Consider the following 144,179-nt stretch of genomic DNA (forward strand, 5'->3'; position numbering starts at 1 on the left):
ATTTTTCCATCTGAAATTGTCTGGGAATTATAAAACTGACAATGATTACCTATAACAGTTGTCTCAGTTGTCGGTCGCAAGTTCGATCCACAGACAAATTCAGATTGGAACAGTCATTCGAATTTTCATATCACTCCCTTGTTAAACGACAAGTTTAATATTATATTATGATTTATTTTAAGTCGAAGCCAGATGCAGAAACTTTACTTAGGTATACATAGACGATAGTTGTGATAATACTGCGGAGCTACGCATGGGTTTGTATGTAAGAGCTGCAAGTTCAATCCCAACGCTAAAAAGTATATACAAATGTGACTTTTAACGTCATAGTAGTCTTTCTTCGTCTATATTTTAAATTAGTCTTGGAAAACGGAATAAATGGTGAGGCAAACTGTCTTTGAAATATTCGAATTTGAAATCGCTAGACCTGCAGTAAGCTAGCGTGGTTATCAATGGTCAATCTATCTGGAGATAGACTGGCAATGGGAAATATAATATGTTACGGTATTGTTTTATACTTTTAACGAATCTATAGAACAAAGAAACACATCGAAATTCATATTGTTTAAAGGAAAGTAAACATACATAATATGTGTGACCAACCAAAATTGTGATTTCTTCTCTGCACCGTTAAGTACTTATTCCTTTGCAACATTTGCAATCCGTAGAAGGTCCTACAAACTATCTTTCTTATTGTCTCTACCAAGCTAAGAAGATATAATATGTTAAAGAACCCTGTCCATGTTAAAAGTTTTAGGATTAGTTTCACCGCCATAATTAATACAAAACAATACAACATTTATCTAAATCCCAAAAACTAGAACATTATACTCCATAAACTTAATCACACACGAACAATTGTTCTTTTACCATATAAACATTAGTAGCTAAAATGTAACAATTCACCAACATGTTTATAAAATTACGACATTCTCAACATGTGACTTCTGGTCCCAAAATATGGAAATAGGGCCTCTCTGTAAACAGATGTGAATTATGATAAGGTTATCAACGGTGATGTCATGGGCTACCTTACAACCTTCGTGGTATATGGAGACCTTGAGATATTATTAAAAAGTATAATGCGATAAGAGTTTTAAGAAATGGGCGCGAAGAATTTTGTAACAGGCTTAGTCGAATCCAACTGATGTTGGATACTAAATGTTATTTTGGCATTGCATAAAAATACTTTAACACACTAGGTATAGGTAATAGAAATACTAATAATGAGAAGAATGAAGGTAGGTGTGATTTTGTCTAGAAACAAAGTTTAAAAATATGTGACTAAAAGAAAATGTAAAGCAACAATAAAGACTAACAATAAGGTTTAAAAACCTCTGAAATAAATCAGTCGTTTATTTGATTGATGAAGAATAATATCCTATATAAAGTTTCAAACAAAATATGTGACAACAAAATGACCTCAACCGTGTATTTCTATCGGAACCATACATCATTTCGTTTTCAAAAAAAATAAATTACAGCGTTAAGGAATTCAATCCTTGATTCCTGGGAGTTTTACAAACACAAAGACACTCAGACTCAGGACAAGCATTCGTGGATCACACAAATGCTTGTCATACGCGGGGATCGAACACGCGACGCGTAGCGCTCGGTGGGTTTGGTGTGGTGACCTCAAACACTCGGCTATCCGTGCAGTCTGAAGTGGCAATGTATGTGTCTTTAGACCTAGACAGATCTAAATAGGAAGTTTAAGCATCTGGCTATAAACTGGTAACGTTTAAAGTATGCGGTCAGCGTCTATAATTGATTGGGCAATAAAAACCAAACTGACTTGCATTGTTGCATATTCAATCGGCAATACTATTAAACCTGACATTGAATAATATATTTACTGTAATGAATATCTTATTTATCTGAATTATGTACTTTATAAAGCAGGGCACCGGTATGGGTGGGAGAGAGATAGCGATAGACGCAGTATATAGCCCCGTCTCATTTCCACATCGACTTCAAAAGCGAATATTCTATGTCTAAGAGCGCTGATCAAGGTTGTTTTAAAAGTTAAACATACCGCTTGTCAACCATCACGTTTTTTAGATTGAGTTGAGTAGAAGCATTTTTCGACTTGTCAGTGGCTTGTAATGTTAGACAAATGTCAAAAGATCAAGCGCGTAAGCTAACACAGATTACATAAGCAGCCAGTTGTCATTCGTTTTCAAAATTTGCGTTGTGACAAGTCACAAGGAGACTTTGAAACTAATTCCTCTGTCATAAGTAAGCCATTCTTTTTTCAGTTAGTATAACTATTATAATATAGTCCAGTCCTACAATCATAGTACAAATCTTGGCTTGTTGCCAAAAGAGGTAATTAACTCTGAAGTTGAGTTTTCAATTAAGCTTAATTGTTTTTTTTCTTTAGAATCTTACTAGACTAATTGGTAACAGTTCATTTATTAAGACCTTGACATTAGTTAAGGTGGTTACCCTTTCTAACAAAACAACTATAAGTCTGCTCATAATGTTTACCTAAGGTATTTAGGGTTTAATGCCCAAAAGGTAATAACGGAATCCTATTACTAAGGTTTTGCTGTCAGTCTGTTCATCCGTCACGAACCTGTATCTCATGAACCAATAAGCTATTATTGTTGAAACTATAGAAAAAATAAAGATTAACCAAAGATGGTTGCATGGGGATGGGAGAATATTGAATTTGATGGTTGGCCGAATTTGCTTTTCTTTATCTCTTTGTACAAAGCGAGACAAAGCTCTCCATGTCATGGGTCCGACATGATTGGCAGGCATTCGTCGATCTATCTGAATTCATTTTATTATATTCAAGGTCATTTATGTGACACTAAATTATAGCTTAAAAGTATGCTCGGTATTTGAACCCATACCGATTGGATTGACAATGTAATTGCACGTTTCTCGCCATATTTCTGTTTGTCACCTGACTAAAGTTCTGACGAAACTGATGTTAGTAACGCCATCTATTAGTTTCTGACTAACACTAAAATAAAACTGCAAAATCGTAATAACATTTGTACTTTTTCAAGTAAAACTTAGTCTAAATTTATATTTTTTTGTACAAATATGGCACTATGTCTAATATTATCACTTTTTACCCTGTTATGGCTGTCTTAAACTACTTAAAAAACTAAGTAACATTACTTAAAATACTCTTATTCTAAAAATAATGTCTTTTGTACATCGTATAATTATTTGGAAGACGTTAGCCATAATATAATAACAATATTTATATTCGTCATAACAAAAAGCCAACAAAACGAAACTTCATTCATCTTTAGTTTTCACTTTCTTTCACTAGATGGCGCTGTTTTCAGCTTTAAGCTCTTTCGTTTTAGTTCAACACTCCTCCGCTAGATGGCGCTATTCCAAGTTTTCCAACACAGGTTCAATTGCTCCCTAGCAATATACAATTGTGTTATTTCATTGGTTTTCGTCATTGGAAAGCAAATAATAAAATTAATATAGGCACTGCAATAACACAGACAATGTAGACTGAAGTTCTCGGTTCACATTCTGATATGATGACGAATTGTTCGTTCCAAAGCGAGTCGTTGTTCCTTAGGGGAACTTCTAAAACTACCTGTAAAGGAAAAATGTAATCAGAAATGTTAATGTGTAAAGGCAAAATTTGGAGGGGCAATAAAAGTAACAAAAAAATAATCATGTTTTTGCCTTGATAAAGTGACTAATCTTAAAGTGTAGATGAGGAAGAAAATAAGAACAAGAAACTACCAGAAGAAATATGATCGCGAGATACAAACACAATAATATTATACCTATGTGATGTTTAGCTATCGGCTAGTGAAGTTAGGAGGATTTTCTCAAACATTTCTATTATAGTCAAGAGGGCGGTTTGTTGGTCTAGTGGTTAGTGACCCTGACTGCTATACCAGAGGTCTTGAGTTCGATTCCCACCCAAGACAAATGTTTTGGTGATGAGCAAGATCATTTGTTCTGTGTCTGTATGTAATCTCTCTATATCATGTATTTATTTAGAAACATTTAAGTAGGTTTCTCAATTGTTTAGTTCTCATAGCACGAGATTTTCCTACTTTGGCACTAGATGGCGTTGTTTTAAAGAGGTAGAATAATAAAAAATATGTTCATTACCTTCTGACTAGAAAATATATCAAGATTGAGGTCACATCTGTCGGTCCTGTTGGTGCACTCTCGTAGCGCGGTGCGTGCTACGTCGTAGCGCGTCTTCTGAAGGTCGAAGCGGGCGCGGATGAAGTTCTTCTGGACCTCGTTCTCAGAGTTGAACACGAAGAAGTAATAGCCGTTGGCTGGGACCCTGCGGACAGGAGGTTGGATAATGGGTTTATGTTGCTTTTGAGTAAGTTACAAGTTATGTATCCAGCTGGTTTTAAAGCTCAACATCATCATCCTCTTATCCTCTTTTCATTGGGAAGAGAGATGATATTGAGCTGAGTAGTGTTTGTGTTGGTTTGGTCTAATTGGCAGAAATCAATTTTTGGACCGGACAAAGAATATTTTCCCTAACATAAGTTTCACCTTAGGTAAAGCAAATGCGTTTCACAAATTTTCTATCTATTATCTACATACATTCTAAATCTTTTTCAGTCGACCTTCGAAACTCAGTTACAACAACAGAAAAAATATTTTTCTTTGAACCTCAAACTTCCTTGCTCGTCATAGTTTAAAGACCACCTTAGCACCTCTAAAGACCCAAATTAGACTCCTCAAAACACTAACCTATAAGTGAGTGCATTAGCCTTAGCTGCAGCAAAGCCATCAGCCTCACTAGCTTCTTTCAGACATCCCCTGTGGGGGGTTAGAGGCAGATTGAGGATTAGTCCCTCACACTCGAGAAGCGCCTCCTCACTGCTGGAGAAGGATGACCAGAACTCGGAGTTACTCATGTCGAGGGGAGTTGTCTCATTGACCAGCTGATGGTGGTCTGCGTAACCATCTGCGTCCTGTCGAACAAGTTACAAACATATGGTGAAGTTGACTGGTTTAGAATTAATTTTGGATTACATTATTTAGTATCTGTATACAATTTTAACAGATATTGTTTCGGAAAGATTGATACAGGTGATCTATAGACGTCGATTGTAATAATTCTTTAGTTTTGAGCTTTGTCTAGTATAAAAAAGGCAAAAACCATTTTTGAAGAACTTTTTTGTAACCGCTCCGAAAAATATAACCTCAGTATTATACGAAATTGGGTTCTGTCGCAGTCAGGTTTGAAAAAGCGAATTCACCAAATCCAGGGCCTCAACTCCGCTATTTACAATGGTCGATAAAACAATGAAACATTTTGCCAACACAATTATTGGAAAAAAACATTGAGTTTTCCGCCTCGTTGGCAAAATGCTCAATACTCATTACTCAATATTTTATTGCACTTCATATGTAGGTATGAGACCTAGCTGGTTGTTGTAATCTATTTATTTTGTAATGTTATGCATGCTTAGAAGAATATTCCTAATTTAATCCGATTTCCATTCATTCATTGGCTTAATGTAAATAGCAGGATTGGGGTCCACAATACTTACCACTTCACTGGCGTGGTTCCTCTCCTCATCGTTTTCATTGAAGATCTTGATGAGTTCGATCTGTCCCAACATGGACTCCCGCTTACTTCTTGCCTGTTCTGCAGCCACGAGACGTTTTTCTGGAATAGGATAGAATTTTCTTAGATTTTGAAGAAGATAAGTATAAACGGTTATTTTATTCGAATTGCTCAATTACATAGACGAGAAAACGGATTTTTCACGTCCCACAAAAACACACTAGTCTTGTACGATTTATTCGTAAAAAGGTAATTTATGGAATTTCTTGCCTAGTATCATATCATCGTAACGTTTTAATTGTGCCTAAAAACTTTTGGTTTGGAGTACTTGATTTAGAACTCGAAAACAAAATTTAAAACAATTTGACGTTTCTCAAAGTTGAGATGTAACAATTTTACATTCGTTACTATGTTATAACAGCAAACGCGAATAATTCCGGGAATTTCTGAGTATTTCGCGACCACTCCCGATATTTTAAACTATCCAACAATACGCGTGGTCGATAAACGAGATCTTTTAATGGTTGCTGGCTAAACTCCAAGACAAGAACTAGCGCAGAATTAAATATTAATAAAACAAGGAACTTGTGAAACTATTGTTTACTTGCCATTAAATTCACATTTACTTTAGTATCTATTTTCGATGTAGGTATGTTCTTATTGTTTCTAGATATACTTTCTTACTCATGCCCATGAAAAGTGCGAGTCGGAGTAAATACCGATGCTGGAGACGAACAGATAGACAGATAACAGGGTTATAGGGAAATAGTGTTACGTTTTTAAATTTTGGTTACAAACCCTAAAAAAACAGATATAAAATTTAAGTGCGTCGTTCAATAGGGCTTTTCTTTTCCTAAACCTAGACTTGACCAAACTTTAAAGTTTTTTGAATGGCACCAATTTTTCCACCTTTGGTCCAATTAGTGTCACAAGTTGAATTATAATTTAGAGTTTCTTCCATATTCCTTTCGATCTCAGATTTGATCATGTTATAGGATCTTTCAATTCTTCTAAAATTGAGCCACACATCATGACTGCCAATATTGATGACTTCTCCTTTCGTGGGTCTGCTGGTGGAAATTTCTTAAGAAATAAGCAGTACCCTTGTATATCATTTTTTAGAACTTTTGTGTGTACATAAATTATTAAATAAATAAAAACACTCACGTTGTCTCTGAGATCTAGTCTTCTCTTCATCAATAGCTTCCACCAGCACCTTTCTCAGCCTGTCCAGTTCCTCCCCACTGCCAGTCACTAACGACATAATGTCTGACTTCTGCCGAGTTGGTGGCTATAAAATAAAAACATCAAGTTAGTTGATTATTGTCAACAGATGGAGTTTTTATTCATGCTGAAAAAAATTGTTAGCAATTAAGGACCGGTGCTGGATGAGAGCAGCCGAAGATAAATCACGATGGCGTGCAATTTGGGAGGCCTATGTCCAGCAGTGGACGAATATGGGCTGATGATGATGATGATTAACGGGACAAGATAAAATTGTTTCTAATAGGGACAGAATTCATTCAAATATGAGAAGTGAGGCATACGAAAGTATTACCACTTATGAAAATCGCCTGAATTTATTCTAACATAAATTTTGAAAAAGTCCCAAAATTTGCCAGTTGTCATACAGTATGTGAGTAATTTTATCAACGTTACTATTTCTGACATCTCATTTGTCTGGGGAGTAACAAGACGACGGCAACCAAATTGCCTGGTCAAAATTAATTTCGAAAATATCATTATTTGTATCATCATTAGCCATCATACCATTATATAGACACTGACAAAATATCATCAAGATGGTAGACCTATTTATATTTCTTACCTTTTCTTTATACTCGACTCCCATAGTCTCGTGCAGTTTGACCAGCACTCTCTTCCCTTTACTACCTAATGCTTGTAATCTATTCAGGACTTCTTCAAACACTTCCTTAGAATTTGGCTCTGTAGTAGTCTGGAAAGAAGAAATATGAATTATTTAAATAACTCTCGTGAAATTATCTTGTAATGATTTATGTAACAACGGTTCACCGATATTTCTCGGGATAGCCCGACAAGTTTCATACCCAACCAGAGTCCTTGATTATCGAAGGAGTAAACCGTTATTAAATAAATCATTATCAATTAATAATGTATAAAACAATCATGTATCTAAGATGCAAAGCAGAGTTGCCTTATCAGAGGCACTAACGACTAATTACTGCGATAGACATAAGATTCAAAAGGTGATTAACTAAATTAGGTTTCGATAAGCTATTAAGAATTCTGCAGGAGAACAGACAGAAGCAATGGGATAGAGACCTATTCCAAATAAATACAAACACCCTATACTGCCAGAACAAGAACATAAAATCCTTGATCCTTTGTTCGACTTATTTGAACCTATAGAAGCGGTTATGTTATACAACGATATGAATTGTTTAAGATGAATAATGTCTACAAATACAAATACTTACAAAGCACTTTGAGACAATAAAACAATTCATAAATTATAATGGCCGACCTGATAACTGGAATCCAGTGATAAGAAACTTTCCATTGCTGTGACAATATTAAGTTTAGAATTAGTATTGCTTTACAATGTATTTGATAAAATGTAGACGTATCTGAGTTTTCTAGAAAATGTCGGAGTTGGTTCTTAGGGATTTTGATCACAAGGCAAGAATTTGAAAACCGAAAACGAATTCGGGATTTTATAAGCCGTTAAATGTGAGTTGTGGTGGCCTAACGGTTCTATGCATGGATTCGTATGGTCGCCATGAAGGTTCGATCACAACGCAGGCAATTTTCCAATGTTATTTGTACATTTTTTATTATTCTAAGAGACGACTGACAACCGGTGTAGGAAAACAATCTAAGGAAACCTAGATTCAAAATATTGGTATCTGAAATCGCCAACCCATATTGAGCTAGCGGAATGAACAATGCTCAAACCTTCCCTATACGGGAAGAGGCAGGTAGACCAAGTCTCAGAGACCCTGTTATTACAAGAAAAAATCTTTTAGCAACTCGAAATATGAAAAGAAGAATACAAAATCGCTAGAAACCCATTTTAGTTAGGGATTGGGTAGAGAGCAAACAGACAAGATTCATGTTTTTATAATAACTATCGTGAGACTGATTCATTATTAAATGATGTAACGGTTTACTCACGCGTATTTATCGGGGTAGCCCGACTAGTTTCGGACCCAACCGGAGTCCTTAATCATGAGCAGACGCGGCGGGATCGCGAGTCGAACTGGTCGGGCTACCCCGATAAATACGCGTGAGTAAACCGTTACATCATTTAATAAAGATTCATGTTTGGTTTTGTGTTAGGAAAAGTTGGAATCAAAGATCAATTTGATCTATTCGATGAAATTAATAAACAATTTGTTGATGTAAGTCGAATAGATTAAGTAGATTGGTGGTTCTCAGAAGCAGATGGACCAAATTTGTGTTTTTGAATGAAAGGATGGGTAGGAGAATTAAAACGATATATTTTAAAATGCAGATGATATAAATAGCATTACATCTAATCCAATCTAACAATAAAGATATATTTACAGATAAATTTGTCATTTTGATAAGCCTATAGGCTTAAATCTATCATTAAGGATTGCTAATAGATAATTGATAAAGACACGGATGGATGTGAAAAAAGTTGACTTAGATTACAGAATAGGCTTAATACGACCTAAGGAGTCATACATTTTGTGAGCTTGAGGAAGCGAGATGTAGCTATTAACTCTGTAGAGTGACATCTCGCTTTCGCAAACACAAGTTCTGCTACAAAAGCTCATACTATAGGTACTGAAAGTCTAACTAATTAACCGATGCTTGAAAAAGATAATTTTGAGTTACAAAGTGTGACGTAAGATAATTTTGTTATATTTATCCTTATTTTGTTTACATATTTCGATGCAAATGCAAATTCCCCAGTGGAATCAATAGCATCTGATTAAATTTTAGCAGTCAGCATTACTTAACACATTTTAGTTAATCCATTATGATTTAATGTTGTTTATATTCTTGTGTATTAAACTGCATATATAACACAAAAATGTTAAAAAAGATGAACATTCTAGATAGCTTTGCCCACATCACATCAGCTAACATCAGAAACCCAAGTTATGTCAATCCTTATTTCTCTTTTGTATAATACACCTAGAAAGGGTTTTTGACGCTTAAAAGGAAAGATTATTTTTCAAGCTTTTTTTGCAATGTCCTGAATTGTATTCGTTTATATAGTGTAATTAAAATTGATTTTATTCAGTTGTTAGTTACATCGGACTACACCATAGATTAAAAAAATATGTCTCGCAGTTCCTAGTTCTATTTCAAGTACAAACTTGTTTAGATTAAGAAATAATGAATTAAAATCTACACTTACCTCATTGTTATCACTAGTAGCAGTAGCAGCTACGTTGACATCAGTCGTAGTTTTATACGGTGTGTCCACAGTCACAGTTTCCATTTCTTCTTGTATCTTCAGCGTAGTTTTTTCTACATCTACTGTAGTTTCATTCTTATTATCAAAATCAGTACTTTTCGCTACTTCATTTACTAAATCAGTCTTTTTCTTTGCATCAGATACTTCGTCTTTAATAATTTCTATTGTAACTTTATTGGATAATTCTGTTTTCTTATTATTAATAGCTTCATCGCTATTGTTCCCATCGATATCTGTAATAATTACACCATTTTAAATATTTTTTACTATTATTATTTTGGTTTATTATGGGAATCGTAAATGGATTATTCACTGCGAAATGAGGCGCAATTGTTTTTGCAATCTTGTACGTTTTTATCTACGTGTCGACCTGTTGGCAGAATGTTATCAAAATTTACGTACTAATAACAATAATGACCTTATTTAAATAGGCCTTGTTTGTTTCACTTCCTCCTGCCTTTCCCAGAAACAAGTAATTTAAGTTATTCAAATACTTAAATATTCTGTTTCTACAATACTTCTATTCTGGCTAGTTATTTTTTCTTAATTCTTTATGTCTTAGAATTATTGAATACTTGCAAACACCACAGTTCTCTGTGCGAAAAAGAGATGGAATTATTTTATTGTAGCTTTGTCTCTTTCTGGCGCTACATAAACTGTTTTCAAGATGTCTCGTGGCCTCGGATTTTTATTCGCAAATAATGGCGTGTGCCGTTTGTTTTAGATACCTCGCTTAGCAGCACATATCTTGTAGTCCTAATATTTTACGCTCAGATAACGTTGAGCTGCTAATCAGATGTAGATTAATTTGGTATCAAATTGTCTTAGAGTATAGTATCAGAATGTGCCAATTGGCGCATTTACGTAATTCACAGATTATATGTTTTATGTTTTTATTGTTTAAGACTTTTGCGATAGTGATATGCAGTACTGGTTTTTATGGTAGGCATTTAAAAGTTCCGTTGGATAAAGCAGTCAGCTTTGGTGAAAAATACCGTCCCATATTAATAAATCCATAAAATTGGTAACTATAGCAGGAGTAGTAATATTATTGAAATAAAAAAAATTGATATGAAAGATCATGTCTACCTGTACATTTAAGATATTTACCTTGAAAAGACAGCCATTTCCTTTCATCTTTATCAACATTAGCATCCCTGTGTCGGTGTAAAGCTGGCAGCGATACGATATGGTCAGGTGGGTGGAAGTTCTTCGAGTTCTGGATCTTGGCTGCTTCTCTTAATGCGTGGAGTCTCTCGAGGATCTCTCGAAGTTCCTTTATTAGAGAAAATGGAAAGATGTTGAATGATGATTAAACTCTTTTCGGTAAAAAGTTGAGAAAGATCGACTGATTGGAATTATTTTGGATTTGGTGCTATTCAAGAAAGGAGAAGCTATGTTGTAAAGTTTTTTTAAGCAGACTCAACTACAATGGAGAAAATCTACTAAAATAGAAAGATGTAATCCATCCAACAAATGACGATTGAGGAAATAAAAAATTGTTCATTGCTTATCCAAATTCGCCTTATAATGCACTATTACCTATAACTGTATCTTTCTTCTTTAAAGATTCAGACTTCAGTATTGCTGTTATTGAAGGTTTCCTTACCTTGGGATCATGATCAGTGATATCAGCGGTCGGCACACTCTCAGATGACGTCGATGTGGTGTTCACTTTGTTGGGATCGTGGAAACTAACACCAGCTTTGTGCCTTCTCATTGTATCTGCTCCAAGCAAAAACATAGTTTACCTTATATGGTCAGTATAGTTGATGCGCCGTATAATGATATATGTGACAGGTCTCATATTCCTTGCAACGCTTATTTCTTTTAAGTAATCATAAGTCAAAGAAGTAAATCAAAGAAAGTCTAGCATGGAAATGAAATGTTACGAGAATAATCAATATTTATTTAATAGAAATAACAAACTTCTATTAAGAAGAGTAAATTAAAGCAGGACAATCGAATTCCACAGATTTCCATACATAAAAGAAAGAAAGGCAAAAGTCAGAGAGATAAGAGTTTCGAATTTTGCCACAGGTTTGAGGGTACTTCTATCGACTTGTATAGTGAAAAACCTTACCTGGATCATTAGCTTTTCCATCAACAATTTTAAGTTGATTTATCTTCTCATAATACGTTTTGTTGGACAACAGTCCAAGTTCGAAAGCTTCCTTCAGTTCATCAATCTCTTCAGACGAATCGTCTCCAATGTAAGCACATTCTTGAAGGTGCTTGTAGCCTTTGATCATTATAAGAGAGGCACCTGGCCACCTGTGGGCAAGAAGGATGGTATGAGGTTTGGACTTAATTAAAGTGACGATAATTGTGATGCTTGTTTTTTTTTTTTTAAGAACAGCTGTAGATTTCAGATGATAGGCGATTTGTAAATTTGATGTAATTTTGGTATCTATGTGTGTAAAATATACGATTAGTTATGCCCATAAAAAGCATATGTATTTAATAATATTTTTGTAAGGTGGTCCACACAATCTTAACATATCGATATCTACTCTAACCTCCATTCTTCTAAGTATACTTCTACTTTAGCATCACAATAAAGAGCTCCAACTGGTACAAATGCATTTTACAAACACCATTTTTTGGGTTGAATTAATTTCTGTTGTCCTTACGTCACCAGGCTCTATTTTATGTTTTTTTTCATTTACCTCGTACAAGCCGACACGGTCACCGAGGATCCCTTCAGCAGGTAGAACCCCCAGTACTCCTTCTTATCGTCCTCCAGTTCCAGCTCTCTCGTCATGGACACCGGGACCAGGTCCTCAGTCAGCTCTGGCGGACCGGGGACCACGAACGCGTTGAATGTCGTGTTGGAGCGCACCACTTGTCTCTAGATGGGTGGATTGGTAAGGTTAGTGATATGCAAACACTTTTATAATATGCACTTCCTACTAATATTTTGAACGCGAAAGTTTGTGATTATAGATGTATGGATGTTTGTTCCTCTTTCACGCAAAAACCACTGTAAGGATTTAGACGAAACTTGGTCACACATCGAATTTATTTTGCCGTGGGATCATTTTCGATTTGTCTTGCTAACAGTTAGGTTTTATGATACTTGTTCAATTTTGTGCCTGTTAAACAAAATAAAATGTTGTGTCTGTTTTATTGTGAGAGCATCGGCAAATTCTAGTTTTGCGATAAAATGTGTCATCTAGCTTTGTTTCAATTCTAAACAATCGGGACCGAAGGGGATCAATACTTATTTGAGAGTCATTTACTTACGTCTAAGACATGGACTTAGTTTAATGACCATAGATAGCTAATACATGACACTTTAATAAGATTAAGATAAATTCTAACTTGATATGACCATAATGCCCACCCGTCCAAAACCCGGCGGCGGCAGGCGCGGCCAGCCTTATCCACGTGCCAAAGTAATATAACCATAAAACGAATATTATTTATGAGTTTATTCCAATACTTAAATCATAAAATTATACTGAGCGATATCTTATCATTACAAATAATAATAATTAAAACAGTGATATAATTACGATCGAAAATCAACTTAATGATTCTTGTACACGGTTCATTTCAGCTTGTATTTTTGTTAAAATAAATATTCATAATCGTTTCACAAGTATTTATTTGTCAAGCGTCAAGTTTTATATGACAGGATTTCTACTTTAATGATACAACGCGGGTTCGATACCCGCTCGCGTTAAATATTAGTTTGACCTAGTAATGCTAGACTGTTGCTATTCAGTTTGACTGATAGTTACCACTTCGACACAAAACAAGAAATATATATAACTAGGTGTTACCCGCGACTTCGTCCGCGAGGTAAGTATAATAGGAGGGTAAGTTATCTATACTTCTATACTAATATATAAAGCTGAAGAGTTTGTTTGTTTGTTTGAACGCGCTAATCTCAGGAACTACTGGTCCAAATTGAAAAAATATTTTTGTGTTAAAATAGATCTTTCATCGAGGAAGGCTTTAGGCTATAAAACATCACGCTGCGACTAATAGAAGCGAAGATACAATTGAAAATGTGAAAAAATCAGGGCAGTTATAAATCATAACTTATATCTTCTACCCACGGGGACGAAGTCGCGGGCAACAGCTAGTAGGTAAATAATATTGCGACTATAAGTAGAGATGTAAACTATCCTATCTTTCAAGTTGGATAAACCTTTTCGGAAGTTGCTATTAAAAATAACTATTTTGAAGTGGTTTCTGAGGTTTACGCGAATGTTAGACATTGAAATAAAACTACTTTTACGAATTTTATCGCGGTTTAATTTTAGATTTAAGCTCCCGACGTTTCGACACCATTGCAGGTATCATGGTCACGGGCAGACTGAGATGGCGTTCGTCTTGACAGAAGATTGTTGCTCGAAAACTATTTTGAATTTAAAATACACATGCCTAATTGAACAAATAATTAAATGTAGGTGAGAAAAACATGACACCCTTCCATGTGACATACACGTGTCTTAACTACAGACTGTACATAATGATTAGGTGTATGTTAAACACAACTATACTATAGTACGTATACTATAGCTTTATGACTAGTCAACAGTATTGTTCATTGTGACGTTTGTTCGTAAATACACGTGCTTTTTGTGCGTATTTACACAATACACACACATGTACCTGTGGGAATGTTTGTGATACGTATTTGTTTGTAAATGTTAATTAGTAGGTGTCGGGAATTATTTGTGACAGATAAGGTATTTTTAATGTAATATATTGTTAGGCATATTTATGATAGAAACGATTGTTATGAAAGAGAAGAGAGGAGCAACTAAAATTATCATAAATACTGCAAAATTTAGGGGGACTCATATTTTTTTTTAGTACTGCAATCTTTCCAAAATCAAATTTCGTTTCATTTCAAAATGTAGTTGAATGTATGTAAGTAAAACAGACCATTATTATTGAAATGAAGTCAAAATTTCACCTACTTTTTTATCTTAGACGTATCAAGTGTTGAAGGTATTCATTCGAATAAGTAAGAGTAGACGTTTTACATTAACCTATATCGATTTGATTACAAATTTGAAATTTCGACATACATAACTTATAGGCAAGCCTGCTGCCACCGTTGATGGTAACACAGAGGCAAATATGCAATGCGCAAAACACATTAAGTCTAGTTAGCCCTGGTCTGGTCTAAACAATCGAAGCGTCCTCCGTGTCTAGAAATAAAGTGTATAATTTTTTTATAACACTTTATTACTTTTCTTTAACAATAATAAATATCTAATAAAGCAATAACCTTCTTTAGACGCCTACTACCACACAATTGAGGGCTGAACAGGAGAACAAATGGTCATGTGGAAATATGGTCTTCTGACACAAAAAGGCTTGTTTATAAATTCATTCAATTATTTATCTCATTCATAAATGTTAATCTACACGTTTGTTGCTCTTAGTACAGTCGTCTACAAAATCTTTAATTGTTGTAATTATTCGGTATATGCGAAATTGTAAGGTACAAGCGAAAAAAAGCAGTCTATTTTTGTTATCTAAAAAATACATCGGTCTTGAAAAAAGCTTTGCAGTTTCTATACCTACCTTGAAGTTAAAAAATGTTTCGCCTAAATTATTGTTTACCTACGATACAATTTTGTTTTTGATACTTCCATAATTTCATGCTATATTTCCATCAAGAAGTCAAGATTATTTTAAGTGAACTATAAACCTTTTACACGTAACAGTACTGTGAGCATGTATTTATTAACTTTACACGTGTCTAGAACGGGACAACGTTATTTTGTAACGAGTATATTATATTCTAATGCGTAGTTTGTGTCTTCAAGTTATCGTATAACTTGCAGTTATTTATTAAGAAGTTTATCTGAAGAATTACTTAGTATGTACTTGTATATTAATCAAACAATTTTGTTATTTGGACTCGATTCTTCAACATCCATAACAGTTTTGACTGAATGGCTTTTGAAACTAGGGGCAACACTACAAAAGTCGACTTTAACAGCATTCCAAAAAGTCCCATTTTGACAGCTGTGTGCTCAAAAGACAGGGTACCAACGTAACCTACCAATGTTCAATAGCTGAACAAAGTTTAAACCTTTGCACATCTCTTTAAAGAAAGATCATTCGAATATGGAACTCATCTATTTGTTTCATTTAAACAATTTCAAAAAGAGGTTAATATTTAGTCTTAAAAGTTAAGGCGTATATTTGCTGTATTAAATTATTACGAAGGTGGTACACACCTACCTGGCACCAAGTGGGCGATATCTTACTGTCTATCAGTCTCATATCAGTCATGCTCATGGGGTACATCTGGCCGGAGAACACCCTGTACCTAGAACAAAGAACATTATCGAATGTAGAAAATTCGGAGGTTAGTCTCAAACAGCTAATCCATATATTATTATGTGAAATTGTTCAATGTATTTAACAAATGGGTAAGCACATGATGACTGACTTAACCAAAAAATGTAATTGGACTGTATTGTCTGATTTGGGAACCAAATAAAAAAAAATGCATTTTTTGACATTAAGAAAACAGTTTTACTGGGAATGTAGTTTACAACAGAATAATCTAGGTATAGCAATAGATATCCGTGTAAGGGTAAGTAAAGAAGTGCAGGCCTGCACGATCACAAGGAACAAACCCTTGCCGCTTTCTTTTCTAAGCGCCCTACAAACACTTTCAGCCAGTTCAGGGGGCTCGAAGGATCTAATAGGAATTATTAGATGCCAGGCTGGCGGGATTATCCGAAAGAGTTCAACCAATCAACCCAAAGCAAGAAAAGTCATTGATAATTTCCCACTTGGAAAAAAAGGCAAGGAAGCTGTACAAAACAAAAGGCATACAGAATTTAGCTCAATCATGTACCAGGATTTTCATATATAAAGGAGTAAATCAGATCTATAAACTCTTAAAAGAACAAGGTAAAGGACATTGACTACCACTTAAAAACAAGAGCTCTTGATAAAGATCATCTTTGAAACACGTCTTAACAAAATGATCTGATATAACATGATATAATAATTATGTCAAGTGACAATAGACAATTGTTTGATGTTCAAGATAAGCATGAATTGATAAAACGAGTAATTAAAACGGTCGTTGAACATTGTTGGATGTGATAGATGTGAAGACCTTTTCAATTGAAGTGAAATATGTCCCTGAATACTAAACCAAGAGTATAGCATTCACTCTTTCTTAAACAAATGCACAAAGTCACCCAGACTTAGGAAAAGCATGCGTGGATATCACACAAATAATTGTTACACACAACTACTCGGCTATGCCAGTGGTTAATTAAGGTCAAGTAGTTTAAGAATTCTTTCTTGAACATGTTAAAATTTAGTAGCCAATAGAAGGGACACAAAATACCAGATAAGGAAGGACCTTGTGACCGGTCAGAATAATCGTAGCAAAAAAAGTCACTTTTCTACAGCACAAGCACAAGCTCTTGAAATCTATCGTACAAATATAATTCAGGAAAAAAATACTGAAGAAGTTCCCGTATACAACTACACCTATAAGGCTAGAGGGAAAGATAGCCGATGTTTTTAAAGGGGGGATGCTTAAAGTAACCATAGCAACGTCTTACTTACCTCATATAAAGCGGTATCATGATGAACATGCTTGGCAGCACGATCACCAGCGCGAGCAGCCGGCACAGCTTCAGCGGCGCTGTGTAGCAGGTGCGGGGCGCTAAGTAGCAGTTCTTGTTGACTACTGACCTTCGAGGTAGTCGAAGACCAGCTGTTGAGGAAAAAAATATTGTAGAAAAATCGTGAACTGTCTCCTAACAACATGGCGTAGGCGGTAGGAATCTTGGTCTTACACTATTGTTTGAATCACGTGATTTCATGTCTTCTAACGTAGGAATAATAATATGAAGTAGAAGGAAAGATAGAAGGAAAAGAAAAGGAAAATCTCTTTTTGCGTTGAAGATTTATTTGTAAAGCGCTATTTTAATTTTCTCTTGTAAGTTTTAGTATTTTACTGTGAGCCTTTAGGTAATACAGAGAATGATAAAATCTTTCTTTTACTTTTAGAATTTTTGTCTTACACACAATTGAATTTCTTTTTGAAATATGATTCGCAAAAGTTCTAAAGAAGAATACCCTGTATAATTATTATTGCCATCAGATACTATTGAAATAGCAATGATTAAATTGTAAATTAATCGTATACTTACATTCTAATGGGACTAATTCTTGCGGATCCATGATTGCTACATTCACATTACTTCGCAACACTGACTCGGACCTGCGGGCAAAGATAATAAAATTACAAATTAAATTATAGTAAACAAAATACAATATAGATAAGCCCTCATTAATTATCTACGTCATTTACAACATAATCGCTTTCTCTTTGAACTTTCAAAGGCCGTATGGAGAATCTCTTTGATATTGATTCATATATTTAAATTTTTAGACAATGTTATCAAGTTTTTCATACACAATCTAGTGTCTAAGAGCTTTATTAAAATCTGTCTATATTAACTTTATATTATGGTAAACAAAATTAGATTACAGAAATAGTGACTATATATGCGCGTTTTAAAATGCCATTCTCATCTATACTAATATATAAAGCTGAAGAGTTTGTTTGTTTGTTTGAACACAAACAGAAATTGAAAAAATATTTTTTTTGTTGAATAGACCATTCATAGAGGAAGGCTTTAGGCTATAAACCATCATGCTGCGACTAATAGGAGCGAACATACTAAGGAAAATGTGAAAAAATAGGGCAGGTATAAATCATAACTTATATCTTCTGCCCACGGGGACGAAGTCGCGGGCAACAGCTAGTGGAAAATAAACATAGGTTACTGTTTCAAATTAAAAAGCGTGAAATAACATTGCATTAATAGTGCAAAAATAAATAAAGCATTCAAATAAAGCCTTAGACATATAAAACACTTGACTTAATACTCTGTCATTTGTTAAATGAGTTAGAATAATAGTGTTTAGGCGTTTTTGTGTTGACCCCTGGAAGCCAATTGTTCGTTTTATCGACTGATAACTGTTAAAGCCGTATTTGTTTATAGTAGACTTGACCTTTGTAACATTACCTAACACAGAGATATGTTTTGACTGTACATTTGTGTTATCATGATAAACATTGTTTAAATTATTCGTTCAATATATTTCTTTGGCTAATAGCGACAAGTAGCAATTGTACGTATGATTTAAAACTTAATTTGACGTTGACGGGAACAGTATTACGCTGGATAAGATTAAGATCTATGTATACCACATAAACGTTTAAATAAATATTTTTTATCAAAAGGAAAAACAATATTTACTTTTATTATGATTTTTGTAGAAAAACATTACAACTGCGCTGCGTCCGTGGTCTGCTTAATCCGTTGTATGGTATGGCCAGTTTTATATTCATAATGCCATTTTCAAAAAAAATGTTTTTTGTTAAACTAATTTTAGGACTTACAATGTCAGCATAGGTTAGTGTATAAGAAGAGTACAGGTCGTTAAGGTGTGTGTCCAATATAAGTATAAGGTGGTGGTGAATCCTTTAGATTCCTAATCCTTCACAAATATACGCAATGCGCATCCACACTCAATTACTTTAAGCATATCTACATCGAGGACAATAGCCCTGATTGCTAGACTAAGTATGTTATAATTGTAAGCAACACTGTCGTGGACGTCTCGTGATTAAAGATAACCTAGAAAGTTACACGTTGTTATCTACAAGTGTCTGCACACAGGTCTATCGTATCGGGCCGCTGTTAACAATGTGTTAGAAAAATTAGACAGACTCTTGTCATGTGTTAATGTAGCATTAAGGTGGAGAGCTTGTTGTTTGAATAGTGATTTGGTGATCCAATATTCTTTTGCGGCTGTGATAACTTAGTAGTAAGATTGCAGGATTGAAAATTCGCAGGTCTCGATTTGTATCCTACGGCACGCAGGGACTATTCAGTTAGTTTTAGACTTTTTAACATACTGTGCGCGTTGTGTCGCGGGCTCGATCCCCGCAAGCATTTGTGTAATCTGTGAATGCTTGTTCTGAGTCTGGTTGTCTTTATACAGCTGATTTGTATGTTTATGAAATCCCCACGACACAAGGAACAAATTCCTTAATATAGGAGTCGTTTAAAAAATAATTCTAAATTATGTATATACTTTCGACCTCACAGTCAAACAGTGTGAACTGATTTAGATAATTTTTTCATGTACTTCTTTATAAACGTATAAAAAAAACTAATTTCGGTCAATTGTCGGCTGCAAACTTATCGAATAGAATTGATAAAGGACCAAAGCTTAGTGATTGATAGATTTAGAAATCCCTTTTTTCTAAATCTATCTATCACTAAGCGAGTTAGTAATTGTATACTACGTCACATATCCCGATAAAATACTAACAGTAGATAATAAACTCGGTTATATTAACTTTCGTACTGATTAGGATAGTTAACTATACTCCTACAACTAACTACGCACTGATCCCAGCTGATACAGCATGGTGTATTGTATGATAAAGCCGTGTTAATATCAAGTCTGGAAGCTAAATCTGATATTGATTAGAAGTTTTGACCTTTTCCAGTTGGCTAGATATATGTATTTTTAGTGGTCGCCTAAATGTGCGCAAAATTATTACGTAAAATATCTATAATCTGTCAAAGCAAAACATGACAACAAGACAAGTCAAAACAATTTAAATAACCGAAACAAGATAAAGTTTAAATTAAAAATCCCCTGATGTTAAAAACTTTCAGCCCCCACAACTTGAGACTCGACCGATTCTTATCCAACATAGTTTCTTAAAACACTCTCTTATAAACCACCTTAAAAAAATAACCTCAAACCGTTCGGTACCTATAGTGCCACAGACTGACAGACAGACAGGCGGGCGGACAGACAGTCAGCTAAATAGATAGACAGACAAACAGACAGACAGACAGACATATCAGAGTGATATTTTTTTTGGTCGGTCGTTAAGAATAAACACAGTTTGTATGTTTGTTCTTCTTTTACGCAAAAACCTCTGAACAGATTCAGACGGCACTTGGTACTTAATGGACAGGATTAACGCATACTACGCATAGGATAATTTTTATCCTGATTTTATATTCCCGTGGGATCATTTTCGATTTTTAGGGCCTGCGGCTAACAGCTAATAAAGTCATATTCCCCATTAAACTCTGTGTTCAACTAATTTCAATACTATCAAAGAAAAAGCAGCAAAAACAGACAGACAGACCGTCGCTACTAGATAAGGATAAAACATGGATATTGTTATAAAACAAAGATGACAGATAGATACGTACATAAGTACAGTACGTATAAATGTATTTACATTATCAGCCAGTTATCAGCTGATAGCGTTGCCTCAAGCATAAGGCGATTAGTACAATGACTTTGCTTCTTAGATCTCTGTGAATGGATTAAATTCTTTATTTTTGAATAATTTAAAAAAAACCGACGAGTGACACGACTATCATTCTTACAGTTTCGTACTTAAAGGGTAAAAGCGAAAGTCTATTAGTGAGGCTAGGCTGTACGTCCGTAGGCTGTATCTCATAAGCCTTGATAGCTAGACAGCAGAAATTCTCTGAGATGACCCTATATTTGTTGCCCTCAACGCTTTAATGAGTTGCTGAGCTTTGAAAATGGTCTTGATTGCTTCTGCAAACTCTCAAACAGTGCTACTATAAGGTCTCCAAGCAGAACTGCTGCCGGTGTGAAAACCGTTTAGCGTTTTTAAATGAGTATTTATCTACATAAAACTCGAGGTATTAAGGTACTGGAGGTAAGCAGCTGTAGTAATCGCATCTTCTTCAAGTGGGCCAAAAACATACAGATATAAGATGAGACTACATGGGCTAAACATATCGGAAGACAATCTATTGATGTGACTTTTATGTCAAAATTGAAATACCAAGGGATGGCGGCAGACCGTTTCAGATTTTTTACAAGAAGTTTCATAGAACCAAAATCGAAGGGAGAAACGAAAGGAGGTATTTACCTAGCAACATTATTAGCAACATTACTAACAAAAGTATTATTTTACTAGCTGTTGCCCGCGACTTCGTCTGCGTGATTTTCAAGATGCGAAAAACTATGAAGTTTAATAATAACGATCATCGCAACAAATGTAATGCAATATTGAAAATGAAACTTTTTTTTTACATTTTAAGCTTGACTTTTTATTTCTAAATTATAATGAATCTTGAGCGGCCTAAAGACTATCAAATGTTGGAATCAAACACATTTCATACGATACTATCCTGGTGTCAAATATTTCACAGCTGTTTTAATGACTTTTTCTTATTTAATCCCAAAAAGATGGGTTTATAACTTTGACATATCTGCCTGCCTGCCTGTCTGTGACATCATAGCTTCCGAACGAATTGAACTATTTTAACTTAAATGTGAATTAGTGACAAATCGAGCCGTTCTATAATGGGGAGGGGGGGGGGTAGAAGGAAAAAATAACAGAAGGCATAACTCAGGCTTAGCAATTCTGCTAAAAATGTTTCACTTTCGAGGGTTTTCCATTTTCTAATTGGGTGGGTTATGATTTTCGAGCACGTTTGTTCTTTGGCCGGCCTACATCTGAAATTGCTAGACGGATTATAACAGTTATTATGAGGTATCATAAAATTATTATTGTACTGTAACCAAAGAGGTAAACCAGAACCATATTACTGAGGCCCCGGTGTCCGTTCGTTTGTCTGTCACCTGGCTGTTTCTCAGGAACAGTGATAGCCAGACAGTTGTTATTTTCACACACGATGTTTTCTAACAATATAAAGAAGATGTCAAATTATTTTTGTGGACGGAGCTGGTGAAGTGAGAGTAGGGCTCGGTAACACTGTGGATTTAACATAGTGTCATAAGATATAAGATTTTGCAAAATTGCGCCCAGAAAAACGGTTTCCTGAAACACGTTATGTTTGATTGTCCTCTTAATATTAAAACTGATCTTCCTCACAAACATTTGGAATATTTCTAAAATAAAAAAGTTGGGAAACGTGTCATCTTGGCCCCCTGGTGTTTTGGTCATGATTTGCCTTTAAATTGCTGTTAAATAAATAGCGTGATAATAAAAAAATATCAGACACAACTTTTTTTAAAATTGACAATGACAAAAATCTAAAGTATAGGATATGTTTAATTTGTGATGTTACGACAAAGCAAAATATGAATATAAAAGTGACTTCATGCGCATGAGTTATATTTACTGCACCAATTTACAAAGAAAAATTACGTATTTTATTCGTTAACCTACCTGACGATCATTGAAGTAAAATACCGTCATCCCTACTGCATAAATGGAACTTAAATAAAGACTACATGAGGTTGGTTATGAGGTTACGCTGTCGATACCGACAGCCAAAATGTCCAGACATTGTATGACGGATGTAAGTGCTGATAGCTACACGCTATTATCATCCTTATTGGGGAAATTTCCAAAAATATGTTCCTAATCCACGTCGGCTTAGCTTTGGGATCTCAGATACTCATTCAGTTCGTTCCTTCTCCTGTTTTTACCAGGCTACGAAAGAAGAAATTTTTAAATAAGTAGAGGTTACAATAAATTCTTAAAGGATTTTTTTAAGGACCTCGTGTGCGGTCTCTCTAATGGCGGATGTAGACCGATCATATCGTTAAAATATTGAAAAATCTCAGGTATCAGTAGACATTGTTCTATCAGTAGACACATAATGTCAAAAACTGTCTAGCGTACGCTCTTATTCATTGATAGCTTTGGTCTTATAGATCTTTCACATTGCATACCTACTATGCAGTTTTTATGCAAGTTCAGGGCTTTTTTATCCGAAATACTTTTGACCTATGTAATGTTGCAAATTTAAGAAAACATTATTTCATTGTTTGAAATGCTTTTTTTGTTTGAAAGTTTACATTTTTGTTGCTAGTTGTTACAGATGAACCAAGGTAATAATTAACTGTGTCCTTTAGTAATTTATTGTTATGAATAATTATAGATGAGACCAATGCGAACTACATGCAACTTTGGGTTGAGTGTCACTACGAATGTTTTGATCTTGGAGTAGCATCGCCAACATTACCGAGCTAAAGACATAGTACACATATCGTAAATAAATACAAAATCATATTACGGCATTCCACATTTGAACTTGAGTAATTTTAGTACATCAATAAAAATAATTTAAGTTCCTTTCTTTCAAGAATGTACCGATTACGGTAACAATTGCATAAAAAAAACGTATTAGTTTATGTTTCTTTTATTTTACTTGTGAGATAGTCGCGGTAGGCCTATATCAGACTTGAAAGAGAATAAAATGACTAATTTTGTGAAAATGATTTCTTTTCGAAAAATTCTATTATTGCTCAGCCAAAAGTCTTAAAATAAATAGCGTGATGTTTTTTTGGTTAAATTGATGACCATGCTGCCTACTACTCAATGGGGTGAAAATACACCTCATAATTGTATTACACGATGTTACTGGTGAGTCCAAAAATTTAAAACTCTACTACTCATGACCCCTGCATAGTAGCGTTATGGTTTTTGTATATTTGTTGTATCATGTATACGATAAGGTTCATGCAAAATTTGAACGAAATATATTCAGTAGTTTATGAGATAATTTGATATTTGTGTATAGACATAAAAAGCCCCTGCTCACCCCCTGTAACGAAAAGCGAGATAATAAGTAAAAAGTATGTTGACCGGACCTCTTGTTGATATTCTCTGAAAGTATGAATCAAATCTATCCAGTACTTTCCGAGATCTTTCCGGACATACATACAGACAAACAGACAAACAGACAAACAGACAAAAATTCTAAAAATCGTATTTTCGGCATCGGAATCGTTCGTAGACCACCCTCCAATTATTCTTTTTAAAAAATATTCAATGTACAGTTTTCACTTTTCTACAATTTTATTATATGTATAGATAGATAATACACTAAACAAATTTAAATGTATCCAGGAAAATAACACAAAAACAGTAGTCGGTAACGTAACTACTCATCTGGTATATCTTAACAAAACATGACCCTCTTTCAGATACCATTATCGCAGAGGGTCAACGATTTGTTTAATTTCGGTCCAAATACAACTGAGACTAGAATTAATAATACTGAAACTGCAGCAGTTTTAACTGGTATTGTTTTTTACAGTTTTTTTCTTCAGATTTTGTTTTTAAAGTAAATATTTTATCCAAAATATTTGGGAAATTTAGTCTAGCAGAATTCTAAAAAGGCTCTTTTCTAAACTTGGGTCAGTATACATATATCCAATAGGCTCTATACACAATCACTGCACGAATAGCCGAATATGATGGTTACCACTCCAATCCTGACTGTGTGGAACATGTTACGGGATCGATTCGACAAGCATTTGTGTGATCTAAGAACGATCAAGGAATGAGTCTGGATGTCCTTGTGAATGTGACTTGCATGAGTGTGAAACCTACCGCGGCACAACGATAAAATTCCTTAGTACGGGAGTTGTAAAATAATATAATATTAAAGAAAAAACAGTTTTAGGCAGTAAGCCTGCTGTTCGTAGATACACTAACGCATACCAGTGATATCTCTAGAGATAGTCGTGTATATAATATTTAAAGTAATACACCTTATTAGAGTCGTTACATTAAAGATATATTATCAGTATGTCAACATATAAACAGGAGCATTGCTCAATCTTGATGAAAGTCGACGAATTTCATATTTTTTTCTATTGGATTGATGGATTTTATTTATCGTAGGCAAATATAAATAATTTACCCAGACTGCATAGCTTTTTTCTAAGCTACTTTAGGTTTGCTTTTAGTCTTACCAGCTTTCGTTAAATACCATTATTGAATCTGTTTTAAAAGCCATTATTATAGGACCCGATTGTAAGGACAGCATTTTTAATTAAGTGCGATCAACGTTTGAAAATCTATGCTAGGTTTATTCTAGGAATAAGAATTAGGATGATGCAATTTTCACTTGCAAATATGATACCAATTACAGCTGTCACACAAACGAACTGATCTAGCAATTAGCTATTGAGCTTAAATTTAAAGTTCCTACACCAAAAAACAATCTCTAGAAGTCATAATATCATACCGGAAGCAAAATAAAATGTTTCACAAGACCCCATGTGTGGGAAGTTACTGCACGAAAACAGTTGGACAGCTGGTCCAATCAGTTTTTGCTTGCATTCAAGAAGAATTGACATCTTTCCTGTGCAAGATCAAATTCAAGTCATTCGTGTTCAAGTACAAAAACGCTTATCCTAAGCGGGGATCGATCTCGCGACACGTCACGGATTGGCGTAGGTACCTCAATCACTTGGCTATCTGTGATCCGGAGTAATCATAGAATATTCTAGTTGAGGCTTTCAATTTCAGTGTATTAAGGTGTACGCCTAGCTTAAGTGGGATGAACTCATGCCTGATAAATTCTGTCATCATTGATAACAATAAGACCTTAAGAAAATGATTCATATTATTGATCTACCAAAGTACTTACTGTTGAGTTATGACTATTTAAAGTATAATATTTTTGTTGAGAACACTGAAATCCTTTTGTTTTGTGTTGTGTGTTTTTGTCGGTAATAATGACTAGATACTTTATATGAGAGGGGCCTTGAGATATATTTGAAGCAAAGATACAACCGTTTAGATACTAATAAGAATTGAATGAATATTCAAATTTATTGTCGCTTTATATTTGTGGATTGTAACACCAAATTCTTTTAACTTTCGTTCCGTTATATTTAGAAACTGTTTCTATATTTAAATCGCATTATTCATAGTTGTTTTTTTTTATTTCTCTGTGAGATTGGTTTGCGGGTAAAGGCCTCCCCTTTCGTTCCTTGTTCACCAATAGGTATTGTTTATTTATATAAGAAGGATTTTTCTTAACACCCAATCTGCCAACAATATCTATCAGGAGCTTAATCCTTACTAATATTATAAATGCGAAAGTAACTCTGTCTGTCTGTCTGTTAAGCTTTCACGTCTAAACCACTGAACCGATTTTATTTTTTGGTACAGAGATAGAGTTGACCTTGAGAAAGAACATAGGATAGTTTTTATCCCCGACTTTTGAAGAGTTCTATCGGAAACGCGATATAACCGACCTCGACGCGGGCGAAGCCGCGGGCGAAAAGCTAGTTTAGAATATTTTTAATAAAGAGTAAGTATTAAAAAAATCATGGGTAGCGGAATAGACAAAGGTCACCAGCCAAAGAACTACGCGATGCGTCGCGTGTTCGATACCCGCGTATAACGAGCATTTCAGCACTGAAAAAACATTTTTCTTAAAGCGACAAACGTGCTTTACTATCCACGTTATTTGTGAGTGTGACATTTTATATATTTACTAAAAATCGACTAAAAGAAGCAGACACGTGTCAGCTAGTTTGTTCTATAACTAATCAGTAAATAACAATAGTTTCGTATCAGAGTTTACAAAACATCAGGGCCCCGATTCTGCTATTTTACAACGACCGATGAACGAATGGCAATAGTATTAAATTTGAAATTATTTCTGTTCTCTTAAGCATTTTGCCAATAAAATAATTGGAAGTTAATTGTATTGACCTTGAGTGTACCGTCCTGCACTGAAAATCCAATTATTGTGTAGAAAAATGTTTAAGAGAATACGAAAATTGACATTTTAAGCGAAATTTCATTCATTTATCGGCCGTTGTAAATAGCAGAATTGGGACCCAGTAGTCAGAATCACACAACTCGAACGGAATAAATGTTTAGTGTGTTAATATCTTAATTAAAATTCAAACACCGCTTACAATAAAATACCGGCTTTTATTTGTTATTCGACTGACAACTACTTAACTATTTCAATAGTCAAGGACAGATTCGCGAAATCGTTTTAAAACCTCAGATTGAAAGCCTATTGGTTGGATTTAAGAGGTGACTGATTTTATCATGTTTTAAAGAAATGTAACTTATGAAAAAATGGCAAACAGCATGGTATTAACTGCCACTGAAATTGCTGTTAGTGATAGCCTAGTGGTATAGTTACTGCCAAGTCGAAGGTCGTAGGTTCGAATCCCAACAAAAACAATTTTCTTTTTGAATTTTTGCTTGAATTAGACAGTATCTGTCACTTGCTAAAATTGAAAAAATCATCGTGAGGAAACCATCACAACTGAGAATTTTGTAAAGATGCGTTAGGCTCGTCAGAGGTTTACGGGCATTTGAACTCTGGCTACAAGATATACACTACCCTTATGACGAGTGTGTTAAGAAGAAAGGCGTAGAAGTATAGTATAAGGATCAGTTTAAACTTAGATGCCCTTATACTATGGGAATGGGTACTAACATCTATTAAAGAAGAAATTACTGCAGTGGAATGATAACACTAAAGACTAATTTATCTATCTGTTTCATCTCTTCACATGAAGAAGAGAGAGATAGCAAGCCTTTAATGTTATCTGATGCTTGAGATTTTAATACACTTAAGAATTACAATACGATAGCAAGTCGAATAATAAGTCGTTATATAATTATGTTAGAACAAATCAATTTAGTTAAACTATTTAGATTTCCCATTGTTTGTTAATTAATGTATAAATAAAGAACTTAATGAGCTTTACATAATAATTAAGCGTATCATAATTATTTTGCTGACTATTTTTCCGGGTTTGAAAGATAAACAAATATAAAATAGTATTAATTATTAATAGCATGAGAAATGTTTTCTGTGGGTTTAAGTGTGAACTAAGGGGTGTCAAGGATTTGGGGTTTGATCAATTATAAAATAGTTGTTCTTATCTCCGGGGCCTTAACATAAGTGATGCTACTAATATTTATTTAACGGATATCAATTCCATTGAAAGTGGGTATCGATTTATGCTTCGACCGTTTTAGGAGTAACTTTTTGCCAGATCCTAATTTTGACCATACAACGACGGGTAAGACGTTGCTTTAAACTAAACTATTTCGTCTACCAAGTAATGCTAGAGGGTTACTAATAACAGTCGTCCTTGCTTTTCTACTGGTAGAATATGGGTACATTTTCCTCTTCTAATATATAAAATTCCCGTGTCACGATGTTAGTTAGTCCTCCGAAACGGCTTAACCGATTTTTACCAAATTTTATATGAGTATTCAATAGGTATGAGAATCGACTAACATCTATTTTTCATACCTCTCAGTGTTAAGGGTTAATCACACTAAAAAAAATATATTTCTTGGACGAATTTTTTTTTTTATAATGTGGAATTAAAAAATACATACAACTAGACATAATTTATTAGGCAAAACAGCGTTTGCTGGGTCAGCTAGTGACTATAATTTTAAAGATTTGATTCTGATTCTGTCGAACTTTGCCTGGTTAACAAGTAACTAGATGCAGCTGTTATAATCATGTAACAATAATAAAATACACATTTAAAACAAGGAAAACACCAAAGCACTAAATAACAATGTCACCGGGAGTTGAAACACACATGTTTTTAGCAAACGAAAACATTGAGAATTTATTGACTTTACGAAACATAATTATTCTTAATAGCTTTTTTAATATAGCAAGTTAAGAATGAACGTAAATGTGTAATATGTTATTAATGTGGGCTTTGTAGCTAATTGTAAACTTGTTTTGAGAAAATAACCACTTATTATTTTTATATCAGTTTTATTTCATACGAGACCTGTTGCCCGCGATATCGTCCGCGTGGTTAGAAAATATATGTAAGGATTTAAAACCGAAAAATTATATTTATATGTATTTTAATAAGGTAGATAATATTATAGAGAGGTAAAAAGAGGTATTGTTATTGTCCTCGCCGAGCCGCGAAGTCTGGTTGAAACAGTTTTTTTGGGCAAGACAAATGTTTTTTCAATAATATTGTATGGCACGTAAATATTTTCCACAGATAACGAAAATATATTTCAACATTTCGTATTGGGTTCAATATTTCGTTATATTTAGTGACACCTGGTTATAAAACTACTGTTTAAACACAGTTTGGTCTAGTTATAATAACATAAAATAAAAATTTATTAAGGAAATTATTATTATTGTTTTTCTATCTTTGTCTAACTTTACGAAGGTAGATATTGAAGAATTTGTATTTAACATAGCTACCAAAGTGGGTGTAGGATAAGTTAGCAATCAAAAATCCCATCCTAACACAGTAAATTATATTATTGTGGTATAATTTTAGCATACTCCCAAAATATCTCAAGTTCTCAAGGTTAGATTATATATTATCCTATATAAACTGAAATAACAAAAACTCGCAAATTTAGTTTGTCAACAAAGTCCATATGACCAGCTGAGCAAACAAAAAACACCTCACCTCTTATTCTTGAACTGTAATCGCTCGAAAATGTCACAATTTACATACACCAATACTTATTCACACTTTATTATAAAAAAAACAAGTTAACACTATTATATTATCGTTTCAAAATCATAAAATCAACCAAACGTGAACAATGGCGACGAATTCTTATTTCATTTAAAAAAAAGAACAATGTTTTTATTAAAATAATTGTCCTCGTAATTATAACGGCATTAAAAAAAAATCGATGCGTCCTTTCCCGCCAACGCCCGGTTTTATACTAAAGAGTTTTATCGCCGCGCGTTCGTATTATCGTTTAAAGATTATAAATAGTTTAGCTAATGATTTTGTTTTTTTTTTCTAAACATGAGGCGCGCACGTTTTGAGTTATTGTGTCAATGGATGTTTGCTTTGTTTGTTGTATTTTTATATGGTGCGTTGACCTGCCTGAATGTGTGTTACCTTTGCGTTTTTAGCCCTGACATAAAAAAGTAGGAAATGAAACTATTACTTTTGTGAAGACCTAGAATATTAGCGTTTGATGCGATTTTTGATGCATTCTGAAAAATTTTCATATTTAGAAGATTATTTATAGGTAACATATGATACGTATGATAGTTTGTTTAAAGTCAAATTCAATAAGGATCAAGTTCTAAATTCTTTCGGCATGTTTGTCTTCTTAAATTTAATCTTATTTTGTTTCACTCTTAGTTTTACCTGTTTAAATAAAACGAGGCACGTGAATAATCAATGATAGACTAATGAGTCCCTATTCAAAATTATGAAACAATAAAACTTGACGAATTAATAATTTATAGAATTTTAATCCATTTGCATAATAATATGACTTCCATGCTGGGCCCTAATTCCGCTATTTAAAATGGCCGATGAATGGCATTCATTCATCGGCCATTTTAAATCATTGTTAACTTGACTTTTGCTTCTAAATCAATTCCAATGTAAGGATTCGTATCCTATATGAGGAATAATCTAAAGAAGTAACTCCGTCGTGACGCCCTCACACACTTCAAAATCCATTATGATGAATATTCTTTTGGGTTTGTCTTTGCGCCGAGTAAGAATATCGTTAATAACGTTAGATCCAAACGAAGTAAAACTAATATGCAAAACCTATATCCCATTGGTTTACGTAGTTAAAAAAAGGTTAACAATCTTGATACACACAACGCTATCTTGTCCCAAACTAAGCAAAGCTTGTATTTTGAGTACTTACTAGACAACTGATCAACATATTTAAATATATTCCTTAATACGTACATAATATAGACAAATTACACCTAGAAACGGAACAAATGATCGTGCAAATCACTCAAAAAATTGTTCTGGGTGGGAATCGAACCCGCGACATCCGGTATAGCAGTCAGAGTCACTAACCACTAGACCAACAAGCCAGTCCAATTTATTATCATCTTACATTGGTTTTAACCCGAGTTTAAATTTTAAACTTTGCACGAAAAGAAAAGTTTCGTTTTAAAGTGCCAAATAAAACTAGCTACAGTATTTAAATAAATATTGAACTCCAATAAGTATAATTAAAATAATTACTGGAATTACCTAGAATTACTGGATATTCAAATTTGTAATTTTTCTTCATAAACATGATTTAATTAAATTCTTCTGCATATATTATTTAGAATGGACGATGTATGAATGACTAATTCGGCTGTTAACGCGTAATTAATGTTTCACTTGTTTTTGTTCCAATAAATGATTTTATTAATCGCTAGAGCAATCCCGCTCAAAAATCATATTTGCACGATTAAAAATCATTTTTATGAGCGATGTCGTAGACTGCTTATGCGATTTTGATAATGCTATAGGTAGATCTTGGTCATACAATATATGTAAGGGGTACTATGGATTTAGTAAGCATAATTGTATAATTTCGATAGAGATTATGTGTCCTTTTTGCAAAATGATAACTCTTGATAATTTATCAGTTAAAACACCTTATTGTTAGGCGTAAATTATCTAAATCTGTATTATGATAATGTTGATTATAAACTGATATTTCGTTAATAATTTATGTAGATTACTACCTAGTTACAATATGTAGCTATATTTATAAATAGATAGCACTTTTTTCCTTTAAATACCTATAAATAATTTTAGTACTCCTTCTTATCAATTTTGTCGAGTATAGCCTTTTCAGCATTATTTCGTGTAATTTGACTGATTTTTATGGGGTTGCGTATCCGCAGGGTAAAAACGGAAAACTAATGATCTGCTGTCTTTCTGTCCTTCGCCAGAATATACATCGTAAAATTATGTATTCCTTTTTTCACCATAACTGCCTACTAAGGCCAAATTTAGGAAATGAAATTTGCTTTCAAATTTTAATTTTATAAAGTTTTTAAAATTCGACTTGGGTCTTTTTTAGATACATCTGATACTTGTATACTGTCTTTTATATTAAACTAGCTGTTGCCCGCGACTTCGTCTGCGTGATTTTCAAGATGCGAAAAACTATGAAGTTTAATAATAACGATCATCGCAACAAATGTAATGCAATATTGAAAATGAAACTTTTTTTTTACATTTTAAGCTTGACTTTTTATTTCTAAATTATAATGAATCTTGAGCGGCCTAAAGACTATCAAATGTTGGAATCAAACACATTTCATACGATACTATCCTGGTGTCAAATATTTCACAGCTGTTTTAATGACTTTTTCTTATTTAATCCCAAAAAGATGGGTTTATAACTTTGACATATCTGCCTGCCTGCCTGTCTGTGACATCATAGCTTCCGAACGAATTGAACTATTTTAACTTAAATGTGAATTAGTGACAAATCGAGCCGTTCTATAATGGGGAGGGGGGGGGGTAGAAGGAAAAAATAACAGAAGGCATAACTCAGGCTTAGCAATTCTGCTAAAAATGTTTCACTTTCGAGGGTTTTCCATTTTCTAATTGGGTGGGTTATGATTTTCGAGCACGTTTGTTCTTTGGCCGGCCTACATCTGAAATTGCTAGACGGATTATAACAGTTATTATGAGGTATCATAAAATTATTATTGTACTGTAACCAAAGAGGTAAACCAGAACCATATTACTGAGGCCCCGGTGTCCGTTCGTTTGTCTGTCACCTGGCTGTTTCTCAGGAACAGTGATAGCCAGACAGTTGTTATTTTCACACACGATGTTTTCTAACAATATAAAGAAGATGTCAAATTATTTTTGTGGACGGAGCTGGTGAAGTGAGAGTAGGGCTCGGTAACACTGTGGATTTAACATAGTGTCATAAGATATAAGATTTTGCAAAATTGCGCCCAGAAAAACGGTTTCCTGAAACACGTTATGTTTGATTGTCCTCTTAATATTAAAACTGATCTTCCTCACAAACATTTGGAATATTTCTAAAATAAAAAAGTTGGGAAACGTGTCATCTTGGCCCCCTGGTGTTTTGGTCATGATTTGCCTTTAAATTGCTGTTAAATAAATAGCGTGATAATAAAAAAATATCAGACACAACTTTTTTTAAAATTGACAATGACAAAAATCTAAAGTATAGGATATGTTTAATTTGTGATGTTACGACAAAGCAAAATATGAATATAAAAGTGACTTCATGCGCATGAGTTATATTTACTGCACCAATTTACAAAGAAAAATTACGTATTTTATTCGTTAACCTACCTGACGATCATTGAAGTAAAATACCGTCATCCCTACTGCATAAATGGAACTTAAATAAAGACTACATGAGGTTGGTTATGAGGTTACGCTGTCGATACCGACAGCCAAAATGTCCAGACATTGTATGACGGATGTAAGTGCTGATAGCTACACGCTATTATCATCCTTATTGGGGAAATTTCCAAAAATATGTTCCTAATCCACGTCGGCTTAGCTTTGGGATCTCAGATACTCATTCAGTTCGTTCCTTCTCCTGTTTTTACCAGGCTACGAAAGAAGAAATTTTTAAATAAGTAGAGGTTACAATAAATTCTTAAAGGATTTTTTTAAGGACCTCGTGTGCGGTCTCTCTAATGGCGGATGTAGACCGATCATATCGTTAAAATATTGAAAAATCTCAGGTATCAGTAGACATTGTTCTATCAGTAGACACATAATGTCAAAAACTGTCTAGCGTACGCTCTTATTCATTGATAGCTTTGGTCTTATAGATCTTTCACATTGCATACCTACTATGCAGTTTTTATGCAAGTTCAGGGCTTTTTTATCCGAAATACTTTTGACCTATGTAATGTTGCAAATTTAAGAAAACATTATTTCATTGTTTGAAATGCTTTTTTTGTTTGAAAGTTTACATTTTTGTTGCTAGTTGTTACAGATGAACCAAGGTAATAATTAACTGTGTCCTTTAGTAATTTATTGTTATGAATAATTATAGATGAGACCAATGCGAACTACATGCAACTTTGGGTTGAGTGTCACTACGAATGTTTTGATCTTGGAGTAGCATCGCCAACATTACCGAGCTAAAGACATAGTACACATATCGTAAATAAATACAAAATCATATTACGGCATTCCACATTTGAACTTGAGTAATTTTAGTACATCAATAAAAATAATTTAAGTTCCTTTCTTTCAAGAATGTACCGATTACGGTAACAATTGCATAAAAAAAACGTATTAGTTTATGTTTCTTTTATTTTACTTGTGAGATAGTCGCGGTAGGCCTATATCAGACTTGAAAGAGAATAAAATGACTAATTTTGTGAAAATGATTTCTTTTCGAAAAATTCTATTATTGCTCAGCCAAAAGTCTTAAAATAAATAGCGTGATGTTTTTTTGGTTAAATTGATGACCATGCTGCCTACTACTCAATGGGGTGAAAATACACCTCATAATTGTATTACACGATGTTACTGGTGAGTCCAAAAATTTAAAACTCTACTACTCATGACCCCTGCATAGTAGCGTTATGGTTTTTGTATATTTGTTGTATCATGTATACGATAAGGTTCATGCAAAATTTGAACGAAATATATTCAGTAGTTTATGAGATAATTTGATATTTGTGTATAGACATAAAAAGCCCCTGCTCACCCCCTGTAACGAAAAGCGAGATAATAAGTAAAAAGTATGTTGACCGGACCTCTTGTTGATATTCTCTGAAAGTATGAATCAAATCTATCCAGTACTTTCCGAGATCTTTCCGGACATACATACAGACAAACAGACAAACAGACAAACAGACAAAAATTCTAAAAATCGTATTTTCGGCATCGGAATCGTTCGTAGACCACCCTCCAATTATTCTTTTTAAAAAATATTCAATGTACAGTTTTCACTTTTCTACAATTTTATTATATGTATAGATTAAGTCTCATAGCCTATTAATTATTTTATCTACGATTACCTTAAAGCCGTAGTGAGCAATTAATAGACCAATATGATTTAATACTTAAAAATCTAAAACAATAATGTACTTTAACGCTATAGGCATAAGGTTTACAATCGCTTTACATTTTCAAGTCACATTTCTTCGCAAAAGCTTTTGGCTAGCGATAACATGTATTAATTTAACAAACGGTGTATTAATTGAAATAAATCCTTGCCCCGCCCTCAAATGTCCTGATTGGCTAATATCATCTCCCCTTCGACCAATCAGAAGCCACCTCACCAACCCCATTTCGAAATTTGAATGTTGTTATAGATTTTTCTCAGTTGCGTTCTGATCTTTGTACAGTCAACAGTCTATAGTCTTTTTTTTTAATTATTTAATTATTAACTAAAGTGTTAATTGTTGTTATAATATTTTTGTTTGTGTGATAACGTTTTTATGCCAACCGTGACGAATACTTCAGAAGGCAACGGTTAGTGATATCTTAATTAATTACTTAATTAATATCTTGTATCTTAGTAATATTTGTGTTCTATCAAATTGGATAAAAGGATTTTAATTGAAATTGAAGAGAAAATTGGTTCTTGAATTCCTGCTAATATTTTTGTTTTATTTTTTAACGGTCTAAGTAGATATTATGAAATACAATTAGTTTCAGTTTCGTGACAATAAAATAAAATTGATTAAAAGTGGCATATATACCTTTCATCTTTTTAACATGTTTTTATTTACGAATTAGGTTATTAATTATATCATTAAGTATTTTTTTTCAGATTAAATAATTCTGAAGTGCTTTTTATAAAACTTATTATCAATATATGCTAGTGTTACATTTTCAGACAACCACTTCCAGGCACACTCAAAATTTGCATTATTTCTACCCAATGTTAGGTACATGTTTCAAAAAAATAAACGCAAGCGCTGCAGCCAACAATTGCTGCAATCGTATTGTAAATTTAAAAAATGGAATTCTACCTGAAATGACTGAAAATTGATAGAATAATCATTAATTACAGGAGAGAGATAAAAAAAACTAAATGTTTTCGTAGTAATTTATTAAAACTAAACTGTAGTCACGAAATAATAGTTATCAGGACTATTTTTTTTTTTTGATTTGTCACCGACCAGACACAAAGTTATGTTATAATTAAATTACTCCAGAATTACTGGACTGTTTTTCGTGTTAATTATAGCGACTTCCTGTGATAAGTGTATCCGGCGATAGCCAACAATAGCTCACTTTGTACAGGCGCAGCTGTTGTATTTACTTCAGTAGTAACTAAGCTTCCTATTTCAACATTCTTATCATTTTAATGACAACATCACTATTGGTACATGCGTTTACCATCCTAGAGGGTTTGACAAATGACAAATGATTTTTGACATTGAACATTCAAATCGCAATTATTTGAAAGAATAACTTCCTCCTCCAACTTTTGTATACTCTCTAAACATATTTTGAACGTCCTTTTCAACTTTTTTCGAAGTCGTTAACTAAGACGTGGATGAACTGACATCTAATGGAATAGGTGCCGTCACAAAGGAGATGGGCAAATCGAAACGAGTAGGAATATCTTTAAAAATGCTCCATACATTTATTGCATTCCACAAGTGTCCAGGATACCACACATCATACTAATATCATAAAGAGGGTTAGAAAGAGGAAAGTTTCTTTGTTTGTGACGTTATAAGGATAATCTTTGGAAATATTAAGCCAATAGTCATTACTAAAAAGTCAAATTATTTGTGAATGTTATAGTTTTAGCAATTTCCTTGATGCAGTGTATCCCCTCGCCATGGCGTCTGACGTGGAGTCGTGTTCTGATGAGGAGCCGGACAGTGAGATGCTAAGCGACGACCTTTGTCTGCCGGACAGTGACGATGAGAGGCATCCTGGGAGGAACGTGCAGGTGAGAGCTTTCTATTCTACAATAATGCTAGATGATCATGATAGTTTGCTAATCTACAATAGCAGTGCTGAAAATTGTAGAGACGGCTGATAATTTTAAGGGCGCATATTGTTGTTTTTAGAGTTAGAAAGCTTTATTATTTATATCTCTTTTCATTCACGGGATAACATCATAGGAAGGGACTTTTTAAAGGTCCCCACGGGGTCACAGGCCAAACAAGCAGAGGCCTTATTGAGAACTTAAATCTGAATTGTGATGGTCTAGTATCAACTATTAGTGTCCCAGTGCAGGCTAGAGTCCTCCCCTTCCTCCTTGCAGTTATCTCAGTCTGTGGCTAGAAGATTCCAGTTTCCAGCAAAAGAGTCGAGTTTCGTCATCGTTCAGCCTGCCGCGAGGTCTCCTCTTGTAATGAACTTAAGCATCAAGTGTGTGAAGATAGCTTTATGCCTTATATAGTTTGTCAAAAAAACTAACACAATTTGTTTGCAGAAATTACGAATTTGCGACCGGAGTTGCCTCTACCGTATAGGGCCTGTTAGCGATCAGCGCAAGTGCCAAAAAAAGTAACACGGCTGCTGTTTTCATCACCTGTCATCTAAGAGTGAAGTGAAATGATGAGTCCGCCGAAGCATTCAGATAACGAAAAATCGAGTGTTAAAACTAAAACCGTGAATCCTAATTGTATTTTTCTCCTCGTTCAGAGTCTACCCGAAGATCTACCATCTCTGAACTCCTGCCTCCTCCGCCCCCCTCGGAAGCTGTTCACCAACTGTCGCGAGCGCTGGCGGCAGCAGAACGTGAGCGGAGCCTTCGCAGAGTTGAGGAGATTGGTGCCAACACACCCGCCTGATAAGAAGCTGTCCAAGAATGAAATATTGAGGATGGCTATTAGGTAATCATTGATGACTGTTGAAACTATTGAATCAGTCACTAAGTTTTGTTTGTTTATCACCAAATTGCTTATTAAGTTTGTTCTTACTAGATTTCGTCATTTGTGTTTCTTTTTTGTCTATCACTGTCTTTCTATAGTAGATTTTTAACTGGAGTTTTTCAGAGTAGAGTAATATATAAATTGCTCCTCAATAGGCAATACTTTTTTGAAAAATAAAAAGAACTAAAACTAATATAAATTTAACATTCTCTCGATATTCATAACAAGATAACAATGAACTACCTTTGCTACAGGTACATCGGTCTTCTTTGCGAAGTCCTAGAATGGCAGAAGACCCACGGCCTCTCCATGAACAAAGAAAACTCCGCTAGTCTCGCGATCAAATGCGAATCTCCACTCAGCCCTCAAACCCGAAGACTCCGTCTCAAAAGACCATACTTTGGCGAAGAAGAATGCTCCAGAGCTAAAATATACCACGAGAACAATGATTACCAGAGATATGGTAACGAAGAAAATGAAGAAGTCAGAAGGACTTACCAAAGACCAATAGTCAACAGGACCGAATTTTACTTCGTAAAGGACCATTTTAGAGTTTTGAGAAGTCAGTATTATTCGCCGTCAAGATGGCGGCAGAATATACCATTCAGGAATTTGGCGGATCGGAATGGGAATAATCTTCTGATGATTGCTCCGGCGCAGAATGGTAAAGATGATGATGTTAAAATGCATAATGGTCACTCCAGTAAGGAGAAGGTTGAAAAGGACAGCAAATAGATACAAAATAACTACGGTTCCGATATTTGTAGCTTGGGTAGCCCTGCAAGGATGTTACAATCGATAAGCAACAACAAGCAACAAGAAATTGTGCAAAATTGTTAGTCTCGAGATGACAATTCGTTTTCTCTATCACAGCAACGTTAGTTTATAAACTTGATAACCAGAATCCTAAAGATTATTCTGTCAGTTGCTTGCATTTCGTTTTCCTTTGCGAACTTACTAACACGCCCATATTTCCCTTCGAAAAAACTCCTCAAATAGTATGCGTGGGTATCATTCGTTTTTTTACATTTTTATTCCGTCCGTCTATTTTCGTTTGGTGTTTTTGTGCAGTAACGCCCTAGACAGATGATTATTTAATATTAAATACGATGGTCGATGATGATCACCTTTTTCTAAGTAAGCGGAGAGACTATGTCAATGTAGTCCTTTACGAAATAAAATGAATTTTGATTGCACAGATAACCGAGTAATGTTGTCGCATGAAACAAGCGTGTGTGTGATCCACGAATGCTTGTTCTGAGTCTGGGTGTCTTTGTCTATGTGACTTGAATGTTTGTTAACACGCGACACAAGGATTAATTTCTTGGCGCGAAAGTTACAGTTGGAAATTATTTTTTAATATACATATTATAGGTACAAAAGTTTTATTTTAAACTAGCTGTTGCCCGCGACTTCGTCCGCGTGGTTGGAAGATATAAGTTATAATTTATACCTGCCTTCTATCTATCTTGAAGGATTGAGTCAGCGTTTGCAATGTAAGCGCAAAAAATGTGTTTTTTACGACCTGACATTAGAAACCTCAAAAATTGTAGCCTATGTGTTATTCTGATGCTATATTGTGCTAGCTATATTGCTATATTGCTATATATATTGCTATATATATAGCTATATTGCTATATATGCTAGCTATATTGTGGTAAAGTTTCATTCAAATCCATTCAGTAGTGTTTACGTGAAAGAGTAACAAACATCCATACATCCATACTTACAAACTTTCGCCTTTATAATAGTAGTAGGATATGATTGAAACGCGTAAACGCGTACATTCTACAGTTTTTATAATTTTAATGAACCTCGAATACATACTCGTACCAACCTACATAAAATACTCTATTTAGCATTATCCCTTGTTTTCGCTTTTAATTTGTAAAAAGGTTTAAATTTTAAGTAGTTGTATTCCTTATGTGATAATTATGAGTCATGTGGTATTCATTTTGTGTAGAATAGTGTCTAGAGTTATAAAGAAAACTTAATTTTTTATTTTTGTATTATATTGTTTTTAATAAAGTTTAATGACTTTCATCTAACGTTTATCTAAGTGCTTACTCTAGTCTGTAGTTTTAAAATTGTAACTAAAATATTGGTCCTAATTTTAATTATAATTGTAAAGTAATTCCCGTACCCAAAATATTACATTTATCAGAATAGTTATGTAATTCTTATTCACAATGAAACGAACAGTTATAATTTTAGCACAATCATATAACATAATATGGAATTACATCAAAGAAAATTTCCAAATATACTCATTTAAATTCATACCTGCTTTTTATTGCTATCCTTTTCTATCCATACTCCATCTCTTTCTACTAAAGGGGCGTGCCGTCCGCCCACCTTTCATGATGGAAATTGTATTTGCAACCCCTCGACCGATCTATTTGTCCTTACCGCTATCTCGCATGCCCAGACTTCATATACAAACATGGCTGGCTTGCTGCTTGTATAGAGTTCCTATTAATGGGAAAATGTGGGGAACTGATAAGAAAAGCAATTATTTTTATTTTAGGGGTGATATGTGGTTATATGGTAAACGTAGTTATGCCATATGAAATGTTTCTAGAGAATTTCTGGTGAAGAAAAGGTAGAAAATAGAAAAAATAGGTCTGAAAAATAGATAGTAGTTTGCCGATTCTATGATAACTAGAGATTAAAATAGCTTTGGCAAGGGCTGGCATTGCATTGATAAATTTTTAACAATCAAATTCGTTTAGAAAATAAGATACGCCTTTCGCACGCCTATAATCAATATTAAGACTTATTGTGAAAGGTTGCTCTGGTATTTTGAAGCGCCGAGCAAACATTGAATGCTCAATATTTTTTCTTGTAATTAACTTTAATATCATATTCTATATCGAGCAACCTAGGCCTTATTAGATATGGTGCCACCCACTCAAATTACGTCAAAATTCACATTTAAACAAGAATCATCCACTACAGACAAAACGCCATCATTTTGAGATTTGATTTTATGTTACAACCTCTTTTTAATCTCATTACGCAAACAGTTCCCAGACATCCAAAAACACACTTCAAACTAATCAGCTTATGAGAAATTCATATCAAAATACCAAATTATGACAAATAAGCGACTTTGAGATAACTAATCTGCTAGCCGTATGTGAGAGGCGGTTGGCACGCGACCGGCCGCCGTCAACGCCGACGGTACGGGATCAGAGGGTGGAAGATAAGGCCTGATTGATTTTTATTAGCCCAATAGGTTCGGATTAAGCGTTATTTTATTGTGTTTAGGGTGTGATTGTTAAAGGGTGTTGTGAGTTTTGCGGAGAAGTTTTTTGATGGAATTTTTTGGTCAGTTGTTTGTTTCGTTTTCGATAGTGTTTGGTTTTTGTGATTCTACCAGTAGATCATTCTAACCAATAAATGTGTTTGAGACAAGAATACTAAATTGTAGTGTGATTTACCTGCTGTTATTGTAATCCAGCTAATCCTGAATAGGCTGGCTTGATTATACGTAACGTTTAAGGTATTTCCAATACGGGTATTAGAATTCAAATCCGTTTCCACGATCATCCTTATATGGAGCCCCAAAACCAGACCAAAATTAAAAGAAAAAAAAAAGAAAATCAGTCAACCACTTTATTTTCTCCTAACCCCTCACAAATCAGTCTTCTCGTTATTCTTCTGTAGCTTTCTGAACGCCGTCACCGCCTTCAACACATCTTTGGAGAAGACCTCAGGCAGTTCGAAAGCGAAGAAATGCCCTCCATCATCAAGCACAGTCACGCCGACGATGTTGGGATACTTTAGTTTGAGGACGAAAGGAGGTTGGTACGCTATCTCGTATTTTCCTTGGATGAACCAGCTTGGGACTGGTGTTGGTATACTGTGGAATGAGGTTTTATTAGAAATTGCTTATTTGAATTAAAACGATGAGAAGAAATTTCATATTTTATTTCGATCAGTAAAGTCGTTTCAGTTTCGAAGTAAGTTACGCAACGTGCTGGTAACGGATATATTTTTGACTGTCTACCTGTATTCAATAGTCTCATTCGCCTTAAAATATTATAATTGAAGGTTCGAAAAAGATGATTCGCTATGCTGTGTATTGCTATAACAATATTACCATCAAATAAATTTAAGTAAGACAATCAGATCCAATCCAATCCAATTTTAATTGAATTGTCACTTTGGCCGGTCGATAACTACGCTCGGTCTACAGCTGAATACGCTTATCCCATTGTCCAGTTTTAGGATAGAATCGAGAACCGAATCGTATTCAAATCAAAATCAAAAATGGAAGCAAATCCTGGCCGTGTTTTCTAAAATCATTAGTATTAAACATCAAAACTTACTCATCAAGTTGATACCCCAAGACCTTAATATTAAAGCTCTCAGCATACAGCCTGACAGACGTGGTTATACTTTTACTGGTCCAGTACATCATCAGGTTGTCAATCAACTGGTCCTTGGAGAAGCGGAAGTCTAGGCCACCGTTCGGCTTGGAGGTTAGTTCAGGTCGAGTCCAGATCGAGAACTTTTCGACAATGTAGGCTAAAAGTCCTGCTGGAGAGTCGGTCAGGGCAACACCTGGAAGAGTGGAAAGAGGTTTTAGTCTTAGTATGTATAAGGATTTTCATAGAACATAATTACTGTTAAGAAAAATATTTTTATGAAATGAAAATGATCCCACGAAACATAAAATCTTGAAAAAAAACTATCCTGTGTGTTAACCCTGGTTATAAACTATCTGGATACCAATTTTTGTCTAAATCCACTGTATACTGAAAAGTTTATTCGTGAAACACGAACAAAAATCCAAACATACAAACTGTCACTTTTTATAATATTAGTAGGTTTTAATGCGAATTGTATTAATGTAACGTTTCGATTACAGATAATTACTACGAGTATGAGCACTAGATAGCATATAAAGTATTAGAATTTCTCTAATGTTAAACCAACGATAAGAACAGCGTACTTACCGACTGTATCAGGCTTAGAGGCTTGTATATGCAAGTAACCAGACTCTCTGACTTGGAAGGACAATGTTTTCGACAATGGATAGATTCGGTCTACAAGTGACAGATCGTCCATGATTAGGGACGGCCATAGAGAACCGATGGCTTGCCATACCATAGCTTTCGTTGACAACACGAGCCCAATGTTGGCATGGTAACCTAGAACTTCCTGAAATTGCAGAATTTGGCTAAAATTTTTGGAAATATAATTAATGCACAGTAAGTAAACAGAAAGCCGCGTATTTATGAAGATTTTAGCTTCAGAGTACACGCATCTTCTACCCGTTTTGTAACATTTTTAAGCATAACAAGATGCTTAAACCGTATAGCTTTCCTTAATTAATGGACTATTATAAAACTAAACTGCACTATTTTCAAATCGGAAAAGTGTATCTAGAGACGAGCGCGTCCAAACAAACAAAAAAACACACCTCTTCTGATTGAATACCTTTATAATGTACAAGATTGGTACTAGATATAAAATGAAAAAGTTTATAAATTACCTCAGGGAAGAAGGTAGCCAAGCTGGTACCAATGACTGACCCCCAATCACCACCCTGCACGTAGTAGCGCTTGTAGCCGAGCCGGTTCATCAGGTTCCTCATTACGATACCTATGTGGGGTGCTCCCATGCCTGGTCTTACTGCTCCCTGTAAATAGTGAAAGAGTCTGTGGATGGTTTCTAAAAAATATCGGAATATTCCTGGAATATTTGATGCTCAAACCATGGCAAAATATTATTCAGTCAAATCGATAAAAATTACACTACTGATCAAAAGGTAAAATAGAATAAGATTAATTGTTATCCGATTATAAGGTAGGTAGGTTAGGTTAGACTGCGGTTAACGCCGAGTTTTAACGCAACGTTTTTTTAACTCTCGGGCGAATGAGGCCTAAGACGTCACCTACATTTAATTGTTTTACCAGAATTTATCAGGAAAGGCCTCTTTAGCTATTTTCAAAAAATGTGTATTGGTGTTACATTCATTTTTTTACTGCTTATTTAGTTGAAACCCTTTGATCCGTATAAAATTCTTTGTTCACAAAAATAAAAGAATAAATGGTGGTAATAATACTTACATCAGAAAATCCATATCCGGGCAGACTGGGTACAATGACCTCTAAAGCAAAGTCTCTGTCCTTGCTGACAGCTGTGAGCAGAGGGATGGATTCGTAGAACTCCCTGACGGACCCTGGCCAGCCGTGGAGAAGAAGCATGGGTACTACCTGCACGCCTGCGGGGACCTGGAGGTAGTGGAAACATGACAGATGATTTTCCAGAATACTAAAGTATTCTATTGTAATTACAAATTATATATTATGAAAAGTCTTCTTGTATGTTCTGATAAAAAGGTCGGCTACCATCTTCTCAAGGTTTTTTAGATGGAATCTGTTTCGAATCTCAGTTTGTGTTTGTTCTTTAACTTCATAGTAAGCTTCATAATATGTAGTTGGATCCATTTAGCATAAAACCCATTCAGCAGAAAAGGATATTTCTGGACGAAACATGTTCAAAATTTTGGAAACTTTAACCAAGAGCCTTGACGATGCAAGAATTCGTTTTTAAGATATGGCTCAGTAAACTGCGTTTTTCGTCATCCGACAACAACAAAGATGACTCTTCTTTTAATGGCTCATAGAAATATCAGTACCATTTACGTACCTTAGGAGTAACTTTGATGAAGTGTATATCCAGACCCTGGATGTTAGTTTTAAACTGCGGGAACTGGTTCAGGAAGGTTTCCCTCTCCTTGAAATTGTATCCTTCAGCCCAGTACTTCAACCAGCTGTTAATTTCGTTGGTGTTGAAGCCATATTCGAAGCCAACTCCTTCTAATGGAGGTGTTAAAGGTCTTGTCCTCTTGAGGCGATCTTTCAAATCTTTAACGAGCTGGAATTAGGAGTAAATTCTGTTGTTATTTGTTGTGTAATTCACTGATGTTTGGAGATGCATTATATGGGTCGGATTTCTATATTTTTCTTGAAAAGCAAAGATCCTAACGACACGGGAGTTTAAAGGGAATTGAAATCTCGCGCAATTACATACCTTGACTTAGAAAATGCATTTGTTGAACAGATAAATACTTAATCCCATGCGAGGATTGAACCCGTAGCACGTCGCGTAGAGTAACAGTTGGCACAGTGATTATAACCATTCGGCTATCCGTGCAGTGAAATTAATGAACCTTATTTAAAAAGTTATCTAACATGATAAGTACCTGATATTTTTTTTTGTTTATTCATGGCAGGGGCGTAATGTAGATACTATAATCGCTTAAAACTAATTATATCTGTTTGAAGTTGCGGTCAAAGTTTATTTATTGACACTTTATGTAATTGATACTCAAGGTTTAGCCACGTACCTCATAGTGAAGTGTACGACTACCAAGATATGTGTGGGTACTGCTTATATATTCTCTTGATAAGTATTTAGTATGTACTTTTGGGCTTATGGATATGGAATTTTTTGGGCAACGAGTTTTTCGGGAAAATTATTTGACTAGATTTTCGACCTGAAAATCTTTGGGTATAGAAACTCTTTCGGAAAAAAACAAGACAAAACTGAACATCCTAAAAATAGTAGGCTATTCGAGGAAAATTACTGTCATCATCAAATTTAAACTCAGAATGGACGACAACAATTGAAACAGTACTTCTATAATTACCAGGGAAATCACAAGTGGTTACACACACCAGTTACCTTCCAAAGGAAAGTAAATAAATATAGACTTACATTTTCTCCAAAACTGATTTTGAACGGCCTGACGCTGGTGTCCTGTTTCTGTTTTCCACTCTCAGGCCCCCACCACTCGTTGTAGTCCAAGTCTGGTAATGGTGGAGGACCTTGTAGGAATAGGTAGTATACTGGCAGAAGGACTATCGCCAATACTGGCACTAGGAATAAGAGGCGCCCCATCTGAAAGAAATATTTGAATCAATATCTGTACGCAAAAATGTTAATTAGGAACCCTATTACTGTAACTCTACTGTCTTGACGTTTTGACGACCACCGTGGTCGAGTGGCGTTCGCACCGGTTTCAAGGTGTCGCTAGCTCCGAGGTCCCGGGTTCGATCCCCAGTCGGGTCAATGTAAAAAATTACATTTCTACATTGTCTCGGGTCTGGGTGTTTGTGGTACCTTCGTTGTATCTGAATTCCATAGCACAAGTGCTTTAGCAACTTACTTTGGGTTTAGAACAATGTATGTGATATTGTCCGCATATTATTATTATGTCTGTCTGTTTGTCTGCCCTCATGAATTGTGTTAGTTTGACATACAATTTTTTGAAATCTGAAGGCATTTAAAGGAACTTGCCCCTAACTCATACTTTTTAACGTCAATTTATAAGGCTTAATTATATAGGAATGACCTTCTGTTTTTTTAAGTCACCTTATTTTGACTTCTCGTCTCTATTCACTGGGCGTTGAACGTTAACCTTTCCACTTACGTTCTTATTAATTTCAAAGACAAAGGCAAAGATTTATTTGTCACTAAGTAAGATGGCATAAAAATGTCATTTTGTTTTTAATATTTGTAACCTGTAGCTTGTGACGAACGAGGGTTCAAAAGGTTAACGATTATTTCTGTCTCTCTTCTGTTTGTTGATATATTTTATCAGAATTTAAATAATTTATAGTATTTAAACTTGTACAGTGATAGCCAAGGGGAGTGCGAAGGTCGTAGTTTCGATCCTTTCATCAATGTCTTCACGAATGATCACTTGAATTATAAAAAAAAACATTGATGTGAAACGTCGAAGGGAAACATCATAAAAACTCTTGAATGTAATATAATATAATAATATAATAATTGTAAATTTTCAAAAAGTTTTTAATTTTATAATTTTAAATTAGTAGATTTTTGATAAAAAATATTTTCAACTACACCTGTATTTGCCTCGAGATATCCGTACTTAGTTTTTTATATACACACGTACAAAAGGTCCTACTTACCCAGTAAACAACTATTTAAACAAAATATACATACATAGGGTATATAAAAAATATGATAATTAAGTTTTTACTATAGTTCAAATGATTTTTGTGTTTTATGAACTTGTAGGTAGTTTTTTTAACTAATTTATCTAAAATCTGTATAATGCTGTGACTTGTAGGTAAATAGTTCTTAGTCATAAATAAGATGATTTTTGTTATTGATTTTGTTAAAGTTTCGGTTCCATCAGGACACGTGCAAATTAAGCTAAAAAATACATAAATCTATTTGTAACCATGGCAACCATTTCAACAAGTTTGTTTAATCCATAACAGATTCTTACAAAAACAACGATGACTCAAATATACCCAAATATATCGCTATCAACTACAGCAAGAAAAAAAACCTTGAAATAACAAAACCATATTAAAAAACAACACACCCCACAGATTTAATAAAATAATAAATTCACTTACATTAAAACTTCACACTCGTTTTATCAAAAGTTAAATATATTTGAATAATGTGTTACGTAGTCACACGACCGCTATCTGAGCCATTCCACAGCAGACTGAATATCTAAAACTCGGCATCAAAATAAATACTTTAGTAATTATTGATAAATAAAAAACTCATTGAACGTAATTCATGATAATTTTGATTTGGTGTACCTTCAGCAACAAAACCCCATCAATGTTATTCAAGACACTTCAGTAGGTACAATCGAATACAATACTCTATATTGGGATTGGGAATGAAGTAGCTGATCACAACAGCATCTTATAATATCACCTTTTTAAACTAGTATTATTTTAGTTGTTGAACAGAGCAACCAAGGGGTAAAAGAGAAAATTTAAAAGTAAAACAAAAGCTCCGGCGATAACCCTCCACCAATTTTCTCATCGAACGAAACTAAGAATTCTCTTAATTTAGTCATCAAAAATGTTTCAGTGCGCTTTTATTGAGTCCCCACTCGAGTATACTATATTCGGTTATTCTTCCCCACTTAAACTTTTAAACAGCTCGACCGATTTATATTAAACGCGTTAAAGAGCACTTGGTCATATTTCACTATGTTTGGACACAAGGATTAAATTCTTTACTACGGGAGTCGTTTAAAAAAATTGAAAAAAATTAAATGCCAAATCTCCGTAAGCAAAGCCGCGCGAAACAATAGTCATCGCATTATTTACGATAAATCATAAGATAATAAATGACATATCATCGTGTTAAGTGTAAAAAAAATTTTTAAGGTGCTGTTAGACTAGAGCGTTCGCGTGTAACAGAACATTCGAGACTTGGTTCGAAAGCCGAACATCGTTACGAACATTTTCAAGACTTCTGGTAAATGTATGTGGATAAATATGAATTAAAAACTTTTCAAATGAAAGGAAAATCCGTACAAATAGGCTAAGAAAATAAATAGCATAAAATTTTCACCCACCTTTATTTTATCTCTACTAATCATTGCTTGACCTCAATTTTGATTTTTAATATTTGTTGTGACACCAGCATAAGAAATACACCATCTTTAAAAAATCAGCAGCTTTAACGGTTCATGAGATATAATTTGACAACAGAGGGCCAGGCGGAGGGGGGCGGAAATAAAAACTAAACATTCAACACACTCCCATTTGAAGTCCTGTAACGTACCATTCTAAGTCATGTTACATAATAAGACAAGTGAATACTCTAGTCTCTCAGCACCTTTACAAACGACACAACATTTGCTTGTCATGCTGAAATGAAAGATTAGATATATACATATATATATATCGCAAAGAAATGCATACGTCAACTATACTTCTTTGCGATAACTTAAAATTATCTATTTTTATATCTGGCATTAAAATCTTTTTTTTTATAATTTGTGTTACCGAGAACGTTGGGCATTATCACATACTAGCTGAGCCCGTGACTTCGTCCGCGTGAAAAAGAGACTTGACAGATTTTTTTGGTTGTACGGAGTATAATGATGTTCAAAAGGCTAAATATAAAAGGCCTTGGACTTGTATACCCAAGACAAATTATCTTTTAGGTCATTTTAATTAGTAAAAAGTAACCTATAAAGTTTTTTGTCGGTTCTTCTCCATGGAAATGATATTTTGGAACGAAGCAATTAGTCACTAGTTTTGTAATATAACATTATATGCCATGCATGCATTCATGCCTTTTTTAGGGGTACTAGAAAAAAGCACCTTTTGATTTTGTGTTTTTTTCTAATGCAAATTTATAGTGTTACATATCAATAATCTGTCTCTTTCGCCAAAATATACATACAAACCAACAGCTTGTAAGTAGGAAGGTATATGAAATATCTTTGAAAATACCCAACTACTCATATCCTGTGTCATCCCTGTTTGAGTCGACAATCCCCTCACCGATTTCATACAGGTTACTAGTGATTTAGTTTTATCTATCAAGTGCGAGTTTGAAGGTTTCATAGCAATAGGCTAAAGAGAATCAAAATGGGTGGCAAAATGGCTATGGCTGGACAACATTGATCTTTTTTTTTAATTTTTGTAATTTAATAATCAAGTAAAACAAAGGTTGGTAATAATCAGATTGAGGTATCACCATTTTTAATTTTATGAAGGTTTGTTTTTGCTTATTAAATTCAAAATGACACCAAGGCTTGATAAGCTTTTGTGGACCACAAAAATCTTTGTCTCATGCGGAGATCAAAACCGCGACATTTCGTTCACAGTGGGTTTGGCTCGTGACCACGTCCATTTGCCTATCCGTCCAGTCAAAATAAAACAAAATTGTTTGTGTAAGATAATTTAATAACAAAGAAAAAAACAGGCTGCAAAATATATTTAAAGTAAATGTTGTCATGATGGATACTCTTCCGACGCACAACAAGACTGCGATTAAATAATTACAAGCCAATGAATGCGTAGGTACCCAATAATAATAACCACTTTTTCTTTAGCGGGTCTACTGGAAGAGATTTCTTTTGAAATAAGCAGCACCCTTGTACTATATTTCTTTTTCTACTGTCGTGTTTAACTATTTAATAATAGAAATGCATAGCATAGGGAGTTGAGTATAGCTATATATCTTATTTAATTTTTTATGGTAGTCGAAATTACATTGCTCCAAAATCTCGTATGATGACGTAAAATTCTACGAAATTTAGCGGTTGCTGTAACGGTTTAATTTGAATTCGGCTATTAACGCAGACTCTGGAAAGTCCTAGACTCTAGAGCAGGAGTCAGGTATGTACACAAATACAAAAAAAAAATGATTTAATTCTCGTTATTCGACACAAAAAAACGAGCCATATATTTCACCATCTTACACTTTATGCTAACAACTTCTTATGTCAATAATTACATTAATACATTTCCAGTTTCAAAATCAAATAATTACAAATCAGTCTTGACATTCTTCTTCTGCAGTTTTCTGAACTCTGTCACAGCCTTGATGACGTCATTCGTAAAGACCTCGGGCAATTCGAAGGCAATGAAGTGACCTCCCTCTTGAAGTACTGTGGTGCCGACTAGGTTTGGGAACTTAATTTTTAGGATATATTTAGGTTGATATCCTAATTCGTATTTCGTTTGCAAGCCCCATGTTGGCACTGGAGTTGGGATCCTGTACGAAAATAAGTTGGTCAATGAGTATATCAATTTGTTAAATAAAAAAATAAGTGCGAGATTTGTTGATTATAATCGAGTAATTTCTGAGTACATTGGTTTTTTCATGCCAAGAGATACTTCCAATCCTATTGAACGAAAGTAAGTCTCTCCCCTTTTACCATAATAACATGATGCCAAAATTCTACTTTATCTAATCTACATGCGTACAGGCGTACATGGTATTATGAACCTTGATAGCCTGGCAGTTTAAATTTTCATAAATGTTTTCTGTATCAAGATTGACTTTTTACGGACCTAAAATATTATAATCAAATATAATTATTCAAATTCCTTTTCTTTGTCTTACTTGTACAGACCTCTAACGTTTCAATGAATACCTTGTCAAATATCTGTCGGTTCAATATAATATATCTTGAGAATCAATTATTGACTAGACCTTGGTTTAAATATACCAAATCCAAAACTTACTCATCAAGTTTCATTTCCACAGTCCTCTTATTAAAGTTCTCGGCATACAATCTCATGGCCGGCGTGATCGCTCTGTTGGTCCAGTACATCATTAGGTTGTCAATCAGCTGGTCTCTGGTGAAGCGGTAGTCCAGACCTCCATTGGGTTTAGACATCAGGTCAGGCCGAGTCCAGGTTGCGAACTTCTCGAGGATGTAGGCTAGAAGACCCGCTGGGGAATCCGAAAGTGCAACTCCTAGAAAAAATAGATTTTTTGGTTAGAGAGTGCTTAAAAAGATTACGAAAGCTCTGTATCTAAATTATGTAATTTTTTTATTTTGAATTCATTTTAAGTTTAAAAAGTTGAATAAAAAAATAGGTAATATTTTGTTACCACAATAGCCAACTGAAATTACTTGTGTTTTGGTTGCCTTGGCTTCATAAAAAAGAACAATTGACCCAGAAACTCCATCTTTTTTAAATTGGTTAAAAATGTATACAGTCTAAAAACAAAAAGATGTTCCTGAATATTTTTGGTCTTGCTGGGTCTACAGATCACCAAAGAACAAGAAAAATATTTCCTTTTTTCCTCTGAAATACTTCAATAGCTCTAAGAAAAATATTTTTTAAAGTACCACTTTATACTAACCCACAGTATCAGGCTTCGTCGATTGAATATGCATGTAGCCAGTCTCCCGCAGCAGGTTAGCAAACCTCGTTGACAGAGGATACAACCTTTCATAGGTACTCATGTCTTCCAGAATCAGAGATGGGAAGACTGAACCAAGGAGTTCAAATAAGGTGGATTTTGTTGACATCACGATGGGCATGTTAGTGTGGTAACCAAGGATATCCTGAAAAGTAAAGTAAGTTGTTAGTCACGTAAAATAATAAACATTTCGCCGTGTAATGGAGGATTTTGATTAGTTTATAAACGACTCCCATATTAAGGACCTTAATCTTTGTGGAGTTTCACAAATATAAAACTTAAAGACACTCAGACTCGTGGATCACACAAATCCTTGTCCTGCGAGGGGATCGAACCCACGACACGACGCGCACAGTGGGATTGGCGTAGTGACCTCCACCACTAGGCTCCCCATGCAGTCAAATTTGGACTTTAAACATTTCTAGACCATTTTTACGTGTCCTCCGAAACACAGAAGATTTCATATTTAATTCTGAAATGTGCACATTTATAATTTAATACTTGCTCTACAAAGCTAAAAAGAATCTATCTACTTGAATCATGATCTCTAACGAAGTCGAAAATAAATAAGGATCTTGCGAAAATATACCTTAGGGAATAGAGTTACGATACAGTTTCCAATGAGTGCTCCCCAGTCACCGCCTTGCAGGTAGAACTGCTTGTATCCGAGCCTGCTCATCAGGTTCTTCATCACGACGCCAATCTGAGGCGCTCCCAGTCCTGGTCGTACTGCAGGCTATAAAAAATACAAGTTAAATTAAGTTATTCTATTAAAAAAACGAGGCGTATTATTGTTTGGCTTCGATTGTGCATAATTTTCTTAAAAAAGGAAAATATGCTGTTAAGCTGTTTTTTTCTAAATAACTAGAGCACTTAAGAAGAGGTAAAGAATACACTATACACTCTGCTGACCGTTTTTTGAGGTTAAAAAGTGCTACTGTTTTGCATTATAATTGAATTTAATAAGATTTTTAAAAATTTCATCCGATATCATAACAGTAAAAAAACATATTTCTGCTTGAAAAAATGTTTGTATATTATTCTTAAAACAACAAAAAGCCAACGACACGCGGTATTCCCAGGCGGTCACCCATCCAAGTACTAACCGCGCCCGATGTTGCTTAACTTCGGTGATCGGACGAGAACCGGTGTATTCAACGTGGTATGGACGTTGGCGAGAATTCCGTCGAAATGGTTAAATAATATCAAATCTCTTATTTATTTTTGAAAATCATGTAGGTATTGTGTTCTTCAAAAATTATTTATAGGAAAACAGAGAACAAGCGTAAATGGTTACACAAGTTTCGTAAACGGATGGAATCGATGTTCTTTTAGATTAATACTAAATTATTAAATTATGTAACGGTTTACTCACGCGTATTTATCGGGGTAGCCCTACTAGTTTCGACCAGTTCGACTCGCGATCCCGCCGCGTCTGCTCATGATTAAGGACTCCGGTTGGGTCCGAAACTAGTCGGGCTACCCCGATAAATACGCTTGAGTAAACCGTTACATCATTTAATAATGAATCATTCTCACGACAGTTACTATCATAATACTAAATTCCTTAACTTGTGACTTATATTATTGATTGATGAAATTAATATTAACACTATTATACATTTTGAAGACACTTTCTAAGCAGTTTGATTATTAGTTGTTTCCAAATGTTAACTAGATTATCCTCAAGCTTTTAAACCTCAGTAAATGTTTTAAACTCATGTTAAATTTAAACGTTACTCAAAATAATACGACTAGGCTTCCACTGACGGACGATTACGTCCATCTATGACTTGCAATAGGCCGAATTGATTGGTTGAGAAATTAATACTTACATCAGAGAACCCATAACCAGGAAGACTGGGCACGATGACTTCAAAGGCAAAGTCTCTGTCCTTGCTGACAGCAGTCAGCAGAGGGATGGCTTCATAGAACTCCCTGACGGATCCTGGCCAGCCGTGGAGAAGAAGGAGGGGAACAACTTCAACCCCTTGAGGAACCTGAAAAAAAAAATGATTAATTGAGGAAATTTTGCACAGGTTTGCTTTGGATTTTTTTGTGGGGTTATTTGATGTGGAATTGTAATATCAAAAGCTTTCGTATTTCAGTTAAGGTATTATCATCCTTATGTTTATATTAATATGGTTTGTCACCTGAATAATGCACAGGCGTGTGTGAACATGTTTGTTTTACTGTGGCTTTTTCTTGTTTTAACTGATTTGACGATTAGTGATCGAAATAAATGAGTATTGGATTATGACATGGGTTACGCCACGCTCATTCATCATGATTCGTCCATTGTCTTCAACAAAATTTTCTGTTCCTATGCTAGCCCAGTAATTGTGTATCTGATAAACTGTAGGTAACAATGAAAGGCGTAGAAATTCTTTAGGGTGGATGCATTAAACAATTCTGTAGTCCAGGAGACGTACTCAGCAAGTATAAAAACAATTAAATTAAAAAGTCTACATCTAAATGCCATGCCAAGTATTTGATAATATCTAAATACATTTAATGGAGATTGGACATTTTGGGTATAAAAGTCCGGTGATAAACTGCAATTCGGCATTAGTTTGTTGAATTAAAAATGATAAAATTTGCAGGCGTGTTAACTAAAAGAGTGAAGTTCCATCACGATTGTAGTTTACGATTCATAATGAGTGTCAATTTTTGCTGTCGTTGTTTGAAACTGTGTGATGATGAAAAAACAATCTGGGTTCTTTGGACCCTGTTTTAATTTGGACCCTTGGATGCCAACCACTAACTCTTTTTGGAAGACTGTTTTGTAGTTGTGGGAGTAACAAAATGAGTTACGATTGAAAAAATGATTGTGCAATATCTGTACGTTAAGGTGGTAGGTTCTTGGACTTCAGACACTTTTACACATACATAATTGTCCTAGGAATTAAACCTTCGACACGTCACACACTGTGGACTTAGCGCGGTGCTCTTAGCAACGTAATTCAGATTGTCATAATGATTTGCTCATAGAGACCCATTCACAAATCATTATGACCATTATACATTTTAATCACGATCCAACACGCAATTTAAAATTACGCAATGTCTTTGTCAAAATTTATTTTTCTTACATCATCAATTATTGTAGTTAGGTTAGGTTATAAAAGCGAACTCCAGTATGAGGCAGCTCTTATTATATGAGCTCCCTTGACGGGGTTCGCGGTAGTTTACGTGAGCGTTTCCGCTATGCTCCCCCCTAAAGTAAACAGGGAAGCATTTCAGTGGTTTTAGCCGTTAAAAGTCAGCATACCTCTGTTCCTTTCCCAGGGCGGAGAAAGCCCATGAGTATTCCCCGGGTATAAAAAAGGTAATAGCGATCGGGCATTCTCATGACTCTGGCTCAGATAGTCGGGATGCTGCTGACATATCTCTACACTGTATCAGATCTAGATCAAATAAAACCTTTCACTACTATACGAAGCAAATGAAGAATCTCTTTACTCTTACCTTTGGCGTAACCCTAATGAAGTGTATATCCAGTCCCTGGATGTTAGTCTTGAACTGCGGGAACTGGTTCAAGAAAGTTTCCCTCTCCTTGAAATTGTAGTCCTTGGCCCAGTACTTCAACCAGCTGTCGATTTCGTTGCTGTTGAAGCCGTAGTCGAAGCCGACACCTTCTAGTGGAGGTGTTAACGGTCTTGTTCTTTGGAGACGATCTTTTAAGTCTTTGACGTTCTGTATGGAAAGAGAAAATGGTATGACAGTTTGAGCTTGTTTATTTTACTTAGTCAGTTCAACGTTACTTCTGTTGGTTACCGACGAAGCGGTACATCTGAATGGTGTGTTGTATGCTCTATAAATTATTATGATAGTATTTAACTCTGAGATCTTTAAGTTATTAAGGACCATGTTATCTGGAGTTCTAAGGAGTTCAAGATGGCTTCAACCTTAGTTACAATTGTCACAAAAAATGACAGTATATTCTCTAAATTTCATCAATTTTATTTAAAAAATTAAGGTTAATTAGGTAATTAATTTAGGTCCATAGCAGTTTTTTTTGTAGATTTTTCTTTAAGTCTTTCTTTATTTCATTCACCTACCGGTAAAAATAAGCTATCTGATATTCTCATAGCCGCTGTTAGCTGAAAGCTAGAAATATTGTACAAAAAGGCTTTTGTTTTTTTTTTATACTTGATAAGCAAGAAAATAAATGAAACTTACATTATTTCCAAAACTGATTTTGAATGGCCTGATACTGGTATCCTGTTTTTCTTTCGCGCTCTCAGGCCCCCACCAATCGTTCATGTCAACATTGGGTACCGGTGGAGGACTTTGTAGGAATAAGAAGTATACTGGGAGAAAGACCAGTGCCAATACTGGTAGTATGAAGAGGAGACGGGCCATCTGTAAGACAAAAAAAAAGAAATATGTTGGATCTAAGTCATCTAAGAGTTAGATTTATCTAAACGTAGGAGGAATTTGATAATACCGTTAATAAGCAATGTGTCTGATTCGTGACAAGGAAGATTCCGTACAAAAAGGCCAAAGAAAAATTAATCCTTAACAACCATTGCTTACCCACGACATTTTTTTTTTTAATAGCGGCAGCTGAAATTTATCATCTGTGAAAATGTTTACTGTTCAGATATCACTGTTTATAAATTATTTCCGTTTTTACACTTTGGTTACGTAATCATTAATATACGTATTTTGAAAATTATGTTAACGGCATTATGTTTTTTTCAGATCAATAAAGTGAAAGCATTTTTTTCAATTTCACATACGTGTATAACGATATGGGTCACTCGGAAATTAGTTAGAATAGCTCTTAAGAAATAATATGCCTATTTATTAGTCTTTTCATCTCTGGAAGAGATAATCTTACTATAATTAATATTGCATCTAGTTTAAGTTCAGAAACGTCTTTTCTATTGTTTCAATAACAAATTATGATCCCATAAAAACAAAAGAGCGAAGAAGAAAGGCAACTGTGAAACGAGCGCCAAATCTTAGATCTTTATAAGTTATGAAAAAGTTTTAAATCTTTAAGACAGGGATTTAATGGCATTAAAAAAATCATCGCTTATTAAGAAAGTATAAGCTTATATTAAACTAGCTGTTGCCCGCGACTTCGTCCGCATGGTTAGAAGATATAAGTTATGATTTATACATGCCCTGTCTTTTCTACATTTTCCATTGTATCCTCACTCCTATTAGTCGCAGCTTGATGGTATATAGCCTAAAACCTTCCTCGATGAATGCTCTATTCAATACAAAAATATTTTTTTAATTTGAACCAGTAGTTCCTGACATTAGCGCGTTCAAACAAACAAACTCTTCAGCTTTATATTAGTAGAGATTATTTTGGCAAAGTGCAGGTTGGTATCGCGCTTCTGAGGGTTAAGCAAAAAAGGGCTAAAGAAAACCAAATTTTCCGAAAGTGAGAAAAGTGGGTAATAGACAGATGGACAGACAGACAGCAGACGCTGAAGCGTTTTTACTCTTTGGTTACGGAAGTATGAAAACATAATTTTGGACAAAAACAACGGAAAAATACAATGTCCGGCACACAAATTTCCAAAAAATATGGGACCAATTTTTGTTTTATCTCGTAAACTAAAAATGAACGGGATAAGTACAGTGATTTTAAATCTAGTGTGACGTCGTTGTATTGGAAACATAAATATTTCTCCAAGAAGCGACTATAGCAACAAACTTATCTCTGTTTCTAGAAAGTATAATTTGAATGACTTAATATGTTTTATTTACTCGCTTTAACTGATAAATTATTAAACCTAAACGTTTATCCAAGATAAATAAAGATAACCTAGTTGATATAACAGTTATGTAGCTGATACTTTTACAAAAATCTTTAAATTACGTGTAATAAAAAAAATGTGCTTTGATAATAGGGATTTACCGCTATTATAGTGTCTTGGGATAATACACTGATCTCTAGTACAGTAATTGGGAATTTTAGGGATACAAGTCCAAATTTGGCAAAAGAGATTGCATTAGGACAAGTAACGTGGCTCTGACTTTCGTTTCATTATGTTTAAGCGATTCCATCAGCTCTCACGTTCGAAGAAATTGAACTTGTCCAAAGGCCTGTAAGTGGCTTTCTTTAATAGCATCCATAATATAATAGTATGTGTCCCTTTGCTTTGGTTTGGCCAGGAAATCCTCGAGGAAGGAAGCGACTTTTACTGACTAAACCTGAACCGACATACAACGACTCCCACATTTGGTCTGTGCATGGTAATGCCATAGAAATTTATCATGCATCCATAATTAATCTAACCTTATGAAGAATATTTCAAGGTTGGGCGTTAAATCAAATAATTTGACTGTGAATAGACATTTGATGTCAAATATTAGTTACAAGGACTCCACTGCACTTTGAACTGAACCTTTTGGCAGGTTAAGTTTACCAAAAAGTGTAATAACAACGGTTAGAGAAACATCGGTTGACCGATTTGATTCCAAGTTAAATATATCATTTCAGGCTGAAGTTTCGCTGTGCAATCGAGATATTACCATGAAATTGGTTGCTATTGTTAGTCCAGCGTATTATAATAAAGGGCAGTAATGTGTACTGTGTTTTAAAGTCAAGGTAATGGGCATCGTTCTTTTGTTTTTCAGTACTGTCCTGGTGGCCTTGCAGTTCTATGCTTGGATTTCACACGGTCGGTTCAATTCCAACTTCAACAAGGTCGATTCCAATGCGGTTATTCCAAGACACCACTGACAAAGACAAAGGAAAACTTAGTGAGGAAATCTACATTCCAAATATGGGAATCTGAAGTCGTCAATCCAAAGTAAGCTAGCATGGTGATCAATACTCAAACATTCTCTACACGGGGAGAAACCTGTGCCCAACAGTGTGACGTATATAGGCTGGTATTATTACTTTGAACTCTTACTACTAAAAATAAGGTTGGTTTTGGAAAACGTCGAGTCTATCGCCAGGTGTGAGGATAAAAATGTATTTACTGATAAAATTAAAGATTATTGTGTGTGTAGGTAATAAGTTTTTCAGAAATATTTTGCTGTAACTATCAAATAAACGATGGTCCTCCTCTATCTCCTAGCTTCGCCCTTTGAATCCATCCTCATCCTGTTCGGTAGTATCTTTCCTCCTTTCGTCTCTCTCGACCCCTCAAGGTCGGTCAATACCAGAAGAAACCAAACGCTACATTATAAAAGACTACAATCAACAATCTGCAACTAGTAATCATTTTCAAACAGCCATCAACAATAATTACATAATGATGGTGTCTTGAGGAAAAAACTCAGCTGTTTGAAAAATTCGTTGGTAGCAGTGTGGAACGTAAGATAGAAACACGGTTGTACGATACTACTTATAACACGAAAGCAAAGTTGATAGAAACCTCTGTTACTAAACAGCACGTTTCGCCGTTTGTTTGTGTAAGACACTAAAGTGCTAAATATACAATATGGATTACAATAATGAATGAACAAGAAGATAATGATAATGAAAAGTTTAATAGTAATATTTATCGGGTCAAGAAGGTTTTATGTGGTAAGAAGCAAACAGTTCAACTAATGATTCAAGAACTCTGTGGGCTTAAAATAAAATTGGTGTAGAAAAGAGACGGCACTATACGATAGGAAGAGCGTTATCTCACTTCCATAAATGCAATAATCTTACTTTAGATGCCTTGCCATCTTAAGCATACGGTGCAGCTTAACCTAATATTCTAATGCAACCGGCAAAATAACTTAAAATACAACTGCTATTTGAAGACCTTGGCAATTTGAACTTAAAGTACTGTGTCAAAAAAACGTCAACAAAAAGTACTTACATTAAAAACACAATTGAAATAAAAATTTGAGCGAACAAACGTCCGCAACCCAAGATATATCAACACAAACTGTTTATCTTGCCGGCCGGAGTAAACGCAATAAATTATTCAATATACACCGATATAGATAACGAAACGTTTGTTTGTTTGTTGCTACAGCAAAACGGGTCAGCCGATTTGAATGTCATTTGGTATAACTGTGATCAAGTGTATTTAATGCAATGAAGAATGATACTGAGAAAATTGTCGCTCTTAGGAGTCAAGCTGTGATTATTATTGAAAAGCGGAATATGGAAATGAATAATCATATTAAAACGCCAATAAGTGAAAAGTCGTCCTAACATACTGCATTATTTTAAGGCTGCGGTTTCACAAAAACCCTGCAATGTGTCGGAACTAATTCTATTAAAACCTACCCTTGTTCCTCCCTTTCGATCACTGACTCTTCCCTGGCTGTCAGAATAGCTGGGTTTTCCTCCATTTTGAAACACAATCTGTATAAACCTACTAATATCCTTGCTCGGGTGTGATAGAATTTACGCAAAATCAAATCCCAGTTATCTATCTATATCTACTTAACCAAAGCGAATTCCTATTGAAAGTTTATGTTTATTATCATGATAGATTATGATACCAATATAAAGTATATCATGATTAATGATTATGTTTCGAATTTAAGCTCATAATCTGACTGTCATAATACTGCCGTATGCTTTTAGAATACTCCGTGAATTAAAACAAAAAGTTCTTTAATAAAGAATTTATTTATCCTAAAATCACAGTTCGGAGTGCCTATAATGAGAACTGATTTTTATTACTTCTTACAAGAGAGGAAAGGTTCATAGCTGTGTCTGTTCTTCCTTACTTCAATACGAAACAGAAGCATCCAAAGTAAAGCTTATCTTACCTGAGTAAGGAGCATGTTACAATGGTATCCTAACACGGAATCAGGGTACAGCGTGACCATCACGTCGGCTATGAAGGCGCCCCAGTCTCCACTCTGGACGTAGAACTTATTGTATCCAAGACGAGTCATCAGGTTTTTGTATAGAACTGCTATTTCAGGAAATCCAAGCCCAGGACGAACTGCACCCTGGAGAAAAATGTACGTAAAATATTTTAAATGAAAAATAAAAGTTTAAAAGTGTAGAAATGAAATATTATTCTGTCACACACTCTTGAATGTTTACTTTAAAGACACTAGCTGTATGGTCCCGTATTTTCAGTCATTTCAATGGAAATCACCAGCAAAAAAATATTCAACGAAATAAGTGATAACACAATATTTCAAGTCTACGATAGACATGGAGACAGAGGCTCATTAAATAAAACATTGGTTTGAAATATACCTCTGCACCTATACTACAACAACTACTCAACCAAATAGTCATTGGTAGCAATTACTGTGAATGTGACGAGCAACCTTGACTTCTGTCCACGGTGTGATCGCCGCAGCCCATTCATTAATTCAATTGAACATTGAATGCGACTAAAATATGAATGTATGTTAGATGAATGCCGGCTCATAGGTAATATGTCCAATATTAAATGGGTTCCGACGAGATTTACAATACCTTATGGAAAGGCAAATTATTTATGTCGGACGAAATAACTATAGCAATCTGTTATATATATGATAAGGAATTAAATGAATAGTAACAGTTCTGTCTCAATTTAAGAGCAAATAAAAGGGTATTTTGTAAAATCAAACTTCTTGCTAAAAACAAAGGCCATTCGTACAAAGGCCAAAAGTAGTCTCCAACGATCGACGATTCTTGAAAACGTCATTTACTTAATATTTACGAGTTCGGAAAACCAAGAAGCTAATTCATTCTTACTTGAGAAGATCCGAATCCACAGATGCTCGGAGCAATTACTTCGAAAGCGAACTTATATCCCGGCTTGTGGCTAGCCAGTAACGGGATGGCATAATATAACTCCCTGACTGAACCTGGCCATTCGTGCAGCAGTAGAAGAGGAATTATTTCCACATGTTCAGGGACCTGGATCTCCGAATTTTTTTCTTGAAAAATTCTCATTGATACCTGAACTAAGAAGAGAGTTGGAGAAGGTACCTTTTCTACAACTTATTATTTTTCTATAATTTGTAGCGGGCATTTTTACCTTTGGCGTCACTCTGATGAAGTGAATATCCAGACCCTGGATGTATGTCTTGTAGTGCGGGAACTGGTTAAAGCAGGTCTCCCGTTCAGTGAAGTTGTACTTCTCTGCCCAGTAATTCAGCCAGCCTTCTATCTGGTTTGTATTGAATCCGTATTCAAAGCCACACCCTCTAGAGGCGGTGCGAATGGCCGGTGGTTCTTTAGACGGTACCTGAGGTCTTTTATCATCTGAAAAACAAAATTTTTACTTTTAATTAAGCATGTTCTAGGTAAAGTGTTGGTTCAGAAGTTCGAGCAATAAATAAAAGGAAAGGCTGTTTATTTACCACGTCTTTTGACTACTTGAAGTGAAACTACGAAAGACAACATTACATCAGTAACTCAATGCAAATTAAACAATGAAAGAAATCAAAACTCAACAAGGACTTGAACCTTTGACTCCTTGCTAAATGCACTATTATAAACATTATAAACCTTAGCACATAATAAACGAGTTTTTAAACGCAAACACGATTCCTCAACTAGTTCGCTTAAGAAAAACAATCTTAGTCACGATGACAAGGCTTTTCAGCTTATTATTACAATTTTTGAATGTATACAATCCATTGCGTGCCAAGTGAGTAAACTCTTACACTCAAGACGATAACAGCAAGCAATGGTAACACATGATAAGGATGTGACTGCAAACCTTTGAACTGTAAACTTTTATTAATATTGGGATATAGAGCAATACAGCTCTAGAATTTCATCATGCACATTTTTTTTGGTTTTAATGGGTGATTGTGCATTTTTGCTGATAGTTATATTATTCATTACCTATCATTAAACATGTCTTGACAAGAAAAACATTACGATTGTATAATAAAGTTACCCTAATACAAAAACCGCTCAAGTTAGAGTCGGATTTGCGAAACAGTGGATTCGGTACCAAGAGGCTAAAAAAAATTAAATCGGTTGGGAGACTAATACATTTGTTACACCTTCAAATTAATTTGCTTTCGACGTTTTTTTTTTCAAGAAAGACAAATAAGTGGTTGTATTATTCATGTGAATATTTACAGTTTGTGACAAATAACACATCGATAACATTACGATATCACAAACCTAGCTACATTAAGAATCATCATTGATTTGAAATTTCTGGCATTTAATGGAAACATTTTTAGAAACGATTCCCGCATTACTGAATTCAATCCTTGTGTCACGGGGGGCTCACAAACGCACAACTCACATGCACAAAGACACCCAGACCCAGAACAAGCATTCGTGGATCACACAAATGCTTGTCCTATGCGGGGAATGAACCCGCGACACGTCGCACACAGTCAGTTTATCGTGATGTCTCGCGTAGGATAAAAGTATACTTAGAACGAATACTTGTCAAGAGTTTGGGTGTCTTTGTGCCTGTGACTTAAATGTTTGTGGATAAAGACACAATTAAATTTCTATCTAAATACGGGAGACGACTTTCTTTTAAAAAAATGTTTTTGTTATAGCTAGTGACATTTCTAATTTTACTCTTTGAATATTTTTAAAGACGGCTACGACTCATTCAGGAACCGCGAGTTCTCGTTCGCAGTGAGACCTTGCCCTATGATAAAGCTTTCATTGTGTCATAAAATTATTGTGTAATATATTTTTTTTTCAGTCCGCAGCACTATCGGAAACGTTGCGACCAAAATTGCGAATCATGTTGATAAATACTACTAGCAGTGACAATATAGTACTACAATCATTTATATAGCAAATTCAACCTTATTTCAAAAGCTTAATGGTTATATTCCTTCTGAGATCAAACATCCTGGTTATATGCGACTAGGTATTTTGTTAATTTGAACTTCGGATGTACATATCGACATTATTTTGAGATTGTGGTTGTGTGATATTAGTTTTTAAAGGAAAGTTCCATGAACATACATTTTATGTTGTTGTTTTAATTTATACCAAATGTTTTTGTAAAGGTGCCTGTAAAGCCTTAATGGAGTTTCTTGCCGGTTCTTCTCCATAAGAATGAAACTTTGGAACCGTGCAACTAAATTCTTTAAAGTGCCAGGACAACGGCTTGTATGAGATAAACAGCTTTTGATTTTGAACCCTTAAAAAGAGCTAAAAACCAACAATGGGGTTATTCGTGTACAAATAGTTTGTGCACCAAAACGTATTTTATTACCAAAGTATCCATCAAAATTTTATTGCTATCCAGAGCAAATAAAATCGCATCATTTAACTAAACAGCTAAAGGGCGTGTGAGAAACTGATAACATGGGTAGGAGATTTGTCGGGTGAGATGACTTAACACCCATCCCTGTTAACAAGGGTGCGAGAAAGAGAAAGAGTATATTCTGTATCTGCATCCTGTTCTGTTTGAAATCAATGTGCCAATGTTTAAAGTTTTGTTATAGAATTTCCGGATAAATATATGCATAGAATTTCCGGAACCAAGCCGATTTTGCGTTAGATTGGAAAATTTGGAAACGTGTACGGTGAAGTCTTTTTGTGATATTAGAAAGATAGAATATTCTTTATTGCACACCACATAAATAGTTATATTAAGCCTTTTTTCTGATGAAGAACTTGTTAGTAACAGCAATAATGCCGTAACAAGAGATGTTATAAGTTGCGATCGCATTTTCTTTGTGTCCGATCTATGAATGATGTAACAGGCATGTATTTTTATGGCATTTTTACCCAAAGGATAAAATTTTGGACTTATAACTGAGACATAGCTATTCAAATTTCGATTTCCTTCTGTATCAATTTTCTCAAACTCTCTAAGGTTTGCTGTAAAAGAACCCAATTCTGGGTTAAGCTCGCCTTAGTACATTATAAACTTTCCAAGAACATAATATTGTCCAAGTGTCAATTAATTTACAATAAAGTATAAATGATGTTCGTTCTTAATCCCTGGAAAATCAGTATTAATACGCTAAGATTAGAATTTTTTGACTTAAAATTGAATTGAGTAATAGGCTTCAGCATTAAAAATAAGCTTGAAGAATGTACCACTCAACGACCCCATGAATTAATTATAAAAACTCACCTAGAATCAGATGTCTCTGAACAAACAGATAAACGACATTCTCTAGATAAGTCACATAATAATTAGTGATGCCACGCGTCGTTGCCGCGGATGGTCCAAGTGATATGAAATTGATTCTATATCCCCACAGCTTCGCACGATTCTGGGCTTAAGATTAATTTTGTTGCATCTTTTATGAATTGAATATTCGCCATGTGTGATTTGATCTACAAATATTGCTTCTAAAACCAGGTTATTTCAATGTGTGTGCTTGATCTATAATATATTTTTCCAATGAGTGAATACACCGCGGTAGTTTGTGTTAAATAATGTAAAGACTGGGGTAAAGGGTAACTTAAGGATAGAACTATTACTGCCGTAACAACAGTAACCAGGCTGGATTTAATAAATCGTAATAGGCAGATAATTCATTCAAAATGGAAATCAAAAAGCTTTTATTTCACTTTTAAAACGTTATAGTAATGGTAATGACTAGGTGCACGGTACCAAAATTTTATTCCTATGGAGAAGAACCGGCAAGCGACTCCATAAACTCCGTTCAAATTACATAGTTGAAGGAGTTCTGCTGCTGCTAAAAACAAGATCGAGGTTATGCAACGGTGGTTACGGTCCTAAATATAACCATTGGGCAGCTTACGCAGTGCACGCTGGAGGATTGGAACTCACAGCCCCTACGATCGATCTAATTTTTATGAATAACAGTGTTCTGAGGTCTGTTTTTATATTAATACAGTCGTTTTGGCAACAAATATATTTGTGTGGCTTTCTGACGGATTACCCAAACATAATGCTGGCGCGCTATCATGAGGCATATCAAATCTGCATAACCGCTACTACATGACCACCGTGCCCGCTCTAAAGCTAACAAATGCGAACCATTGACATTCCTTAGATCCACGAATCTATAGAAAAACGAAATGTCCCGTCGGTGATCAGTTCAAAGAAAGAAACGAGGGTCATAGAACGGTTGCAAAATCAGGAACATACCGGATAAGAAGATTTAATTTTCTATCTGCAGAAGTAAGGTCCAGAGTGTTCTGTATCTTAGGTCAAATATTTTGATTTGTTTGGAATTGAACAGCACATGATATCGATCGTAATTATCATTAATATGTTATCATATTATTATTTAATTATTATTTGCAATTTGATTAGAAACATTTTTTGTGCAATGATGACTCTGGTAAAGTATAATTTTAGGTACTTTACAGAAAAGATTAAATAGATTGTTGTTTAGTAACATGTGTTGTGCAAAGTCTGATTAAAACAAGTGTGAACTTGTTTCACCGTAAATAGCTAACGATTACGGGTCAAGCATGAGTCGAATTGGCGTTACTGAGGGCTTCGTACAATTCGGCTAAAGAATAATATTTTGTTTTACAACAAAATCAACTTCAAATAAGAACTACTGATCTAGTCATGATGAAATGTTTATGGAACCAAATGACAGCTAATCCTCGTTAATTGAAAAGCATAATGAACAAAATTGTTTAATCTAGTCCGGATTTCTGAGGTAATAAAAAAGAAATATAAACAAAACATCATAATCACGAATTGAAAACCTCCTTATTTTTTCAAAATCAGTTGAATACTAAATTGGCATGTTAAAAAACCATCATTAAAAAACATTCGTTGATATTTGACAGTCGTTAGGTGAGTTATTAGTTATTACAAGTCCTCTATATTACGAGTCCAAGTAATTACTACGTCTGACGAATATAGGAGTTTTTTGGTTGCTGCATCCGAAGTGGGATCTACAGATTTTTAGATTTGTTTTTTTTTTCTCTATAAGCATATATTTATCTTTTCTGTCAATCCAAAGGTTGTCTTAACAATATCGCTATTAGCTCTAAAGCCGCCATTGTACCTACATAACGTGTGTAAATTCATTGCTATTATATTATAGGTTTCATTACACAATGTCGTGTTCTACAATTCCTACTCATTTTTTAAATCTTCTTTTCATGAATTCGTCAGGGTACTTAGGTAGTAACTGATAGTACGACCCAAAATAAATGAGGAATTCTTAACATTGATTGTTCCAATTTTTAATGGTGTATCCAAAAACTCTAACGTAGTAACGCTTTATACGTAATAAATATTTCAACTTTTTTTTTGTAAAATGTGATAGAAATGTACCCATTAAAAATATTTTTGTCAAATACGCATCAAAGGTTATATAAATTAAAATCATAAACGAAACGTAATGAAACGTTGTGATGGCCTTGCGGTTTAATGTATTGTTTATTTTTGTACGAGGTACAGGTTTGATCCCAACGCAACTCATAAGAGTTGCGTTGGGATCAAAAAGACGTACTGGACATATTGCCTATAAAGGCAATATGTCCAGTACGTCTTTTTTATGTGCACCTACATTCTTAATTAACAATGGGTAAAGGACAACATTCTTAGGAAGCCTGACTTTCAAATATTGTAATTTAAAATCACTAAAGTGCAGTGAGCAAGCGTGGTGATCGATGCTCAAACCTTCCTTAAGAGGCCATTGGAATGGGACCTTTTATAGGCAGTAAATAAAAGTGTAACAGGTCTATTTACAAAAAAAACTTTATTTATCATCATCATCATCAGCCCGTCTCAATCCACTGCTGGAACTAGGCCTCCTTATTTAAATTAAAACTAAGTATCACAGTTCTATCTTGCCGTTCTTTTGGCGCCATTCTCTGATCTTCTTGAAACCATTGAACACATCTGCTGAGAATTCTTTGGGTAACTCGAATGCCAAGAAATGCCCTCCATCATCCAGGATTGTGGTGCCGACGAGGTTTGTGAACTTCGGTGTCAGGAGGGCGGGAGGCTGGTAGATCATTTCATGTTTAGCTTGTAGAGCCCACGTGGGGACTGGTGTTGGGATACTGTGAAAAACCGGGAATAAATTTAATGAAAGAACAATAGAATAGGATTTTTGAAGTGATCGTTCTTGATATTGTAGTTAAAAGTACTAGTGGAAAACCGGATAATGTGTGATAAAGCGAAGATATAAAGATAAAATTTTATTTTATAGGCAAGTGACAAGAAAATATATTGGTATCCTTATATTAGTGTTCAGTTTTAATTTTGTACTTGTCAGAAATTAGGATTGCATTTTGGCAAGATTCTTTTATATTTCAGCATCTTTATTAACTTAATGATTTTTCTTTGAAATATGAAGAAACTTCCAAAAAAATAGGTACAAAATTTTACTTTAAAGTCTTACTTAATTCCAAAGCAATACTTACTCATCCAATCCCATAGCCCACTTTTCAAAATTCAAATTCTCTGCATAGAACCTGATGCTTGTTGTAATGCTGTTGGTAGACCAGTACACCATCAGATTATCAAGGAGTTGGTCTTTCGTGAACCTGAGTCCAAGTCCGCCATCAGGCAGATGTTTGAATTCTGTTCTGGTCCATACAGAGAACTTTTCCAACATATAAGCTAGGAAGCCAGCTGGGGAATCTGTTAGAGGAACTCCTGCAAAGGTGATGAAGATTAAAAATTATACACTCAGACTTGAAGTTTTGTAGCAGTGTTAAGGAAAGAAAAGAAAGAACATACGTCCGTAGAAAACTGAAGAGCTTAGGAGTACTATCTTCTTCTATTCGTTCGAAACTTTTGGATCTCTTGAAACTTCAAGTCCTTATTCATTTTTTTATTTGTGTCATAGAACTCTAATTTAACTGAAGCCTCTTTCTTTGAACTACCTCTTTTAAGTAATGATTAATCATTATCACTTCTCATAAACAATTCTAATTTTTGAGCGATTGGGAAAATACTTTAGGTTCGACCTACCAATGGTATCAGGTTTCGTTCCATGCAGATGCATGTATCCCAATTCTTCGATGAAGTATGCGAAGAATTTTGACAGCGGATACATTCTGTCCGCCAGATGAGGTTCCACGATGAGTGAGGGGAAGTAAGCACCGACGAACATTCTGAATATTGATGTTGAATGCTGTAAAACAAAAAACATTTATAATAAACGTTTATAACTTATTTCTTAAAGTAGGTTGAACGAAAAGCTTGTTCTAAGTCTGAGTGTCTCATTTTTGAAATCCTCTAATGTAGTTAAAAATCCGACAAAGAAGAAACTGCCAATCGCGAAAATTGAATGTTAGTCCTGAATGATAATGGAACCCACAATGTCTTATTATATCAGCTGGGTGAGAATTAGCAGTCAGGGTCTCTAAATACCAAAACACCGCCAAAATTTGGTGCATTCAATTACTAACCTGACTTAGAAGCATATTTGAATGGTATCCCAACATAACATCAGGGTACAGTGTGGCCATGACAGCGGCGACGGCCCCTCCAAAGTCTCCACCTTGGACGTAGAAGTTCTCATATCCAAGCCGGTTCATCAGGTTCTTGAGGATTACTGCTGCTTCTGGCATCCCAAGCCCAGGGCGTACTGAACCCTGAAAATGAGTTCATTTACTATGGCACGTGAAATCCAAACGAAATTTTTTTGCCGACTCCTTTCTAGATTTATCAGTTTATGTTGCAGTAGTAAATTAATTCTGAATTTGGGATGGTAATTCAGTCACTTTATATACCCGAATGTGAAATTATAAAACGAATTCTCCCGCTTTGGTTTGAACTTAATTCCAAAATCAATTGAATTTATATCTTAAATTCACAACGAATGCTACAACTGTACTCACTTGCGAAAACCCGAATCCTGGTAAACTTGGCACAATGAGATCAAAAACAAAGTTATATCCTGTTTGCTGTTGGGTGAGGAGAGGAATAGCTTCATAGAACTCCCGCACAGACCCTCCCCAGCCGTGGAGCATAAGGAGGGGGATGACCTTCACATCTTTGGACACCTGAGTAGAAAAAGTAGTTGTAGCACACAAATTTTTTTGATTTGCTTGGAAGGGCTAAGTACTTAAAAGTGATATCTCAAACAAAATCTTTACTTTCGGTGTCACTCTAATGAAGTGCATGTCCAGACCCTGGATGTATGTCTTGTAGTGCGGGAACTGGTTAAAGAAGGTCTCCCGTTCAGTGAAGTTGTACTTCTCTGCCCAGTAGTTCAGCCAGCCTTCTATCTGGTTTGTATTGAATCCGTATTCAAACGCCACACCTTCTAGAGGTGGTGTGAATGGCCGGTGGTTCTTCAAACGGTATCTTAGGTCTTTTATCATCTGAAATGCATTTGTCATTAATACTCTCCAAAACTTGGCAGTCTAATAGTGAAGTTGGTCAGTAATACAGATATTTAACACATTATACCACTTCAAACTAACTCTTATATCTCATGAATCAATCTTTATTCTCCTTACCTCTTCTTCAAACTTGACTTTGAAAGGTCGTATACTTTTGTCTAGTTTGCCCTGAAGGTCTTTTGGTCCCCACCACGCTTCGGGATCTAAGTGAGGGATGGGTTTGGGACTGCTGCCACCAAAAGTGAACCACGCTCCTACTCCCAGCAGAGCAATAAAGACAGCTTTTGTTAAGAAGCCCATGATTGTCACAAGCTAAAGGAAGGAAAAAGGAAAATTAAAAAAAATCGTGTTATAAACAAAACCGAAAAACCGTAAATTACTGATGAATAATAATATAGCCTGTCTGATATGAACACTATTTTGAAAACAGCTCAAGAGGGTTTCGTACAAATAGGCTACATATGACGTTTGATTAACGTCTCTTTTAATATTTGTTCTTATAGGCGGCAACAGAAATACATCAATATGTCAAAATTTCAACTTCGGTTATGGAACCCTAAAACCGAACAACAATGTTATGCAACACAGTTTTATTTGATGTTTAATAGATAACGAAGTTCAAGAACCATAGTCCAAAGGATATTATTATCAGAGGCCGTGGAAACATTAACAGTCTGTTGCCAAGATAGTGTAGTATGAAGGTCATTCGTTTTTGTTATGATACACGAAGCGAGCGAAGCAAGTCTAAACATGAATTCACTTTTTGTTTACTATCTTTCGAATTTGAATTAGATTGCTTTTGTGTTTTTTTGTTTTAAAAACAATCGGGGTAAAACTGTGCGGTGCCTTTGTGCATGTAACTTGAATGAAAAAAACAACGCGTCACATGGATTACATACCAAAATCAGGATTCGCTTCTTTTAAAATAACATGCTTTAAAACTCGCGATGACTGTTTGACTGTTGTGTTTTTTATATTTAGCAGAACGTGCAATACCTATTAATAAGCAAGTTTTTTTTGTAAATAAATCAAAGTATTAAAAATATTTTCAACTGCCTAAAAATCTTTCAAAATACCTAATAATTTATCGAGTTCCATAAAACGTTATCTACTTACTTAATTTGTCAGCTAATTAAATATTTATTTATTAATAGAGCTTTTTCTTAAGAGCTTCTTTACAAGAACACAGATGATAACACTACTAGTAAAATATAATGACATTACAAAGCTATATATAGTCGATTCGCGCTATCAGAGACCTCTGCGTGAGATAGCGACAACTGAGTACCTTCATTGATAAACAGAAATACTATGCAGGGCTATTTTTTGGCAATAGAAGTCTCATGGATACCTTATTCCTTTGCGAGCAAGCAGGTAGTGCTGATTATACATAGGGGCCTACCGCCACGACTGAAAGTACTATTAGGTAAATTTTGCACGTGTTGAAGAGAGATGCTGATCCACTCCGTGTATTGCACCGTCACGCTTCCTCAGCATAAAAAATATACTTTAAGATATGGTAGTAGACCCTTTGAACCGTAGTGACGTCTTCCAAATTTGGTAAGTGGCACTGTGAAATGCTGGTTGGACACCGTCGACTAGTTTCGTTATGGAGGCAAAAGGTTCGGTTGTACACACAGTACAGTATCGCTTGTTTTCTATCACAAAATTGACGCCCAGGACCTAGTTAAAATGGGAGAATAGCCTCAGGGGCTATCCATCCAATTGTATTAGGGTTGGTTCGAATTGTCCTCACAACATTACCAATATATCGTTTAGAAGCCAGAAACCCAAGATAAACGATAAACGTGTACAAACTTCATCACAAAAAAACTGGTTCCTATTTTTAAAGATACTTGTCTTGACAATTTTAATATTAGTAAACACCAAACATGTATAGATTAGATTTTGTTTTAACGCAGCGTCATCCTCACATGAGAGTTTTGTAGGTACATGGAACAAAACCAAGTAAATGGAAGTGCTTCTATTTTGCATTGACACCGTAACCTGTGGCTATCAATTTTATGACAAAGTTTACCTATTATATGCCTATGACGATCTAGGTTACTGTATAAACAAATACATGTAAGCTTTACTCTTTTTTTAGTTACAAAATTAAAGCTGTTTTCCGATAGTCTAATTCGTTGTATGTTGATCGCTACCGCCTGATAGCGACAAGGACGCAGCCTAAGCAACTCTTCCTTTTACTTTTGTGTTCCAAATGTTTTATCATCGAACTAAGTTCAAGGTTAAAATAACATAAACTGTTATTTTGTTAAGTGCAAATGTATTTTATATTTTTCCAAATAGTCATTAATCATCATGATTATCAAATGGAAACATACTGGAAATATGGAAATCTTACTGTTACGGGAGAGTATTAATAACTGCACCTCAATCATCGAGAGTTTTATTTTTTTCTGAAACTACAGACTTGGGAAGCTAATAGAATAGGTTTCCATTCATGATATATGGTCAGAAATCTTGGACAAAAAAGGAGGTAATGCAAAAAAAACTGCAAATAGTTCAATTATAGTTTTTTTAATACTTAAACAAATCACAGTTCAGTCTTCAAGTTCTTCTTACGCCATTCTCTGATTGCTTTAAAACCTTTGAACACATCAGCAGAGAACTCATTTGGTAACTCAAATGCCAAGAAATGCCCTCCATCATCCAATACTGTGGTGCCGACGAGGTTCGTGTATTTCGTCATCAGAAGAGAGGGAGCTTGGTACATCAGCTCATTCTTGGCCTGTAGAGCCCATGTGGGTACTGGTGTGGGGACACTGAGAAATTGAAAAAAAAATGTTAGACAAATTGAAAAAAAAAGACTTATAGTCGAGGTCAACAAGCTAAACAGTTCGATCAAAAACAAGCATTTGTGTGACCCACGAATGCTTGTTTTGAGTCTGGGTGACTGTGTGCATGTCACTTGAATATTTGGGAAACCCTCGCGACACCAGGATTGAATTCCTTAATGCGGGAGCCGTATATAATAATATCGGTTTCACAAAACACAATACAATGGCTAAATTCTTGAACTAGTTTCACATTTTATACTACATGGCAATACTCCTCAGATTAATGCCGGCATCTTTAATTGCCTTCTACATACTTTGTCTTAACATACGACTTGTTGCAAAATAATGTAATGTATACTTACTGTTCCAAACCCATTTCCTGTAATCTATATCCAAGATTCTCAGCATAGAACCTCATGGATGTGGTGATAGAGTTAGTAGACCAGTAGACCATCAGATTGTCAAGAACCTGGTCCTTTGTGAATCTAACTTCAATTCCACCATCAGGTATTGACTTATATTTAATATTAGTCCATGTGGAGAACTTCTCTAAGATGTAAGCTAGGAGACCAGCAGGGGAATCTGATAGAGAAACTCCTGCAAAGATGGCAAAGATTAAAGACGTCGACAAACTTGATAACATTGATTTCTTGAAGAGTCAGATATTGTTTAAACCTTTGTTACTGTCGTTTACTAATCACATAACTTCTAATCAACCTTGTTTGATCGATAATTATTAAAAATTACGTTTATCATTTTTTTTTTTAATTAATGATTTCAATTTCGTTAAGACCAACATTTATGAAATAGGTAGATGATAATGATGAAGTTTAAAGTACAAGAAAACATGGCATAAATAAGGAGGAAAGATAACCCGATGAGTGGGTAATACAACGCTGGTAACGATAATGTTGAACTTACCAATGGTATCAGGTTTGGTGGCTTGCAGATGCATGTATCCGAATTCTTCTAGAAAGGTAGCGAAAAAGCTAGACAGAGGATACATCCTGTCTGCCAGGTGAGGCTCGACTACCAGTGAGGGGAAGTAAGCGCCGAGGAACAGTTTCCTTATTGCTGATGAATGCTGGATTAAACAAAAAAAAAACACTTTTTAATCCCGACGCACAAAAGATGTAAAAATGGGCACGAAAAATCGTATTCTGCAAATATATTCGGGCTCAAATGGAAACGCACTGAATTAAAATATTGATGACTTAATCAAAGGAGTTCCTAGCTTTGTTTGATGAGAAAATTTGGTGTTTGGATAGTGTCAGTTGTTTTTTATAAGAAGTTTATTTTCATTTAAAATAAGATTAAGATCTATTTTCAGTTACAGTTTATTAAAATATTTTTTATTTATCTAAAACCAAATGAAAGGAAAAATTTCTTGAGCCACGTCAATTTACTTACCTGGCTTAGAAGCATGTTGGAATGATGTCCTAATATGACATCAGGGAACAGCGTGGAGATGTAGTTAGCAATTCCCGCGCCCCAATCTCCACCCTGAACGTAGAACTTCTCATAGCCGAGCCGGTTCATCAAGTTCTTAAAGATCACGGCTACTTCTGGCATTCCGAGACCAGGCCGGACAGAGGCCTGAAATTTTGTGGTTTATGTAACAAACTCCAAAAAATAAGTTTGGGAAGCCTGGATTATAATCGAGCAAAGGAATATGCTTGATTCGTAAAAGCATAAAGGCTTCCTAAGTGCATACAATTCTAATGAAGACGATCTAAAAGTACCTTAATTCTGGTAAAAAGTGGAAGGTATGGAAGAAAAGCTATTGTGGTATTATTGACTAAGCTGACTCAGAATAAAACTACTCACTTGTGAAAATCCGTATCCGGGTATACTGGGCATAATGAGATCGAAAACAAAGTTGTATCCTGGTCGCTGAGAGGTGAGCAGAGGAATAGCTTCATAGAACTCCCGCACAGAGCCTGGCCAGCCGTGAGTCATGAGGAGAGGAATAACCTCCACATCTTTGGGCACCTAAAGAGAAAAATATTATTTTATTTTGCAGATATAAGTAGTTGACTATATTAAACTAGACCATAGGAAACCTTCTAACATTAGGAATCCATAGGAAGTTACTCAATTCGATCGTATAAGAGCGGATTTTTTTAACAATTTTATTACTGTAAGGCGTGTTTTAAAGATGATTATAACAGCATAGTAACATTCCAAAAAAAAAATCGTTAAAATGTAGGGCTTAAAAGCTTAGTTTTACAAAATGGAAAAGAAGCATGTCTTACCTTTGGCGTCACTCTGATGAAGTGAATATCCAGACCCTGGATGTAGGTCTTGTAGTGTGGGAACTGGTTAAAGAAGGTCTCTCGTTCAGTGAAGTTGTACTTCTCTGCCCAGTAATTCAGCCAGCCTTCTATCTGGTTTGTATTGAACCCATATTCAAACGCCACACCCTCTAGAGGTGGAGTGAATGGCCGGTGGTTCTTCAGACGGTACCGGAGGTCCTTTATCATCTGAAATTAGGGGATTATTAATGCTCAGCTAAAGGTCTGAAACCCGCTACTGAGTGTCCACCGTCTGTGAGTTTGTCTGACACCAGGTTTTATCTAATGAACCGTGATTGAAATTTTTGTGACAGATAAATTTAAGGATTTTAAAATTGATATGTCATATAACTCGTTTGTTTTCCGTAAGCTTATTTGTAGGGAATGCTCAGTGTAGCGAGACCGACTAGTACTCAACCGGTTTTTTATTACTGACCCTTTGTCAATTATACAAGTTGAACAACAACAGACTACTCATTATTGTATACAATTATTTCACTATTATCTTTTACCTCACATATTATGGCTCATATTCTAAGAGTGCTTGGAACAACTACAAAGTAACAAAAAGCAACTTTATTTACTGCAAAATATTTAAATTCATCATCATCACTCGTCAAATTATGAGAGAAATTATTGTTAGGATAACTTACCTCTGCATCAAACTTGACTTTGAATGGTCGTATACTTTTGTCAAGTTTGCCTTTTAGTTCGTTTGGTCCCCACCACGCTTCAGGGTCTAATTTAGGGATTGGTTTGGGACTGCTGCCACCGAATGCAAACCATGCTGCTACACCCAGGAGAGCGATAACGAAAGCTTTAGTTAAAAAGCCCATATTTGTATCTGGAGGAAAAAAAAACGGAATATTAGTCAAAAGTATTTTGTTGCTAAATAATCCTAGTTGGTGTTGAATGTTTTATCGGCTGTAAATCATTTAGGCTTTCGTTTTCCTGAACAAGGTTCATTGTTCTATGTTTGGTGTAGTCATAAATAATGTATGCGCTTCTTATAAATATATATTGTCACGGCCTTTTGCAAATATATCCACAATTAATAATGAAACTAGGGCGCTAGCAAAGATAGCATGCTTTTCAAGTACTAAGTACATCGCAGTATCATTTTCATTCAAAAACAGTCAAACGCGTCTCTTTTTTTACTTGAGCACAGTATTTAGAATGACTTATTATCACATCTCACAGTTGCAAAATATATTAACTGCACCATACACAAAACTTTCAAATTCAGTTTCAATCGTTTTTACTCTTACGTATAGGTAATTTAAATCACAATATAAATCACTTCAATGTTTTAAAACTAGTTTAAAGAAGCACTAAACAAACATTCACACTTACTTGATAATTTATCAGCTAATTAAAATTAAAATTAATATGTAAACCTTTGTCCTCAGTAGACAGCGATATACAACTCCACCTAAATGAGCACTACTTATGAAATACAATAATAAAACGATGGTTTATATACAGACACAATCGCACTATCTGAGACCGGGTGATACACTGCGTATCATAAGCGATGATAACAGTACTTTTGTACACGTCCGCTACGCAACAGAAAAAGCACAGAAGTGCTACTAAGCAGGTGCTACTGGCGACGCGACGTGAAAAAAAACTCACTTAACGTGTTCGTTAAATAGAATGAAAGCCAAAACTAATATTATAAACACAAAAGTTTGTATGTATGGATGCTTGTTCCTTTATAGACGATATCTATACTAATATATAAAGCTGAAGAGTTGTTTGTTTGTTTGAACGCGCTAATCTCAGGGACTACTGGTCCAAATTGAAAAATTATTTTTGTGTTGAATAGACCAATCATCGAGGAAGGCTTTAGGCTATGAACCATCACGCTGCGACTAATAGGAGCGAAGATAGGTACAATGGAAAATGTGAAAGAAACAGGGCAGGTATAAATCATAACTTATATCTTCTACCCACGGGAACGAAGTCGCGGGCAACAGCTAGTAGTTTATAACCAGGATTAGCACACAGGACAGTTTTTTCTGATTTTATGTTCCTGTGGGAATATTTTCGATTTGTAGCAAATTATTTTTAGCTTAATTGTTAAATTTCATCAGATAACAACATGAATCGTACAATAACACCAACAAATTTCATCATGTTTAAAAAAAAACGGTTACATTTAACCAGACCTGTATCGACACGTTTATTTACAAATTTTTAATAAACAGTGTCTGTACCTATCGATTATATTTTGCTTCATCACGCACTGTCATTCTTATATACGGATTTTTTACAGGTACATGGAAGATAAGCGTTTAGAGGGAAGCTCCTACAGTGCCGTAGAGCTAGAATCAGAGTCGCCAAACTCATTCGCTGTCCGACTCTAGTCGCCGGACGCCTGACGTTAATAAGTACTTAAAATTATACTCAATTTGTTCTTTAAAAAAAAAATGGTACGAAAAGAATGATGCCTTGTTGGTCAGTATGAAATTTTCTCACTAAAGTTGATCACGTCGTTTTAGTAAACGCGTGTAGTCTGAGTGACTCCTTCTTTATTATTCTGTTCCATGGGTACGTATCATTTCTTAAAGGGAAAAGGTTAGAAAATTAAACCTGTACGTGTTGTAAGTGCATATAACTCACCACGCCGAATCCGTTTCAAAATCCGCGTCCAAAGTCGCGGGTTTGATCCCTGTTTAGGACAAGCGTCTGTGTGATCCACGAAAACTGTCTTGTTCCGAGTCGGGATAACTTGGTGCACGTGAATTAAATATTTGTGAAACCCCGCGATACGGGGATTAAATTCCTTAGAGCGGTTCGAGTCTAAATAATGTCGTTTTTATAATAACTATCGTGAGACTGATTCATTATTATAAGATAACCGGATAAATAAATAATGCTGACGCGGTGGGACACGCTATCCCGCCGCGTCTGCTCATGATTAAGGACTCCGGTTGGGTCCGAAACTAGTCGGGCAACCCCGAAAAATACGCGTGAGTAAACCGTTGAATCTTTTAATAAATAATGTCGTACTACTGGTACTACGTAGTACGGCCTTGGTAAATTGACACTATTTTGTGTATACAATATAGTAATAGCGATTTATTTATATGCCTAAAGTGTTGAACATTGACGGTCATAAGATATGAGTTAATTCTAATACCAAGCACTTAATTTGAATCTCACAAACAGAAAAAACCTGTCTAAATAGTTTTGTTGGACTTTGTACTCTAATTGATAAAATAAATAAATTATATAACATCTAAATATTTCTATTTTTTTAAAGAGGAGAGAAGAGACCTCCAATAAAGTGTGTAATTTACTGGACCTTTTCACGTAATCTTTTTGACTACAAATAATTTTCAAAATCTGCATTAATGCAGCCTTTTATGAGTTCCACTAACAAATGAGAAAGCATCGCAATTACCAAGTATCTTCTCTGAAACTGAAACTAAAAAAGGCTTCCAGGCTAAAATGGGATTAGGTGGATCAAGCCAGCCGCATGGATAGTGGCCGCTGGGCAAACGTCACCTCATAATGAATACATTGAATTTTCATACTTATTATAAAATTACTACTAACATTATCTCTGCTGATGGACCATGCCAGGCGGGTAATGATAAATATTAGTGTTAATACCTACAGTCCTACATGCTCACGAAAACTATACACATTGAGTGGTGTGCTTCATGCTAGTCAAAACACATTTATGCATGCATACATGCTATTAGTTCTATTAGGTATTTAAATTTACTGATTAACTAACATATAAATATCTTTGTCCAAGCGTCTGTAAACAGGTCTGTGATAAACTTCCTTGCTTTATTTATTTTCAAACATGCAATTTGCAGGACGTCTGTCTGTCCCTTCGACGGTTATTCTAATATAACTAGAAATATTCTTCGTGGTTAAAAAGAAACAAATTATCCAAAATAAAACATTCACAAAGATAAGTCATACGAAAAAAAAAAGAAATGAAAATACTTAAAAATATTAATTTAATAACCCTAAACCAAATTACAATTCAGTCTTTTTGTTCTTCTCGTGAAACTCTTTGAATGCTTTGACAGCTTTGAAAACGTCTTCTGTGAATATCTTGGGCAGTTCAAATGCCAGGAAATGCCCTCCATCATCCAGGACTGTGTTGTTGATGAGGTTCGTGAACTTCGTTTTGATCAGGCTTGGAGGCTGGTAGAAGATTTCGTCCTTCGCTTGGAGTGCCCATGTGGGGACAGGAGTGGTTATGCTGAGGAAATAAGTAGATTTATTAGTCTCGAAGGAGGAACATGTTAAAGTCCCTGCATTTATGATCCAACTAGCAGTTTTAGGTAAAAAAAAAAGATAGAATATTTTAGAAAGAAACCAAAAAAGGATAGAATCTTCTTTTAGGCAATATGTCTAAATATAATGTTTAATCTATAGATCACTACTTTCAATCAACGTCATCTAGTTTCAAGCTAAGTATACTCTGTACTACGAGTACTAAACAACTGATAAACACTCATATTTCTTTTGTTTAGAGCGTTACTTTCATTTCATAAATTCTAAAATCATCATTTTAATATGACTCAAAATAAATCCAAAAAAAAAAAACTTTCTTAATTCTATTTCATACTTACTCACTCAACCCATACGAGCTTGCTTTTTTATTGAAATTCTCAGCATAGAATCTCATGGATGTGGTTATACAGTTAGTAGACCAGTAGATCATTAGATTGTCTAGGAGCTGGTCTTTTGTGAACCTGAATTCAAGGCCACCGTCTTCTTTGAACTTGTGGCTCCTCTTTGTCCATGTGGAGAATTTCTCTAAAATATATGCGAGGAGACCAGCTGGGGAGTCTGTTAGAGGTATACCTGGAAACAATGATGTTAATTAAGTTTTTAGAAAATGTATGTTTTTATTTTTTGCTTAATGATTGAGCAAAAAAATAAATTGGTAGCTTCGAGATGGAACTAAAATACCTAGATTTGAACTAAGTATCAAACCATGTAGGCATCGAACACCCAGCCCATTTTCTATGTCTGTCTCTCAGTTTGTCTGTCGGTATGTCAGTCTGTGTGTGGCATTAAAGCTCCCAGGGAGATTGAGAAACATCAATTGAGTGTGTTTTGTATTCAAGGTGAACTATGTACTAGTATTCCTAGGCTTCTTTGTTAAATATCCACCATTCAAAAGTTATGGGGGTATAACTTGACACTCACTATCTACCACATTAACTTACCAATGGTATCAGGTTTAGTTGCTTGCAGGTGCATGTAGCCGAACTCTTCCATGACGTAAGCGAACAAACTGGACAGCGGGTACAGTCTGTCGACCAAGTGCTCGGGCATTACGAACGACGGGAAATATGCGCCGATGAACATCTTCAACGTTGATTTGCTGTTCTGTTTACAAAGATGTATAGGATTATAATAAATCGTAATTAATGTAGAGTTTCAGGGAACTAGGCTTCATATTTTGATACCTATGATAGAAATCCTCCACCGGTGCTTAGATAGTTAGATGGCATTAATTTCCAGACAATTTAGTTTTGTCGTTAATAATTAGTGTAGAATACTGTTTGACGACCTCCGTGATCGAGTGGCGTACGCACCGGTTTCAAGGTGTCGCTAGCTCAGAGGTCCCGGGTTCGATCCCCGGTCGGGTCAATGTAAAAATTCACATTTCTACATTGTCTCGGGTCTGGGTGTTTGTGGTACCTTCGTTGTATCTGAATTCCATAACACAAGTGCCTCAGTAACTTACTTTGGGTTCAGAACAATGTATGTGATGTTGTCCGCACTGTAAGGTTCGATTTTAAGGTAATTTAAAGTTCGAATACCAATCGCTTTAAAGACACGAAACTTTTCTCAAACCGACATCTAAATATTTCTGGGTATTGATATTCAAATAATAAAATAATCGTTGCTAGTGTCTCGCTAAAATTTGCGAACGGCTAGGCCGATGCCATTTGCAGAAATTTAAGGAAAATGTAAGATCTAGAGCCACACAGTCGGATCCTCAAAAGAAATCCAATTACTATTTGTTTAATCAGATATTTTTAATGCAAATAAACTTTTTTAAGTATTTTTTGGTACTGAAATATTGTTTTTCTCTTCTTTTTCATACCTGTTTAACATTGCTCTTGGCGTGAATATATTGTTTAAGTGTGAAAACTGTTTTAGATTATGTGTTGTTTATTATGACTGCAATTGTTTATATACACCGTGATTTTTTTGTCGTCTTACAAAAGCAGCCTAGTTCATGTATCCAATGACTAGAACACGTTCATGATAAAAAAATAGGTATTTAAGAGATTTGAATAAATTTAAAATGTAATTTTTATTCAATATTATGATGCAATTCGTAGTTTTTTAGAAACACAGCTCTGTTACGAGCGCGGTCCGAGCCTTGTAACAATGGTGAGGGGCGCGGGCGGCAGCGTTTTTATCATTTTTAAGAGTATATTTCAGATTTCTCTTGTCCAATTTTTAGGGTTCCGTACCTCAAAAGTAAAAACGGAACCCTTATAGGATCACTTTGTTGTCCGTCTGTCCGTCCGTCCGTCCGTCTGTCAAGACCCTTTTTCTCGGGAACGCGTGGAGGTATGAAGCTGATATTTATATCAATTACTCAGGTCTACTGTCCCTTGAAGCTGTGAAAAATCAAACTTCTAAGCCAACGCAATCAAAAGATACAGCCGTTTATGCCGCAAATTTTCGACACTTGTAAGGGAATCAAAACCTACAGGGTGCTTCCCGTGAACTCAGAATCTTGAAATTTGGTACGAAGCAACGTCCATTAGCATAGATAAAGGAAAAATTACGAAAACCTTAAATTTTTAGTTACATCACATAATATATTTTTTTTTAATAATTTTAAACTTACTACCTATTTCCTCATAAACGCATAGAGGTATTAAATTGAAATTCATACCAAATACTCAGGTCTATAATACCTTTAAGCTGTAACAAAATCAAACTTCTATGTCAACGCAATCAAAAGAAACAGCAATTTAAGCTGCATATTTTGAAACTCGCAAGTACTCGCAAGGGAATCAAAACCTAAAGGGTACTTCCAGTCGACCTAGAATCTTGAAATTTGGCATGAAGCAACGTTTTATAGCACCCATAAAGGAAAAATTCCGAAAACCTTAAATTTTTTACATTACAAAATATATATTTATATGACTCGATTGTCGTAATGAACGAACTTTGTAAACCTTGCAGGTTTCTACGGAACCCTCGGTGCGCGAGTCCGACTTGCACTTGGCCGGTTTTTTCTTCATACTTATGATCTTAGTTGATGATAAAAAAATAATAATCGCGCCTAGGGGTATTTTACGTCGGATACATGAACTGGGGTCCTTTTGTAAGACGACTAAAAAATCACCGTGTATAATATCTATTTGTTTCCCTAATAAAATAAAAATAAAATAATTTTAATTCGAAGTTAACATACTCACATGAGTCGTAAGCATGTTTGAATGATGTCCAAGAATCACTTCTGGGAATATAGTAGCCATAGTAGACGCTATTATCGCGCCCCAGTCTCCTCCCTGAATGTAGAACTTGTCGTACCCGAGCCGGTTCATCAGGTTCTTGAAGATCACTGACACTTGGGGTGCTCCAAGCCCAGGGCGCACTGCTCCCTATAAAGAAGTAGTGTTTTTAGATTAGTCTCACGAAAAAGGGTTAACAGAAGAAGGTATTTGTCTAGTACATACACAGCATAAGTTTATTCTGCGTTAAAGTTTTATCTGGTCTATTTTAAATCACTTAATCATTAAATTTCTATCATTCAAGTTTTTTTGGGGAATGGATAGGCCCGAAATAATAAGCATTACAAATGCATTTATTACTCATATTATTTCTGTTTTAAATGGAAAACAAACGAGTTCCAATTTTGATAACGGAATCGTTTTATTCAGTTTCGAATAGCGACTTAACCACCAAAAATCCATAAGTAGAGACCAATTTTTTGCTCTCCAACAGAATTCTGTTAATAATACTTACTTGTGAAAATCCATATCCAGGTATACTAGGTACAATAACTTCGAAAGCAAAGTTGTATCCTGGTTGCTGGCGGGTGAGCAGAGGAATCGCTTCATAGAACTCCCGCACAGAGCCTGGCCAGCCGTGCATTAAGAGAAGTGGGACAATCTCCACATTTTGTGGTACCTGGAAAATATTACAATTATTACTAATTTGATTGTAGAAGGATACATTAAATTCAGATAAGAAGATTGATATCTTGGCAAAATTTTCAGTTCTTGTATTTTTATATCACCTGCATAAAAGTAACGATGATTATCATTTGCCTTGTCGTTTGATTTTCAATGAAGTTTCATAACCTAATAAAAATCTAAAAAATGACTACTATTGTTTTAAAATTTAAGTGACACCAACTTAGTGCTCAACAAGACTAAGGATCGAGTTCACTGAGGCCAACGAGTTCGATCCCTGCGTTCCAAATCTGAATGGTATAATAGTAGTTCTAAGTCGGGATGCCATTGTGTATAAAATACTTGCTCCACAAGGATTTATTTTCATAGCATGGTAGTCAGAAAGAGTCGATTATTAGCGTATTGGACACTACCATTGTCAATCTATAATACTCAAGCTTCTACAAGATATTTAATCCTTTTTTTGTTACCTGTGGCTTCACCCTGATGAAGTGGATATCCAGACCCTGTATGTAAGTCTTGTAGTGGGGGAACTGGTTCAGGAAGGTCTCTCGTTCACTGAAATTGTACTCTTCTGCCCAGTAGCTCAACCAGCCATCGATCTGTTTCGTATTAAACCCATATTCGAAAGCTACTCCTTCTAGAGGCGGTGTGAATTTCCGTCTATTTAGTATTCGGGATCTAAGGTCTTTTATCATCTGGAAAAGGGAAGATCAGTTAGCATTTTTAAATTGTTGTTTCTATTGTTTTCGAAGGGTGGAACAAATCTGATATATGAGTAAACGTGATTTATGCTTGTTCCAGTGGCATATGGCATACAGAAGTATATTTACAATTATTAAAGGTACATAAATTGTATGCGGAAATACAAAACAGAATATTTCTTTGACTTCAAGAATAGTTTATCAGGAGTAGTTCATTATTGTACTGACTTAAAGTTTCGTTTATTCAAATAAAATTTTTATCAAGACTGCTGGTTAGCCAGATGCTACTACTGGCAGTGACTACAGCTCTTTTTCACAACACTCTTTTTAATAACAGTCCTTCTTTAAGCGCAGAGGGCCTAGCACCACGTCTTACTATCAGTAATAGGTACTATTACGGATGTGGAACACACGGCGTCTGGCATCTCTCTTCCACAACTGCATTTTCTTTTAAAGGTTGCGTTACTCCCATAATTACACATATTGTTGTAACTATCACTTACCTCTGCATCAAATTTTACACTAAACGGTCGTATACTGTTATCTTGTTTTCCTTTCAGATCTTTTGGACCCCACCATTCTTCAGGGTCGAAGTGCGGGATGGGTTTCGGTGTGGGTTTTTTGAAAACGAACCATATTGCTACACCTACAGCACCTACCAATATGGCTTTTATTAAAAAGCCCATGGTGTCCTGGAATGAAGAACAGGTTTAAAACAAATGAAATGTTTTTTTAACTTATGTGAATTTTCAACCCCTAAAAATGATGTTTGATGTAATTTTTTTCAGTTACTTGCTATCGTAGAAAACACTTTATTATTGAATTTCAGTTTGTTTAACTTGCCCATTTCTTCGTATTCTTTTTTCACATAACTTTTGGCTGATAGACCTTTGTCACTTTTGAACTCCTTATTTAATCCGACTCGTCCACGATAAATTTAAAACATGTTATTTCGAATTAAATAACATGCAAAGCCATATCATCAGACAATAGCAATTATTTCAGACATGCAAATAATGGTGATTTATTTAATTTTATAACAATTTCAATTCATTGTTCAGATACAAAAGAATAGTCATTTTGTCTGGTGTAATTTATATCTAAACTCAGAGTAACGGCAGCAGGAGCGTAAAAAGGATTAATTAAAAGGAAAACTACTCTCGCATTTTGTCTTATCGCGGGGCGTTTCACAAACATTCAAGTCACAATGGCATGTACAAAGACACTCTGATTCAGGACAAGTATTTGCGGGTCCAACAAATGCTTGTCCGAACCGGGGATAAAACCCACAATATATCCTGCATAGTGAGTTTGGGGCGTAGTAAACTCAATCATTCGGCTAATAACTTTCATGACAAACGAGCACATATCGGGATCACCCAATATCAGCCAGTCACCCAGTAAAGTTGGTACTTCTATTACTTGTTTAGGCAGTAGGGTTAAAAATTAAAGTCGGGCTATCCTGATAAATACGCGTTAGAAAACTGCTATTAAATAGATATGGTAATTTAGAAAATAATAATTCATAATCTCAAATTAGTCGTCAAGAGACTAGGCAGAAAAAAAAATAGTCTGAAAATTTGCTATCTTTAATACCGCTCTAACATAAGTGTTTAATTCTTGTTAATATGTATCTAAGTTAATGATTTTATAATTTCGATGGCCGTCTTACTAAGATGAGATTCAAAATCAATGGTGTGCATCGAGGCATCGAACCCACTCCCGATATAAGAATTTATTACTGCTACAACCATTATTTTAAATGTTCTTGCTCTGTTTCTGGAAGCCCGGTAGTTAAGTAGCCAAGTTTAACAGTAAATACTAAGTAGCAGGTAACCTAGTGAGCCAGAGTTAGTAAATTAAAATCTAGAAAATAAATGGTTAAAGTAATTTCGATTATTTTTGGATTTACATATTACTGTAGCATATAAAATTGTTCTTTTTTTCATTTCTTTGTAACGCAATTAATTGGAAAAGACTTGTTATTGTTCAGATACTTTTTCGAAAAAACAAATACAAAATTAAAATTACTCAAATGTAATGACGAAAGATGGCTCACTAAGATGAGAGGATAGAAAAAATCATGACTTGGCTAAAGTGCAGCTTTAGCCAAGTCAAGATCGAGATTTAACAGAAAGATTGGACGTAGATTATACTATAGCAACGGAACAAATTACGTTATTATAATTTGTTATCGTTGTGTACTCGCACGCAATATTAATCTTGAGTTTTCTTTTATAATAACCATGGCTTAGAACTAATTATAATTGGCTACTAGTTGTTGCCCGCAGGCCCGCTCGCTACACATCGAAACGGAAATGGTACATCGGGATGAAAACTATTTTGGTTATAAACTATCTGCGTACAAAATTTCGTCTAAATCCGTTCAGTGGTTTTTGCGTGAAGGGGGAAGAAACATCATACATACAAACTTTAGCTTTTATAATATTAGTAGGAGAAGCACGTCTTGGATCTCGCCTTCCTTTGCATTGATATAAGCTGTGGCCTTCGGTTTCATTCGTGTTTTTAGGTCTAGTCCAGGTAGGCTGATGTATTTTTAATAAAATAAAATACCTATGTTGTTTAGCTTCGTATACTTTAAGAACATGTTGTACTTAATTATTATGATGCAATAAATGATTCATGTACTCCATAGTTTTCCTCCACTCATTTTTTTTTGTGATTTGGTTATCAACCGATCATCTTGTAATGAAACGGTTCGGCTATGCATATAATAATACGACTCTCTTGCCCACCGCCGCGTCAGATCATGATTAAGGAGTCTGGTTGGACCCGAAACTAGTCCAGGTATCCCGATCAATACGCGTGAGAGAACCGTTGCTTAATAATATTTATTAACATTTAATTAGAATTCAAATTCAAATATTTTTATTGTGACATCACCACATTTCAAATGAAAATCTACTGCATCTTTTACACAGACGATTTACCACAAATTCTTTTTAAGAATTCCTAAAATGACATTCTTCCTCACTCAATAGTAATAATCTTTGCTCTAGAAACCTTCGCATCTAGAATTAGGTTCGGCCCACTAGCATTTGTCTCGGTTGATAAATTACCCGCTGACCTTGAAGTCTAGAGGCCTGTTGCCTAGGACTTAGTCAATGGTAGGAGAGGTCATAGTGATTTGCAATTTTATGACACGATGTTTTGAAGTCTGTGTACCGATATGTATCTGCTGATAATGTTAGAAAAATCACGTCGAAATAAGTTAAGTTTAAATAGTCTCAATTAACATAAACTAATATATAAAGCTAAAGAGTTTGTTTGTTTGTTTGAACGCGCTTATCTCAAGAAGTACTGGTCCAAATTGAAAAAATATTTTTGTGTTGAATAGACCATTCATTGAGGAAGGTTTTAGGCTATAAACTATCACACTGCGACTAATAGGAACGAAGATACAATGGAGAATGTGGACAAAACAGGGCAGTTATAAATCATAACTTATATCTTCTAACCACGCAGACGAAGTCGCGGGCAACAACTAGTTTTACAGTAAAAATCATATTAAACTGCAATATATTCAAAATTAAATGGTACCTGTCCTTTAACTAAACTTATAACGTAGGTATTCACAATTGTCTATCGGTTTTAGAATTTATTGCAAACAATGAATTCTGAAATCGATTGTCATTTGTCGATGATTGCATAACAAATACACAAAGCTGATGTTACTAAAACGTCACTTAACATATTGTATAAACACTGAATTTTAAATATATCACTGCCTAGAAAATACTATTTCAAATTGTTTTTCTTTTCATATAGCTGAAACAACCTGGTGCCCGAGTTTTAAACCGTCCGTAGACCTCTGACGTAGTTTAAGCACATCCTTGAAAGATTCCCGGCGGTGCTGGTTTGTCACAATGTTTTCCTTCACTGTTATTAGCAGGTGATGATGATAACCCATACCAATAGCCCGGATTAGTTTTATCTCCACAAATCACAATAGTTTTCATGCTACCTTGGGTCCATGTCTATTCTTTTATAAAACAAAATGAATGGCCCATGGTAGATACCCCATCACCTTTTAAATTAAAGTTTTCAACAAGGCCTTTGCATGGACCTATGTCCCCAAGCACGCCTTTAAAAAGGACCGAGTCTCTTCCCATGAAGCTATCCCGTGAATGAAAAGAGATACAAATAATATTACTTACTTGCGTCTCTCCAATTTCAGTATCCATAATCACTCTCCGCGATGTTCTCCTAACCGAGTTTCAATAATATCTAAGACATTTAGCACATGCATGTATGTATATTTGAAAATTTTGTATACACACAATGACTCGATAAGATATGGCAGTGAATGTGCGAGATAATTATTGGACTTTGATACTAGCAACAAAATGACGAATCATTCTAGTTTTTTTTATTTGCATTTTTTTTTGAGGCATTGGAATCCAATTTTCGGACGTGGTTCTTTGTTATTTTGTTTTTTTTTAAATAGCTTATGCTCTTGGTTTTAGTCGCATTGTTAAAATATACCTTTAGGTACATATTTAACGAATTAAATATTAATTTCTTAAATACTAAGAAATTATGATATCAATGGAACATAATTAGGATAAGGGCAGGGCAATGATGATGGGTTCAGTATGAGGTGGAAACCTCAATGTCAATACAATGAATTTCTAATTGTTGTGTTGGCCAAATTCTTAAGAGAATAGAAATAGCTTCAAATCTAAGCCAACTGCCATTATAAAGTAGTAAATAGCAGAATCGGGGTCCTGGATTTGGACATAAGCTTTAATAGTTTTTATATAAATAAGATGTTCCCAGTTACCAGATTCATTTAGATGAAGTTTAGAATACAAACTCATAGTAAAATAAAGCTGACCAAGGTCAGGTTACACTGGCTGTGAACATCCAGTACTGTTTCTGAATGAGATAATTGTCATATGGAAACAGAGCATGACTTATAGAAAGGGTCTCTTTGAACTGGGCATGTACCACCACTTCTCAAACTAAGACTATTGAGGTCGTGGAAACGAGACAGAGTACTACGTTTTGTAGAGTGGCATCTCTTTCGCACAACGGCTATGATATTACTTTAAGTTATGGTGGTACGCGTCTCTTGTACTGTCAGGCAAAGTTACGGTTAAGTCTAGGAACACAATGTAATAATTTTGGTTGAAATTATATAGGATGTAAATGATTGTTAATTTTCCTGCAAAAATATTTCTCAAAAATCACAGATTTTCCGAATACCAAATCCCATATGATATTCTTATATGTAACTAACTGTTGAACGTTACGCAACGGGGACATAAAATTGGTATCAAACTATCCTATGTGTTCATCCTGGTTATAAACTATCTGTGCACCAAGTTTCTTCAAAATCCGTTTTGTGGTTTTACGTGAAAGAGGAACAAAATATCCATATACATACTCGTATATAATAACTTTTGCGTTTACAATGTTAGTAAAATAATAAAAAATTGGTAGGATTAGTACTTAGGATACCTATGTATTCCGTTTTATATTTCTGCAAGGAACCGCAACGACATTGAATTTATTTATAGCGAACGTCTATGTAGCACGATGGATACCGGTAAGGTAAGCTGACGTAATTTTATTTCGATCTTTGTACTCTTGAAATGAACTTTATCATTTTTAATAATTCCTTGTAGTTTTATCTTAAAACCTGTATGAACATGTATGTTTGTACATAGATATTATGTAATTGTTTTAGTTCTATATGCTTTAAATTTCGATTCAGTGTACGTTTTTTTTTTATTACTGCTAGTTGATGAGGCGACCTTCGTTCTGTTTCCTAATTGGTGAATCTGAACGCTCCAGAGAGCCACCCAAACGCTTAGATACATTCCATTCAAATCGGTCCAGTTGTATAGGAGGAATTCGGTGACATACTCGTAGGTACATTATACAGAAGAATTTTGTGCTATTTTGGAAACAGCACAGAGAATTCTCTTTAAAGGAAGAATTCTCTTTCATCTTTGCCTCTCAATATTTCTTTTATAATTTTTTGGTTATTTATCCTTAATAACGTTCCATCTGAGACGAGACACTTATAAAGTTAAACAGACAATGTGTTTAAACACACACTGACCGGTTCTGTTCTGAAAAGCACTGGCATGTTTTCATAGTTTTGTAAAAAAAATAATTTAAAACTTCAACTGTCAAACAGTGAAAAAAGTATTGTAGAGATATCTACATTCCAAATACAGTGCAACCGTGATCCAATTAAACAAATAAAAATTACCTAAAGTATTCAACAAGTTATGCAATAAAGGTTATCTTAGGGAAAAAGTATACTTCATTTAATTAGGTACCTACTTAAATAGATAGGTCTTGAAGTATTTCAAAAGACAAATGCGTATTAAATAAATAAACGACTAACTATTTCAGTGCTTTATTTGATTCGGTAATTTCAATTGTTGTTTAGACGAAACCGAGTGTTTAGATGAAAAAGAAACACACGGATTGTGAACCTTTTTTAAAGTACAGAAATAAATACAACGTGGCAATGCAGCCAGCCTTCTGGGCACGTTTCCCGACTTTGGCAGGGATGAGGATATCTTTTTTGACGCTTTGTAAATAATGTATATTTTTCTTTTTATATTGATATCGCTTTCAAAATGTAAATATTAGTTTAGTTTAGTTCCTAGATACTCCTAATTTTAGAAATAAATAGAGTGCAGATATTAAAAACGACTCTTTCGAAACTCGAAAACTTTTTTAAATATGCTTAGCAACTATTACTTTCAATATGTAAATATCCTTTACTCCAACATTCATTAAGGGTGGATATAAACAAAACCGTACATTAATATAAATAAACCCGGATCCCAATGAAATTGAATTTACCCAGTCGTATAACAGTTGATCTTAGTAACCACATTATGTACTGTTATATAACAGTTAAAAGCTCTTCGCAGTGAGTTCATACTGATATAGAATAAAGGTATCAAGTGTCAACAACAAAAAATAAACAAGCAAAGATAGGCATTCGTTTGTTTGCCCTTGAAACGATACTCAATACGTGACTTTATAAATTAATTTATGTATTTGTTTTATAATATACTAGCTGTTGCCCGCGACTCTGTCTGCGTGGACTTCAGTTTACAGCGTTCGGTGGTCCACGTTTCCATGGAAATGATCCTTAGTGATCTTATAGCTTTTATACACCTTTTCAATTTTCCCTCTTGAACTATTACAAAAATCGGGATGAAATGTAGCCTATGTTCTTTTCCATGTCAATGGCTATACGCATGCCAAATTTCATCCAAATCTATTTAGCCATTTTTGCATAAACACATTTCACATCTATGCTCTATACTAATATATAAAGCTGAAGAGTTTGTTTGTTTGTTTGAACGCGCTAATCTCATGAACTACTGGTCCAAATTGAAAAAATATTTTTGTGTTGAGTAGGCCATCCATCGAGGAAGGCTTTAGGCTATAAGCCATCACGCTGCGACTAATAGGAGCGAAGATACAATGGAAAATGTGAAAAAAACAGGGAAGGTATAAATCATAACTTATATCTTCTAGCCACGGGGACGAAGTCGCGGGCAACAGCTAGTTTATAATATTAGTAAGGACAATAATAGAAATATGTTTTCACTCTCGTTAGATACAGACTTGCTACTTTTCTTTTTCTATTTTTATATACGACTCCCGCATTAAAGAATTTAAAATGTGCTACGCGGGGGTTTCACAAATAGTTTGACTTGCCTGATGGTCTAGTGGCTAGTGACCCTGACTGCTATACCGGCGGTCGTGGGTTCGATCCCCACCCAGGACATATATGTTTGTGTGATGAGCACAATCATTTGTTCTGTGTCTGGGTGTAATTTATCTACATATTTTATGTATTTAGAAATATGTAAGTATGTTTATCAGTTGTCTAGTACTCACAATACTCTGCTTAGTTTGAGACTAGATGGCGTTTTGTGAAAGTTGTGGAATATAATATTATTATATTATTTAATTCACATGCACAAAGATTCCCAGAGTCAGGGGAAGCATTCCTGGGCTCCAATTCTGCTATTTACAATGGCAGATGAATGAATGAAATTTGGCTTAAACTACACTTTTCGTGTTCTCTTTAGCATTTTTCCTACACCTACCTATATAAGGCTCAAGGTCAATACAATAATAACCAATTATTGTGTCGGCATAATGCTTAAGGGAATAGGATTAATTTCAAATTTAATCCAATTGCCAGACATTCGTCGGCCGTTGTAAATAGCAGAATTTTGGCCCTGGATACGACACATCGCGCTCAGTGGGTTTGGCCTCAACCATTCTGCTATGACTGCAGACGATATTGAACTACGAGTATAACCGAATATTTATCATAATAAGTATTTAAGATAAGTAGGTCCCTGGGTGATTCTTCGGAAAAAATACACTAGTTAAGGTCATATCATTATCCTCACCAACTGGTTCACTTCACTGTGATGCTTAAAATGTTTTGATTCTTACTTCATCTAATAATAGCCGTAGTACTTTACAAGCTTAGGTAAAAATAATATTAAATCAAGCAATCTGCAGTATGAAAAATGTGGTGAGGATAATGATGTTCTTAATTTGTGTTACTTTTTTCCGGAGAATCACCCCCCTAAACCACTTATGTGGAACGGATAAATGGTCAAACAGACAAATTTGTCGTTTTTTTGACTCAAACAAGCTAAATGGTTTAGGTTTTCTCACTCAAGGGATGTTATGACGATGAAAACATAATAGTTTTGAGGTGGTACTTTTCGATAATTTCACAAATTGTTTTCATGGAACTTACTAAAAAAATAACTTTAAAATTCGAAAAAAAACTTAAAAACAATGCAGACACAAATGACATGCTAGTCTTCACATCGACATACGAACGATGAAAAATCCCAATTTATTGGGATCCCAATCTGAATCTGATCTGATCTGATTATGTCACACTTTAAATTATAAAAGAGCACGATTTAACGGTGATCTAAAACAATATTTACATTTAATCATAACAAAGCCAATAGCGTCTTATACCTACATACTCGTAATCACAGACATTCAATACATCAAACTTCAAAATTATGACACATTGACAACAGTAACATAGCAACAACGATTTCATAAACAAAACACGAAAAAACATAACCGTCACAACTGTCACAATGCATTTAAATTGTTCTATTCGGAATTCAAATATTTAATTTTAAACATTCTGTTCTATTCGGTATTTGAATTTTGAATAAACATTCACTTACGTGATAGACGAGTGATGATATGCGCGTCTCGTGCGATACTCCGGTGCGCAGGCGCGGGCGCATCGCTGGTGGGTTCATTATGAGTCTAAGGCCACATACGCATGGGAGCGGCCCGGGCGCATTTTTAACGTAGCGTTTTTTCCAGGCTATAAGAAAAAAAAAGAAAAACAGAAAGTAAAAAAACTGAAAGCAAATAGTTGAATACTTTTTTCAAGATGATACGGTACTTAATTTAAAATTCAGGAGCAATATAAATTTTAGCAAAGAGTGATTTCATGCGAAATTTTCTTTCACTGTATCATGAACATTTTATGTTTTCATACACATGAGAAAAAATACGTTTTCTGTATTATTTATTACCTGTTAGACATTACTTTTTTAACTCAAAACAAAGTCCATGTAACCGCATCATAATATTTATGTGCCCGTCGAGCGGAGCTTACCGGTAAACACATAGATGCCGGTTCACCGATGTGTTGTCAAGCATAAACAATTACAACGTACGTTACTAAAACCAACTTTATGCTGTTGTGATAAGGATGGTTTTTGTTGTCATTTTTCTCGTACAGTAGACAGATTGTCCATGTGGTCAGTCAAAGAGGTTCATTACAAAACTTGACCCTATCCCGTTGAGATAGAGCTGGTTTTATTGTTGTTGTTGTCAAAAATGTACTGTTTTTCTGCAGAAAAAAAGTGGATTTAATCCCCAAAAGTACTTAACACATCTTTTTTTGTGTGTATTCTTAGGCAAATCACATTCGAAAATCGAGAGAAGACAATACGACTCTACATAATGCCTTTTACGTTTTGTATAGCAATGTGATACAAAATACATTATGATATATTATGTGCTTCGTCCAAATTGCTCGGTTAAAACCAAAAGGGACTACTATGCAGCGCATGAGCGAGTGACTGTGGTAATAGTTCACGCAGTAGGGGCCCGGGTTTGTAGTCGGTGAGAGTGCGACATATCCCCACGCTGTGATCTCGAACTTGAAGTCATTAGCTTTTCACTCTGGTGAAAAAAGAGGAACTACTATGAGCATTTTTAATGGACTTCCACCGCCTATTAAGTTTTCTGTCCAGTTAGATAGAGAGAAATATCGCTCTATTTACGGTAGTGTGCTTTTGTAATCGAAAAATAAATATTATTACAGTTGTGATCACAGTACTCTGATCTCTTTTGTACTATGTTGGACCGGTGAAGTCTATTAATATCTTGACCATGTGTCAAAATTGCTATACTGTTGGTGAGAGTAAATATTTTTTTTCCAATTGGATTGGAAGTCATCATGTGAGTGTTAGACTTTTACAGACTAAAACCCACCCATTTTCCTTGTTCTCTACCCTTTGTACTGGGGCCGTGATATCCCTTTCGGACAATCTCGCAGAGATATGGTTTTTAGTCTCATCGGGTTCAGTTAAATATTTTATTTTAGATAGAGCGACTGCTTTATGATTGTGAAAACCCATTTTAAGATGAAGAATTTTTTAGATATCTGTAATATCTTGCAGAAAAAAAGCATTTTGAAAATGAAAATATTTCAATAGCTAATCAAACTCGCAACACTGAAGGATGCGATACTGCAATAGAAGGGTGACATGTAGCTGTTCTGATGCTGTACGCCTAAACTGGAACTTGACCTTCGGAGATCGGCTGTTAAACGAAACAGGTTGGACTCTGTTTTATTTAGACAAATAGTTTTTAACCGAAAATATGAGCAAGATCGCTCGTTGTTGTGGATGGATATAGGGGAAGAGGACGACCAAAGAAACGATGGATGGATTATGTAAAAGACGATATGGCTGCAAAGAGTATTTCTTGTGAGATGTCGGCCGATAGAAAGGTATGGAAGAAGATGACATGTTGCGCCGACCCCAAATAAAATAATTGGGAGGGCAGGGGAATGATGATCGCTCGTTGCTCTTAAATAAACTGTTACTTATATATGGATTATTTTTATAACTTGTTATTAATTCCTTTTTACTTCAGAAACATTTACACGTGTAAGTTACTTTTGTGTAATGACGAGGCTTTTTTAGGTAACACTTAACTGCCTTGGATGTGATTTGCTCACCTGGATAATATACATATATTATCCGAACAAATGAGATACTGTATTGTTAAAGCCGATTTTATCACCATAATAATTAAGTTTTGAATATTATAAAATATTAATTATTTTTTTACTTTTATTTGAATTCCTTTTTAGGTATAATCATCAGCGTACTGTTTTATGTTAATATAAACGTGTGTACAAGTGTTTTTCGCAAGTTCACAGGAATTTAAATGAGATGGTTTATGTTTTAAGACTTACAAGGGTTACAAGGGTTTTACTAAACTTATAGCAAGCATTTGTTTAGGTCAAAACACTCAAAACAGTTCCCAATATTCATGTAATGTAAAAAGTTTCTCACCATAATTCAAATAAAGCGGTTATAGCTTAGCTCGTGGCTAAGCTATAACCGCATAAGTGAAACGCTCACAGGTTAAGCTATGCTTGACGCGGTTGGTCCGTAGATGGGTGACCATCAGTGTCATACCGAGTTCCTCCGTGTTTCGGAAGGCACGTTAAATTGTGGGTCCCGGCTGTTATTCCTACATCTTTGATAGTCGTTACAGGTAGACAGAAGCTTGAAAAGTCTGACAACCAGTCTAACCAAGGAGTATCGTGTTGCCCAGGTAACTGGGTTGAGGAGGTCAGATAGGCAGTCGCTCCTTGTAAAACACTGGTACTCAGCTGAAACCGGTTAGACTGGTAGCCGACCCCAACATAGTTGGGAAAAGGCTAGGCCAATGAATGATAATTCAAATAAAATAAGTTGATGATAGTTCATCTAAATAAATGAAAATTGAAATAAGGAAATAATTGCATACGGAACTCAAATTCATTGTAACGATATATGCTTGGCAATTCATTTTCGTATAAATGTAATTTCAATTCATATTTTTCGCTCATGCCGTCTGGCAGTCCGACAAAATTGAACAATGGAGAAATTTATTAGTTTATTAGTTTTTTGTACATTGTTTTTCAATGTACAGAATTCTATGATCGAAGGTTATGAAAATCTGCCTGAGATAGATGCTTGGTGGGGCCCGAAAGATGAACAAGCAAACCAAGATACCAGCATCAGACCATTTAAAGTCAGATTTGAAGATGAGGTAAGCTCATTTCGTCTATCCATCCTATATTTTTTTAACATGTACGCAGCGCTTCGTAAGTGGTCTACTTGTGGAAAAAAATGGGCAAAAACCTTTATGGCCTATACCTGATATTTCATCTAATCTTTGGAGTTTCTGTGATGTGATTATATATTTGCAATGAATATGGGTACAAAATAAGGTATTAACATATAGTACCATCATACCATACGGCATGCAATAGAGAAAAAAATATCTTAACATAATACAAAAAATAAAGTGATTAAACTATAGAACTCTTAAGTAACATTGTGTTTTGTAATTATATTAACAATGTTAGGTATTATGAAAGGTTATGTAACATTAAAGAATGTCGTCATTCAAAAGAATCCTGTATTTAATAAGATCATTTATCTATTAAAATCAAATCAAATCAAATCGTTTATTTGTGATTCACAGGTATAAGGTACGTCTTAAATAAAATATGTTCATGCCGTGATCCGCCACACAGGGCATACAAATGTGAAAAAATAAAATGAAAAACATTCATTATTAGCGTATTAAATGCTAACAAATGTATCTTACAACTAGTATTACAAAAAAAGGTAATAAAAACATGTAATAGGTACTTAATATTAAAATAATTATTTAGCTGGAAAGAAAATCACTGAGACAGTAATAACAATTTTCTATCAAAAACTTAGATAAATTATGTTTAAAAATATTTATATTCTCAATATCTTTTATATTCTTTGGGATTTTATTATATATCTTAGTAGCCATATTGAATACACTTTTTTCATACAGTGGTTTTAAATCTCCTGCTAAGTTTATTATATAATCTACTTCTATTGCGAGATCCAGATTCTAATGTAAATAATGTTGAATTTTGTTTTATGAATAGAGCTGATTCTAGAATATAAATTGATGGAATTGTAAGTAAACCTAATTTTTTTGAAACATTCTTTACAACTGTCAGTTTTTTTCAAACCACACATAGCGCGGATACATTTCTTTTGACATTTAAAAACTCTGTCCCAATTTGTATCATTGCCCCAAAAGATTATTGCATATCTTAACCTGGAAGCAACATAATCATGGTATGCAACCAGTAGTGTGGGGAGGTTTACTTTTTTGGAGAGGAGGTAAAGGCCGTTAGATGATTGGGATATTTTTTTGCATAAAGAATATTAGTAGTGATGTTAACTTCTTTTTAAAAAGACTGAATGTTAGTTCTTTATATGCATGGGGTATTTTATTACAGATGACTAGCTGCTACCCGCGACTTCGTCCGCGTGTTTAGAAGATATAAGTTAGGAATTTTTGAACGGTTCCCTCGAAGATGAATAATTTTCCCTGCTTTTTCACATTTTCCATTGTATCTTCGCTCATATTAATCGCAGCGTGATGGTATATATAAATATTTTTTCAATTTGAATCAGTAGTTCCTGAGATTAGCGCGTTCAAACAAACAATGAAACAAACAAACTCTTCAGCTTTATATATATTAGTCAGGAGTATAGATCATAATCTTCAGTTGCTAGACGCTGAGGAAAATGCATGACTTCTGTAATTTGTTATGTTTGTAGGTTTATGTGATTTAGATGAAACGTCAGAGTTGATTATCGCATTTTAATAAGCTCTCTTTATATTTCGAACATCGCTGTTTCTCATTTTTACGAAACGAACGAAATTCTCTAGAGAAATTTTAAGTCTTTTGTTTAAAGATGATTTAGAAGAAGATGAGAAGATAGTTTACTGATTACTGTTTAATTTTAAATTTGATTAATAAATTACAAACATATTTTTGTAATCTCTTAAAGAAAGTATTCATACTCATGCACAGACGTTGCTTTTTTAAAATGTGGTAGACAGGCTTTAACATCACCAAAAACCAGCTATTTAAACATACCTCCGATGACACCACTTGAAATAATACACCTTCGAGCGACCTTTTTATTTTTTGGCGTCTCGTAACTTTAAATGGCCAAAAGTGAAGGATTTTTACCTCATTAAAGCAAACCCGATGGTCATCATCAGCACAAATTGGCGTTAACTGCCTGAATAGCTGAGTGGTTGAGGTCACCACACCAAACCCACTGGGCGCGTCGTGTCGCCGGTTCAATCGCGATCCACGAATGCTTGTTCTGAGTCTGGGTGTCTTTGTTATTAGTATATTCGTGAATTCTGAGGATTCAATTCTTTACGTACTGAGGCTTTCGTTTTTTTCTTGCATTAAATAAAAAGGTATTTCTTGTTACCTGACTACAGAACCTGTGTCACAATTTATTTTAGATGGTTGAAGACCTAAGATACCGTCTGAAGAACCACCGTCCTTTTACCCCGCCTCTAGAAGGCTCAAACTTCACGTATGGCTTCAACACCAATAATATGGAGAACTGGGTTAACTATTGGGCTGATTCCTACAACTTTACGGAGAGGGAGGCGCATTTCAACAAATTCCCTCACTACAAGACCAACATCCAAGGTCTTGATATTCATTTCATTTGGATTAAACAAGAAAATGTGAGTTATTCAATTTTTGTATATCTTACTTGTCTTTTGTAGTCATAAGACGGTTAATAGATCGTTCAATTTCGCAGTCTGATCTATAGTTACATGTATAATGACGTTCATTATTTGTTCTGCAAACATAATTGGGTAACACTTGTGTGTTAAAATCTTGCGCAGTTGAAATTTCTTTTGGCACCATAATGACATATTGTTAGTGTCATAAAATTGATGGATGACTATTTTCTTTTGACACATTTTCTATTAGCCTATTTTTACGGAACTTTCAAAGTCACGAGTCACAGTCAAAAGTTTCACTATGTCTCCTGAAACAGGAAACTAATATCCCATTTAATCACTATGAATTCATAGGTTCAGATTATTGCATATTATTAATGTCTGTATTGAGGCTTTCTGCTGTAAGCTTAATCTCGAATTTAGACTCTATTTGAACAATACTAAGTCTTCTTTACTTTCTAGGTCCCGGCTGGTGTTCAAGTGATCCCAATGATGATGTTACACGGCTGGCCTGGATCCATCATGGAGTTCTATAAGGCCATTCCATTACTGACTGCAGCTTCTGAAGACAGGGACTACGTGGTGGAACTTATTGTGCCAAGTTTGCCGGGATTTGGATTTTCACAGGTTAACGCAACGATAAGAACGGCAGTGTCTGTGTTCAAGATTCATGGCTAAAATTAATTGATCGGAAGAATTTATTTTCACCAGCCGGAATTAACAACTGCATTCTTGAGTATAGACGTCTCTGAGTCTTTGTTATTCTTCTCTATCTCCTGCCTACAGCATTAAATAATAGTTGACCTTTAAAGCCATATTATATCTAGTTATAATAACACTAGCCTGTAAGACTCTTTTTGGCAAAGGCGTAATCCCATAGCATGCATATCATTTAATTTACAAATTATATAAAAAATTAATATATTTATGTAAAAAAGCGACAGCGTGCTATGTTGTGGAGTTTGTTGCGCCGTTTCTTCTTCACAGCTAGAGCACTTAGGAAGCGGTGAAGGGTGGGCGATACGGGGAGCTGTCTGTATATTTTGACATTTAATAAGTGCTACTTTGCAGCCTATTTTGAATAAATGGATTTTATTTTTGATTTTTTTTAATGCCTTTCAAAAATTTTCTGAATGACACTCCTAAAGTTATTATACCACAAAAAATATTATTGTTGGTATTTTCAGGGAGCAGTTCGCAAAGGTATGGGAGGATCAGAAATAGCCGTGGTCCTGAGAAACTTGATGCACAGGATCGGTCACCAGAAGTTCTACCTCCAAGGGGGAGACTGGGGCTCACACATATGCAAACTTATTGCCACTCTGTTCCCTAATGTAAGTTAAAAATGGTATTTTTTGAGTACCTACTTTAATTTTATTTAAAAGTAATATGGGAAAATAGTAGCCGAAGATAGATCTATATGGCGAGCTATTGGGGAGGCCTATGTCCAGCAGTGGACGAATATGGGCTGATGATAGTGATGATTCTAAAACTTTAACGCAACATCATCTAACATTAGAAAATAGTATTTGTTTTTCTCTAAGTCTTCCGCAACCAGAGCTACAATTTACCTTATTTATTCGCTTAATGATTAGAAAACCTTTATCTAAATAGACAATTAGCTACTATAGACTATTTTCAACTAACTTGTATAAAAATCTTTCTTATTTTAGGAGGTTCTGGGCTATCACACAAACTACGCCATCTCATACTCTCCGGCTCCTTACGCGATGTGGATCATGGGCTCCATCAACGAAGCCTTCCAATCTCTGGTGGTAGAGCCTCAGGTAGCGGACAGATTGTACCCATTCCTTAATTTCTTCAAGGGATCCCTCTTAGGAAACGGGTACATGCATCTGCAAGCCACGAAACCTGATACCATTGGTAAGTTTTTATAAATCCTCTCACGCTTGCAACAAATGACTAGCTGTAGAGAAGTGGATGGAATAATTAAATTAAACCGTCTGCCTTGCTCAATTCTATAATAACGATCTTAACTCTAGCCTTATACCTTGTACCTTATAAATACAATAGATGGATCAGTCGATACGTTAAATAATTATTTTGGTTAGCCAATAAAGGTGCCTTTTTGTAAATATGGATATTGATTGATCCCGATTGAGACTTAGGAGAAACAGAAAAAACTTAGCAAACACGAAGTATTATCTTTTCAGAATTAGGTAAAAAGAGTAAAAAGACTTTTTAGATTTAAGTAGATTAAGGTCTAAAAAATTCTTCACATTCCTTTACTTAACCATTAATTTGTTTTCTCAGGTGTAGCCATGTCTGACAGTCCGTCTGGTCTTCTCGCCTACGTCCTCCAGATCGTATCATCTGCCACCCGTAGCGACTACACAAACCGGGAAGATGGCGGCCTTTACGAGAAATACACACAAGACGAGCTTATTGATGACCTTATGGTATACTGGGTCAACAACGCCTTTACCACCGCTATCAGAATTTATTCGGAGACTTACAATGTTAGGAATATCGAGATGGGTGTTCTGGCGTAAGTATTACAGTCGTTTTAAAGAACGAAAAATAGCTAAATGAGGTTTTATAATTTATTTTTCTGGATTCCTAACCCCAGGGGTTAAAGCGAGATTCTATAACTGAGCTTTCGCTGTCTGTCCGTCTGTTTACCCGTAAATCCGTCACCACACTGTATCGTGGTAGCTAGGCAGTTGAAGTTTTCAAGGATGACGTATTTCAGTTGAGGCTATACCCAAAAAACCTAAAAATAAAATTGTATGTTAAGATCGGTCATTAATTGATCGGCCGCATATAAAAAAGGAGGTTTGAGGGCGAGTTTCATTTGTTTTTTAGCCTATTAGTGCAGAGCCGTCTGTGCCACTAGTCCGACTCGTTCTTGACTGGTGTTTGTCTTATGTTCTTCGTAACAATGACCAAACACTTACTATCAACATTTTGCTCAGGCAAATCTCCAATGCAAGAAATTACAATCCAACATCCAATATCCAATATCTTAACATTTGTTTATATTCCAGGATACCAACAAACGTGCCATTATGGCTGCTACAAGGGAAGAGCGAGCTCAGGTATCAATCCCCGAAAATGTTACAGTTCAAGTACACAAACATTTTAAACACAACTGTTTTGGACACCGGTGGACACTTCTTCGCCTTGGAGTTACCTGAAATTTTCTCAGACAACGTTTTAACTGCCTTGACAGCCTTCAGGCAGTATTGGAGCAACAAGATTGGATGCGTGAAAAAAATTGAACCATTAAACCCGGAAACCATTGCTAGGCCTATTATCGACTTTGCTTGCAAACATTTTCCATTAGATTCTCATCTGAAGAAAAACTGAATGCGTGGATTAGCTGTAACTTTTTTAAATGATATTTGCGACTGTTGCCTTTTATTTATCGCCAGCTGTATTAAGTAAAACGTTGTTTGTTTATGGTTTATTTGTTTTTTATTCAGGAATGTTTGTTTAATAAATGGAAAGATTGGTAGCGATACGTATGAAATAAAACAAGGCGAGTGGGGTTTCAGAAATATCCATTTATCTCTAGAAGTGACATTTTGCAATGTGTCGTTCTGGAACAGGTTTCCTGGGTAATTACAACAGGGATTAGTCAAAATAAAAGAGTAACTTTTAAAATTTTAGGAAGAAGTAAAAGGACTCAATTCTTTCATTTCTCTACATATTTATTACGATGACGTGTCGTGACACGAAGAACGCATGTTGTCGTACGCCTGTCAAAAATGTTACTGCAATTCGAGCAATATTGAATTATCGTAGTTCGTAGCAGATGAGCATATATTATGTTTTTGCCACCATTATTGCTATACGTTTTCTAAAAGGCGCTTCCAAACATTAATTGTTTTTTTTAACTGTTCGTTACTACTGATTAATCGTATAAATGCAGGATTAATGAACTTCCGGAGCAAAGGACGGCCTTAGAGGACCAATCGGACTCATATGGGGCAAATCCTAAACAAGTCTTTTATTCTGCTTAGTAGTGATAAACATATGCTATGTTTACGTAATAGTGTATCTTATATTGGCATCAAATTGGAGATTCGTAGGAACTATAAAATTCGTAGCAAAGGTGATATACGTAGCAAATTAAATGGGCAAAATTGACATGTATTCGTAGCACCTTTGACATAATGTACGCAGTCCATTCGTAGCTTATGCGACTTACTTATAATATTTATACTGCTTATACTACTGACCATTTTCTATGAAATAAACGTTCGTAGCACACTTGACATTCGTTTCAAATTTAAGTAAAAAAATAAAGATACCATCCCGGACTACCAAAATAATAAAAAAGTATATCAAAGCAAGCAGCAAATAAAAAAAAAATATCAAAAAACTAGACATACGGAACTGAAATCATCGTACCAACGCGCGCTTGGCAGACTTTTCGGTATAAATAAAATTTCAATACAGATTTTTCGTTCATTCCATCTGGCAGTCTGACTAAATAACGATGAATAAGTTAATTGGAATAATAGTTTTCTGTACATTGGTTTTCAGTGTACAGAATTCTATGATTGAAAGTGATTCTGCAACACTGCCTAAGATTGACGCGTGGTGGGGCCCAGAAGATGGAAAAGCAAATCAGGATACCAGCATCAGACCATTTAAGATTAAATTTGAGGAGGAGGTAAGAGATTTCTTATAAATAGGAAACGTCAACTTGACGCATGGCCTACCACAGGACCGTAAGAATTAGCACGAGAAAGGGGAATCATAAGCCCAGCAGTGGCAGGATAAAGGCTGAGACGATCATGATGATAATGATGTTGATGAAGTATAAAAAATCCTTTTGGGTTTCGAAGCATTTTAGTCCAAGCCAAATATTAAAATTGAAAGTGAACTATTTAGATGACTTTGGTCAAGTGACGATACAAATTAAACCTGAAGTACTGGTGTAGGCTGAGAATCAAAATGGTTAGGGCTTATCAAAACTTGAAGCAGTACATTTTGAGGTGTTAATAAATTTTTGAGTATTAAGGAACAGAGAGGGCGCTCTACGCCGCGGACGGCACTGTCACGTGTTCACATCACCATCACTTTAAGAGGTGGTGTATAGCTAAGTGTTCTTAAGCATGGGAAGTGAGAACACATCCTCGTCAATAAAAGTCTGATACGACTTTCAATACGAGAGACAGAGAATTTCAAAGAGTTTATAAAAACATACTAGACGTAAAAGTAACTTATAAGGATAACTCGAATTGAGCTAGCGTGGTAATCAATCCTCAAACCTTCTTTATCATATACGGGAAGAGGTCTGTGCCCAGCAGTGGGACTATTCTGATATTATTACAAGTAACACAAACTCTTTTGAAACATTTAGTGTTTTGCCGGCGTTTTCAATTACCTGTTCAGAAACAATGGTAAAACTGAGTAAATATGAGAAAAACTTAAGCAAGTAAGTTACCGAGCATGAAACACTACCTACTTGTTTAATTTTTATTCGTAATTAATTTGAACAGATGTCTTTCATTTGCGAATATGGGTTTAATAGAATGATAAATAGTCTTCAGTAATTTATCGTTGTTGGTTTTGTTTTTAAAATCAATTGTTTCCAAGGTCGAGTTATTGAAATATACTTTCAAAACTTGCATGTTTTGGAACAAGTACCAAATATAATTCATTATAACTTAAAATATCCATTTTTTTAATTTTTTCAATAACTATACATTCAATACACCAGATCGAATATACACAATATTACAGCGCATTTATATAGAAACTACAAAATATGAAAATAACATTTCTTTTAGACAAGTGACGTGGTTTTGACAGCTCAGTACATTTGAGCGTTTTGTTAGCGTTAAAAATATAACAGTTTCCCATCACTGAAATCACAAAAGAAGGTCACAATTGCTCCACCAGTTTTTCTCATGATGAAGGACTCTGCATGGACCGATCGCGTACCTTGGTTTTTCCTGATGGAATACCATCAAATGACTCATTTCGCTCGAAAGGGAGTGGCACTCACCACGCCAAACCCACTGTGAGTGACTACCACTTGGCTACTCGTGCTGGCTAAACCCACCCATGTTCTTTCTTTAACCCTTTGTGAGCGAGGACTATGGTAACACTTTCGAAGAATCGCGGCCACCTGTGATAGTCTTTTTAAAGTGTTTTTAAGTACTCACCCTCTCCAATAGTTTATAATTGTTTAATTCTTTAAGCAGGCCCTTAGCAGATAACAAATGGTAATGGAAAGCTGGTTGCATTTCAATTTTTCTGAACTTACCATTACTTTTCTATTATCTTTGTATTATGACAAAAAAATTATAGTCTGTCAAAATCCATGACTTGTATTGCATCGTTTTTCAGATGATAACAGACCTCAGATACCGTCTGAAGAACCACCGCCCTGTTACCCCTCCACTAGAAGGCTCAAACTTCACATACGGCTTCAACACCAACAATTTGGAAAACTGGGTTAACTATTGGGCTGATTCCTACAACTTCACAGCTCGGGAAGAGTTTATGAACCAATTCCCGCATTTCAAGACTAACATCCAAGGCCTTGATATTCACTTCATGAGGATCAAACCTGAGGTAATTAAAATGAACTTAAAAACCGCCATCTAGTCTCAAACAAATCTTTTTTTTATTATGAGTACTAGATGACTGATAAACATACTTATAAACTTCTAAATCCTTAAACCAAGACATAGAACAGATAATCGTGCTCATCACACAATTGTTTGTCCTGTGTCAGAATCAACCCACGATCTCCGCTGTCCAGTACCATGGTGGTACTTGGCGATGGTAGCAGGTCAACACGTCTTGATCACCACATAATTTTTCACCAATTTGAATGTACCTCCTCTCCAGGTTCCTGAAGGTGTGGAAGTGATCCCACTCCTGATATCGCACGGATGGCCCGGTTCCTTCCTAGAGTTTTACAAAGCTGCTCCTTTAATATCTGAAGCTTACGAGAAAACTGGTTTCGCTGTTGAAATTATAGTACCAAGCTTGCCTGGATTTGGATTTTCTAGCGTGAGTTACCTTAAAAAATGTGGTAAATACATTTTTGCGTTTGTTCCAAAAGTGCTATATTTTTAATTTAAGTACGTTTAACAAATTTTTGACGTTTCAGGGAGCAGTTCGACAAGGATTAGGTGCTTCTGAAATAGCAGTAGTATTCAGAAATCTGATGCACAGAATTGGTCACAAGACTTTCTATATCCAAGGTGGAGATTGGGGATCTGTTATTTGCGCAAGTCTCTCCACTTTATTCCCCGATGTAAGTTTTTGTTCAAAGGATACGTGGCAGCCAATTAATGGCTTTGTTCGATATTGTTGAAATTCGTATAAAATATGTTGAAATCAACCTCAGCCATAATTTAATTTCGCAATTGAACATTATTGTCATTCATTGGAAATGTTATTTCCAGAAAAAAAAAAGTTCGTTTCGCATCACTTTTGTTTAGACAATTTAGTTTGTCGATTGAAACAGTCGAAGCTTGTGATTATCTTAATAGCATAAATCTCTTTAAAAATATAAAACGGCATTTATTTTTGTCGAGTATTTTTATGAATACAAAATGTTAATTCTCATGCCAAGGTATTTAAATATGAACACATTGTGTTACAATACATATCACTGTTGTATAAACACTTGATCATATACAAAATAAAATGTATATTCGTGTGTGCCTGTTTCAGGAGGTTTTAGGTTTCCATTCGAACTTCGCAGTGTCATATGCGATAGGAACATGGGCAACTTGGTTCGGTGGTTTCCCAAACAAAGCTTTCCAAGACTTGATTGTTCAGCCATCGATGGCGAACAGACTGTTTCCTCTTGCTACAGTATTTTTGGGCACTGTAGCTGAATCTGGGTACATGCATTTACAAGCTACTAAGCCTGATACGTTAGGTGAGTTTTGTACTAGAATAGAATAGAATTGATTTATTTATTTGCTTAGAATGTAGGTAGGTATTGAGGTGTTACAAATGATAAGAAGCCTTATACAATCTGCATGACGGCATGCAAAGTTTTCACTTTCTAAGAGACAATGACTTGGCTTGACTTGACAGACTTGACTTGACAGACGTTTGAAGAGACAATTTTATAATCTAAATTGGAGTTTTAGCTAATTGGAGAAAAATACTGTAATCATTTTATTATGGTACCTAACAAATATATTCTAACTTTTAATCCAAATAGCTGTTCCGTTGCCTTAGGCAAAATCAAAGCTTAACTATGACTTCTTCAAAGTTAAACTATGGGCTTCATTAATCGAAGTCTACGTGGTGTTGACTCTCAGCCCTCCCAATTGTTATCTAAGAGATCATTACAAACAAATCGATCTCTGAAATTTTCTTTTTAAATCGCCAGGTGTCGCTTTCTCGGACAGTCCATCAGGTCTTCTCGCCTACATCCTGCAGACAGTCTCTGGCGCTATTCGGAGCACCAACAAGAACAGGGAAGATGGCGGTCTCTACGACTATTTCACTCAGGACGAACTAATTGATAATTTAATGGTTTATTGGATGAACAACGCCTTTACGACTTCCATCAGAATCTATGCTGAGTCTTTGAATACAAGGAATGTTAATGCAGGAGTACACTCGTAAGTTAATGTAATTTGTTTGTTTGGTGATTGGGATAAAGAGTCTGACATTTAAAGTCAGATGAAACATGATCACATGATGAAAGTTTCGCAGCAGTCGATATACATTCTCACTAACCCAAAGCCCTCTTTTAAAATCCATTTACTTTCTTAACAAAACTTTGATAGTTCTGCTTGTGCTGCTTGAAAAAAAACTGTAAACGGCACAAATTATACCTTAACTCGACGAGAGAATATCAGTTCTTTTCTATCTATTTATTATTTAAGGCTAGAATCAATATCTGCGTCAATTTTCTGAAAAATCCGTTTAGCAGATTTTGCGTCAAAGAATAATAAACATCCACAGATGGTTACAAACTTTCGCATAAATACCTATTAGGATTCAAATTATGTCTAGGCGGCACAAGATGAAACTTACTTAGCAACAATAATTTTCTTTTCTAGAATAAAAACTACAGTACCATACTGGTCTCTTCAAGCTCTGAATGAGCTAAGATACTTGTCTCCGGCTATGTTGAAACAGAAGTTCCCCAACCTTCTGAACCAGACTATCTTGGATGATGGAGGGCATTTCTTGGCTTGGGAGCTTCCTGAAGTATTCTCCGAGAGCGTACTCACTGCCATCACGGAATTCAAGAAAGTACAAAGCAATAGGATCTGCAAAGTTGAATTGTAAAGATTTTTTTCTACGATAGAATAAATGAAAGTTGTGTTCTTAATAACGTTTTGTTTTATTTGGTTGTTGCTGTAGCTTTAATATGGAATACCTGGAACCTCACAGAAGAATCACACACACACACAGAAGGTTCACAGAAGAATCGTATATAAAATTAGTTTTTTTTTAAATACAATTATGTACAATATTATAAAATGCTATCGCTCACAACCAGTGATCATTTGCTGATTTTGACGCTCGCTGATATTCTACACCATAACATTTATTGGTTTGTGTCAAAGAGTTGTAACAAACGTCAACATCGTTTTCATCATAGGTTTCCTTACAAAAACAGGACACATTAGGATATTTCACGAAGTGACTCGTTAAAATCGGGGTGAAAAGATAATGAATTCGACCCACACTGGGATCAGACAGCGCAAGTCTCTCTCTTGCCTTATGCGCTTCCTCTTCTAACTTATGAATATGCTTAGACATTTTCTCTACTGTAAAGTGTTTATTTATTCCATTTGCCGGATAAACTTGCTGATTTCGTTGTATGTTGACTAGAGAGGATTATCATGCCTGTCTTAACAGCATTTCCACAAGCGTTGACAATGATTGACTCGCTAAAAGGTATTTAAATACCTGACAAGTTCGGCTAAATCTCTAAAAAAGCTTTTTGGAGATTCCCATAGATTTCTATTCATTTGAACGTTTCTTTACAACGCTTGTTAAACTGATATTTGTGTTAGCGACATGCTCGTGTAAATACTGTCACATACCACCACCTGTTTTACAACTTTCTACCTGCCTTTCAAAGATGTAAGGTAAGGATTGGGCAAATAATTTAAACAATATAATGTTAACAAATAATTTTATTAAATTTCAACAATAACTTGTCCATTACAGAAAGGTACTACGATTTTACCTAAAATAATCGATAATAGATTCAAAACAATTTATTTTTCATATTTACAATTCGTCTTTACAATCATCCTTCTGCTTCCTGAACATATCAAGAGCTTCGTACACGGAGTTTGAGAACAATTCAGGTTTTTCAGAGGCTAAGAAATGTCCAGCTCCATCGATGGCTTTGTTGTGGACGATGTTGGTGTAAATGTGTTGGAGCATCGGCGTCGACATGTACAGGAGGTCGTTGTCTGCCTGGATTAGGTATACCGGCACTGGAGTGCTCAATCTGCAAAAAAAATATTCTGTTGAATGGAACGAAAAGTTGCTTTTATGGTAGGATCCAAATTTCTTCAGGGTTCAGAGGTCTTATTAGGCAGGTATACTTTTTGTTTGAAAGAAATTCAACTGTCGGATATCTATGGCTGTAATTATATGGAATGCTCTGATACTAGATACGTAGGTATAGATCACTACGCATAATCCACTATGCACTAAGCAGATATGTGATCTACGAATCCTTACTCTGTTTCTGGGTGACTTAAATGTTTGTGAACCTTGGGAGTCGTTGGTTGATCATTGGCAGCTATCCAGTGCCTTTTCTAACACCGAGTACAAACAGCGGAGATCTCATATTACTTGTAATTAATTACGCTTTGTGCCTATTTTCGAGCTCTATCATAAAATCGGCTCCATTTTGATCTATTAACACCATTACGGGCAAAAAATTACAAAGTAACAAGCCCAAACTTACGAGAACCAGCCATTGTTCAAGTTCCTCATATTCAAAGTCTCTGCGTAGATCCTGCAGGCTGTGTTGAAGTTGTTCTGCATCCAGTAGACCATGAGGTTATCGAGTAACTCTTCTCTTGTATAGTGGTCTAGAAGGCCACCGTCCGTTTTATTGATGTTATCAATTCTGACAGCCATCGAAACGAACTGGAATACGTAAGCGAGAAGACCTGATGGACTGTCTGACATACCAACACCTGTAAAAAGATGTGAACATTTGTAATTGACTGCAATGCTAGATAGGTTGTTAAGCTTACCACGCAAAACATGACAATGATATGTGACATAATATTAAATTAAACATTCATAGTGTATTTAACTGGGCTAGGAGCAGTGCATCTTGTCTCCATTCCCTGATTAAATTGACAGAGGTAATTTATACAAGGGGACAAATGCAAAGTAGGTAATTATAACTAAGTAAAATGATTAAAGACCGTTACACTTCATTCAGAATAAAGCTTACCAATGGTGTCAGGCTTGGTAGCTTGTATATGCAAGTAACCGGATTTAGTCATAAGTTCCTTTAAAATACTTGTAGTCGGGTACAGTCTTCCTGCCAAATGTTTCTCAACAACCAGGTTTTGTGCGCCTTCACCAAAAGATCCCATGAACCAAGTGATCCATGATGCTGGTGAAAAGGATATTCCATAGTTGGTGTGGTAGCCGTATACTTCCTGAGAAAAATATCAAGTTAGTTCCGGCAAGAAGAATATTAATAGCAAATGGGAATATTGTGACTGTAAGTAACATGAATGAAGAAGTCAGTTCGGATATAACAAACTGACTGACCTATTTAAAGTATACCAAAACTTGAAATAAAATATTCTCGCAGACCTAAAAATAAATTATTAGAATCGTTTTTAATAAACCTTTGGGTGCTAATTTGTTTATTTTTAAGAATACCTGTCTAATGGAGTGTCCATTCAAATTTCGTGAGTATGATTCATATTTAAATGATACAAAGGTTTTCTCAAGCGAATTTATCGGGATTGCTCTTTCGTTTGAGGTTTAACTTAAACCTTACTTACTCAACTTGTGATACCTACATAATGTGTACCTAGCCAGCAAGTTTAGTATTTACGCTCCTAAGTTTGGTATCAATATTGCTACGTTATTCATTCCGGTCTGTACTAATTCCACTCACATCAGGGAACAAGCTGGCCAAGTTGAAACAGATGTACGCGCCCCAATCTCCGCCGTGAATGTAGAACTTCTCGTGGCCAAGTCTGTGCATCAGGTTTCTGAATATCACCGCCATTTCTGTGGCTCCTAGTCCTTGTTTGTTGGTAGCCTGAGGATAATGTCACTGGTTGTAATGAAGAACGATACAGTTTTATTGAAACAGACAGTGGTCAGCACAACGATAGGTACTACTTTTATGATCTGGCGTAAAGTTACTAATACCACTAGCACAAAGAGTTATATGAAGTAAACAAAATTATAAAAATGAAAATATTTTCATGTAAGTATCTTGACTGTTATCAGAATCTCATACTTTTAACCTAAGTAAAAATCCATGTGAAATCCAAAGGTTTTGAACATTATAATGAATACTTACATCTGAAAATCCAAATCCTGGTAGACTGGGAATGATCAGCTCGAGAGCGTAACCCCTTTCTTCAGAGACTTCTGTTAACAAGGGAATGACCTTGTAAAACTCAAGCACGGTAGCAGGCCAGCCGTGCAACATCAAAATTGGGAGCACTTCCACACCAGCGGGAACCTTAACAAAAAAAAAATCAGACGACTGCGGTATCCTATGGTTCCCTGTACCACGAAACTACTCAATGATAGCCAAGTATGGCTAGAGCCTTACTTCGACTTTGATCGACAGACGGATTGCATTTCAACTGCAATCCAACCGAAAGTGCAGTTTGAACGTAGTTCAATTGTAGTCGGCATGCAATCGGACTGCACGTTTTGGTCTGCAGTTCTATTGCAGACGTGTCATTGGCATTTGCAATTTGCGGTTTGAAATGCAGTCCGCCTGTGTCAAGCCTAAGAATGAATATGAAACATGTGTAGTATTTTATCTCTAGTTTACAAAAATGTAGCTCAGTAGATGTCACTCCCAGAACTGATATAGTTCTGATTTGTTTATTGCTCAATGATCTCGATGTTGTTCTTAGTTAGCCTACAGGTTGTCTATTTGGATCAGATGAGCAAAAACATTAACCTACGTTTCAAAGCTGAACGAGTTCCTAGGATTTTGACAAAACGAAGGCGCTAAGCAATCCTGTTGACAACTTAAATTGTGATAAAAAAAACGTTGTAACTACAGTGAATTTGTTATTGATTTAATAAAGACAAAGTGGCCTTCACAAACGAAAAAGAATACAGTTTAAACAACTGTTTTCTGTATGTATAACACCTACTTAATTAAAAATCATAAGCATATAATCATGACACATGCTTTTGGCAAAAACGAATTGTTTATATCAAATTTTTAACTAAGTAATTAAGACTGGATTTTAGAAGGATTATTTTAGGTATGGACGGCGCAGATTAGGACAGTTCTCGAATCAACAATGCCAAAACTAAGACTGAAATACTGGTTTTTAATGCCCATGGTAACAGGAAATATGGATGACAACGATGTTTTCCTAATGTTCGTTGGATACTTTCAAGCATACAATTGGGCATGTTTCTTTCGTCGTTTGTCCAAACAAACACAAAAATATATTAATCAAAGTCGCGTGTCGTCACTTTTATATCGTATAATTCATATGAACTTTGATTGGTCAGATAGAGACACGTGTGTATGTCTATCATGTTGCCGTTTAGGTAGAACTTGACAGGTTGCGGTATTCCTAAAATCCTAAAGTTTATTTGTCATCCGACTGATTTATTTTTCAATAGCCTATTTTTATGGAGCCGTCAAAGTCCAGCTTTACCGGGTATTTTAAAGCAATCGCGGTTTCTGTTAAACCACGCGCCGTGAAAAATACGGGCATGGCGATTAAGATTATTAGATTCTATAGTTCATTAAATTTTCAAACTTTACAGGGACTAGGTGGGCGGCAGCCTATTATAGACCTGTTAACCAACGCATTAAATCCAATTTTGGTAATTACTTTTAATAAGTCATCCCCATTCTATTGTTTCTTACCTCGGGTTTCACCCTAACAAAGTGGATGTCCAGTCCTTGGATGTTAGTTTTGAATTGTGGGTACAAGTTCATATAATTTTCCCTCTCAGTGAAGTTATAAGAATTGGCCCAGTAAGACACCCAGTCGTTCAAAACAGCGGTGTTGAATCCATAGTTGAAACCGGCATCCTCCAGGGGCGGTGTGAAGGGACGATGGTTCTTCAAACGATAGCGTAGATCTTCGATCATCTGTAAGTAATAAGAATGTAAATGTCGTTGTGTAAATTCCAAATAATGTTTTAACAGCTGTATCAATACGAATAATTTTTAATGAGTTTTTGGAACTATAATTTGTATTGAAACAGTCTGAACGTTTTGCTCAATATACTGTTTATTATTAAATGATGTAACGGTTTACTCACGCGTATTTATCGGGGTAGCCGAAAATATACTGTTTTTTTGAAAATTAGTAAATACATATCTACATTCTTATACTCGGTTCCAGAACTTCTGATTACTCCAAACTTTTAGGTCGATGCTTAATTGGGCTTATGGTATATGCTTAATTGTCAATAGTTTGGGGGTTCTATAGTTGCGCCGTCATCCTCAATTCTCTTATATTAGTTTTAGTTTATTTCCTACTCTTGACCGAGGTCTACACATACATCAATGTTATATATGAGCACAACTCAAGATTTCGTGTGTTTCGACTTAAATATTTGTGTAACCCCGTGACGTAAGCTATCAACTCCTTGGAGACGGATATTTTCTAGTCAAGGAGATTACCAGCAGTACGCATGAATGAATAAAACTCACCTTCTCTTCAAAACTGATTTTGAATGGCCTGATACTTGTATCGACGGCCTCCGCTGCGCCTGGTCCCCACCAAGCATTTTCATCGGGAAGTGGGATATTACTTTCGATCATGGCGGCCCGAACGGCCACCACCACCGCACAAAAAACTAAAACCTGCGTTAAACCTCCCATTTTGAAGTGAGCCTCTACAATGCGAATGGCTCCACGAAACAGTATTTTATATACCTGAAAGTTAGTGTTTACTTTATAAATATGTTTTGTTTTAAATGAAACTTCAACGTTTACTGGTTTGTCTTGCCTCTATAGGTGAGGTGATAAGTGAATATTCATTATAGATCCCCTTTTTTGAACTTTTAGTTCTTAACATTAATGAACATGTAACTCAATCTGATTTATATCGGTGGTTTTCAGTGTTTCGTAACCAAATGTTAAAAACTGAACCCTATCGATGGGGTTCTGCTGTCTATCCGTCCGTCACCAAGCCGTATTTCATGAAACGTGATAACTTAATGTTTGTATATGAAGTATATCTGTAGTCGCTTCAAAAAAAAAACGGGATAACTAACTAAACTAAATTAAAGTAATCTTAAAGTTACGTGAACCTTATTACGAAAATCACTAGGCTACGTTACAACGAATTATAATTTATTAACAAAATCGAGATAAATCTAAGTTATAATGAAGAGAGATGTATAATTTTGACTGCACGGTTAGCCGAGGGGTTGAGGAAACCCGACTTAAAACACATATCCCCAATTAAACCCCAATTACTATCCCAATTATTAATTTCAAAAATGTGTAATTCATGAATGCTTGTCCTAAATCTCTGTTTTACCCCCCAAAACCCCCGCGACACAAGGATTAAAGTACCTTAGAGAGACATACGTTTTTATAAAGACGAATAAAATTGTAAAGACAATTTACAATATGTATGAAAACCTCTGTCCGATCCTTGAAGGACATAAAAGTGACTTTACAGACATGCAAAAAAATATACGTAGAAAAGCTCTAGGTCTTCATGAAACATAAAAATAAATTTATTTAGCAGCATTTTATGACCCCTGAGTGACATAGGAACATAAACTACTACAGGGCAGTCGTTTGTAATTACAAGACGTTTTTACTCAAGTCGTTTTATTTTATTGTTTGACCCTTGGCACCTGTATAATTACTTGAATACAGTGGAGTTATTATAATTGTTTTAGAATAAAATAATGGTACAACCTTCTTTTCGTCTTGGTCTACATCTTTAGGTAAAATTGTTATAACACGGATTTGACTTTGTTCATTGAATCTAGAGACGTCTTATGGCGGCCGTGACGTTTTATTTTACCCTTTTCTAAAACTCAGTTTATTGCATCATCCCAGCCTGCCAACTGGTTTTCAGAGTTTCTAGCTTCTGCAATGGCCGGGACACACAATTTAACGTGACTTCCGTAACCCGGAGGAACTCGTTGTGATATAGATGACCAATCATAGACCCATCCACGCAGTGACCGTAGCAAGCATACCTAAATCTATGATCGACCTACTTGCGTAGTTGCAGCTTAGCCATGAGCTCCTCTTAAACCCACTTTATTTTTAATTCAATAAAAATATGTTGCAATTGGTGCGATAACAGTTCATATTAATATAACATTATCGCTGCCACCAAGCACTAGGGGGTTTATCAATGGTTATAATCCCATGGGGTGCCCAGTCAAGTGTCAGAGCGCGTGCGAGGGGTGTTAAGAAAAAAAAAATTGTGTACGTATTAAAATGTGATTGATATTTTAATGTGAGCTTAATATTTATTTGGGTGGGATGGATTTTAGAAAATATCATAATCAAAAAAAGTACCCTATGTAATCCGTGGCCATCTTCAGACTATTCAGAATTTTCCCAACTGTTTAACTTTGTAAAAAAGCGAATCAAATCGGTCCATCTGTTCGAGAGCTATGACTGACACACAAACAAGTAAAACTCAGAGCATGCTGTTGTTTTTGACTAGGGGAAAAAAACGCTAAACATTATTCTATTAGTATTGTCATAGCACAATTTTTATAGTGCTTTACAGTACATACGTTTAATTAATTATTTTTAAATGTCTCACAAGAAAAGCGCCTTAAAACTAAAGATAATTACTTCAATCAAATACAACATATTGTCTCAACTAGGCGTTCATTTTTCCTCAAACATTCGGCGGCAAACAACCAACCTTCACGGAATTCATAAACCTTTTAAAAATGATCAAAAAAGTTTACCGTGCAATCTCTATGACGAAGTTAATCGCTACTTAAAAGCGTATTTAACGGTGATTCAAGATAACAGTTCCGTAATTAATTTTTGAGTTATCTTCAACGTCACAGAAGTGATTAAAAAGTTGAAGTAATTTTTCTTAACTTCGACATTTTTATAGAAATTTCCAAAAGGAAAGAAGAATTGTTTAAGGAACTTTTGTAGACAAACCTTCAATTAGAAATCTGATTTTAGCGGTTCAGTAGTAATAGAACTTTTCTGTCGAAATGAAAATTATAATATATATTGTGTTGTAAAAAAAATGTTCTGTAAATTATAATTTACGTTAATTTAATATTTAATGTAATAATTTTAATATTAAAAGCTACCTTTTAAAGCATTACTAATTGCAAATAATTAAATAAAAATATTGTATCGTAAACGTACCACTTTAACAACAAATATTATGTATACAGGAAATAAACAACTTGTTTAATACTCTGTTATTATTATAATGTAAAGCGTTTGTGCTGCTTTGTCTAGAAAACAACTAATTCGTGACAAATAAATGATTTCGATGAAATTTATTATAAACGCAAAGAGAAATTTACTAAAAAGGTTTCGAGTTAATTTCTAATTATTTCCTCCAGAGGAAATTTTGGGTATTTTTATTGGCAGACCCAATGTAAAGAAATTTTCTCCAAAATGTAATTGTTCCAGTAAGGGTCTTTCTCACGGTGGAGGTTTGTCACAAATAGAATTAAGCAAAACCGATCGATTAGGTGACAATTATATTTGAGGGACAAATTGAGGTATGAATTTTGCTCAAAACCGATATTAATTTTGCGTTGAGAGTATCACAGATCGCTACAAACCGAAAATGGTCCAACGGGAGCATAAAATCTGAATAAAATCTCCTAATCCAGATTAAAAGTGAAATCTGTGTACCGAGTTTTGTCTAAATCCGTTCAGTGTTTTTTGCATGAAAGAACAACAAACATCCATACATACGAACTTTCGCGTTTACAATATTTGTACGAATAGGACTAAAAAAACCAATATTTTACTCTGCTTACGTACAACTTGGCTATAAGCCTATTATTAAACACTGCCCATAGGTAATTACCTGTAAGAATCAGGTGTTGTGATTTGACTAATTAGTAGCATTAGTTGCTGAGATCCTGCATTTAAACTACCCTAATAAGTAATAATAGGATACACAATAATTTGTTAGGATACGCTTAAATTGCAGGCAGAATATCCTGAGAATATTCAACGTATAAATTAACGAATTTAATAAAGCGTTTTCACATAAAAACCGGGGTTTTTTTAATTATATATGTATGATATTTTTACACCTACTTTTATGGGGAGAATCATTGATCTATACTTCTATATATACTAATATATAAAGCTGAAGAGTTTGTTTGTTTGAACGCGCTAATCTTAGGAACTACTGGTGCAAATTGAAAAATTATTTTTGTGTTGTTTAGACCATTCATCGAGGAAGGTTTTAGGCTTTATACCATCACGCTGCGACTAATAGGAGCGAAGATACAAATGTGAAAAAAACAGGGAAAATTTTTCATCTTCGAGGACGTCCGTTCAAAAATTCTTAACTTATATCTTCGACGTGACGAAGTCGCGGGCAACAGCTAGTTATTTATAAAATTACGGTATAGATTCACGCGTATTCAATAGTTTAGGATCCAAACAAAGTTATTTTGAGTAAAATCAAATATTCCAATCACTAAATTATGTACACGTGCATTATTATGTAACGTACGGTGCTAAGGTTATAGGTTATACCTAGGTACATCCTTTTAAACAAGGGGTATTTCTAATGTCTTTAATGATCAAATCTCACAAAAAGGCAACATATGAGATAAAATTATCGTGGAGTAAGTAGACAAATTAAAATAATTATTAAAATTGCATTTCGTTTTTAATAAGCCGTAGCATGAAGACGAGATACCTGGCCCGTTGGTGTAGTGGTTTAAGGCTCTGACTGCTATACAGGAGGTCGTGGGTTCGAAACCCACACAGGACAAATTATTGTGTGATGAGCATGGCCATTTGTTCTATGTCTGGGTGTAATTTATCTATATTATGTTTATATTTAGAACTAAATAAGTATAGTTTTCAGTTGTCTAGAACTCATCATACAAGCTTTGCTTAGTTTGAGACTAGATGGCGTTGTGTGAAATTGTGTAATATTGCATTATTACCTAAAAATATTGTTTTTTTTAGATGAATATCTATTCTCGAAACTCACTTTTGAAATACAAGTGAAAGAGCCACTGATTAATGAAAACGACACAAAATCGAAAACTCGACGCAAATAGCGTACGACAACATAATTGTACAGAGGCAGTATCCTTATATCAGTAATTACATTTAATAGGCCCATTCATTCGCTACCACAAGCAACTGAACCATTTTGTTCACTGCACATTTTACCACAAGCCATAGAACAAGACAAACGTATGCATATATATCAAACAATTTCTAACTGTATGTAGATTAGTTAAAGTCGAATTTTAATTGTACAGAAATGTGGTTGAAGTTTTTCTTCTTGTGGTGTGTGATGGCCAATGTGTATTGTTGGGATATTTTCAAGTTTTCTCCGTTGCCTCGCTTTGACCATGAGTGGTGGGGTCCAGTGCATTTGAAGTATCAGAATGATACAAGGATAAGGCCGTTTCAAATGCATTTTGATGAAGGAGTAAGTTTTTTTTTTGTGTTTTGAAGTGTCTCGTTTTTTATTTATGTTATTTATCAGGTAAACGTGACGTAAGAGCCCATGCATTAAAAAAACAACTTCATATATAACGTGTTAAATAAATTTAAATATTCAGGATATCCGTCAAGCCTACCTCAAAATTAAATCCGAAAATTGGTCTCACCATAAATATAAATATGAACAACTTTTTTTTAAGTTTAATTCTTGGATATAATCATATGCTATTTGAAGTACTTGAACGTTGTTTGAGTTGTTAGTAATGGTTAGAAGCAGTAGATATTTTTAAAATTACCTTAGTCTCTCTTAACACTTGGTAAGAATACTACATAGATAGTATCTATGAAAGACCTTATCCGAACCCTGAGGGACATCAGCGTCCCGCCCGACATGCTAACAAATTATTAAAAAAAAGAACAGGTTTCCAAATAACGCAAAACATGAACAGGTTTTAAACAATAACGAAAATATATTTCCTTAACACAGCATTACCCTGAATTTTGTGATAATTTCCAAGGCTAACAAAACTCAATTTTAAGTCGCCTAATTTTTATTGATATTATTTAAATGGATAAATGTATCTGGGACAATTATTATGTTTTTTACCAATTAATAATCAGACTTTCTTAATCATTTAACGCTGTACTACAACCCCTTAATAGATCTGGCAGGTTTTAATAAATATGTACTACTTGTATATGCAAATAAGTTAAGAAAATAAATGATAAATATAATTAAATTGTACATTTAGTTACAAAGTAATCATCATTGTTTATAATTTTTTTAATGACCTAACATTAGAGTAACCTTGTCAGTCATTTCACCTCTGTCTTGATGCACGTGTTACAAAAAATATAATGTACTTAACATATTTTTATGTATGTAAGACATACAGTCACTGAACGCCTCATAAACGGTCGGATAGTACGTTCAGATTAACGCATTAGTTATTGAAAAAAAATGTATATAAGTTCCGTCGTAAATAGCATAAATAGATTGAATATTTTGCACGTAAAGCAAAAATATATCACCAGGTCATCATACTTATGAAGAATATGTGCACGATGTGTTGCAGGTTGGAATAACGCATACGAAAAAAATTGCGCTCTAAAAAACGAATTTTCTAGTTCAGTCACTTAACCCTAGATCACTAACCATTCGTCAAAATTACGACGCTCACTTCACGCATTCAATGTTTCAATAAGTTCCCGCCCCTTCCCGCTGCTGCCGTTCTTTTTACCTTCCTAATTCGCATCGCCAGTGTCCCGCAATCATTCATTGCGAATGATTTTTTTATAGATTTGGAGATATTGCGAAACCGTCGTAAAAATTACGAAAGGTTAGTGGCAGCGTAGTGCTTTTTTTCACGTCATATTTCTTTTTTCTGTTGATAATTTTAATCTATTATTATAGATATATCATTATTTACGTATTTTATGAACTATATTGTAGTATTTTATCATTTACACTTATCGGTGTCAATATATTGATCTTATTATGAGAACTGATACTGTAGATCAGAATATGTGCTCGGTTATGAGTGTACCAGTCGTAAGACCAACTAATGGCCATTATTCTCGTTTTCTGATAGTCTTAACTTGTCTATTGTAAATAGTTAAGTTATCCACGTGTCTAATGCGATCAGAAATGGGAAAACCCTTAAAAAAAAGAAGATCTTTTGCATTAGAAATGGCAGACGAACCATTGAAGCCTGGTTGCATAAAAGATCAGATCAAACCGTAACTTTACCCCGTAATTAGAAGCAAATTATAGCGGATATCGTAACGATTGATACTGATACAAAGCCAGGTCTTAGTCTGGAGCCTAAATAAAAAAAAACTTATAGCTACTTCCCTGCAAAAAACGCCGCATGACCATCAACTTCTGTAACAGCTGCAAAAAAGCGATTTGTAGGGAACATTTTGTTTCAATGTGTAACGATTGTACTAATTAATATATTCTAATTACAGTTCATGTTATTTGATTGAAAGAGAGCTAAAAATGGTCAATAAGGTCATTTTATGTTAATAATAAAGTTCGTTCTTATAAATATTTCTCTTTTAATTTGTCGTAAAATTTACGAATGGTTAGTGACTACGTTACTCTAAATTAAGGTTAGTGAGCTAGGGTTAAATACGACTAGCTGTTGCCCGCGACTCCGTCCGCGTGGTTAGAAGATGGTTAGAAGAAGTTAAGATTTAAACCTACCCTATTTTTTTCACGTTTTCCATTGTATCTTCGTTCCTATTAGTCGCAGCGTGATAGCCTATAACGTTCCTCGATAAATAGTCTATTCAACAAAAAAATATTTTTTCAATTTGGACCAGTAGTTCCTGAGATTAGCGCGTTCAAACAAACAAACTCTTCAGCTTTATATATTAGTATAGAAGTATAGATTTGAAGTATTACAAAATCCTTTCGCCATACAAAAAAAAAACCTAATTACGGGCCAAAAAGGAACAGAATTCCTAAGCACGGAAACCAATTAAAAGTAATAAACGAATAACATTCTATTTACAGATGATTCAAGACCTAAGATATCGTCTGAAGAACCACCGTCCGTTCACACCACCGCTAGAAGGGGTCGGCTTTGAGTACGGCTTCAACACAGCCTACCTCGACGGCTGGGTCGACTACTGGTCAGACCACTACCCGTTTCAAAAGCAAGAGGATTATTTAAACCAGTTTCCGCAATACAAGACAAATATACAAGGACTAGACATACATTTCCTTTGGGTTAGACCTGAGGTACGATCAATGCTGTTGTAACCTAGTGGTAAGACTGTAGGGCACAAAAATCAAAGGTTTTTAGTTTGATCTGACGACTGCACTGGATAGCCAAGTGGTAGAGGTGCTAAGCACGACGTGTCGCATGTTCGATCCCCGCGTAGGACAAGCGTTTCTGTGATCCTTGAATGATTGGGTGTCTTGAGCTTGGGTGTCTTTGTTGACTTGAATTTTTGTGAAACTATAATTAGAATCCTTAATACGGGAGTCATTCTAAGGCACGCAGTGAGTTTTCGAATATTTTATGGTTTGGAAATAAAGATCACAGGTTCTGTTTTCGGAAGGTAAAATTGTGAGTCATGTGCCTGATCTTTCTCCTGTGCAGTCAGATTGCCGTCCTATCGGGCTTTAAGGGAACAGAGAGTGCAACTGTGTCAGCGAACATGCTTGTACACTATAATATGACCCACGTAGCTGACTGGGCGGGGACAGGGCGGAACACTCACTGACAATACAATAAATTTCAAATGATTGTGTTGGCATAATAATTAGGAGAATATGAATAGTATTCATTTATCGGCCATTGCAAATACTGACTGGTGTCTGGCGACGGACGTTACTATAAGTTCAAAGTTCTTTTCTCATTGATAGTACTTACCCAACATCTATTCTTTCAGATTTGACGCCATTAATTTGCTTTATAACCGCTGTCGTCCTGTTAAACACTCAATAGATAAATAATCGTCCAGAAAGACACTCTGGTCTCACAAATGCAAATCACAATGATATAAATTCTCGATTTTATATTTAAACTAAACAATAGAAATACTTATCGCATGTAAAGTTATAATCTGTTGGATTAGTCAGACTTTACATTTTGTTCCTCTTTTATAAGGGTTCCTTATATAAATGGTGAAAACGAAACCCGAAACGACTTTGTTGTCTGTCTGACTGTAGGTCCGTCAGTTACTAAGGCTGTATCTCAAGAACTGTTATAGCTAGTTAGATGAAACTTTCACCCATAATGTATTTTTGTTACTGCCATAAAAACAAATGACAATCTGACTCGCACCTTACTTACGGTTTTTTATCATTGTTTTTTCATATAAATATGTCCTAAAGATGACGATTTAACTTTAATTACAAAATAAAAATATTATTACATTATTTATTTACATTGTTTAATAGTTGCATGATATTAATATAATGAATTAGGCACAAGGTTTCCTTTTATATATATAACTAGCTGTTCAACAACTGAACAAACAAACAAACAAACAAACTCTTCAGCTTTATATATTAGTTAATTAAAGTTAATTAGTTAATAATACAAACAAAAATAACGTTTATTTTAATAAATATACCTAATAATAAATTGTTCAAATCTTTGAATGAACTAGATAGATACCTAAGCAAAATTGTTGTTTTAAAATTGAAGTAGCCTCGTGCATAAATCGCATGGTTTAGTCCTGTTTTGATTTTCATTATAATTTAATTCGGTTCTCGATTCAGTCCTGAAATAGCAGTGAACTAACCAAGATACACTAGTGATGTGATTGTTATCGAAGTTGTTAGCTGTCGATGGAGCGCAGTGTCAACTAGTGCAACTTTTAAAATACGTTCCGGGGTAACGAATCGATCTTAATTCGATTGAAATCTCTCGGGAGTAAGGGTTTCTTTTTGCCCTAATTAACAAAGCTCTCTTTTTCTTTCATCGTTTTCAGATCTTTGCCATTTCCTTCAAACTGAAAAAAAACAATTATTTTCAACGTCACCTTCACGAGATCATGGAATAGTCACTTTTTCTCCTATCCTGTTCTAGCAAAGACTTATCTTTCTTCCATCGTTCTCATGATTGTACCGTTTCCTTCCAATTTGAAATAAAACATTCAACTCCTTGACTCTCCCTTCACAGTCAATACAATTGATAAATTTAAGTAATATTTAATTATGCTAACACAGATTACAAATTACCTTAACACAAAATTAGAGAAAAACATTAGGTATTATAACAACATAAGACTATAATCAAAGTCACATTTTAATTATCAATTAACATTCAATAAAATTTATTATACTTTCAGGTACCTCATCATATTGAAGTGGTCCCACTTCTACTACTGCACGGCTGGCCAGGGTCGGTCCGAGAGTTCTACGAGACGATCCCACTCCTGACCAAAGTGTCGGAGTATAGGGACTTTGCCGTCGAGGTTATAGCTCCCAGCTTGCCTGGATTTGGATTTTCTGATGTAAGTATTATTATTTTATCCAGTTTGAAGAGAAGACAGTTATCAATGTTATTTATTTGACTGCGAGGATAGCCTAGTGGTTGAGGTCACCACGCCAAACCCATTGTGCACATCGTGTCGTGGGCTCGATACCCGAGATGACAAGCGTTTGCATGATCCGCAATTGTTTGAGCTGCATCTGCACGTGATTTGTATGTATGCCACACCCCCTGCAACACAAGGATAAAATTCCTTATTGCGGGAGTCGTTCTTTAAACTAAAAAAAATACTTTGAATACCAAAAAAAAAGAGAATCATCATGTATTTTAAGTTTGCAAAAAAAAATAGTCAGTTACCAATAAACAGTTTGAATTAAATAGGTTTATTTTAAAAACAGAAAAAATGAGTCAAAATCTCTTGAAAATATTCAGCTATTACAAATATAACTACTTAAATAGATGTTCCTGTAATTAAACCTTGCCTTATACGTGTTCGGTAAACATGTTGCTAAACGTTTATAACTACACGATGTATAATGTATTACTAAGTTGTTTTCGTAAGAACCTCCTTGCGGAATTTCGCGTGCCAAAAACAATACTGACGAAATCGGTATCATAGTCTTTAAATTACTATGCAACAATTAATTTATACAATTTGTTTTCTATTTATGTTAAAAATGAATACATTATTCAAAAGTAATAGGGATGATGACTGGATATAAAAAGAAAAAATCTCATTAGTCCCTCAGTTAGATAATTGAAAAGTATTAGACACTTTTTTTTTCCTTTTTCAGAAAAACTAGAATTGACAAAGATTAACTGCTTTAAAGTTTAGGAGAGGGGGCTTGTGACGTAACGATATGGTAAAATTTATACTCAATCGTGACGTCACGCGTAAGTTTCATTCACTGTAATTTGGTCAATTTATGTTTGCGGGACGAATTAAAAAATACGTATCCATTATTATACAAAAAACTACAAGAAGGACACTGCAAAAAAAAATGTCATTATCCCTATTATGGCCATTTCTAAAAAGAATCTATTCATACATTGATTTTTTCGAACCAACTCCCGCACCAAAGTATTGAATCCTTATATCGCTTAGGGCTTCATAAACAATAAAGTAACATTCACAAAACCACAATCAGCATTAGCATTGAGGTTCTCACAAACGCTTGTCCTACACGGGGATCGAACCCGCGACATGTCGCGCACAGTAGGTTTGGAGCGGCGACCTCAACCACTCGGCTATCCCTGTAGTGAAATATTATGTCAACAGTGTCGTAGAATTATTGATACGTATAGTTATGCACATTGCCTATACTGTAATTTGAGAAGTAATCAAAATTATACAACCAAGTACCTACCTACTTATTCTATGTTATAATGATTTCACGACATATTTCCGCGAACTTTCTATTTGAAATTGAGACGACAATTACGATGAACTAGGAAAACAGAGTGAGGCAACCTATGAGTAATTGTGACAAAGATTATAATGTGCTGGGTATATTGTGGTAGTGGGATAGTGGTTGCGGGTTCAAATCAAGCAGTATGATATTTTTGTAGTTTTATAGTACAGTTTTTTTGTTATTTTGTGCAAACGTCATAAATAGAACACAACTAGCTATTGCCCGCGACTTCGTCCCCGTGGGTAGAAAATATAAGTTATGATTTATACCCGCCCTGTTTTTTTTCATATTTTCCATTATATCTTCGCTCCTATTAGTCGCAGCGTGATGGTTTATAGCCTTAAGCCTTCCTCGATGAATGGTCTATTCAACACAAAAAGAATTTTTCAATTTGGACCAGTAGTTCCTGAGATTAGCGCGTTCAAAGAAAGAAACAAACAAACAAACTCTTCAGCTTTATATATTAGTATAGAGTATAGATTAGTTACGCTTCAGTGTCTGTCTGTGACTCTGTGTATACATCTTACCCGCTATAACAATGAATGGAAATTGACTTCGAAGAAAGCATCGCCTTATCACCATAAATTTGATATAAGACCAATATTTCCATCCATAGCCTACATGTAGGAAACTTCTAGTATCGCCAGTCTGACTCGCACACCACTGGTTTATTTTAATTATATTCTTATATATTTTAATAAAATTTAAAATATTCTGGATCAAAATTTTTTATGGATTTCTTGGTGGTAAAATAGTACCCAAACGGACGGTTTTTGCGGACAGAAGAATATTGTTTTTATTTAATACAAAAAGATATTTGCGTTACCAGTTTAATTTCTTAATGAATGCACGTAATTTTGAAAATAAACGATGTTAAATGGCCAGTTGTGATTAGTTTACGAAAATTACAGGTTGCGTCATTATAACTCAGAAATAGGAGGCCTTACGGAAGTTATTTTCTACTGCAATCAAAACATAGTTATTTCCCATTTGAATCTGTGATAGCAATGCGGTACGTGGAAATATTCGAGGCCTGTTGTCCCGATAGGAACTACTATTATATGAATAAGTATCTATATAATATGCCACAACTTCCACACAACGCCATCTAGTCTTAAACAAAGCGAAGATTTGTCTAGTGCTCATAAGAGTACTAGACAACTGATAAACTAACTTGCATTTTTCTAAATACTAAGGATAAATTACACTAAGATAAAAAAAAAATATCGTGCTCATCACACAATGAACCCACGACCTCCATTATAACAGTCAAGGCTACTAACCACCAGACCAACAGACCAAAAGAGTCGTTGATTATGTCCACAGTATTGAGTTCATATAAAGACTATTTAAATTACTTTTTACCATAATAGCATACACTGGATAGGTTAAGAAGATACTTGGTAATCCGTATATACCCCGCGTCCGCAATTCCCCCACTTTCCTCCCCCTAACCTAGGTTAAAACAGATAATAAAAATGCTAGACATGTTTCAATATACTAGAACTAATTGTCTTACAAAACAGACAATTAGTGGTTATCTTGTACTTATTATATTCTTAATAGAGCGGGGAATTGTAGGAAACTGTAATGAGCCTACATTATCTAGGAAATTATAGCTTTGAAGCAGGTGATAATTATATAAAATATGTTGAGAAACTATACCGGACTAGAATTTTCCATATTATTATGCTTGCGTAGGTGCTCGGTTTTGTAAATGACAAATTTTGTAATGAACGTTATTAGGGCATGATTCAGTGGTTTTTCTTAGGTATGCGATATAAATGTAGTCTTGGTGGTGAAAGAAACCATTTACACATAACAGTAATGACACGATGGTTAAGTATCTTAGGTAGGTATTTGGATTGGACGGGATAAGGGACGCTTGCGAGTGGCCTATGGTCTGAGTGTCCACCACGTCTTGAAATACCTTTTGCATGGCATGGAGCAGCAATTCCCTTCCTCACCCAAACTAATATAACTTTGAGACGTGGCGGTATTCCCCCTGGATTGTGCTGCGAGAGACCGGGCTGGATCAAGCGCACTTTGGAACAAATAAAAGTATTGTATGATGCTATTCAACATAAGTATTTTAAATTAATTTCTTTCATTTCATTTCAATTTCAGGGGAAATATTTATCTCAAGGTTTAAGTTATCGGCTACACGTCTATCTGCTATACCAGGGTACTATACTAGAATCATACTTATACCTACATCTTGGTTATACGTCGTACGTATTTGCTGAATTTGCATGCAGTACCATTTGAAACAATCTTTTTTCGCAGGCTGCTATCAGACCGGGGCTAGGAGCTACAGAAATGGGAGTAGTCCTCAGGAACCTGATGCACAGACTTGGATTCAAGAAGTTCTACGTTCAAGGTGGAGATTGGGGAGGCTATATTGGACTCAGTATAGTTACCTTATATCCGAAGGTAAAGGAGGCTTTCCTCTGAGAATAAGGTGGAGTTCCTTTGAGAAAAAGGTTCAGTTAAAGTTAAAGTTGAAGTAAAAAGACCAAAGTCAACTTAGCGTATACCGATTTGGCCGATCCGGTAAGGGCATCGGGTCGTGCTTGTGAAGATTCTCGACAATATGAGCACCATTCTAATACTGAAGTGGATTATACACTGGTTGCCTAATGGGCTTCCAAACGGCGGTTCTTGATGCCGCGTCCGCGGAGGCGGTAACTGTTCTTTCAGTGGAGATTGTCCCTTATACTATCTTGACTATCATATTCGTTGTTGGTAAAAAATCGTTGCCACCTTCAAGCATATTTAAACAATCCTTGTTTACATTTCAGGAGGTACTCGGCTACCACTCCAATCTGCCCACCTCAATCTCCCCATCAGCTCTAGCTATCTGGGCGTTGGGCTCTATTTACCCCCCATTGGTGGTAGACCCCTACCTGGCAAAGAGAATGTACCCATTGCTAAACATAATCTACGGGCTGACCAGAGAAACGGGTTACTTCCACCTACAGGCAACGAAACCTGATACACTTGGTATGTATTAAACGTTCTTTTTTTTAAGTCTTAGTTTTAAGACTTAGTGTCTTTGTACCTAAAAGGTACAAAAGGAACCTTTTGAGTATTAGTGTTTGTCCGTCCGTGCACCATGAGGTGTGATAGCTATACAGTTGTCCTTCACACAGATGATGTATTGTTGTTGCCACTATAGTGGCTTTATAGTGCACTGCAGTAAAAAGCAAACTAGGTATTTGTATAGTCATGAATTAGATGGGATTTGATGATGATTCTTTTGAGGTTCTGCTTTGTTCAGTCTTTTTGGACCTATGATAGCCTCAGTGACCAATTATTTTACTACATATAAAGTATTCAGTTATTCCTTTGAAATTTAAATTCTACCTTTTTTTTCAGGAGTGGCCATGTCCGATTCTCCATCAGGCATGCTCGCCTACATACTCCAATTGTTCTCGTCAGCTACTCGCAGAAGGTTCTATAACAGAGCTGATGGGGGACTCGACGAAATATACACTAGGGACGAATTGATAGACAACCTCATGATTTACTGGATAACCAACACTTTCACTACCTCCAGTAGAATATACGCCGAGACTGCTAATTTGAGGAACATCAAAATGGGAGTTTTTGCGTAAGTATTCCATTTACTATAAATACTTAAAGCAGTATTCAAGAAGATAACGTCAAAGAAATTATATTCTCTAAACGTAGTTAGGACTTTGACAGTCGTTACAGGTAGTCAGAAGATTGAAAAGTCTGACGGCCAGTCTTACCAAGGAGTATCGTGTTGCCCAGGTAACTGGGTTGAGGAGGTCAGATAGGCAGTCGCTCCTTGTAAAACACTGGTACTTAGCTGAAACCGGTTTGACTGGTAGCCGACCCCAACATAGTTAGGAAAAGGCTAGGCCGATGGTGATGAAACGTAGTTAAGTGACGTTCTAAAATATGTATAGTTTTTAAATTCTACTTATAATGACTATGATAAGATGACACGCGCCAAATTTTTCCTTGCAACCTCCTTGCATGCGGCTGTCAAACTATTGGTAAGTATGTACAAGCCACGAAAAGAGCCTTTTAATATAACTTAAGTATTTTCTTAGTAATTATATCACACATACAGTTAGACAAAAATTGAAATCATCTCAGGCATTCTACAATATAATGTGAATCAATTCTGGACATTGATTATGTCCTTATTCTAAACTCATAGTGTTTTGGCCAGATTTATTTTTATCCTGGTAAATTCTCATGGAGGTTCTCCACCTCGAGAATTGAGAAGATGCATGATCTTACTGGCTAAATCCAACCGATTACCTTATTCCTGAGACCTTGGGAACGCGATAGAAACAACCGTCATAATGTATTTTGTTTTTCTGAAAACAACTAATAATAATATTTTTTATATTTTGATTTTCAGTATCCCAACACCAGTCCCCACATGGACAATCCACGCCAGTGACGAAATCCTTTACCAGTCGCCAACATTGCTGAAGATTAAATTCCCGAACCTTCTAAACTCCACTATTCTGAACACAGGCGGCCATTTTCTGGCTCTGGAACTGCCGCGAGTCTTTGCTGATGATGTCTTACACGCTATAGAAGCATTCAGAAGATACAGAAAGAAGAATAAGCTTGGTTATTAAAACTGCTGTTATTTTTTTGGTCGTTATTACGTATTATTCGGAATTATCGATGTTATTGAAACATGTCAAGGCCCCGATTCTGCTATTTTACAATGGCCGATGAATGAACGGCAATTGGATTAAATTTCAAATTATTCCTATTCTCTTAAGCATTGTGCCAATACAATAATTGGAAGTTTATTGTATTGACCATGAGTATGCCGTATTGTGTAGAGACATGCTTAAGAGAATACGAAAGCTGAAATTTTAACCCAAATTTCATCCATTCATCGGCCATTTGATTATAAATAGCAGAATTTGGGCCCAGGGTCACTCGCATGCAACAATTTGTATTACCCTATGTAATGTGAAAAAAATGTGATTGATAAACCGATGGTTTATTGTTATAGTTTGTAATGTTGTATCATATAGCTATATAGCTTGAAATGCTTGTTTTGCCTTTTTTGTTATAAGATGGCTTATGTTTTCGGTATATCTAGTCGAAAATGTGCTAATGAGGTGTGATGTCAGCTTATAACTATTTTTAGGTTAAAGGCTTCAAATAAATGTGTTATTTTGTTGTCAACTTTTTTTATTAAATACCAAACATAAACCACGCAGAGGCGAGTGATTGAGGACACCACGTCGAGCCAAATGAGCGCGACGTATCGCGGGTTGGAACCCCGTGTGCAACAAACATTTGTATAATCCCTGAAAGGTTGTCCTGAGTCTGGGTGTCTGTGTGCATGTGAAAAAGAGCTTTCAAAATACTCGATGAACCTAAAATGATTTGGTAAGCCCGCTGAAAATTTGAAGGCTTATGTAATGCACTCACCAATTGCCTATGAGTTTTGTTTGCTCATGTGCAGAGTTGTAGACATATTTTTTTTTGTTGTTCGAAATGTCAGTACTATAGAGTTCTACAACCATGAAATAAGTTGCAGAAAATAAATTTACAGATGCTGCAAACATCATACTTATGATGCTGAGGCAAATGATGATGATTCTACCTATTTTTTATCAGGTGTCACTAGACGAGCCTCAGAAATATCAAAGAAAGGTCTCTATGTCCGAATTTGTTAGAGACAAGGAATCAATAAAAGATTTAAGTTGTTTTGTTTGTGATTCCCGCTCTAAGGAATTTAACTCATCTACAATATACTTAGTCACCTTTGGCTATCATAAACCTTTTGAACCCAATTATAGAATGGACGATAAGGCGAATCGACTATAAACTAACTAACATAATTATTAACGAATGGAATAGAATACTATACATTTCTCTTTCGACCTAAAAATGGCCAAGAAGGAAAAATACTTTGGTCCTTGAATTGGACTATTAGTGCCATCTAGTGGTTGAGTAATGTAACGTACAGCGCCATCTATTATTATTAAAACAATTCCTACTTTCTGTATAAAATATATTCAGTCGACTTACACTAGATGGCAGTGTTAAACATATCGAAGAGTCGTTACAAAAAGGTGCAGCTGTACACAATTCAGTTCCAAAATTATTTATTTATTTTATATTACGTCAGAAATATTTTTTTTAATTGAAGTGAAAATAAAACACCACTCTTATTTAAAAACCAAACTAATATATCCTTTATTTAGGCTTATTTTCCAGCGTTACACAAAATGTACCGTATGTACTAGAAGTAGTTCATAATATTCGATTGACAAACTTACTACGATAGAGGAAAAATAAAGTCCCACTTACACTTTTAGTAGTAAAATACATTGCGCTTAACCAATCAGATAAATACAACAACTTGTAAACCAAACATTCAATGTACATCAAATAAATTCTAATAGATGAGAAATAAGGTTATTGAAAAGTAAGTGAATAATAAAGATTATTGTCAGGCACAAGTTTTCATTCAATATTTTCCTTTTATTCAGAGCTGTAGTACCGGAAAATGCCGCATAGCTTTAAGGGCGCTAGTGTACATTATGTACCGTAATTATTGTCATTTCATTTTCAATTTTTCATTATTATTCTTGTAAGTTAAATAAATAAAACACTTTTCCAGTTATTTTCCACTTTCTATACAAAATAATATTCATAGTAAAAGTAGGAAAATTGAAACTGAAAACAGCGCCATCTATCGAAATCCCTTATAACTATTATTGTCAGATTATTGTCTTGTCAAGTCAAGAGTTCGTTGCTTAGATTACAGAGAAAATTATGTACTATATTAAAATTGTTATTGTTTATAGTTATTTTGTACAATCTAAAGTCTTTTAAGGAGACACTAAGCTAGTTAAAGCCTTTCTATCTTAATTTACTACTAGGTGTGAGGAAACAATTTCATAAGTAGGTATGGAGGCAGACATTTTGTTTTTTTCAGGCGGGAAATAGACAATTGTTTACTGACAGTAGACTCAATATTAAACTTATTAAATACTCCACTGGTATTGGTACTTAAAAAAAGGTAAAAAGATTGGCATTTTTTCTAACACATGTGAAAAAAATTACGACTGATATATTTCAATGGGATTAAGTGATCTTTTTTTTTGTTTTGTATTACTTTTTAGTCGCGTTTTATTTTTTAACTGCGTTTTTAAACTTAACGTCACACGACGATTGTTTACCTTTTTTTAAGTAGGTACCTCAACCAATGGTGCGTTTTATCATGGTGAGTATAAGATGACAAATGTTTTTGCGTACGAAGGTAAATAGATACATACTACATATGTCTTCTTATGATAATATTACTAAAATTGAGTTGGCATGTTTATAGGAAATTAACTGAAGTACAAAGAGAAATTAGTGTTTTTGAAATCACATTCACCATGTTAAAATTTGTATTGATTTGATACGATGGAAATATCATTTTCTGGAATGATTGATAAAGCAATAAAAACTTAACAATTTTCCTATTTGTCAGCTATTGTAAAATGAAATATTATTTTATGAATTTCGGCGTATTAATTTAGTCAAGATATCATAATTAGAAATGGTATGGTCATGTTTTATGTAATACAATTCGTATTTTTATAATAGAAAGGATTTCATCATGCTTAATAGATAATTATCTTAGTATAAGCTAATTAATATAACCAATTCTTGCTTTTCTTATATACTTTTATTTTTCTCCAATTCTATAGAGAATATAGTATTTATTTTAATTTCCTTTTTAATAGAAACAATGGCAACAAGAAAAAAAAACGTTTTCGTATTTTAACTTTACAGGATGAAAAGCGAGAATTGGTTGAATTTAATTCAATTATATTTCTCGGTAGCTAATATAAAAACGGAATAGAAACTAGAGGCACACGTCACTACCACGTCACGTAGCTAAAGGCTAAGCATTAATACTAAGAATTATTCATAACTCACACATTTTCATACACACATACATACACATACAAACTCCCTCAATTACCTCCGAAACGGTCAAGCATGTTGAACTCAAATGTTACAGGGCCTCAATTCCGCTATTTACAATGGCCAATGTAAATTACATTATTCGTATTTCACTAAGCATTTTTCTAACACAATTTTCCAACTTTATTATTGTGTTGTCAAAATACTTAGGAATATTGTAAAATTTAATCCAGTTGCCCTTTATTCTTCGGCCATTGTAAATAGAGGAATAGGGATGATGACAATTTTTTTTTGCAGTGTCCCTCTTGTACTTTTTTGTATAAAAATGGATACGTATTTTTTTAATTTGTCCCACAAACATTAATTGAACTAATTACAGTGAATGAAACTTTCGCGTGACGTCACGATTGAGTATAAATTTTACCCTATCGTTACGTCACAAGCCCCCTCTCCTAAACTTTAAAGCAGTTAATCTTTGTCAATTCTAGTTTTTCTGGAAAAGGAAAAAATACATGTCTCTCACTTTTCAATTATCTAACTGAGGGACCAATGAGATTTTTTCTTTTTATACCCAGTCATCATCGCTATTGGCTAGTTGGTTTTTAATGGTCCTTATTCATTCAATCGAACTGCCCGAGAGCCAAACAGAGTTACATAGTAGAATAAATATGATATACCAGTAAATACTTGAAACATCAATTCCCATTAAATTCTTAAAACAACTGAACGAAATCTTTACAATGATTAAATAAACAAATTGTTTTTCAGACGCGTTATAATATAATTATTGGTTTGAAATTTGCTACATTTTTATTATTTCTGTATTCACTTAAATAAATACCAATTCACTCTCATATTCCTACATTTTATATTTTTCTAATGCAAGCAAGCTTTAATAAAAGGGAACTTACATTATAAGAAGCAATTCTATTATTTTTTTAATACATATTTCATTTTTAATATTATAAAAAATCTAGAAAATGTATAAATTCACAACCTATTAAATTTGTCTATTAATAATCCATGTGATTATGATTTTTATATTAATAATTATTATATTTTTCGAATATTTCTTTCTCTAGAGAAACTATTTGCAAACAATTTATTAATTTAATTATATTTATATGATTGTTCTTACTGCAGGGGTTTAGGCCTTCTAGTTTATAAAATTTATGACTATTTATTTATTTTTATTATAACTTCAATTTTGGATATTTTTAGTGTCTGGTTATCAGTCACATAAATATAAAATATTAAGTTATTTATTATCTCCGAAAACGTAAAGAGAGTTTACATAGAAAATATTTTTGCTCTGATTTTATAAGATTGAAATCTACATATTTTGATAAAATCTATTTGAAAATAATTATAACAGGAAAATAGTTATCTATAAATAATATTTTACTTTTTAGTCCTTCATAAATTATATGTATAACATTCTGATTTTATAATTATTTAATCTGTTAAAAACTGAAGAGCTAATTCTTGGCTCACTTATATTTTTTTTTTCCAAAATTAATCAATATTATATCTCTGAAACATGGTAGCTACAATAACTTAGAATTTCAAATTTACAACAAGTCTTTTTAAATTATTGTCATAATCAACATTTATAAACAAATCATTCCATAATAAGTTTTTGTGGTAGGTTTAGACTATTGAAGGCAAATTCCTACACAGAAAAATATATAACCACACCCTACAAGAAAAGAATACCTTGTCTATTGACTTACATCTTCAGAACTTTTGAACTAGATTACTATCATTACACATTCTATCTCTTTCTGTTCTTGACTTTTTTTTCAACTTTAACATGTATGCGGGTTTTCAGAAGACTACATATTATTAACAAATTTACACGGCCCTAGTAGACTCTTTCTTGAAGTGGTAGACGGATAGGCATTTAATTTGTTTTCTTGTACATTATGACCACTGATAGACAGATAGCCATTTTCTTTGTATTCTAGTATATTATGAATCTATTTGGGATGCTTACTTCTTCCCATTTGTAAGGTACTATTACAAAATTTCATACATTATTACCAAACTCCAAGAAAGGGTTATGTTTTCTGCAAGTATCATTAAATGTAATATTCTTTATAACCTCATCACTTGAACCGTTGAATGGCTTTGCATATTTTTTTTCTCTTTCTGCCTTTTGATTACCCACATTTACGGTTCGAAATGCATAAAAGTTAAGTAATTCAGTGTCTAGTCCAAAAGTTCTGGCTCCTTCACATCGATTAACCAAACACCAATACACAAGCATTTTACATACATTTCTTATTGAATTAACATTACTATAAAATATAGCAAGAAAATCTAAAGACTAACACACAACGAGTTCCTTTATTACCAATTATAGCTATGAAAATAATATAATTGTTCCCTTTAACATTTTATATATTTTATCCGAAGCAAAATTGGCTTTTTGTGTAACGACAATAACTTTGTCCGAATCGTTTTGTGAAACCGCAGCTTAAAACTCCACAAGACTGATTTGTATTATGAGCTGTTGAATTAGGACTGTAGCCATTGTGGGAGCGAGATGGAGCTATACTGTTTGTATTGGCATCTCGCTTTTAAGGAGAACGATGCGATACAATGCTACAGTCCTTCTTTAAATGCAGAGGACATAGGACCAAAATTGGTCCTTGGAGACGAAAATATGTTTCTTTCTTGGTCTAATCTGTTTCATATGAAAATATGACAAAGCATCCCTTTCAAGAATACAATCCTAATCCTCTATATTCCACTCAAATAAACCTATCATTCAGAATCAAACCATTTCTAAGCTATCTTTTATAATTAATTTATTTATTGTCTTAATTATTGTCGTAGTAAGATAGGAAAGCTCGATAAAATATTAACCAGTATAATTAAGATATATATTTTCGCTATTCTTGAGATTTTGGGAAATATATTTTTTTCTCAATTTTTTTTTAATCGTCTCTAATGATAGTTAGAGAGGTAAAGTATGGACCACTGCAATCTTAAATAAACTAAGTTCAAATGAAACTATTTAGATATGGATAAGGATATGCGAGTATAATATCTTTACTACTAAATTGTCTAAAGATTAAGATTGACCACCATTAAATTATGGGGCGTATTCCTTTAATAAAAATTGTTTTTTTAAAAGCACAGCCAAAATTTCGCGGTGGATTCGATATAATTTTGTTTCTACATACAATTGTTCGATTCGTGCTTACTTGAAAACTTCGCCATCTTCAAGCCTATATAGGGACCTACATCTTTCTAACCTAAACACAATCTAATTATTAGAACTTCCATCCAAAGGCCATTCTCGTGGTGTTCAACATTTACAAACATTCCTATAGAAACTACAGCATTCTATCTCCAACATCTCTTTACATAACACGCGATTATAGTCTTAATTGACATTAGTTTTCTTTATTCTTCTTTAATTTTTCCTTTCAAATCTACAACATCCTACATATCAACCAGAAACTTTCAAGTAAACACGATTTATTAAACCTTTTACCTTTTTGGGGAAAGACTTTGAACGTAATTTGGGTCCATCTCGTCCAAGTCCTTACCTTTGGTCTCTGGAACACAGCAGACCACAAAGCAGAGACCTCCTACACTTATAGACGCGTACAACCAAAACGCTCCATGTAACCCCAATGTTTGTTGAAAGTCCACAAATGTCTTCACTCCAACGAAAGCGCAGAGGTAGCTGAATGCCGTCGCCATCGCACTGCCAAACGCCCTGTACTCCAACGGAAACAACTCCCCAATCAACAGCCAAGATATTGGACTCATGCCTAGTGAAAAGGCTATAGTGAACACCAAGACGCAGAGCAAAGGAATCCAGTCATTCTGTCCTATTGTCTGATGGAACATTACATTCTGAATTCTTTGATTCCGATGCACTTCCTCGTAATACGCGTAACTTCCGAACCCTGCTAATGCCATGGACATTAACACTGAACTAACTATCAGTAACGGTAGACGACCAACAGTGTCAATGAGTAACCCAGAGAGGCAAGAAGCAAGTAATTGGACGAAGGACACAGCAATCGCTGCACCATGAGGATTCATACCACCGAAAGTCTTTCTGAATATCGGAACAGCGTAAAATGAGAACGCATGGGCGCCAGAAAATCGTTGAAACATCATAAGACCACACGTCACTAATATTGGTCCTAGCAGCCTATTCATGGTCCTGACATCCAAAGAGTTAATGAACTGACTCCCAGACATTTGGCTCTGCCTTTGACTGAAGTTCTTACTAGCAAGAACATTTGTGCGTATGGTCGCCAACTCTTGAGCGACGTCTGAATTTGGGCCTCGTAACCAGAGTAGGCTCTTGTAAGCTTCTTCGTCTTTTCCTGTTAGAACGAGATAGCTTGGCGTTTCTGGTATGTATAGCACGGTACAAAAGAGAAGTAAAGGAGCAGCGGATATGCACAATGCGAGTTGTTGCCAGTCGAGGTAGGCGCCGATGGTGAAGCTGAAGAGGACGCCAAGATGGCCGACTATTTTGAGGACGGCGCTGAGACAGCCGCGGATGTCTGGCACCGAGATCTCGCTGATGTAAACCTGAAAATAAAAGTTAATATATTAAATAGGAGAAGTAAAACATGAGGTCAAAACTGTTACACAAGGAATAATGTAAAAATATATAAAGATTTAATCAAAGCCTAACTAAACAACCAATAACGCTTTTTGAAAATTGTAGATATTACTTTTCCAAGAGATACTTAATAATTGACTAAATAAAAATAACAAATTACGATGAATTAATGCAAAACAAATCTTTTTATAAGGATCGAAATGGTGTGACTTAATGGGAGAGGCTTTTGTCAAAATCTATCTATCTTATATCAAGTTAAGATATTTCTAATATCAGATTATGGAATGGCCAAAATCTTTTTCATTAAAACTTGTACTCAACCCAAATAATTCTTGATAACTTAGTATTTAAATCGCTACGAACAGATTAAGTAAACGACAAATTAATTAAATTTTAACCACTTTGAAACTAATAAATAAGTAATTCTATCGTCTAAAGTTTCCTTTTGAGAGAAAATTTCAGAATTAGCGGGGCCAAGTTGTGCCTAGAGGGACCCACTAGAGTTATGAGCCGAATACACAAGTTATATCAAGTTTTGGACTTTGTCAATTATAAGTAGGGTGCTCAAGTTTTTGTAACTACAGTAACAGAAATTTGGAAACGTTTCTACAAAAGTAATTCACTTTTCTTGCTATGAAAATTTGTTTTAGAAGTTTTGTTAGTCGTAGCATTCACCTGTCTTTTGTTCTAATATTCCTATTTCTTTTAAATTTATATTTAGACCGATAGTATCGGTTGAAAGTTTTGATATTATAAGTCCAAAATTAGGTTTTTAAACTTATTTCTTTGTAATAACTTAAATAATTTATCATAAAATCCATTATAGGCAATAACATTTTAATTAGAAACGAAACTCTACGTAATGAAACAACTAAGTTTGTCTTCCAAAAGCATAAGGCGTGGTCACTTTACTAATTGCCTGAAACTTGCGGGTAAGGAAATTGGTCCTTTGAATCCAAAATCCATAAATAAGGAAATTGAAACCTATTTCCCAGATTTAAAGTTACATTTCTCTCGACACGATTCAGATTGAAATGTTTGAACAAATCTTAACTTCTAATGAATTACTTGACAGCTCTCTTTGTTAAACGCCGAAATATATTTTAACTAAGACTGTTCAAAATAATAACTGAAATTTTCAGAATATCTATCGATATTAGAGACTTTGAGGCAGCCCTACACTTTTTATCCTTAATATATTAATAATATAAATATTTTAGGAACGTTGCGTGTATAAATCTTGTCAAACGAATATAGAATATTCACACTTTTTGTCTATTTAGGCTTTCTTTTATAATTCACAAAGTTGTAGATACTTCTGTGATAATGATATCGACTCGATCGTTTTATTGATTTTACTTGGTTGTAGCCCTTTTTAACACTGCTAGACATTTCATTAATCAAGTCAAAATAATGTATAAAGAGGTTTACTGCTGAACATATTAAACCGCCCCTAAGTTTTCAGTCAATGAACTTGAGTTGGTGCCAGGTGGTGCCAATGGGAATTGACAAAGAATTTAGGAAAAACCTTTGGCAAACTGTAGGGGCCATTAAGTGTACCGTCACACTTGCAATCGTCTTAGTAACCAACTCCAAGCACTCCTACACTGGCAAAGAGGAAACTAGGACCAAATGACTCACCTGCGACAACATAGTCAATATAGAGCAGCAGAATCCTCCGAGGAAGGCTGTGATGCACATCATTCTCACTGACGTGGCGACTGTAGTTAGGAGCCACGAGAGACTGCAGGGAGCCGCAGCTAGGGACAGCACCCGGCGACGCCCGTGACGCATTGCTGCTCCTCCTGCCATGCCACCGAATAATGCGCCTGGAAGGACCAGAAGTTTTGTCAATTGATTTATGGTATAGTGTTATGTGACGTATAAAAAAAAAGATGTTCCTTTTTTTAGTGGGATATTGTTGGTAGATATAAAAAAAATTACTCGAGTATTAGAGGAAAAAAAAACTTTAGGTACATTATTTGTAGGGTCTTGGTCACAGCCAGACATGAGTCTTTACAAAATTTTATTTTGGAACTGAACCTGAATAGAAGCTCTTTCGTCAACTGCTGAAAGAGAATACGCAGAAAGAAAATTATTTACGGATTGTAAATAATGTACATAAACAGCTTTGTACATATCTGGATCTATAACCGGATCATCAAAGATCAATAAGTCTGCATCTAGTTGCCTCTCTTAAACCAGAAATGTATCAAAAACTAATAAGCTAACTACTGAAGCTACCAACTGCTAAAAAGAAAACAAAACATTCGTTGTATCGTTCGGTTTTCTTCGCAACTACGAGTATATGGAGAAATATTTATCTTGAAGTTATACTCTTTGAGCCCCGACATGGAAACTTCGAAACAATTTATGGCATAAAACTAATGAGTTCATATCTCATATACCAAGAATTTTAATTAAACTTGGTTTTCATAAGCCAAAGTGAGTTATAGAGCTGACTTCTACGCTCCGACATACCTTTAGATTTAAGTAGATTGTACGTACCCTAAGAATAAAAAAAACGAGAAGCATTACGTAATTGCTCAAAAGTTTGAAAATTTGCCTATAACTGGTACGGTATGTTTATTTTCCAAATAAAACTTATTGCACTGACAATTGAAAACCATATTATTTGTCGATGAAGAATTATGTTCTCATGGATATACAGTTTACTAAGTATTTTAATGATTTATATTTGACCTTAACTAAAGCTAAGCCTCTCTGTTGATAATATCTGAGTAAAGTGATTTATTGAAATGATAAACCAAACTTTAAACAGTATTTATTCGTATTACAAAACTAGAGATCGACTTGTGATACCGTCTTACATCATTTCATCACTAGGTCTCCTACCGGATACATGACTACTGAAATGAAACTACTTTTACGGATTTTATCGCGGTTTAATTTTAGATTTTAGTTCCCGACGTTTCGAAACCTTTGCCGGTATCATGGTCACGGGCAGACCGAAACGTCGGGAACTAAAATCTAAAATTAAACCGCGATAAAATCCGTAAAAGTAGTTTCATTTCAATGTCTAACATTCGCGTAAACCTAAGAAACCACTACATGACTACTATTACGTTTTCGGCAAAATCGAGTTAGGAAACTTTCAATTGTTTTGAATCCATCGTAAACGCTTATAAAAATGATTTACTCATTAACAGTTTACTTACGTGTATTTGGGATAGTCCATGTTTCAGGCCAAACTAGAGTCCTTAACCATGAGCTGACGCGACGGCAAGCAAGCGTACCGAAATTTGAATTTGAAGTTTATAGAAATGTAACTTACCTATATGGGCTATAATTATGACATAAACAGCTTAGAGCGCACATAATATTGTCCTAAGTACTTAAATACGTTAAATATTTACGCAAATGATTATGACCGTGTTTGAGTACCTATAATGGGTCTTTAATGACTGTGGCTGTACCAATATTATGGTATTATAATGTTTTTATTGCAAACATTTATGAGGATATGAAACTTCTCAATTAAAATTTTGATAAGAAGGAGACGGAGCCAGGAGACAGGTTTATTGATCGTAAATTTCACTTAGATAGCTGTTTCTACTACCTATGGAACCCATTAGGGCTGATGGCTGCCGGAGTAGCGGGATTGTTGTGGGTCGAAAGTGTGACCGTGGCCAGAGCCACAAAGACAAGGGTATCAAGGGTCTGAGTGGACACTATTCGTGCCATCGAAAACTATAATCAATTGCTATAAAAAGTCCTTACACTAACTACTCCGTACAACCAAGTTCTTTACATTAAATGAACATCAACAGACTTACCAAGGAAAGACAAGGAGGCTAACCACGAGGCTTGTTGGTCGGTAAGCTGGAAGTCTCTCCTGGTGGCGTTGGCTCCGGGGCCCTGGAGCGAGGCGATGGCAGGGGAACTGTACCCTTTACCAAGCCCTGCTGAAAACGGAGCCAGGGAGACGGCCAGAGCTGCTAATACCTGAAGAAATAGAAATGAGGTATAGGTTAGAAAAAACTTTCAAGCATGAAGAATTAAACGTAATCTATGCTTTATACTAATATATAAAGCTGAAGCTGATCTCAGGAACTACTGTTTCGAATTAAAAAAATATTTTGTGTTGAATAGACCATTAGGTAATCAAGGAAAGCTATAGGCTATATAACATCACACTGCGACTAATAGGAGCGAAGTTACAATGGAAAATGTGGAAAAAACGAAGAAAAATTATTCATCTTTGAGGGCTTCCATTGCGTGCGCTGCGAAAATAGTTCAAGATCTTCTAACCACGTGGACAAAGTCGGGGGCAACAGCTAGTCTTAGATGTAATCCTTGTGTCAATGTTCCACAAACATTCAAGTCCATGTAACACAATTTTATCATCTTGGTAGAACGTGTTCCACACTCCAATTTTTCCTCCTATCGCTTCCAAATCTCAAAGTTTCGTTCACCAACAATCTCGATGAGCAGGTAATGCAATATTTTTTAATGTGGACTCAATCTATTCTACGTCACGTCCGTACGTGCCAACCTACCGTTTGTACGTTACGAAAAATACAAAGAGTGTGCAAACAAACAAACAGAACTCTTAACAATATTGTTTGAACGAGAATATTGATACGCCGATATTTACCCGAAATTTGTATAAAAGACACGTTTTGTGTATTTTAATAAGGAACTTTTTTGTTTGTGTTTCGGACGGTCTGTACCGGCCACGACGTGGTGCGTGTTTGCTCTGGTGCAAATATCGTTTGATTTACATTGGATTTTGTATCTTGTGTCGCAGGGGGTTCACAAACATTCAAGTCACATGCACAAGATACCCTGACTTAGATCAGTCAAAATCTCACTTCACAATCTCATTTTTCCACATGGTAAGGCGGTTGCCACTAATTGGAGGTCAAAATCGTTGGGTATCGAAAACTTGCGTCGTCTTATGAACGGGCTTATGCTTTTTGTACACGACGCAACGCAAATCTGCGTTAACCCATGACTTTACATTACAATTGACAACCACGTCAAAATCTTTCAGGCGTTCGATAGGTACGTCTTTAGAGGTTCAAGTCAACATGTGCCATATTTGTGTTGCCTCCTGTATGAAAAACCTAAATTAAACATGACTTTGCAGTTTCCGAAAAGCCGTAAACCACTACTATACAATACGTTCCAAAAACAACAAAAAAGGTCGAAACCTCTTTACAGTCACTAATTAAAACAAACCGAACAGATGCAATTATTTTTTTGCAACACTTAACAACTTGTAACTGCGCCCTACTTAGCAAACGTTTTTTGCATATTAATTGATGGAGTAATTAATATCGGTTGCAGCTTTTAAAACAATATTGGTTGTGGGTGTTGCGGTGGTGTTTATCTTGATATTGTATACGAGTATGGTCTGTTTGGACTAAAGGCTGGGTAAACGCATTGTGGATAAATATAGCCTTGGTGATGTAATAATCGGGGAATCTGGTGTTTTGTATTTATTTTGCAGTAAGTAATGGTGTCTCCTGCTTTTTTTCGTATCTTTATACTCATTGCTGACGGTCGTGATCTCCTGTCTCTAGAGCAATGCTTTTTAAAAACACTACTTCATCATTTTCTTAATTTTAAGATCTATATGTCATGTACAGCGGATTTGGTCTGTGTTCAGCGTTGTAACCGTAGCGCGATCAATCGCATTTTTAAATAGAGTTCAACATTAATTGTAAAAAGGTTTGACCCAAGCCTCGATGGATGGGGTTTGGGATCGAATTAGATCGCGCTATGGTTTAATTACATTTGAAACTATATATATTTTTGTAAATTTTTATTTATTGTGAATCGAAAGTATTATTATATATATCCCCGTTCATCAGAACCCTTGGAAATTCATACAGTCTGTCTAGTGAGGTTAAATAAAAGGGCTTATATATAAGGCCTTAAAACGCAAAATAAATAAGCGGAATACATTTTTTTTGGTTAGCTTTGCTAGGTTCATATGTGGGCCAAAAGTCTCAATTTTTTTCCAAACTTGTCTACCTGTTCTGAAGAAAAATAACTTTTCCATATCAAATGCCAAAGATGCGAATTTTAGTACAGTTCACGGTTCAAAACACTTTTATTTGCAACAGCTTCGTCATCTTTTTCAGGCTTTCAATACCTCAATACAAAGTGGCCGCAACTAAAAAACCGACGAAAAAACCATCACAAAACTCCGTAAAAAAAGAGCATCGATCCTGCCCCATGTGTATGCAATCAAAAATTTTCCGCATCGCAAAGGGGTGGCGAAAATACCCGGCGAACCGGAGTTCGGGTCGTTGTGAAGTTTTTACGAGGGGGTGATGGGGGGTAGAGGGAGAGGGCAATAATCCCTCACTCGTTAGTCGCCCTAATGAGCTTCGTAAACCGTGAGTAACAAGTTTTCGGAAATCAAGCTTTGTGAGTCGAGGGGATGGTAGTAGAAAAACAT

General features: G+C 35.0%; 10 protein-coding genes, 1 non-coding gene and 1 pseudogene across 14 annotated transcripts; 4 read left to right on the top strand and 8 right to left on the bottom strand.

Annotated features, from left to right (window-relative positions):
- Positions 1–2,993: 2,993 nt before the first annotated feature.
- Positions 2,994–30,387, bottom strand: LOC113501112. Of its 3 annotated transcripts, none has more exons than XM_026882134.1 (15): positions 30,216–30,387; positions 18,128–18,198; positions 17,538–17,688; positions 16,185–16,272; positions 12,638–12,819; positions 12,052–12,242; positions 11,578–11,696; positions 11,079–11,244; positions 9,909–10,201; positions 7,362–7,490; positions 6,701–6,824; positions 5,517–5,635; positions 4,711–4,934; positions 4,105–4,288; positions 2,994–3,574 (listed from the first exon to the last, which is right to left on the bottom strand). In XM_026882134.1, the coding sequence occupies exons 2-15, from the start codon at positions 18,156–18,158 to the stop codon at positions 3,428–3,430; spliced, it is 2,148 nt and encodes a 715-aa protein (XP_026737935.1). In that variant the 5' UTR covers positions 18,159–18,198; positions 30,216–30,387; the 3' UTR covers positions 2,994–3,427. The 3 variants fall into 3 exon arrangements, with proteins under 3 accessions (XP_026737935.1, XP_026737936.1, XP_026737937.1); XM_026882135.1 differs by having other exon boundaries at positions 11,578–11,693; positions 30,216–30,385; XM_026882136.1 differs by lacking the exons at positions 17,538–17,688; positions 18,128–18,198; positions 30,216–30,387 and having other exon boundaries at positions 16,181–16,269.
- A 5,471-nt stretch (positions 30,388–35,858) lies between these two features.
- Positions 35,859–39,799, top strand: LOC113501113. The gene is made up of 4 exons (XM_026882138.1): positions 35,859–36,011; positions 37,322–37,449; positions 38,151–38,341; positions 38,635–39,799. Exons 1-4 carry the CDS (start codon positions 35,978–35,980, stop codon positions 39,113–39,115), a joined length of 834 nt encoding a protein of 277 aa, XP_026737939.1. The 5' UTR covers positions 35,859–35,977; the 3' UTR covers positions 39,116–39,799.
- A 2,184-nt stretch (positions 39,800–41,983) lies between these two features.
- LOC113501467 (juvenile hormone epoxide hydrolase-like) lies at positions 41,984–47,898 on the bottom strand. Its single transcript, XM_026882625.1, has 8 exons — positions 47,791–47,898; positions 46,115–46,297; positions 45,044–45,271; positions 44,461–44,625; positions 43,884–44,030; positions 43,345–43,549; positions 42,715–42,949; positions 41,984–42,245 (listed from the first exon to the last, which is right to left on the bottom strand). Exons 2-8 carry the CDS (start codon positions 46,295–46,297, stop codon positions 42,017–42,019), a joined length of 1,392 nt encoding a protein of 463 aa, XP_026738426.1. The 5' UTR covers positions 47,791–47,898; the 3' UTR covers positions 41,984–42,016.
- Positions 47,899–50,392: 2,494 nt separating this feature from the next.
- LOC113501465 (juvenile hormone epoxide hydrolase-like) lies at positions 50,393–76,745 on the bottom strand. The gene is given in 13 exon segments (XM_026882622.1): positions 50,393–50,914; positions 51,388–51,622; positions 52,016–52,220; positions 52,665–52,811; positions 53,911–54,075; positions 55,544–55,771; positions 56,258–56,440; positions 60,770–60,955; positions 61,701–61,865; positions 61,987–62,150; positions 62,153–62,213; positions 75,942–76,132; positions 76,642–76,745. Coding segments are annotated over 12 exon segments (2,151 nt in total). The 5' UTR covers positions 76,125–76,132; positions 76,642–76,745; the 3' UTR covers positions 50,393–50,685.
- LOC113501582 lies at positions 53,133–53,251 on the bottom strand. Its single transcript, XR_003401295.1, has one exon. It is a non-coding gene; the product is annotated as a 5S ribosomal RNA (ribosomal RNA).
- On the bottom strand, positions 67,573–71,404 carry LOC113501469 (juvenile hormone epoxide hydrolase-like). Its single transcript, XM_026882626.1, has 8 exons — positions 71,310–71,404; positions 70,311–70,505; positions 69,945–70,172; positions 69,687–69,851; positions 69,255–69,440; positions 68,815–68,977; positions 68,262–68,496; positions 67,573–67,898 (listed from the first exon to the last, which is right to left on the bottom strand). The coding sequence occupies exons 2-8, from the start codon at positions 70,491–70,493 to the stop codon at positions 67,670–67,672; spliced, it is 1,389 nt and encodes a 462-aa protein (XP_026738427.1). The 5' UTR covers positions 70,494–70,505; positions 71,310–71,404; the 3' UTR covers positions 67,573–67,669.
- Positions 76,746–79,251: 2,506 nt separating the features above from the next.
- On the bottom strand, positions 79,252–93,471 carry LOC113501466 (juvenile hormone epoxide hydrolase-like). Of its 2 annotated transcripts, none has more exons than XM_026882623.1 (8): positions 93,379–93,471; positions 84,643–84,831; positions 83,906–84,133; positions 83,266–83,430; positions 82,716–82,901; positions 80,493–80,655; positions 79,890–80,124; positions 79,252–79,516 (listed from the first exon to the last, which is right to left on the bottom strand). In XM_026882623.1, the coding sequence occupies exons 1-8, from the start codon at positions 93,454–93,456 to the stop codon at positions 79,288–79,290; spliced, it is 1,473 nt and encodes a 490-aa protein (XP_026738424.1). In that variant the 5' UTR covers positions 93,457–93,471; the 3' UTR covers positions 79,252–79,287. The 2 variants fall into 2 exon arrangements, with proteins under 2 accessions (XP_026738424.1, XP_026738425.1); XM_026882624.1 differs by lacking the exon at positions 93,379–93,471 and adding an exon at positions 88,318–88,397.
- A 2,881-nt stretch (positions 93,472–96,352) lies between these two features.
- LOC113501156 (juvenile hormone epoxide hydrolase-like) lies at positions 96,353–102,479 on the top strand. The gene is made up of 7 exons (XM_026882201.1): positions 96,353–96,541; positions 98,816–99,046; positions 99,512–99,676; positions 100,237–100,383; positions 100,723–100,933; positions 101,324–101,558; positions 102,058–102,479. The coding sequence occupies exons 1-7, from the start codon at positions 96,368–96,370 to the stop codon at positions 102,377–102,379; spliced, it is 1,485 nt and encodes a 494-aa protein (XP_026738002.1). The 5' UTR covers positions 96,353–96,367; the 3' UTR covers positions 102,380–102,479.
- Positions 102,480–103,486: 1,007 nt separating this feature from the next.
- On the top strand, positions 103,487–108,308 carry LOC113501157 (juvenile hormone epoxide hydrolase-like). Its single transcript, XM_026882202.1, has 7 exons — positions 103,487–103,691; positions 105,377–105,604; positions 105,884–106,048; positions 106,149–106,295; positions 106,718–106,928; positions 107,391–107,625; positions 108,070–108,308. The coding sequence occupies exons 1-7, from the start codon at positions 103,515–103,517 to the stop codon at positions 108,299–108,301; spliced, it is 1,395 nt and encodes a 464-aa protein (XP_026738003.1). The 5' UTR covers positions 103,487–103,514; the 3' UTR covers positions 108,302–108,308.
- Positions 108,309–109,140: 832 nt separating this feature from the next.
- LOC113501158 (juvenile hormone epoxide hydrolase-like) lies at positions 109,141–114,089 on the bottom strand. Its single transcript, XM_026882203.1, has 7 exons — positions 113,889–114,089; positions 113,094–113,321; positions 111,543–111,707; positions 111,129–111,275; positions 110,448–110,658; positions 109,947–110,181; positions 109,141–109,481 (listed from the first exon to the last, which is right to left on the bottom strand). The coding sequence occupies exons 1-7, from the start codon at positions 114,057–114,059 to the stop codon at positions 109,256–109,258; spliced, it is 1,383 nt and encodes a 460-aa protein (XP_026738004.1). The 5' UTR covers positions 114,060–114,089; the 3' UTR covers positions 109,141–109,255.
- A 4,297-nt stretch (positions 114,090–118,386) lies between these two features.
- Positions 118,387–129,887, top strand: LOC113501364 (juvenile hormone epoxide hydrolase-like). Its single transcript, XM_026882498.1, has 7 exons — positions 118,387–118,830; positions 121,366–121,593; positions 123,657–123,821; positions 127,498–127,644; positions 128,013–128,214; positions 128,590–128,824; positions 129,611–129,887. The coding sequence occupies exons 1-7, from the start codon at positions 118,660–118,662 to the stop codon at positions 129,834–129,836; spliced, it is 1,374 nt and encodes a 457-aa protein (XP_026738299.1). The 5' UTR covers positions 118,387–118,659; the 3' UTR covers positions 129,837–129,887.
- Positions 129,888–136,207: 6,320 nt separating this feature from the next.
- The window catches only part of LOC113501205, a 15,204-nt pseudogene continuing 7,232 nt past the window's right edge, over positions 136,208–144,179 (bottom strand).

This window comes from Trichoplusia ni, chromosome 15 (genome assembly GCF_003590095.1).
Source record: "Trichoplusia ni isolate ovarian cell line Hi5 chromosome 15, tn1, whole genome shotgun sequence".
Classification (NCBI taxonomy): Eukaryota; Metazoa; Arthropoda; class Insecta; order Lepidoptera; family Noctuidae; genus Trichoplusia; species Trichoplusia ni.

Excerpts from the sequence above, each read along its gene's own strand:
- LOC113501112 (XM_026882134.1), bottom strand. The coding sequence starts at position 18,158 with ATGGATCCGCAAGAATTAGTCCCATTAGAAT. Across the intron at positions 7,491-9,908 it reads CTACTAGTGATAACAATGAG|ACTACTACAGAGCCAAATTC; the intron begins GTAAGTGTAGAT and ends TCTTCTTTCCAG. Across the intron at positions 5,636-6,700 it reads GACTAGATCTCAGAGACAAC|AAAAACGTCTCGTGGCTGCA; the intron begins GTGAGTGTTTTT and ends ATCCTATTCCAG.
- LOC113501113 (XM_026882138.1), top strand. The coding sequence starts at position 35,978 with ATGCCAACCGTGACGAATACTTCAGAAGGCAACG. Across the intron at positions 37,450-38,150 it reads ATCCTGGGAGGAACGTGCAG|AGTCTACCCGAAGATCTACC; the intron begins GTGAGAGCTTTC and ends CTCCTCGTTCAG. Across the intron at positions 38,342-38,634 it reads ATATTGAGGATGGCTATTAG|GTACATCGGTCTTCTTTGCG; the intron begins GTAATCATTGAT and ends CCTTTGCTACAG.
- LOC113501467 (XM_026882625.1), bottom strand. The coding sequence starts at position 46,297 with ATGGGGCGCCTCTTATTCCTAGTGCCAGTATTGGCGATAGTCCTTCTG. Across the intron at positions 42,950-43,344 it reads CTCTAAGCCTGATACAGTCG|GTGTTGCCCTGACCGACTCT; the intron begins GTAAGTACGCTG and ends CCACTCTTCCAG. Across the intron at positions 42,246-42,714 it reads TTGGGGTATCAACTTGATGA|TATACCAACACCAGTCCCAA; the intron begins GTAAGTTTTGAT and ends CTCATTCCACAG.
- LOC113501469 (XM_026882626.1), bottom strand. The coding sequence starts at position 70,493 with ATGGGCTTCTTAACAAAAGCTGTCTTTATTGCTCTGCTGGGAGTAGGA. Across the intron at positions 69,441-69,686 it reads CAGGATTCGGGTTTTCGCAA|GGTTCAGTACGCCCTGGGCT; the intron begins GTGAGTACAGTT and ends ACTCATTTTCAG. Across the intron at positions 68,978-69,254 it reads CAAATATGCTTCTAAGTCAG|CATTCAACATCAATATTCAG; the intron begins GTTAGTAATTGA and ends TTTGTTTTACAG.
- LOC113501466 (XM_026882623.1), bottom strand. The coding sequence starts at position 93,456 with ATGAACCCACCAGCGATGCGCCCGCGCCTGCGCACCGGAGTATCGCAC. Across the intron at positions 84,134-84,642 it reads GTGTAAAATTTGATGCAGAG|ATGATAAAAGACCTTAGATC; the intron begins GTAAGTGATAGT and ends TCCCTTTTCCAG. Across the intron at positions 80,125-80,492 it reads AACTAAACCTGATACCATTG|GTATACCTCTAACAGACTCC; the intron begins GTAAGTTAATGT and ends CATTGTTTCCAG.
- LOC113501156 (XM_026882201.1), top strand. The coding sequence starts at position 96,368 with ATGGAGAAATTTATTAGTTTATTAGTTTTTTGTACATTGTTTTTCAAT. Across the intron at positions 99,677-100,236 it reads CGGGATTTGGATTTTCACAG|GGAGCAGTTCGCAAAGGTAT; the intron begins GTTAACGCAACG and ends TGGTATTTTCAG. Across the intron at positions 100,934-101,323 it reads CACGAAACCTGATACCATTG|GTGTAGCCATGTCTGACAGT; the intron begins GTAAGTTTTTAT and ends TTGTTTTCTCAG.
- LOC113501157 (XM_026882202.1), top strand. The coding sequence starts at position 103,515 with ATGAATAAGTTAATTGGAATAATAGTTTTCTGTACATTGGTTTTCAGT. Across the intron at positions 106,049-106,148 it reads CTGGATTTGGATTTTCTAGC|GGAGCAGTTCGACAAGGATT; the intron begins GTGAGTTACCTT and ends TTGACGTTTCAG. Across the intron at positions 107,626-108,069 it reads GTTAATGCAGGAGTACACTC|AATAAAAACTACAGTACCAT; the intron begins GTAAGTTAATGT and ends TTTCTTTTCTAG.
- LOC113501158 (XM_026882203.1), bottom strand. The coding sequence starts at position 114,059 with ATGGGAGGTTTAACGCAGGTTTTAGTTTTTTGTGCGGTGGTGGTGGCC. Across the intron at positions 113,322-113,888 it reads AAATCAGTTTTGAAGAGAAG|ATGATCGAAGATCTACGCTA; the intron begins GTGAGTTTTATT and ends TATTACTTACAG. Across the intron at positions 111,708-113,093 it reads TTGTTAGGGTGAAACCCGAG|GTTCCCGCTGGTGTGGAAGT; the intron begins GTAAGAAACAAT and ends TTTTTTGTTAAG.
- LOC113501364 (XM_026882498.1), top strand. The coding sequence starts at position 118,660 with ATGTGGTTGAAGTTTTTCTTCTTGTGGTGTGTGATGGCCAATGTGTAT. Across the intron at positions 121,594-123,656 it reads TCCTTTGGGTTAGACCTGAG|GTACCTCATCATATTGAAGT; the intron begins GTACGATCAATG and ends TTATACTTTCAG. Across the intron at positions 123,822-127,497 it reads CTGGATTTGGATTTTCTGAT|GCTGCTATCAGACCGGGGCT; the intron begins GTAAGTATTATT and ends CTTTTTTCGCAG.